This window comes from Lynx canadensis, chromosome E2 (genome assembly GCF_007474595.2).
Source record: "Lynx canadensis isolate LIC74 chromosome E2, mLynCan4.pri.v2, whole genome shotgun sequence".
NCBI lineage: Eukaryota > Metazoa > Chordata > Mammalia > Carnivora > Felidae > Lynx > Lynx canadensis.
This window is the reverse complement of record NC_044317.1, coordinates 27,136,563-27,239,370: the sequence shown is the minus strand read 5'-3', so window position 1 is coordinate 27,239,370 and position 102,808 is coordinate 27,136,563. Positions and strand designations below refer to the sequence as shown.

Below are 102,808 nucleotides of genomic sequence, written 5' to 3'. Positions count from 1 at the left end.
ACATCTCACCTTCCCTACTCACCCCCACCCTCCCCAGTGGGCTTGGCCAAGGTCAAGCACCTGCTGTAGGTGAGAAGCTATTGTTATCAGACCGTCCCCCACAGCCTCTGGGCCGCCAGCCATCTCCTGCTCCCCGATGACTATGCTGAGTGGACGCCCTCCCTTCTCCCTCCTCCCGCCCAACAAACAGATGAAAGACAGGAAGGCAGGGGCCCTCGCTTTATGCAAGTCGCTGTGTTCCTGGAAGGGAAATTCTAGGGTGTGGACCTTGCATCAGCCGGGCCACAGTATATCAGTTTTTGTGGACAAACTTGGTGGGTCTGGGGACTTACTGTCTTTCACTGACACCAATTTCTCACGCTGAAGGTCGTGGCCCTCTTACCTCAAAGTCTCAGAGTTTCTGAGTACAAACCTTTGTATTCCACGGCTGCTTCATTGTCTGACAGGCCTGCCTCTGCCACTTAGGGGCTGTGTGATGTTGGGTGTGTCGCCTCACCTCTCTGAGCCTCAGGTGCCCCATCCATAGAACGGAAATCATCAAATTCTTGCCCTGACTTGAGAGCATTAAGTGAAGGGACAAAAGTAAAGTGCCGGGTACAGACACAGCAGGAATTAAGACCCCTGAGGCTCACAGAAAGATCAGGTGGAACCCTTGTGTGAAACGGGAACCTTTGCGACCTGTGTGTAAAATAGGAGAGGTGTGAACGTTAAAAATCCCTTCCAGATTCCTTCTACAGCTCTGCCGAGTAGACCAGCCCTGTGTGGGGAGGAGAAAATGGAGGCCGGGAGACGGCTAGCAACCTGCCCAAGGCTATTCTCCAAGCTGGGCTGATGCAGAGCGAGGCTTCTCTGGGTTGCTGATGCTTCCTCCTAGAGCATTTCCTGGGTTCAAGAATTATTGCCTCAGTCCTGGTCCCTGAGTCTCAGCGGAAACCCCGGGCTCTGGCTTTCCCAGTCGGACGTGGGGGCAGCCAAACCACGAGTCCCAAACGCGCGGGGTTTCCTGGTGCAGCTGGAGAGGGAAGATGGGAAGACGTGGTCGATGGCAGGGATGTGTTCCTTTTCCAGCTGGCTGTCTCCCACAGGGCCAGGCAGGGGCAGGGGGGCCGGGGTCCGTCATTACTTGGGGTCACTGCAAAAGTGACTCTGAGTGTCCAGCTGAGCATGTACTAAGGTCAGGTGGAGTGATGGCCAAAAGGCACCCCAAGGCCCGGTGAGGATGGATGGGGTTCCACTATCACCACGCGATCCAGTAGCAAACTAGGAGGTAGACAGCACCATGATTAAAAGCACAAAGTCTGAGGTCAGCCTGTCTGGACTAAATTCTTCCTCTGCAACTGGCCTTGGGCCAATTCCTCACCTACTGAACCCATAAAGCAGGGAGAGCAGTAATCGCCCCACGGAATGGATGAGGCTTCCAAGAGATATGGCGGAGAGCCCAGTGCCCGGACGCCCGGCCCAGCGTGAAAGTGACTAAGCCAGAGCTTTGCTTGGGCCACCAGCTTCTCAGGCCCTGGGCTGCAGTGGCCATCTGTGTGCTGCAAGGAGGGTCCCCCAGCATGCCTCCATGGCTGGTTCTTCCTGTTCTGCCCCTGCTTCTTCATTCCTTGTATTTTTCATTACATTATAACAAATGTACAGGAAATAAGACATACTGGCTCTGTGCCAGACAGATAACTTAATATCGAAAGACAAAAGTCCTTCACAAATTAACCTATGAATACAATACAGTTCTAATAGATTCCAAAGGATTGTTTAGACTTCCCACAAATGTACTCTAAAATTCATTTGGAGGCATATAGGCCTCAAATAGCTAGTCACCCTTAGTGAAAGAGGGCATGGAAAGAAGACTTGGTAGAAAGATATTACGAGGCCATCATGGTAAATCCAACATGGGGTCTGAGCAGGGATAGGCAAGAAGGCCAGTGGAAGAGAATGAAGGGCTCAGCAGCAGACTTATGTACACCTGGGGGACTTAAGACACAATACTAGTGGCATCACCAGTAAGGGACAGATGGTCTGATGACGGTGTTGGAAAACTGGCTTATTATATGAAGAAAAATAAAACGGGATCCATATCTAACTCCTCATCCAGAGATGGGCTCCAGGCAGAGTAAAGGTTCTAAACAAAATGGCAAAACTACAAAGTTAATGCAGTAAAATAGCTTTGTGACCTCAGGACAAGGAAGGACTTCTCAAACAAAAAACGATAAGCACGAAACATCAGACCAAAAACCTGGTGAGTTTAAGTACATCAAAATTATGGAGTTTTTTTGTTGTTGTTCCATGGAAGACACCATAGGCGATGTTAGCCAGCATGGGACAGAATAGGGCGAGGTATTTGCAACATCTGAAGCCAGAGATTAACATCTGGAAGGCCTGCAAATCAAAGCAAGGATACTTCCCTAATACAGAAAAATGGGCTGAGGTTTTATAAGGCAATTTCAGAGAAGACAATATCTAAAAGTAAGAATTTAGCATGTGAAGATACATTTAAAGTCATCAGTGACCACAAACATTAAAAAAAATTAAAAAAAAATGTTTAATGTTTATTTTTTTGAGAGAGAGAGAGAGAGAGAGAGAGAGAGACAGAGCACGAGTGGGGGAGGGGCAGAGAGAGCGGGAGACACAGAATCCGAGCAGGCTCCAGGCTCTGAGCTGTCAGCACAGAGCCCAATGCGGGGCTTGAACCCATAAACCAAGAGATCATGATCTGAGCTGAAGTCGGATGCTCAACCGACTGAGCCACCCAGGTGCCCCCCCCCAATTTTTTTTTTTTTTTTTAAAAAGGGGCTCCTGGGTGGCTCAATCGGTTGGCGTCCGATTTCAGCTCAGGTCATGAGCTCTCACAGTTCATGAGTTCAAGCCCCGGGGCGGGCTCTGTGCTGACAGCTCAGACCGTGAGCCTGCTTCAGATTCTGTATGTGTGTGTGTCTCTCTCTCTGCCCTTGCCCTGCTCACCCTCTCTCTCTCTCTCTTTCTCTCAAAAATAAAATTTAAAACAAACTTTAAAGTCATGAGTGATCACAGAGTTGCACATTAAGATGACAGAGGGACCTCATTATATCCCTATTAAACTGGCAGACGCATGATAGGAAGCTGGATACTATGGATGCTGGCTTCCTGGGGCATTGTGGAGGTTGTGTAGGGTGTAGAGTTCATGGCCTGGAGTAAATGGGGTGCTGCTGTTCATTATCCAGCAATCCTGCTCCTGGTTATTGACCCCAGAGGAACACTCTTACATGCCTAGAAGGGACACGACCGAGGACGGGTGTGTGGCATTATTTATGGCATTATTTGTAGTGGAAAGGAGCTGGTGGCAAAGGGGAGGTAGGGTCCATCACAGGGAGAATAGAATGAATCCCTACAGCAGACACACAGCCACATGGATGGATCTAAAAAGGCAGTTTTTAGCAATAATATAAGAAACAGAGGAGGTAGTAACACCGTATCACTTACGTGAGTTAAAAACAACAACGTGCAAAAGAATGCTCATTTTGAAACAAAAAAAATGTATCATAATGGCTGCCTATAAAGGTCAGAGAATGGGGTGGGGCACCTGGGTGGCTCAGTCAGTTACGTTTCTGACACTTGATTTTCAGCTCAGGTCATGATCCCACAGTTCATTATCGAGCTCCGCATCAGGCTCTCTGCTTGGGATTCTCCCTCTCCCCCTCTCTCTCCCCCTCCCTCCCTCAAAATAAATGAATAAACTTTAAAAAAAAAAGAATCAGATAATTGGAGTGGGTATGAGGATAAAAAGGAATAAAGAAATATCAAAAGAAATGAGACTAGCCTGACACACCCTGTGTTTACCTTTCGCTCCTCCCTGCCTGCCCTCGCCCCAGGCGGATTCCTCAGGGGTAATTGCAGGGCACACGGTCCCACGACAGTTTAATTTATCCTTCACACTTTATTTTTCGTGACTGCATAATATTCCAGCCAGAATTTAAAATCATGATTTATTATTGAGAATTGAGGTTATTGCTATGTTTCCCCCAGTAGCAGCAACTGTGTAAACTTGTCAGCACAGCGTTTCTCCAGAAGCGGCCCCCCACACCCCACAGGGTGCTTTACAACTTTTGTGGGCTCCTTTCTCCAATAACAAAAGAGTAAAAATATATTTTTTTTACCTCATCGGTACAAAGACGAATACAATCCAGAGTGGACTCATAATTATATACTTATTATTAGTCTATTCATTTTTTTTTTCTGAATTCGAAAGCGATTAGAATTAATTTTTATAGACCACTAACCTTCTGGATAAGTTTTCCCTGTCCCATGAGTTAGACACTAAGTCAGAGGCCCAGGGTGGACTAGAACCCAGGCCTCAGCTAGGCAGGCTGGTTCTGTGGTGTAAGTAACCCCATGGCCAATTTTAAGCCGTTGATACGACATCACTGAAGAGAAGCTGGGAAGAGATACAGAGGAGCTCACCATTGCCTATTTCCATTATAGAGATGCAATAGTAGTAAACAACTCCAAGAACGTACATGCTAGAGAAAGGTAGTAAAATAATTTGCAAGTGATGAATTTTGAGTGTTAATTACCTTTGCTTCAATATAACCTATTTATTTACAAGTTTTTCTAATTTAGTGTGTAATCGTGGCTGTTTGTCAACGGGCTTGCAAACATTTCTGAAATTTTAACAATCAGCTCTTGCAAACTGGCACGAACTGGCTCCAGCCTGCCGCTCGCTGAGGGACCTATAGCAGGTGGTCTTCCGGACCGAGGCCGGGACAGTGACAGACTACATTTCCCAGAGGCCTCCTCTCCCAGAACCTGTCCTCAGCTTCCGAAAGCTGTTACCATGGAGATGGGCTAACAGATGGTGCGGGCTGTTCTCAGAGGGGTGAGGAGGGAGCCCAGGACCTGAGGTAGCTGGTGGCAGGGTAAGAAGTAGGGTGGTGGTAGGAGGGGGCTTTTTCTGCTTGGGGGGCTTCCAGCCCTGATCTTTCTGGGGAAGGGGTGTGTGTGTGTGTGTGTGTGTGTGTAGGCTGCTGCCAGGGACGGGTGCAGAAAAGGGCCTGCGCGGGTTGGGGAGGGCCTCTGGGCAGGGACTGCCCTCCCCACACTGGGCTGTAGCTGAGGAGGCAGTCTGGTTTGGGGAGTATTTAGCTCAGCTCCACCTCTGATAAAGGTGTTCTGTGACCTTGGGCTCAGGGCCCATCTCAGTGCCTGTCACAGTTGTAACCCTCTGCAGCCCACAGATACCTTGGCCTTATCCCCATTTCTATCTTTACTTACCTCTCCCACTCCCCCCCCGCCTCATCCCTTCTAGAACTTTCCCATCTCTGTAGGCCCTTAAGTGCCTGGCTTTCAAAGCCAGAAATATATGGCTTCTAACCCCAGATCTGCTACTTACTAGCTCTGTGACCTTAGGCACTGCACTTAACCTCTCTAGGACTCAATTTTTTCATCTGCAAAGTGGGTATCATAGCACTGTCTGCTTCTTAGAGTCCGTAATGGAAAAACTCAATTCAGTGTCCTATATCCTGTGTTTCTCCTTTACTACTTACATGGGACACTTCACCCCTGACACTTCTGGTCACCAAATGTGTGACTCACCAAGCAATTCTCTGTGAGCTGGGTGTCCTACAACGTAACTCAATTCTGACACTATCTACCTGGAGATAGAATCAGACCCCACAGATTCAGGGCTAAGGCCCACAAGATGGCCCGTCCACCTCAGACACCGATCTCAAGTAGTAGGTCCCTAGGTTTACCCACAACTTCTGTCTCCCTTGGTTACAAATTGGAGGTTGGTGCCCATGACGCCTTCCTCAGGTTTGATTAATTTGCTCAAATGGCTCACAGAACTCAGGGAAACACTTACTTGCATTCATCAGTTTATTGAAGGATCCAAAAAGGATACAGATGAGTAGCTAGATGAAGAGGTAATAGGGTGAGGTCCGGAAGGGACCTAGGCACAGGAGCTTCCGTCCCTGTGGGGGTGGTGGTGTCATATAGGTGGATAGGTTCACCCACCTGGCAACTCTCCAAACCCCCTCCGGCTGGTATTTTATGGAGGCTTCCTCATTTAGCACCATCAATTATTAACTTCATTTCCAAACCGCTCTCCTCTCTTTAGAGAAGTGGGGGGTCGTGGGGCTGAATATTCTGAGCTTCTAAGCATAGCATGGCCTTCGCGGCGACCAGCCCCATCCACAGCCCACCCAGAGTCCCCTCGTCAGAACAAAAGATGCTCCCTGTGCTCTCATCACTCAGAAAATTCCAAGCGTTTCTGGAGCTCTGTGCCAGGAACTGAGGCACAGACCAATACATATTTTCTGGGATCTCACTGACTCATTGCAGGATGTGTGGGATTATCTCTGGGAAGCCCTTAGCACGGTGCCTGGCACACAGTAGGTATCGGGTACACAGTAAGCACCTAGTGATGGTTATTACTGTCCTCCCTGTGGAGGAATACTCTCGCGCCCAAGGGGCAAACAGATCTGAGCATTGGGCTGTGCTGCGGGGCTGGCAGGCACAGTGGGAGGTTTGCCTGCAGAGAACTGGGGTCCTGAGTGAGCCTGCTAGACACAGGCCTCCACCGTGATGTCGGCCACCTGGGCCTCAAGTGGGCTGACCTCCAGTAACAGGTGCATTACTGGGTCCTGAGTCCTACAGAATGTCAGCATGGGACAGAAAACATATGTCTCTCCTTTCATGTTGCAGAAGGGGAAAACGAGGCCTAGAAACGGGCAGGGAGTGGTCCAAGGCCCCAGCAGAAACTGATGGCACAGCCAAGTTCTCCGTTTAGCCAGGCTGGCGGTCAGTTTGCCTCCCCAAGGAGCTGAGGCTCCAGATAGGGATTGGAGTGGGGAGGTGGGCCCAGCCTTTACCTCCTGGTCCCTTTTGACCCCCCCTGGATCCTGGCTCCACCCAAATCTGGGGAGACCCTGCTCTTTTCTCCCCTGTTCCCACTCCACCACACCCTGGGCATTGGGTTGGTTTCCCTCCCCTCTGGACCTTTGCCCTGTGTGCCATAAAGAAACGGGACGTTTGAGGTAGAGCACTGCAAATACCAAAGACTGGAAATGGAGTCAGGAGGCAGGAGGCCATTGGATCAGCTGGGCTGGTGTAATAGGAACCCGACATGGCCACTTTCATAAGCAGAGTCTGGATTTTCTCACATGACGGGAAGTCTGGAGGTGGCACTCAGGGCCGCCAGGGTTCCGTTTGGGACCCCAGATCCCCCTGTCTCTCCACTCTGCTGTCCTTAGCAGGCAGCTTTGGTCCTCATGTGTGGTCATCTCACGATCAGGCATTGGCTGTCCCACCTCCTGCTTTATGCAGGAAGAAGAGAAGGGCAAACAGTCCGTGCCATCTGGGCCCTGCACTTTACCATCCGACATCTTGGACTCACATCTCAGTGGCCAGAACCAGGTTCACATCGCCGAGGCCACCCCCCAGCTGCAAGTGAGGCCGGGAACTGAACATTTCAAACCGAGCACATTGCTGCCACCAGTGAAATTGGGGTTCTGCCATATATGGAAGAGGGGACTGGATCTTTGGGGAGGCAACTAGTGGTCCACTACAGTGAGGCTTTGCCTTGTGGCTGCGGGTATGGGCTTCCCTAGGGCACATGAGCACAAATGTCATCTCAATATGGCTCCCCAAAAGACCTCCATCCTGTGGGCTGACAAAGGGCTTGGCCCGGAGAGTACAGGCTATGTCACACCCCACATACCTGCCCCCTGGCCGGGTGCCCTGCCCTTGCCTTCTCTGTGCCTCAGCTCCGAATTTGGTGATGTTACTTTTTTTTCCTTCCTTCTTTCTCCTTTCATCATATTCCATATCACCTTACTGTTATGAATAATTTTCCAATTCACTTGTCCGAGTTAACAAGTCTATCTTAATAGGAAACTTCATAATACCATTGTAACCCCTATGGTATTAGTGTTGCTTGCCATAATGAGAAGGTACTTTCAGAAGAAAGAAAGAAAGAAAGAAAGAAAGAAAGAAGAAGAAAGAAAGAAAGAAAGAAAGAAAGAAAGAAAGAAGAAAGGGAAGGAAGGAAGGAAGGAAGGAAGGAAGGAAGGAAGGAAGAAAAAGAAAGGAAGGAAGGAAGGGAGAGAGAAAGAAAGAATGGAGGGAAGAGGGAAAGAGGGATGGAGGGAAGGTTGGCAAGCAGCATTAGTAAGTTTGGACCAGGACCTACTCTGGCCTTGACAATAGCTTTCAACCTGTGGCCTGCTGTGTCTTTGTTTTTAAGAGAGGTCTGCACATGTCGGAAAGGTGTTACAGGCATGCCAGCACCAAGCAAGACTCTCCCCAATAGAAGAGAAGTTTAAGAGGGGCTCGCTTGTCCCCCCTCTAAACCACCTCCCAGAGACACAGGTGGTCTTGGTGGCCGAAGTGGGCCATTCTGAGTGCATTTATCCCTCCCACAGACATTCCGCCTCTAGGCAGCCAGAGACGTGCCAGGATGGAGGTCCTGAAGGAGAAAGTGGAGGAGGAGGAGGAGGCCGAGCGGGAGGAGGCGGCCGTGCGGGCTGAGAGGGGCGAGAAGGTGGTGAGGCCGATGGAGGTGCGGAGGGAGGAAGCCCCCATGACACAGGAGATGCTCAGAGACCTGGAAAGGAAGCTGTCAGACACTGAGATGGCCATCCCGGAGAAGCTCTCGTGCGTGCCAGGGTGGGGGTTTCGGGCCTGGCGGCCCTGATGAGGGTCAGACCAGGGCTGGGTGAGAGAAGAGCCAGACAGAACGGTGGCCCTAGGGCTGGGAGGCAGGACCGGACATAGAGGGAGGCAGATATGAAGGAGGGCTCTGCTTTCAATCGGCCTGGTCCAAGTCCCCTCTCTTCCCCTCACTAGCCGTGTGACCCTGGGTGAGTCATTCAACCTCTGTGCCTCCGTTCCCGTTTCTATTTAAAAGTGCACAGGATGATGATGCTTCTAGGCAGCTGTGAGGATTAAATGAGGAAAGGATAGAGCCAACGGCAGCTAAGGTGGGTTGATGGTTCCCTGTGTGCCAGGCGTAGCCTCACACGGACTAATGCCACCCCTCTTACGGGCACAGGACCTTTACCAAGGACACTATCGCCATCTCCAAGCTACCCCTCTCCTACCAAAGCAACACGCTCAAGGAGGAACACTTGCTGCAGGTGGCGGACAGCTTCTCCCGCCAGTACAGCCACCTGTGCCCAGACCGCGTGCCCCTCTTCCTGCACCCACTGAACGAGTGCGAAGTGCCCGTAAGGCCGGGTCGTGGAGGGTAGGGCAAGGGCTGGAGAGCAGAGGGTGGAGGGAGGTGGGCCAAAGCTCATGGGTCAGAGTTTATATCCGGGGATAGCATAAATCCAAATGCCAGCAGACCTCAGCAGAGTCGATGTGAATCACCCCTGGGGGCCTTTGGGGGCCTGGAGACCCCACGCCAGCTACGGGACAGCTAGACACCTGGTGCAGTCTCCAGCCCCGGACCCCAGCTCTGTCCAGGGAAGGGCAGAGAAATAAGATGAGATAGACTGGGACCCAAGCCCTGGCCTCCTTCCCTCCAGCCCTGTAACCCAAGCACGTCCTGAGTGTCTCTGGGCCTCAGTTTCCCCCATCTCTAGGTGGAATGGCATAGGATGAATGCAAAGGTTGCAAAACAGCAGCTCACAGGCTGATAGGGACCCACAGACTGTTTTATTTGGTCCACATGGTAATTTTTAACATTGGTATTAGCTGCCAGCATTTGAAACTCAGTGATTCCCATACGGGTCCCAGCTCCCGCTTCTCTTGATCTGGTAACCCCAGGTGTGCATTTCCCCTGGAGCAATCAGCGGGCCTGCACGGGTGGGGCCATGTGACATCCTATGCTGGCGGGCCTTCTTCGAATCTGCAGGGAGACCACGGAGGACTGGGCCATGGGCCCTGGGGTGACAGCAGCCCCTCAAAGGGGTAGCACTAGCTCCCTCGCACTGGGTGGTGGTCAAGAGCCAGACAGGCCAGATCTGCTACTGACTGTGAACCTGAACAAGTCAGCTCACCTCTCAGAGCCTCAGTTTCCCCATCTGCCACTGGGCCTGACTTACAGGGTTGCTGGGGGATCGGGAGGTGGTGCCTGGTCTGGCAGCACTCAGCAGAGCACAAGCTTATTTGGCATCTGGGCTGGAGGGGCAGAGGCCTAGAGAGCCTCCCCACCCAGGGCTCTGGCTTGCTGGGAGTGCTGGCCTCCCCCCACCAACCCCCAGGTAGAAAGCCCTCCGGGGGTCTGTGGTCTCTCCCCTTGCAGAAGTTCGTGAGCACAACCATCCGACCCACACTGATGCCCTACCCTGAGCTCTACAACTGGGACAGCTGTGCCCAGTTCGTCTCAGACTTTCTCTCCATGGTGCCCCTGCCGGACCCCCTCAAGCCGGTAAGCCACCCTTGGCTGCATCCTTAGGCCCATGGGACCTAGGAGGGGAAGCCACGGATATGGCGAAGGAGGCTCAGTGAGGTTCACACCACAGGCCATACTGCATCTGGTCTGAGCCCCTCAGAGACCCCTCTAGGGTGGGGTGGGGAAATGGGCCCAGAGAGGGAGGGCCACTTGCCTGAGGTCACACAGCAAGCCTGGTCTCCTGGCTCCTACCTCTTTGCCTCCTTTGCCTCCTTCTGCCTTCAGAGTCTTCCTCTCACGACTTGAGGAGGTGAGAAAAGGAGAGAGGGGAGGGTCTTGCTGGTTGTGACCCCCAGCCTCATCTTTGGGCTTCTGTCTAGCTCAATGTGTTTCCCACTGATCATGGAGGGAGACAGGGAGAGAGGGATAGATGCACAGGGAGAGGGGAGAAAGGCAAGATCCTTCGATCAGAAGAAGTGAGGACAACTTTGGATAAAACCGTAAAACGACCAATCAGAGAGCATTAGACCAGAAGCTTCTAACTAGTCCAGATGGTCTTTCCTATCAGGAAGTCCACAGCCACTTAAAATTATAGGCAAATGTGGATTGCAGTTTCTACACATGGTTCGAGGTTTCCATCCCATTCTCGGTAGGCTCTTCGGCCTGACAAAGGGGAGGAGCCTGGGGTGGGGAGGGGTCCCGCATGCGCATTGGCCCTAACACCAGGCTGCTGGCCTGTGGGAGGACAGGTAGGGGTGCTGCGGGGCGGCTGCGCTGACTAGCCCTCTGCGGCCAGCCCTCCCACCTGTACTCCCCGACCACGGTGCTCAAGTACCAGGAGGGGAACTGCTTCGACTTCAGCACGCTGCTCTGCTCCATGCTCCTGGGCGCTGGCTACGACGCCTACTGTGTCAACGGCTACGGCTCACAGGACATGTGTCAAATGGACCTGACGCGGGACGTGTGCCCGCTCACCGTGAAGCACCAGGAGGTACGGGGGCTCGTGCTGCCCCGGGCATCCCGCAAGGCGTGCCATTGGTGACGCAGCGCGTCCCCTCCCTTCCTGCCCCTTCCCCGGCCCCACAAGCAGCCCCCCGCTGCCCCGGACTTCATTCACGCTGCCGGTGTGTCTGTCCTGGTGTGTCTGTCCCGGTGTCTCAGCACACACAGCCCGGCTCCCCGAATCGCTGTCCTCCTTCCCTTGTCCTAACTCACTTCCAAGCGGCTGTTCCCCACCAGGTGAATTCTGTGACTGCCCCCGGCTTCCACCGGCTTCTAAATTCAGTCTCTCCCAGATTTATCCTCCGTGTTTGATAAAAATCCCCCTAGCCGTTTTCATGTAAGGAAAAAAAACAGACAAGTGGGCATTTAGTTCGCTCCCCTCCCCTCCCTCCCTCCGCCCCACTATTTCCTCCCAATTCAAAAGACCCCTTTTTAACAGCAAAAAAATTGTCACCAACTCTCCAGCAGGTGGTGGGTGTGTTTTTATATCTGTTGACATGACAGCTCCCAACTGGCCAGAGGCTGCTGTGAACACAAGAGACGCTCTGAAATGAATTTAATTTTAGGATTCCAAAAGCATCTCTGCATTTTGGGAAATAGCCACGGTACAGACAGAAAATGCTATTGGGGAACTGGATTGACTCCAGGGCTCTGTGATCAGAGTTAAGCCCCTGTGGGTGTCTGCAGCTCAGGACAGGGCATCAGGGGGCCTGGGGCCTCCAGCACTATGCATGTGCACCTGTGTCACACCTGAGCGAGCTCCCGGGGGCCCTGGGGCTGGTGCTCTGCTGGAGGGAGGCACCGGGTGAGAGTCTTGCTCTCGCAGGTCCACCTCCCCCAGGAAGATGGAGCGAAGGCCGCCTTGCCTTCCGCTTGGCTTCCGCAGGCCTGGGAGCCCACACTCGGGCCTCTTACCCCAGCCAAAATGTTAATAATTAAAGTGATAGAATAGCTACTAGATGCAGAGAACTTTCGGGTTTATAGACCGCTTTCACGTCCGTTGACGTGGCTTCCCCTCACAACAGCGCTGTGTGGTGGGTGTTATCTCTCCTATTTCACAGACGAGTATGTAGAGATGAACAGAGAGATGGACTAACGTGGCCGAAGCCACACGGCTGGTGAACGGAGACAGGGGCTGAGGCCCCACCTGGCTGATGGGCAGCTGCGGAGACTGGCCATTTTCCCTCTTCACTGTGGCAGGCCCCCTCCGCAGCCTCTGCGGTGTTCTCCCCTCGACACTGTGCTGACCACCTGGCACACTTTGTACACGTGTGCGTGCACGCACACAGGCTTTCTTCTCCTTCCTAGCCCAGAAGAGTCTTTAGGTCAACACGAGACACCCTCCAATGCCAGAATCTGGGAAGTCCAACTCCTGACAATTCTCCCGCTTTCTGGGTCAGATCCAGATCATAGCTAATAAGGGCAGTGGGGGGCGAAGGGACGAAAATCTCATCTCCTGAGCTCTGCCGCGCCTGGCACCTCCCGTGGGCGTTTTCCTGTCTTTAGGTCTCAGAACAAGCCCAAGAGAAGGTTCTTATTCCCGTCCCATTCTACAGAAGAGCCTGAAGTCAGGGAATGGGAGCTGAGGCTCTTGCATTTAGGGCCAGAAAGCCTGGGGACTCCAGGAGCAGATGTGACCTCCTGGTCAGTGGGGCGGGTGACGCAGGGCCACTGATCCTTCTCTCGTTGGGAGACAGGTGGTCCAGGAGGAAGAAAAGGTACCACCTAAGAAGTATGCCGTTAAACCGCCCAGGGACCTGACCAGCAGGTTCCAGCAAGAGCAGGAGACAAAGAAGCAGGAGGAGATCAAAGCGGAGGAGGAGAGGCGGCTGAGGGAGGAGGAAGAGCGCCTCCTGGTGGGTCCGCGTCCTCAGCCCCTGCACTCAGTCCTCCGGGAGAGGCCGCTGGCAACTGTAAACGGACACAGATCCACACACCCGGGTCTGCATCCCCTCCTCCCGCCTCACCATCCCCCACATCAGTCCAGCCACGTGGGAAGCTCCCACTGGTGGTCAGCCAGCTTCTGCCACGGGTTTCTAATGTCAGAGAGCTCTGCTGCCTGGAGCCAGCCTTTCTGTGCCGGACTCTGGTGTCCTCCTTGTTCCAGACTCTTTCCCTACCTGTATATACTCCTCATCCATCCTCCCTGGTTCCCCATCATCCCAGGTCTGGATCCTCCCATCCATCCTCCTGGCTCTCCTTCCATGCATCCATGCATCCACACTCTCATCTCCCCGTCCCCCCCACTCTTTTCCTCCCTCCCTCCCATCCTTCGCTTCCATATAGTATCTACTAGCATCTCCTGTGGTCCAGGCACTGGGGATACAAAGAAGAAGAACATGACACAGTCACCCTTCTTCCAGAGGGAAGAAGACAGAGGCCACGCAGTACTCCTCCACCTTCCTTTGGATGATATCTCACCCAGAATCACAACGCAGAAAGCCAGTAAATCCCAGATACTTCGGGACTCCAAAGGGCCCAGTTTGTAAACTACAGATAAACCCAGACCATCCCATTTTACAGATAAGAAAACAGGCTCAGAAGGGGGGTGATGTCCTCAAGGTCATGCAGTCGGCCAGTGCTGCCATCAGGATCAGAAATTGGCTCGCCTGCTGGTTCCCCAGCCCTGGGGAGATGTTTGGGCCCCTGACACCCCCCTTCCCACCCCTTGGCCCATAGTCACCCACCTTTCCCATGCAGGATGTGGAGAAAGCAAAGACTGACCCCCTGCATGGCCTACGTGTGCACTCCTGGGTCCTGGTGTTGTCGGGGAAGCGTGAGGTGCCTGAGAGTTTTTTTATCGACCCATTCACGGCACACAGCTACAGCACCCAGGACGACCACTTCCTGGGCATCGAGAGCCTCTGGAACCATAAGAACTACTGGGTCAACATGCAGGACTGTTGGAATTGCTGCAAGGTACTGGGCCAGGGGGCGGGGGCGATGTGACAGGCACAGTCGGGCGGGGGTGGGGGGGTATGCTGGGGGAGTGACCTGTGGGGTGAGCTGGCCACACCGAGCTTCAGACTTTCCCCATTAGCTGAGTCCCCATAGCCCACTCCTTTGTCCATAAATAACCATTCTAATATTATTGTCTCTCTCTTGATTTGTGTATCCTTATAAAAAGTGGATTGTTGTTTATATGAGTGATTTTTTAACGTTTATTCATTTTTGAGAGATAGAGACAGAGTGTGAGTGGGGGAGGGGCAGAGAGAGGGAGACACAGAATCTGAAACAGACTCCAGGCTCTGAGCTGTCAGAACAGAGCCTGACGTGGGGCTGGAACTCACGAACTGTGAGATCCTGACCTGAGCTGAAGTCGTACGCTCAACCGACTGAGCCACCCAGGCGCCCCTATATGAGTGATTTTTTAAAACAATGTATTAAAGTGTAGAAGAATATACTCATGCAGAAAATATACTCATCCTAAATGTATAGTCCAACGAATTCCCATGAATGTGTGTGTAGATATGTATACACACATACGTGTGTGTGTGTGTGTGTGTGTGTGTGTGTGTGTGTATAAAATTCAGTGCCACTTACGTAAGTTAAAAATACATGCACACGTTTGGGGGAGAGGGAGAGTCGTAACTGGACACAAAAGGACTTTCTGGAGTGTGGGCAATGTTCTATTTCTTAATCTGGGTGCAGGGAACCAGAGTGCATTCAGTTTCTAGAAATTCATTGTGCTGCACACAAATCAAATGAGACCCAGGCTCCAGGCTCCACATCCTGTGCTCTTTTGCTGTTTCCAAATTCCTCCATTTCCAACCAGGCCAGTTTCCCAAAGGTGGATCCTGGGCCCTTTGCCCCCTCTTCCAAGGTGACCCTGTCCAAGGGGACTGCTGTCACCCCTGTGGCAGATGGGCAGAATTGATGCACCTGTGCCCCAGTGCAAGTCACCCTGTGTGGAAGTCAGATGTTCTGAGATGGGGAAACTTCTGCCTTGAGCGAAGTGAGGATCAGCCCAGCCCCGCTCCCGTCACCACGCTGGCCTCTCAGCCTGATTCCAGGCTTGGCTCTCACTGACTTCACAACGTTGTGGGGTAGATGTGCAGTAGATGCTTAGAATAGTCCCTGCCTGTGCAACAAATGTTAGCTATTGTTACTCTCATTTTACAGAAAGAGCTTCTACCCCACCACACAGATAGAGCAGCGCCCAGACTGCCCTCCCCCAGAGCCCAGTCTCCTAACTGCCATGGTGGTCAGTGCCCTCTAAAGGCTAATGGACCCTTAGAGGCTGCTTACAGTCCTCCTTCGCCCCCTCCCAGACTGGACTGAAGGTCCTCAGCCTCTCCCTCCCAGCATGCTCTGCACCAGTGCCAGGAGAAGGAAATCTGTGGCGGGGATAGCACAAGATGATGAGATGAGGTGGAGATGGAAGGGTGGTCTGGTGGAAAGCGAAGCCAGAGAGGCTGTACTGCATCACCAAGTGAGGCCATGAAGAAATAGATCATGACACTGGCTGTCACTTCTGCCAGGGGAGAGTGGGAGCGGCTGCTCTGTTCCTTCGGACGACCCTGAAATGACATTGAGAACGGAGAGCCACGCGAGGCACCCACACAGAAACTGCCTGGTGTAAACACATCCCAGGCTCACGGACGTGGTGGTTGTCCATTCATGTATGCTTTCTCTGTGGAAACAGAACTTTAAGTTAAAGTATCAGAACACCTAACTACTGCTTCTGGTTACCAAGGTGATGGAATGGAGGATGTGCTTTAAAGAAATACAAACATCTGTGTGGTTAGCTTCCTCTCCTCTAAGCTTTGACTCTCCGCGGTCACTACTACATCTGCGGGCAGTTCTCTCCCTCCCTGCCCTCCACCATGTTCCTCGTTCCTCTCCCCCCACCTCCCAGCTAGAGCAGAGTAAGAGCCCCCCAGGACTCAGGGTGGTCTCAGATCAGAGCTGCCTTCGGGACAGCGTCATGTTGAAATCCTTTGTGGGAAGCTATTCTTAAGCCTTTGACCTCCCTCTGGGACACTGATTCTGGGGGTGTTGGGGTCAGGGGGTGCCATCCTGGGGAGGTAGATTGGGACATTGAGTGCCCCCATCTGCTGGGAGTTATCTGGCAGGTGAACCCAGGCTCAGGTAGGCTGGGCTGAAAAGGTGAGAGCCCCCCCCCCCCCATGGAGGAGAGATTCCCGCCTGCCTCCTCTATACAGTTCTGCGTGTGCCTGCCTGGTTCCTTTCTCCCTGGCACGGGTAGAAACCGTGAGTTGGCCCTTTCTCAAACCCACCATTTCCCCATCCGTAAAGTCTTGCTGGCCTGCATCTGCTCTGAACACCGCCTGGGACACCTCCTCCCCCGCCGACGCAGCAGGATAAGCCCCATATGCAGGACCGTCCCAGGCCGGAGAGTGGCCAAGTCTCACAGAGACCAACAGCGGGATTGTCTTCGCAGGGAGATTGGACAGCGGGGCTGGCTTCAGTTTCCCTGTTGAAATGAGGAGGATGGGCGTGGCCTCTGAGAGGTGGCCTGGAACCGACATTCTGCCCCCCTGAGACCCTGGCCCAGGTCCCTCCTCTACTCCGGATACGGCTGTTCCCCGCTACCGCGTGGAACGGGAGGGGGTGTGCTGGCGGTGGGGTGCACTCAGACGATCCTTCCCCCACCAGGACTTGGTCTTTGACCTGGGAGACCCTGTGAGATGGGAGTACCTGCTCTTGGGGACCGAGAAGTCTCACCTGTCCTTGACTGAGGAAGAGGAAGATGGGTTGAATGATGACGATGATGTGGAAAACCTGGTGAGTCTCAGCAGCGCGGGGCTGGGCAGTGGGACGGGGTCTTCACGCCCTGTCTTGCTTCAGGCCGACCTGACCCCTGTCCCCCACCACGTGTATGTGTATTGGTGGGGAATGTTCCAGACAGACCAGTTATAGATCCCTCAAAGCAGAAGGGCCTGGACCCTGCTCTCATTTTACAGATGGGCAAACTCGGGCCCAGGCAGGTCCACTGACTTGCCCGGGACACCCAGTGGGGTAGGGAAGGGCTGAGACCTGCATCCATCGCTCCTGCCCCACACACAGCCCACCTTGGTCAGTGGTTGCCCTGCTTCTGTTAAGAGCATGTGCCCCGCAGTAGGGTGATGGGACCATGCCCACAAGCCCTGGCCTCACTTCCAGACCTTCCTGCATAGCCACCATGGTCCCCCTCACATGCTTCCAGGCCTTTCTCTGTCTGTCTAATCAGCCCATTGGCCTGGGGCCTTCCCCACAGCATCAACATCCCCTCTCCTATATCCTGGCCGGGGGCCTTCCAGGCAGGTCTCTGTGAGGACCCGTGCCTGGAGGTCAGGGGCCCAGAGGCCTTAGCTGTTGGCTGCGACACCTTGGCAAACTTCCCAGTCATGGAGAGCTTCATTTTCCCCATCTGTGTGTAAAATGGGGGAGTGGGGTCAGTTATAGTACCAGGTGTATCAGTTTGCTAGAAGTGCCATGACAAAGTGCCACACACTGGGGGGCTTGAACAACAGAAATTAATTTTCTCACAGTTCTGGAGGCTGGAAGTCCAAGATCAAGGTGTGGGCATGTTGACTTCTGCTGAAGCCTCTCTCCTTGACTTGCAAATGGCTGTCTTCTCTCTGGGTCCTCGCGCGGTCTTTCCTCTGTGTGTGTGTCTTAATCTCTTCTCACAAGGACCCAGTCACGTTGGATTAATGGCCTAGTTTTAATTTAACTACCTCTTTAAAGATCCTGTCTGCAAATGTAGCCACATCCTGAGGTACTGGTTTTGGGGCATGATTAGGGGGACACAGTTCAGCCCACCCCAGTAACATTCGAATGACCCTAAGTGCCAGGAGGCACTTGACCTGAACTAACTCGTCCACGTCTTTACAACCACCTGGTGAGGTGGGTGTTCGTATGATCCTTCATGATTATCATCATCCCATTTTACAGACAGGAAGACTTAACACAGGGGTGAAGTAATTTACCCAATGGTAAATGGCCTGTAAGTGACAGAGCTGGGGCTTGAACCTGGGATCTGACAGTCTGACTCCCAAGTTTGGGTTCTGAACAGTGACTCTGTTCTACCTCTTGGGACTGCTCAGGGACAAAAGGAGACCATAGGTACGACGAACTTGTCTCATCGTCCTCATCTCTGGAGACCAGAGAGCCTCTGTGTGCCCTAAATCCTGGGACACAGGCGCCCCCTGCTGGCCTCCAGGGAGCACAGATTAGATGAACAAGAGGCAGAGGTGTGAGCCATGTTTGTGGGAGAACAGTTTTACATTGAGAAAATCTTATCCACGTTTCTGTGGTTACCTAGCTTGAGAACCATTTGTGTAGACCAGTCCTTATTTTACAGATGGGGAAACTAAGGCTTGAAGAGGGGGGAAAAAAACAGTAGCTAGGCAGTGCCTCAGTGGTTTATGTACATTCTTTTTTTAGTAAATGTTTATTTATTTATCTATTTTGAGAGAGAGAAAGAGAGCCTGAGCAGGGGAGGGGCAGAGACAGAGGGAGAGGGAGAGAATCCCAAGCAAGCTCTGAGCTGTCAGCACAGAGCCAGACTTGGGGCTTAATCCCAAGAACCGTGAGATTATGACCTGAACCGAAATCAAGAGTCAGACGCTTCGCCGACTTAGCCACCCAGGCGTCCCTGTATATTCTATCAGTTAGTCCTCCCACGGGGTCCAGTTAACAGTTAGGAAACAGGCTCATAGCAGTTAAGGGACTTACTTCCCCAGGACGCCAGGCTGGTGTCAGATGGAGGGTGGGGCTTGTGTCCACCTGACTCCAGAAGCCCCTTTCTTAAGGAAGGATGCGTAGCTGTTCCCGGTGCCCGTGCTGACTGACAGGAGGTGGGGCACGCAGGGCAGGGGATTCCTGCCCTAGCCAGGCGGTCAAGGGAGGGCTCCTGAGCCACCCCTCTTCCTCTCTACCTTGGGTCACGCCAGGTCAGAACCGTCCGTGACCTCTGGCTCCCCTGGGGGAGCTGATGGCCACTGTGGCTTGGCCCTGGGGGGCAAGACAGAGGCTCTGCCTCTAACTGCCACTCCAAGGCCCAGCCCTGACCAGAGCCTGCCCCCTCCACCCTCCCCCAACAGGGCAAGGAGGACGAGGATAAGAGTTTCGACATGCCGCCCTCATGGGTGGAGCAGATTGAGATCTCCCCAGAAGGTATATGCACGTATGTGTTCACCCACCTCCCCAGGACCCGTTCGGGGGGGAGCCAGCCCCTCATTTCCACCCCTTCTGCCTTCTGTCGCACCCTCATCCTTCCTTCCTGCTACATGCAGTAGCTCTGTGGCCGAGGGCCTGACACCTGGCATGCGGGAGGGGGCTCAGTTAAGCCGCGCTGGGTGACACAGGGTGGGTGATAAAGGACAGGGGACCAGGACGCAGTCATTCCCCTCCCGCACCCTCCCTGCCAGGAGGAGGCCAAGCATAGTACAGGTGGCACAGGGGAGTGGAGGTGTCAGGACCAGGAGGAGAAGGCAGAGAAAGCAGGAGGGCAGGGACACTCGTGTCCCATGCCGGCATCTACTGGGTGCTGAGGTGCCTGTCTGGGGGTGCCCAGACCCACGGTGAGGTCATGGGCTATTCTAATAGGTGGGAAGGGCTAGAGGGGGCTTCATGGGAACCAGGGGAGGAACACCCGGCCCAGCCTCCCGGCAGAGAGTGTTTCCAGCAGGGAGACCTGCACAGGCCAAGGCCTGGCAGTGGGTGAGTGGTGTGGTAGGTCACAGCTCCCACGGCCAGGCTCAAACCTGAGAAGTCCCCCAGGGCAGAGCCACCCTGGTGACCACTTTCCTCCATCTCCCTGCAGTGGGCTGGGGGCCTGGAGTTAAGCAGACAGCACAGTGGACAGCGACTAGATGAGTGGCTGGGGAGGGGGGGAGGGTGGCCCTCCGGTCCCCCCCCCCCACCGCCCTGATCTGGGGAGGAGCGACCCCAGCCTGTTCTGTTTCTGCAGCTTTCGAGACCCGCTGCCCAAATGGAAAGAAGGTGATCCAGTACAAAAGGGCGAAGCTGGAGAAGTGGGCCCCATATCTCAACAGCAACGGCCTCGTGTGCCGCCTCACCACCTACGAGGACTTGGAGTGTAAGGGGGGCAGCCCCGCCCGTGGGAGCAGGATAGCCGGGGTCCCCATCCTGGTGTGTGACCTCGGGCACGTCGCTGCCACTCTCTCGGTGTGAGTGCGGGCCCTGCCGGCCTCTGTGCTGGGCAGGGTGGACGGAGGCCAGGGGAGCCGGCCTGGCTGCACCAAGCACCCATCGCGCCCCGCAGGTACCAAGACTTTGGAGATAAAGGAGTGGTTTCAGAATCGGGAGGACATGCTGGAGCTGAAGCACATAGACAAGAGCACAGGCCTGAATGTCGACTACTTCAAGCCAGGCCACCCCCAGGCTCTGCGTGGTGAGTGTCCGGCTGGGAGGCCGGGGTGGGGACGCTTCTCATTCTTGGAGCAGCCTCCATGTGGCTGGCCTGTGCTGGGAGGAGCCAGTACCCAGGCATCCGCAGGGCTCTTAGGCGGCAAGCAGTGTACTTCGCCTCTGCCTCCCTGAGCAAATCAGATGTGTGGGAGGTCAGGGGAAGTGCAGAAAATCCAAGGAAATGTGACAAATGTCCCTCCAGGAAAGTCAAAACCAGGGCGCGGGGCCCATTCTGTGGCTAGGCCTAGGACACAGTGGGGGAGGGGGGTGTCACATTTCCAAGGGGTCAGAATGCTGAGCAGTAAAACCGATGAATGATGAATGTGCTCCGCAAGGACCATGCAGCAGGGGGCGGAGGTGTGGCCATGAGCCCCAGAGTCTGGGAAGTGAGGGAAGGACATGTGTTGGGAGAGAATCAACAGCCCTAACCCAAGACTCACAAAAGAAAAACACAGTGTCAATATACATCTTAAAAAAAATTATCAATCTCACTTGGTAGTTGAAGTGAAAAGAAAGAAAAGGAAGAAAGGAAGGAAGGAAATCCATAAGGGACCATCTTACGAGCCTCATGTTGGCAAAGATGAAGAAAATGGTCCTACTGGGTGTAAGCAAACACACTTGCCCCCTGTCACTGTTGGTAGGACAGAAAACTGGTGCAATGTCCCTGGAAAGCAGTTGGGCAAAATAATCAATAGTAGCTTCCAATGATGCTTTCTAAAAAAATTTTTTTAATGTTTTTTAAATTTATTTTTGAGGGAGAGAGAGAGAGAGACAGACAGAGCATGAGCAGGGGAGAGGGAGAGAGAGAGGGAGACACAGAATCCGAAGCAGGCTCCAGGCTCGGAGCTGTCAGCACAGAGCCCGACGCGGGGCTCGAACCCACGAGCGGCAAGATCACAGACCTGAGCCGAAGTAGGACGCTCAACTGACTGAGCCACCCAGGTGCCCCTCAACTATGTATGCTTTTTGACCAGCAGTGCTACTGCTGGTATTTGTCCTGAGCAAATAATGGGCAAGAATGAAAAATGCATGATGCAGATGTTCAACATGGTGTCGTTTATAATAACGAAAAGGACAGAGGCAACCTAAATACTCAGCAGTAGGGGATTGGTTACAGAACTCGTGGTCATCCATGAGCATTCACGGGCATGCCTTGTCCCTGGGGTCTGGGGTTGGGTTCTCAAGCCAGTGGCCAGAGCTCCTGGTCTCACCCTGCTGATCTCCCGGACCCTGTCTCCCACTACAGTGCACTCGTACAAGTCTATGCAACCTGAAACGGACCGCATCATGGAGTTTTATGACAGAGCCCGTGTGGACGGCCTGGTAAAGCGGGAGGAGACATCGAAGACGATGACGGAGTATTACCGAGGACGGTCTGACTTCCTCTTCTATCGCCATGTCAGTTTCGGGGACAGGGTCAAGAAGTTGTCTCTGAACAGTGCAGAGTCAAACCCCCGGCCGATTGTGGTGAGCACTCACTGGGCCTGGGGATAGGGTGCCCACTCTCTCTGGCAGGCTGAGGTGACCCTGGGATGGGGACAGCTCTGACTCTGGAGCCACATCTTTCCCAAGTGCCCTCTCCTGTTTTGTGACCCTGAGGCTGTCAGATGCCAGGCTGTGCCCTCAGCCACTGGGCCATGGATGTGTTACTTCCTTACTATTATAAAAAGTGCACACTCGTGACCAAACATTTAGAAAATATGGAAAAATATAACAAGAAAAGGAAAAGTATCTCGGGATGGTATCTCTCAGATATTGCCATGTGTTAATAGGTTTGGTTTTGAGAGTCTAAGTCTAACTGAGGTGTGTGTGTGGTGTGTGTGTGTGCGAGGGAAGGTAGAATCCCTCATCACTCACTTAACATTAAATTCGCGCTTTTTCCTCTACATCATTACAAATTATTTGGCAACTGTGTTTAACGGCTGTATACCAAAGAGGCTCTTCCTGGAAGTAAGGGATGTTTAATGATAAAGCAGGGTGCTTGGAGAGGTGGTGAGCTCCCCATCTCTGGAGGTGAGCAAATAGAATCTTGTGGAGAGAGCTAGAGAAGAAACGCCGCACCATACAGGGCTGAGGTGGCCGGGTGCTGAGAACCCACGGAGCCAGAGAGCCACTGTCTGGCTGGGAAGGACTGCTCCATATAAAGTCCCCAAAGCCCCCAAAGCCCAGTGTCCGATTGTCCTTTACTTCCACCCTCAGGGGTGTGCGCAGAGAGCCCCTTCCCCACCTCCCATCCTATGATGATCTGGCCTCCCAGAAAATCACAGAGCGGTTTGCCCGCAACCCCGAGCAGCCTGCGGATGAGGATGTGGCGGAACGCGTGTTTCTGATCTCGGAGGAGCGCATCCAGCTGCGCTACCACTGCCGTGACGACCACATCACGGCCTCCAAGCGCGAGTTCCTGCGGCGCTCCGAGGTGGACAACAAGGGCAACAAGATCGTCATGACGCCCGACATGTGTATCAGCTTTGAGGTGGGCCTGGGCGCCGTGGCTGGCCCGGGTGGGCCGGGTGGGTGAGGAGAAGTTCCCGGGGCCCTCTGTGCCATCCCAGCGACTTGGGGAAACTGGGATGGAAACTCATGGTTCCCAGCCCGGAAATTCATCTCTGCCCCTTGGGAAAATCAAGAGCTCCCATCTGGGGACCTTCGTCTTTGCAGCTCCTCTGAAAATCTGCCCTTTTTCCATCAAGAAAGGCAACCCAGCAGGCTACTCTCCTTACTCGTCCTCCCCCCCCCCCAGTCCTAGACCAAGCTGACCCCAGATCCCGGACCAACACTGGAGTAGGAGAAGGTCCTACCACCTCTGAGGAGCTGGCTTTCCTCACTCTTCTGGCACATTCCTTAGTCCCTCTGAGCTTCCAGTTCACCTTCTTTTATAATCTATACTTTCATAGATGAAGAAGCTGAGGCCCAGAGAGGTCAAGCAAGTTGCTTGTTGTCACACAGCTAGAAGATGGCAAGGGAAGATTTGAACCCAAGCAGTCTGGCTCCAGAGTCTGCCCATGACCCTAGCCATTGCTGCTTCTCCTTGTCACTGTGGTTGTGGTTGTCCCAGGTGGAGCCCATGGAGCACACCAAGAAGCTTCTCTGCCAGTATGAGGCCATGATGAAGCTGAAGAATGAGGAGAAGTTGTCCAGACATCAGGCCTGGGAGTCGGAGCTGGAGGTGGTCCCGTGGCGAGGGTGGGTGGGTGGGTGGGTGGGAGGAGGCAAGGGTAGAGGGTGTCTTATCCATGCCATCCCCCGCTTTCCAATTTAGGTGCTGGAGATCCTGAAGCTTCGAGAGGAGGAGGAGGAGGAGCACAGGCTGACCATCTCCATCTATGACACCAAGCGCAACGAGAAGAGCAAAGAGTATCGGGAGGCCATGGTGAGCCTCGTGTCCTGGCCCAGGCCCTGGCTTTCCCTGGACACCGCTGCCCCCCCCCAGGCCTCCGGGACAGTGAGGACAATCAGGGACTCTGCCAGGGAGCTCCTTATAGGGGACAAAGCTATTGACACCACTGTGGTCCTCCTTGCTGTTGAGCTGACCGTTTCTGTGATGAACACCAAAGGGTGCTCAGGATCCAGAAGGTCTCCCCCCACCTCCAGGGGCTGTGGCCAAGCCAAGGCCCTCTGCCACATGGGAAAATAATGGAAATCGTGTACCCACCTCCACCCAGGGCTCCCCTCAAGGTCAGGACCTGGGCCGGTAGCCCCAGGGAGCTCACTCTGGCCACAGGCCCGAGTTCTCGGGCACCTGCCGCAAAGGACTTTCGGGTGATACCCTCGGGTTGCAAGGCCCAGCTGGGTTTTCAAGGCCAGCTTCTAAATCTCCTTCACCCACCAAGTGTGGAGGTTTCTAAAAATAGTTTGGGGTTGTCGAGGCAGGACAGGGCATTAGACCACTCACTGGTTCTCAGCCGATACAGGCTAGAAGACCGCGGGTGAGAGAGAAAAAGAAGGGAGTTATTGACAGTTTTTGATTTACCGTTACTATGATCACCATTTATTACCATTTATTGAACAAGCATCGGCTGAGCGTTGGTTATTTGCCAGGGCTCAGGCAGAGAGATGTGAATTCAGGTATGCAGAGTTGGCTGTTACCGACTATGACCACTGCTACGAGGGCCGGCACGAAGAGCCCCTCCGCGGGCTCCGTCCCAGCGGCACCTGGCCCTGGGATCTGGATTTAAGGCCTAGTTTTGTGTTGTCACGTGTTAATGCAGAGCTGGTCGGGAGGTCTCTGCGGCTCCTGCTCGTCCAGCTGACCCTCCCCCCCCCCCCCCCCCGCCACAGGAGCGCGTGATGCACGAGGAACACCTGCGGCAGGTGGAGGCCCCGCTGGACTATCTGGCCCCCTTCCTGGCACAGCTCCCGCCGAGTGAGAAGATGACACGTTGGCAGGCCATGCGTGTCAAGGACGAGTGCCTCAGTGACTTTAAGCAGCGGCTCATCGACAAGGCCAACCTCATCCAGGCCCGGTTCGAGAAGGTGCGGCCAGGGCCTGGGCAGGGGAGGGAACCTCGGCATCCTCGTCCAGAAAATGGACCCGGGGCTGTCTGCTCGCCATCTCCACACTTTTGAGGGAGCAGTGAGGGGGAATGAGTCAATCAGTGCTTGGAATTTTCCAGAAGACCGAGTTGTCCTTCCTCGTTGTTTGCTGGGTGGAAGCGGGGAGGGAGGGGTGGAGGGGTGGTACATTATAACAACCCCTAGTCCTCGCTGCATTTCATATTCAGCTACGTGCCATGTAGTTTCCATGCATTATCTCCTTTAACCTGCACACAATGCTCTCTGGTGTGTGCAAGGGTATACAGTGCCCTTCATTCTGCAGACAAGGAATTGGAAGCTCTGAAAATATTGGAAACTTGTTCACCAGGCTCTCAGTCTTGAGGCCTGCTCCTCATGAACACGACACCTCTCTAAATGTGACCCCCCCACTGGCTCCCACGCAAGACATTGTGTGGCCCCTGCCTCTGCCGCTCTGGCTTCTGTGGATGGTGGTAGCAAGGCCGGCCCTCATCGACTCCTCTGCTCTCTCTGCTCCCCATGCCCGCAGGAGACCCAGGAGCTGCAGAAGAAGCAGCAGTGGTACCAGGAGAACCAGGTGACCCTGACGGTCGAGGACGAGGACTTGTACCTGAGTTACTGCTCTCAGGCCATGTTCCGCATCCGCATCCTGGAGCAGCGGCTCAACCGGTGAGGGACGGGGGAGCTGGACAGGACCCTTAGGAGGCTGGAGCAGAGCGTTGTGAACCCTCACCACCTCCTGTTCCTGCCTCTGATTTCAGGCACAAGGAGCTGGCCCCGCTGAAGTACTTGGCTCTGGAGGAAAAGCTCTACAAGGACCCACGCCTGGTGGAGTTCATGAAAGTCTTTGTTTGATGCCCGCCATGGGGCCTTGGCCAAAGCTGCCAGGGCAAGAAACCTCCCCCACAGCCTGGCCCCTGTGCCCCCCACACCCGGAAAATGACAGTCCACTTGGGCGACCTCACTGCCACACCGCCTCCCTGTGGCCCTGTCTGTTCCTGCTTCTCATGACCTTCCCGTAAATAAACACACTTTGAATTTGCTGCTTGCACCTCATGTTTAGTCTTTATAGCCTAGGGGCCACCACCTGCCCACTCACCTTGGCCACCTTCTTTATTTGCTTCCTGTCCGTCTTCCCATTGGAATGTTGAGTCTTTGCAGCACCTCTGCAGATGGTCCCACAGCCACCTTCAAACAACTGGTTAGATCTCAATGTGGCTAGGGTGGCCCAGCTGACAATGTGGGAATGGCAAAGCCAAGGTGCATGCTCCAGGACCTGGGGGCTCCATATTAGACTGCCAGGAACAGCCCCCAGCTCCTCCTCTTACCAACTACTATTTAGCCATCTGTGAAATGGGATGGCGTTGTTGTCTTCCATAACACTTGTAAATCAGAGGGCTGGAAACGGCACTTAGAAAGCACTCAATGTTAGCTTACAAAGTGGCCAAGAAACACATGAAAGTGTCAAATTCATTAGTCATCAGGGATATGAAATGCCACCGCAAACCCACCAGTATATATGCCATGAATACGTGTCAGGAGGATAAGAAGCAAATGGAACTCTCCCGTAGCTTTCCCAGTGGAAGGGTCAATCTGTACAACCACTTTGGAAAACTGGAGGTATCTAGGACTAAGCTTTGGCCCAACAATTCTGCTCCTAGTTTCCACTCCATCCACCCATCCACCCATCCATCCACGCTCCCCCATCCGTCTATTCACCCGCTCATCCAATGAACAAGAATGATGAACAACTCAACCAAGATGCACATATACATCCACTAAAAGGCATGTACTAGAACATTCATGGCAGCACTGTTATTAGTACCAAGCTGGAAAGAACCCAAATGCACATCAAGAGTAGAATGGAGACATATATTGTGGTCTTGAGAGACTTTTGGTCGTAACTGTATGGGAATGCTCCTGGCTTCTAGTGTGTAGAGCCCAGGCATACTGTTAAACATTCTACAATGCACAGGACAGCTCCCTGCTACAAAAAAGGATCTAGCCTAAAATATCAGTAATGGTAAGGTTGAGAAACTCTACTTAGGCTCAGTGAAAATGCATGAACTATAAGCCACATGGAGATTCCTCATATACAATATCAAAAGATTTCCAGATACAAAAAAGTACATGCTGCCTGATTCCATTTATATGGGGGGCGGGGGGACCCAGACAAATTAATTGATGGTATTAGAAATCAGAATAATCACTGCTCTTGGGGTGTAAGGGTTCGTGAATGTGAGGGAGCACCATGGGGGGCTTCTGGGAAGTTTGTAATGTTCCTTACCTGAGCATGTTCAGTTTGTGAAAACTCACTTTGACACTTAGAGTCTATGCCCTTTGGAGCATGTGCATGATACTTCAGTACAAAGTATTTTAAAATGCTGATCCTGAATCTAATCAAGTTTTAACTTCCAATTTACAGGAAATTCAGAGGGAAAGAAACAAAAATAAACAACACTAGAAGGAAACAGTGAGACAAAATCATAATGTGGGACAGTCTACAAGGTAAAAGTCCTGATCAATCTCTTCAAAAGATCAATGTTATTTAAAAAAAAAAAAGTTGGACTGGAACAAAATGAGTTAAAGAGCCAGGTGTGGTGAATCTTGTTTCCTAGCTAGAAAAAGTTTTACATAGCTTTTGGGGATGATTGGGGAAATCTGGACTGCATGTTAGGGAGTTATTAGTTTGTTGTTGTTGTTGTTGTTGTTTTAAATGTGGTGATTTAATGCTTATCAGGACCAGAGCCTTATTCTTAAGAGGTACGTGCTCAGCATTTTAGTGCCACTGAGGGCAAAATGTCTTGATGTTTACAACTTTCAAATCACTCAGCAAACATACATACATGAACAAAGCAAATACGGAAAAATGTTAGCAAGTGTTGGATTATCCACCAGGTGAATTGTACTATTAAAACTATCACACATCATTGTAGAATTCTTTGCAAGTTTTCTCTGGGAAGTTTTTCACAATAAAAAGTTGAGGGGAAATACAGAGTGGACAGCTTTGATCAATCAGATTTTATTCTGCTCATCTAGTCCTCTTTTGATACCTCTCTCCACCCACTTCCCAAAAGTACAACGTGAGGGTGGACCCTCTGCCTCTGTCTGGCAGGGCGTGCAGTACCGTGGAGAAATCCGCAGACTTTGCTTTAACAACAACGGTTCAAATCCGGACACCATTCTTTTTTATCGTGTGGCCTATTACAAGCGCGTTAATCTGGACCTCAAGTTTCCTTATCCGTAAATCGGAACAGGAATTCCTACTTCTTAGGATTGTCAGGTGCGTTACAAGAGATCAAGCTGCCCTGAGCTGCAGTGAGCGGCTCGCGGATAAACGGGGAGGTTCGGGGGTCTTTAGGCACCAGGCCCTGGGCATCACCAGTGGGCTCGAGTCCCTAATGAGCGGTTCCTAGGCGGCGTGGCCACGTGTGGGGCCCCGGCTCCAGCCGGTCACGGCCCTTCCCTAAGCCCTTCCTGCCCACGAATCAAATGAAGCCGGCCTCTCTCCGATTTCTGGTTGGTGGTGCCTTTAAGGTGGCAGCCCACACATCCATTCACCGACGCCGGGCCGTGGGGCAGCACCCGGGATCTCCACTCTCGGCTCGCACCCGGGATCAAGCTCCGTCTCCCTGAAGGTCTCCAGTCCGAGCCAGAGAAGAGGAGAAAAGTTCTTAGACCACCGCAGCACCGCCCCCGACTAGAGGGAAGGAGCAGGAACTACCGCAAAGTGATAAAACTTCACCTCCTCGCCCCCCTCCAAGATGGAAGATCCGTGGCTTCACGCTGCTCCCGATGTCCCCGCCCCATTGGCTACTTGCGAACTGGGTTTTCCAATAAGGCTTAAGCTTATTGGTTAAATTGGGACGGTTGCTAAAGCGATTGGCGCAGCCGGCATTGGAGGGCGGCTCGAAATGCTTTCAAACGCGAATTAAGTTTGAGGAAGGGAAGGAAAGCGGAGGAAAGGGAAAGTTTGAGGTGGAGGCGGGACCAAGGAAATGACAGCCCTCATTGGTTAATTAGAAGCTGAGGGGAGGCTCTTGAATTCTCCTTCCTCGTGATTAGTCCCAATTCAGGAAAAGAGGGCGGGTACTTAGGAAAAGCGGCAGAAGCGCCTTCTTCGATTGGTCAAGCCTGGCTGGAGGTGGAGCGCTCGCGGCGGCTCATTGGTGCGGGTGGTGAGGAGGGCGGGGCTCTGAGCCGGAGGTTTTGTTGTGAGGGTCGGTTGTCAAGCAGCGGCCAATCAGGGCAGGGGATGGAGGCAAGTGGGGGTCGCGCCTGGAGAGGAGCCTCGGCCTCCGGAGCCTCAGCTGCAGGTGGAGTGGGCGAGGGGGCGAGGAGGAAAGGGGGCCTATGGGCCTTGGACCGGGCCACTCCAGGCCGGGCCGAGCCGCGCCGTGGCGGAGAGAGCTCCGGGCGGGGGGAAATTGGAGCCCGTGCCCCGCAAGCCGAGAGGAGTGGGAGGATTTGGCGAGGCCGTGGGACCAGCCCCAGCCTCGGGACGGGCGGGACTGGCGGGACGGGCTTGGGGGCCGGAGGAGAAAAGCCGGGAGGCCGGAAGCGGAGCTGGGGGTCTGCAGGAGGATGGGCGGTGAATAGGGACACTGGAAGCAGGAGAGTGAATGAATGGGGGGATACTGATAGCAGAGTGGGGAGGGAAATAAAGGGGGTCTGGCGAGGCAGGGGTCAAGTTAGGGAGCCCAGGAGACAGGATATGCACGGATGGGGGACACAGGCAGCAAGGAGAAAGGGAACAAACGGCGGACTAGAGAGGCAGAACTGGGGAATCCAGGAGAGAGGGGACGGACAGGAGAGGGTTCATGGGAAAGAGGCTTGGAAGAAGAGGGTAGAAGGCTTCATGAGGTGGCCTTTTAGAGTTGAGGAGTCCTACCGACTCATGCCCAGACTGGAGACCTAGTTACCAGTCTGTCCTTGGGAATTGCCAGGGCCAGGAGTAGTTTCCTTGCCACGAACGGAGGGATTGGACCCTCGGGGCCCTCTTTGAGATTCTACCCAGAGAAGACTTAAATGCCTGTCTCTGGAGTGCCTCTCTTGGGCCCATAAGCTTAGCCTCTGACTCCACCCCCTTGCCATAGCGTCAGACACAGCAGTCATTCCCAGAGATCTGTCTGAACTGCGGACATGTGGTCTTCCCCGCCCCACTGCGGCTGCTGCACTTCAGGCGGCCAGCCTCCTGGAACAGAGCCTCCTCCCATCCCATCATCCCGGCATCTGGGAGGACCTTTTTTCCCTGGGTCCCAAGTCACCCTGCCTGAGGTGCCTCCTCCAGATTCTCAAACCCGATTGGCAGTGCAGCTCCTGGCTCTGGTGGCTTTGGTGGGTGTCTCTTTGTCAAGTGGCCTTGGTGATCCAGGGAGCTGCAGCTGTAGTTCTGCAAGCCCAGAGTTCGGCGAACTCATACCAAGTGTTTTCTAACAAGCCATCGTTTCTGTCTGTGTTCCAGCCCAGGGTTGAGCTGAGATGGCTCAAGCCTGACATTCCACAATCCAGGATCCTGACGGGCACACACAGTCTGCTGCTGTGGCTGCTGTGAATGATTTAAAACCAGGAGGCAATCCGGAGCTGAGAGTCGAGGCATTCCCTCTGCCTGGATGTGTGGGAACTCCTTGCCAACTTGACTGGCGGATCCTGGGGGGGATCCACCCCCACCCCTGGAGGAAAGCACAGTCTATCTTGTGGGCAGAGCTTCAGGTGCAGCCGGTTGAAGGATGGCCACCCCCGTGGTCACCAAGACAGCCTGGAAGTTGCGTGAGTGATTTTCTCTCTTTTTTTCTTGCTCGCCCCGTTTATTCTGTTAGCTGCTTGTTGCTGGAGAGCCAGAACCCCCAGCTTTGTCTCCTGTTCTTGGCACAGAGAGAGACTCCCAGCTTTGCAGTAAGATACACCAGGAAGCAAATCATGACTTTGGCCCTTCTTAGCTGGGTGACACTGGGCAGGTGACTTAGCCTCTCTGAGGCTTAGTTTCCTGTCTGTGTAGTGAGATGATCACACCTACATTCCAGAGTTGCTGTGAGACCCAAGCGAGGTGGTGAACATAAAAGCAGCTCTCAGCGCAGTTAGGCTGACAGGCGGGATTAGAGAAATGCCAAGAGGTGTTCTTGGCATTTGCAGACATCTCACGAGTCGGGCTGCCCCCGTGAGGTGGGGCATCTTGGAGCGGGGGTGGGGGTGAGAGGGGAGGCTGAGGGGTGCTGGCAAAAGGGTCTGGAATGTGACTGAGCAGCAACATTACCCACCTTCACGTTATTCTCCACTAGCAGTTCTAAACGTTTTGATCTTTGTACCTCTTTATACTCTTAAAAATTGTTGAAGACCCTGACGGCTTTTTGTTTATGGGAGTTATCCATATTTACACGTTAGGAATTAATACCCAGACATTTTAAAACACAGGCATATACAGTCAAACATGCCATTTGTGATGATGTCATCACATGTCTTCCCCCCCAAAATCCCATGTATGCTTGTGAGCAAACGAGAGGGTAAAAGTCACGTACCATCTCGGTGTTATTCTGAAAATAGTTTTCTCTTGGACCCCTGGAAAGGATCTTGAGGATCCAAAGGTCCCTCTGACCTATAATAACTGGTTGTCATAGATCTGCTGTGCCCACACTGGTCACCTTTTGCTATGAGCTCTCCCTGAGCTGTTTTCGGAAGCTGTGCAAGGCTCCTCTGAGCTGTTTTCAGAACCTGGGCAAAGCCCTTTGCTGGATCTTAGTGTCCTCATGTGTAAAATGAGAAGTTTGGGCAGTTTCAAATTGTTCTTAGCCCTAGGGTTCTGGGAGAACCCTGTTATGGACTCCCAAGGAGAGTACAGTTTGGACAGAGTGGCTCTGTAATTTTGGGGCTTATATATTCCCTCATAGCTGGTCTTTCCTGAGCATAGAATCAGGCACTGAGGAGGCAGTCCGGAGGGGGGGTGTGGCGTGCAAAATAGATGAGGTCCCTGTGCAGCGGGGCTCAGAGCCTGGGGAGAGCAACAGGCAGGAATCAAATAACCACACCCCTCCATTTCTCCTTCTCTGATTCCAAGCTGAGACCTGTGCTTCAAGTCCATTAACTAGATAATGGTCAGGGTAGGGGAGTGCTTAGGCTGCCTAAATAGCACGTACAAAGGCCCTGGGGCAGGAAGCTCGGTACGTTGGAAGGGCTCAAAGAAGGCTGCCGCACGGCAGTGGAGAGAGTGTGTCACATGAGGCTGTTGGGGCTTTGCCCACGGGACCCCAGCCCTTCTGAGGCCCTGGCTTTATCTTGAAGGCAAGATCAAGCCATCAAAGTGTTCAAACAAGAGGTAATATGATCAGGCACGTCGGTTCTGCTGACAAGTTCATGTGCATAGCAGCCGCCACGAGTATAAGCTGTCTGAAGATCCAAAGCGAAATGATCCCTGCTCCTTGTGGCTTTAGAGTCCAGCAAAGATCAGAAGGTGCTAGGCCAGTTTGGGTCATTGAAACCCAATTCTCTGCACCTTCCATTTAGGATGCAAATCCTCAGCACCTCTGTCAGAATGCAGTGTCCCCGGCTCTAGCTGGGACGTGGGGCCCAGGTTGTGCCAACTGAGCTTGAGAACCTGGCACAGGCCTGGGCCAGAGGGTGGAGCGGCAGCCATCAGCCTGGCCTGCCAAGAGATGCTGTGAGGAATTTTATTTGTTTGCACTAAAATTCGGTACCCAGGCCTGGGCCATTGGTGGTTGCTGTCCTTCAGGCCAGAGGGAGAGTTCTTAGGCCAGTGCCCCATGCCGAAGCCTCCTCTGCCTGGTGCCCATGGCGTACCTCCCTCTCCTGCTGGTCCCCGGCTCCTCCAGGGGCTCCAATCAGGCCAGAGACCCTGGTCAGGCTGCTTAGAGGGGAGTGAGCTGAGCCCCTCTAGAAAGACCCAACCTCCACATCCTTCTTACCCCAACATCTGTGGTTCTTCGAGAGGGATGCCATGTCCCAGGACCCATCTGATCAGGCTATAGCATAAACACAGGAACCTTCTCACTGTCGTTGCCCACATTCTCCCCAGTGCTGGGCCTGGAGCAGCTGCCCAGGAAACGTTTATATACGAATTAAGGGGCAGTAGTCCTGAGGCCCAGAGAGGGGTGGCAGTGTGCCCAAGAAAGCCCGGTGAGGTGGAGCCCAGCCAGAGGTTTCCCCGGGAAGGGTGAGAGCCAAGGTAGACACCCAGGCCTTTAGGTAGGTCACAAGTGGAGGGCAGTGTATGCAGGGAGTGTTTTCAGAGAAGGGGAGAAGGCCCAAGGCTTGGGAACTGAGTGCTCAGGGAGAAGGTGGGTGCTCTCTTTCTGGGTTGGGAAGTCACTAGGTCCCAACAGAAGCTCTTGAACAGACAAGAGTCTGTGGCCAAAGCCCCAGAGCACCCCAGGCATCTGTCCCTACAGTGTCTAGAGGACAGAACTGCCCGTAGTTGAGATGCAGATTAGGGAGGGACTCAGCTCCCTTGAGTCCAGTGATGGGGTTCCCGAGGCGTCCGCTGACACGTGGGCCTCTGCTGGGGCTGGACTCAGCCTGTGCAGGGCTTTGGCCGGGCGGGGCCCTGAGGTGGCGCATCATCTGTGACAGTGAGCCTGGGGGTCTGGTCCTCAGGGCAGTTTTGATGACATCCCCTCTGAGCCACACTTCTGACAAGCAGCCTTCCTGGGCCCCATTTCCCACCCGCCCTGTGGTGCGAAGCCAGTGCCACAGAGACCCCCAGGCAGGGTGGAGGCCGGAGCGCAGGAGAGGCCCTCTGTGCAACGACCGCAAGCGCTTTTCCTCAGCGTCACCCAAGCCGGCCTCCCGGTTGCCTCAGGGCGTCGGCATATTGGGGGTTTCCCTATGCTGGTGTGGGGAGACCTGTCCTCTGTCCTCCTCGTTCCCAGGAGGAAGTCACTTAGGGCCTGGCTTCGAGGCCTGGGCTGCCTCTTAGCTCCTTGCTCATGTTTGTTCCCTTTGGAGCACTGATGAGACCCTCTGTGGTTTACGTCTGCTTCCCCCGCTGCAGCATCAGCAGTCCTGGCTAGGGGCCCTCATGGCTGCCCACCGGGGCCATACCTCCCACTCTGTCTGGTCAGCCCTCACTCCCACCCCTCACACCCGGGCCTCCCACCCCCCGGCAGCCCACCCGCCTATGCCTGCCGGGGCCCCCAGTGCCCACTCTCTGTGCCTTAGCCTTGCTAACAACCACTGAGCACGGCTTAACAGAATGTTCTCAGGGAATCCTCAGCAACTCAATGAACCAAGCACTGTTATTACCTCCATTTACCAGAGGAGGAACCCAGCCCTCAGAGAGGGTAAGTGACTACTCTAAGGCCACACAGCCTACAGTAGCAGAGCTCAGACCAGAACCTGGTCCATGATTCTGAAGCTGGGGGCTGAAGCCCTGGGTGAGCTCACTTGGAGATAGCTTGTCTAGAGTTGACCTGAATGGTCCAAGTATGTTCTCCAAAGTGGGTTTATGTGTGTAGCAAGCAGCCCCAGAGAGATGCTTAGGTGGTATGTGGGTCAATATTTTTTCTTTTAATAATTGTTTTTGTTTTGTATTATAGATAAAGTATAATGAACATATCAATCTCGTGACTTTATGAATTTTACCGCTTAATTGTCTTTATTTAGAAAGAGCTAAATACAAAAGGCAAGTCTTTTTTTTTTTTTTTTTTTTTTTTTTTAATTTTTTTTTTTTTCAACGTTTATTTATTTTTGGGACAGAGAGAGACAGAGCATGAACGGGCGAGGGGCAGAGAGAGAGGGAGACACAGAATCAGAAACAGGCTCCAGGCTCCGAGCCATCAGCCCAGAGCCCGACGCGGGGCTCGAACTCACGGACCGCGAGATCGTGACCTGGCTGAAGTCGGACGCTTAACCGACTGCGCCACCCAGGCGCCCCGCAAGTCATTTTTTTAAGTTGAGCATGGTAAACATAAAAATACTATCAGTTTATATGCAGAAAAAGGAGAAAACCGTCAGGCCGGAGTGTGGAACAGGAATGCCTGAGGTTGAGAAATAGTCACTTCTGCCTCAGGTGCAAGGCCTGTCCTAGCAGCCAGGCCTCGGCTCATGGCAGGGTGTCACCAAAGGGGAGCTGTAGTGGGCAGAGCCCTCCGCCTGGGCTTCACGTGCCAGGACCAGGGGCCGCCTTCTCTGAATGCCTTTTCCTCCTGTCCTTTCTCGTGTAGAGGAGATTGTTGCCCACGCCAGCAATGTGTCCTCACTGGTACTGGGCAAAGCCTCCGGGCGGCTGCTGGCTACTGGTGGAGATGACTGCCGTGTCAACTTATGGTCCATCAACAAACCCAACTGCATCATGGTGAGCCTCGCTAGCCTGCGGGAAACAGGACAAAAGCCCAGGGAGGGGACGGGCTTGGGGAGCAGGGTGGGGTCGGGGCTTGGGGAGCAGGTGGCTTTGCAGGCTCTGTCAGGTCTAGGGCACCCGGAGGCTAGGGGGACACAGCACGACATCAGTGCCCACCTCCCCGGCCTGCAGCCATCTGCTCAAGGGAGGCCCAGGACAATCCCGATGGCTGGGACAGTAGCTAGCCCTCAGGAATGGGGAAGTCCCCTGCTGGTGGACAGAATTCCAGGGAGCCTATGTGAGAAAGCTAAAATAAGCCCATGGGCTCAAGATTGAGGTTTGCCCGCTGGCCCATCCGCCCACCTGTCAGCTGCGCTTGGAGGTTACTTTGAATCGTTCCCTGTCTCCTTCCACAAAAAAGATTTGAGGGCACCAGGTTGAAGCTGATTAGCGAGCTGGTTCTTTAATAACACTTTCTCCCAGTCACACAATGAATTCATTGCCCCAAACTGCCTCCAAAACAGGAAAACATAAAGGAGAAAAATACAAAAATGAATTATATCTATTTCCATCATCCAAAGACCACTACACGTGGTATTTTGGTCTATGCCCTTCTGGGTGCTGATACAGATACATATACAGGCATACATATACACACGTGCAAACGTGCACACATGCGCATCATAGCAATATATAACCATATATTTTTGGAGCACTATCTTATTCCTCTGTAGCCTGGAAAGATAACAGTCTTTATTGTTTGCGAGCATTTTCCGGTGTCAACAAATATCCTTCCACAGCGTGATTTTTAATGACTTCCTGGTATTCCATTGTAGGGATGAGCCGGAATTAGCTTAGCTATTGCCCTGTTCCCGGCCTAAAGGTTATTTCCAGTGCTGTGGCTCTGCTCAGCCACAGAGGGGAACATCCTCATCTACCTCAATCTTTGAACAGATCTGCGATGGTTGCATTATCTGAGGGTGTGCACTTTTTAAAAAGCTTTCGAAACATATTGCCAAATTGCCCTCCAGAAATCAATTTATATTCTTGCCAGAAGAATGGGGACCTGCCCTCCCCCCCCATCCCCCCCACGACCTTACCAGCGCAGGGTATTAACATTCTTATGATTCTTGGCCACGTGAAGATAAAGATAAGGGATAGGAAGTGATTTTTTTTTTTTTTTTTTTTTTTAGTAGAAACTTAATCACCTCAGTATTTCTGTGAGATGCAGCCAAGAACTGAGATCCAAGCTAAATCAGGGCCAGGGTAAAGAACAGAATTGAAATTGCTTTGTTTCGCTTCACTTTATTCTTGGGATTCAAGTGTGTCCTACCCCCACCCCCAAAATGCCCAAGTAACACATACTGATTGAAAACGAATCAATAAAGACCAACCAAAATGGACGTGAGGTGACCCCATGCTCGCGTCCCCCACCAGACGGTGGGGGACCCCCTTCTTACGCTGGGGTCAGCCTGCAGGCCTCCCCCCATGTCTCCCCTGCTTACACACTGCATACCAGGCCTCTCAGCTCCTCACCCCCACCACCTTCTTGCTCACCTTTGGATTCAGGCCCATGCTACGCCCCCTGTAGACGGTCCACTTTTACCTGTTTGTGTGTTTCTGAGTATGTGTGAGCTTCGTACAGTTCAGTATCCAAATGATCCAGGGTAAGCAGTGAAAGGTCTTCTTTCCTCCCCCGATTCCCACTTTCTTCCCTACGGACCACCACAGCACAGTTTCTGATTAGTTTATATCCTTCCAGGATTTTCCCCCTTCTTTTTTTTGTTTTTGTTTTTGTTTTTGTTTCTGTTTTTGTTTTTTTAATATACAGACAGTATTCTGTATACACCGTTCACCTTTTCTCACCTGAAGTGTCATGAAGATGAGTCTTTATTATAATTCAGACGGTTCCCTCATTCATTTTCATGGCCAAGTAATAAGTTTTCTGTTGCATGGAGGACCACAGCTTAGCTGACCAATTTCCTCCGATGGGCACTTATGTGGCTTCTAGTCTTTTGTGTAAAAGATTCGCTGCGGTGAACGACCTTGTGTCTATTTTGTTTGCCATGTGTTTGAGCGTGTGCAGAGGAGGCCCCCAGAGGTAGGGTTGTGGCATGCAGGGAATGTGCATTTCTAAGTGTGGACACATTTTGCCCACTGGCCCCCCATGGAGTTTCTACTCATTTATACTCCTACTGGTGACGTCTGTGAGTCACACAGGCTGCTTGTGACTGTCTGGCCTTTGAGTAGTTCTGCTGGGGAGCAGTTTCCCCTGCCATCTCCACCCCTCCCTCGGAACATCGTCTTAGCAAACAATGATGGAGTCACCACTGTGCCTCGAGGTGGTCAGTGCTGGGCGGGGAGTGACAGATGCCATGGACTTCACATTCCAGCCTTCTCTCCAGAAAGCTGGAAATGCCAGCACCTCCCACCCCTCTAAGGGGCTGGGCTGGGACCTGGCTTAGCCCTGCCCCAGCCCTGCCCCGCTTTGGCCTGCGCTGAGTTGGATGAGAGTTTTTAACAGTAGAGTCACTGCCAAGCTCTCTGGGTTCCACCAGCCCCTGCCTGGGAGTGTGGCCGGGTTTTCCGCCAGGGGCAACCCCCGGGGATCCAGGCATTCCAGAGGGGTGAGGTGTGTGCCATTGACCAGCCAGGCCTCGGTTCTGTCAGGGTTTCTCCTCCTGAGGAGCATGGCCGGGCAGAGTGGGAATGGAAGCAGAGCCTAGGTGGCAGCAGAGCTTAGTGGTTTGGACTCAGGGCTGGAGGGTCAACGGCTCCCCTGTAAGGGGCCCAGGGCCATTTGGGCAAACGATGTCCTCATCTGGGGCACACCGGGCAGCGGGAGGGGTTTGGAGCGTGACCGGGCTCTGGCTCCCTTTGGGCCCTGGAGGCCGAGGCCCAGAGAAGTGGCTGCCCAGCCTGCGTGCGGGAGAGCCTCGGTGTGGCTCCGTGGAGCACAGCCTCCCTGCTGAGCCACCTCTTGCTGATGCCCTTCCTGGGGAGCCAGAAACTGGGGCAGCAGCGGGGGCTTCTCCACACAGTGCCCTGAAGCTGCTACCCTCTCTCCACAGAGCCTGACAGGTCACACGTCCCCAGTGGAGAGCGTCCGCCTCAACACCCCGGAGGAGCTCATCGTGGCCGGCTCCCAGTCGGGCTCCATCCGCGTCTGGGACCTAGAAGCTGCCAAAAGTAGGCATCTGCGCTTTCTTTCCCCACATGTACGCCTGCAGTCGTGTTGTCTCAGGCTCTGCTATGAGCTGCTTCCTCCGGGAAGCCTGTCCTGACTGTGTTGGGTGCTTCCCTCCTGGAAACCTGACCATACCGGGTGGCGACTGCCCGCCCCCGTGAGCCCGGCAGCAGCGACGTCACTGCCGCCTCCGGGTGCTGACGCCCAGGAGGCGCCCAGGAGATGTCCCGGACACCTGTGGATGGGCGGGTGGGTGTCGGTGTGGATTCAGAACCTGGGAGAACATCAGGGGCTACGCGAGACACAGGAACAAGTGTGGGGGCCCGTGGGGAGAACCGGGGTGCGTGCGCCGTGACGTGGGGGCGCCGCCTCTCAGCTCTGGGCAACCGTTGCCTGCAGGAATGGGGCCTAGGGCGGGTAGGTCTTCTGTCTCCTTGTGCTCTGTTTGTTTGAACTTGGTTTTCATCTTTATAGAAGTTGTACAGAGCTTAAAAAGCCAAATGCCGGCCATTCTCCAAATAATCATGACGGAAATGAGAAGCCTTCACCTCACTCCTTCCCATCCTCCAGGGGCCTCAACCTTCTGTCCTTCTGCCTCGTGTCTCGCTACCTCCGCTTTTCTGAGGAACATGGTATCGTGGCAACTCCCGTCCCTTCTGTGCGTCTCTTGCTGCCTTCCTCTCACAGAAGTCAAGGAGTTAGCTCTGTGACGGGAGCCTGGCTGCGCCAGAGTCCACATTTGCCATCTTCCTTGGTTTTCTGCCTCTTTTTGCTGGAGCACGTTCTTTCATAGCTCACGGAGAGAGGGTGCATGACGGGTTCAGTTTTAGAGACCATCCATGGCTGAAAATGACTTTATTCTACCCTCATCCTTGTTTATTTATTTTTTAGAGTTTGTAGAACTCTAGATTGGAAATAGTTTTCCCTCAGAATTTTGAAGGTGCAGCGACATCGCATGTTAGGCTGCCGTTTGATTGCTGTTGGGAGACGCGTGCAGTTTCCTGGGTCCCGTATCTGCTCGCAGGCACTTTGTCCCGGTGTCCTGAGGTTTTGCAGTGGTGACCCTTGGTCCTATACTAAATCCTTGCTGGGATCTTTCAGTGTGTAAACTTGCGCCTTTGCTTCCGGGCCACGTGGGGCGTCTTGCCTTCCCTCAAAGGGGGGGCTGCCACATGGCAGCCTGGGCCCAGTGTTGCCAGCCGTACAGACTTTTTATTTATTTATTAATTTTTGCCTTTTTTTTTTTTTTTAACGTTTATTCATTTTTTTTGAGACAGAGAGAGAGCATGAATGGGGGAAGGTCAGAGAGAGAGGGAGACACAGAATCTGAAACAGGCCCCAGGCTCCGAGCTGTCAGCACAGAGCCCAACACGGGGCTCGAACTCACAGACCGTGAGATCATGACCTGAGCCGAAGTCAGACGCTTAACCGACTGAGCCACCCAGGCACCCTGCCGTACAGACTTTTTAAAGAGAAGCTGGGAATCTGGAACTTTCAGTGGAATCCCCCCGTTTCTGAACGTTGACAGCTAGTTCAGTATTTTTGCAGAACACTATGCAGGCCAACAGTGAGAGGTCCAAGTAAAACCTATTTGCTCGCTGCTTTTTGCCAGTGCCAGCATGCCGGGCGGAGGCCCTCCGGTACCTGAAGGACAGGAGAGGAAACTGTGGCGGGGGTCTTGCTGAGGTTGCTTTTTCCAGAAGAGAGCCCCCTTGCCTGGTTGAGACCCAGAGGTCTTTCTGGGCCTCTCCTGCGGTGTGTGCTCGACCTCTGCTGTAGGACAGCAGCCATCAGCCACACATGCCCAGTGGCCAGGTTCTCTGTGCTCAAGAATAGCGGTCTTCTTACATAGATGGTCCTCAAGAGAGATGTCACCCCTGGGCCTTTTGGGTGATGCTTGCCCGCCCGGTGATGGGCTGCATGTGCAAGACAAAGCCCCTGAGATAACAAACCGGGGCTGCGCGCTTAGTGTCTCGGCGGCGTGCATTCCCACTGCCCGGCCACACGCGGGAGCCAGGCAGGGCATGCTGTGCTTGGGTGTTGCTGGACTCCGGGGCCCGGGGAGGAGCAAGCTCCGGCTGGCTGGGCTCCAGCTAAGAAAGCAGAACGGCTCGGGCAGAAGGCAGTGTGCCTGGGAAGTCTCTACCCGGATCGGAATCCCAGTGGACAGCACCGGCCATTCACCATCCACTGAGGAGCAAGGGACGAAAGGGAGGAGCCAAGGGTGCCACGCTTTCTCAGCCGTGACTACTTCACACATGAGGGAAATGTGAGGAGCTCGAGGCAGGCAAAGAATGAAGACCGATGACCCGTGGGATTCCCGGGCCCTGGGCTCTCAGTGTTTGCTACTCTACAGGGAGCTCATTACAAACACATGGCCCAGACCTCACTCCCGGAGAACCCGATTCAGCAGTGGCGTGGGCCCAAATCTGGCTTTCAGTACGCTTCCAGATGATTCTGATGCAGAGCCAGGTCGGCAGGGCCCCCTCATTTGACACATGGGCGAAGTGGGGCCCAAGGAGGGCCCCCATAAAGACTCCGTGGCTGGGGTGGCAGAACTCAAATCCTGGCATCAAGACTCAAATCCTAGTGCCGTTCACCCTGCCACTCGGGGGGTTCGATGCTGGGACGGAAACCTGCCGTCAGCAGCCTTGGCGGGAAGAGCTAAGACCTCAGGCCGACCTCCACCCCTCCCATCACAGCTTAAGTGAAAACAACGGGCCAGTTGGCATCCCAGGTGCACAGGGACTTCTAAAAGGGCTGCCTGACTGTCACGTGGGTTGCCTCGAAAGGCAGCCCATCACTGGAGGGTTTAGGCAGAGGTCGAACGGCTACTCAGCTAGGACGCCTTGGAGGTCCTCACACCGGGCAGACGGATCCAGGGCGCCCCTCCGCTCCGCGACTCCGGGATCCTGTGACCGAGCCCTGCAGTAGCAGGACTTCCAGGAGCCCTCCCGGGACAGAAGAGCAAGGGCAGAAGTCATGCCAGAAGAATGTGGTCCTGCCTGCTTTCCACAGCGCAGCCAGAGGGCAAGGGTGGGTCAGCCCAGCCATCCCACAGGAAGGTAGCCTGCGTTTCGGGAATCTGGCCCACACAGGGGTGGAACCGGCCACATCCTCTCGGGGCAGGGCTGGAGTTTGGAAGCCTTGCCGTGGGGTGCAAAGCAAGTGGGCTGGGAGGTGGGCGTGGCCTGGAGCAGGGGCCAGCACACGTCTGTACCCTCCGGCCCCGGATTTGGCCAGCAAAACAGCCCCTGAGCCCCCCGTGGCATGTGACGGCTCCGGAGAGTGGGGAGAGGCGGCCGCTCAGGTTTTGGTGGTTGAATTAGATAGGCAACAGATGTGGTGGTTGAATTAGTCAACAGATGTCAACAGATGTGTGCCTCGTCACACTCTGGAGGAGCTAAAAATGGGTCGGTCCCAGCTTGGCGCCTGACAGGGCCTGCTGCAGAGTGGCAGTGAGTAGGATGGGTGGATGTGGTGGGCAGGGGGCAGAGGGCTGCACTTTGACCTCAAGGCAGATAAAGACCGGAGCAGCTCATTTGATCCTGCCCTTAGGTGCACCTGGCTCCGTGTTAGGAGCCATAGACCAATGAGCGCCCTTGACTCAGGTAAAGGGTCACGTGGTGAAGCATGCTTCTCAGGACGCCGATGCCTGCTTTAAATTCTGGCTCTGCACCCTGCTGACCGGCCTCGGGCAGGCTGCTTCACCCTCTGAGCCTTAGGTCCTCGCCCACCTCCTGTTGGTGTTTGGGGGCGGTGCTAATGTGCTGATGTCATTCAGGCTGTTCTCCACACACCAGAAGTGCTCAGCACATGTCCTGGGGACGAGGGAAGCGCCCAAATGGTCATGGGCACTGAGAAGTCATCACTGGTGTCAGAAGACAGAGAACCAGGATATGTGCTCTGAGGCCGGAGGACGGGCGAAGGTTCCACTGGGGGGACAGAGGAAGCAGCTTTCGTGCAGAAAGGAATTACAAGAATAACTGTAGCTGGCATCATCGAGCACTTACTGCGTGCAGGCCCGTGCTAAGCACCTTATGTCTACTTTCTTAACTCTGATCATGACCATTACGAGGCTCAGATGGGGGTAAGGGATTGCCCAGGGTCACGTAGCAAGCAAGGAGCAGAGCCAGACTGCTCCCTTTTCTGTCTGGCTCCAGAGTCCTGCACCTGGACCTTGAGGGAAGGAGGCAATCATACACTAGAGTTTGTTTAACTGACCTAGTACTTGGAGCTCAACTCTCTTGTCCCTAAAGCATTATGTTTGGAGTCTGCTTGAACACCTCCAATGGAGAACTCACTACCTCACGAGGCAACTGTTTCACCTTGGCTCAACCTAAGGATGGCTGGATTCCACACCCCTTGGCCCCTACACTTATGGGATGATCAGTTTCATTCAGGTGGTGAAATTATAAATCTTTTAACAAGCAAGACGCTTGAGGCCAGAGACAAGAAGCAAATCTGAGTCGTGCCCAAAATACTCTGAGATAGAAGCACAAGGTTTGCCTGAGGGTCGGGCTGGGCCTGGCCACCGAGCTGCCTGCAGATGCTTGACGGATGGGAGCTGAGGTTCCCCAGGGCAGCAGTCATGTCCTCCTTGTGTTCTCAGTTCACATGGCACCCGTCCCATCTTCACAGCCACCCTCCAGATCCCTTGGACATGGGGCCGGTGTAAGGACCACGGCCACTCCAGGCATGCCCTCCAACTGCCCTCGTTGGGGCCTTTGTCCCCTTTTTCCCTCTGCCTGATATCCTCCCTCATCCTCCACCCACTGATGTCCTATTCAAATACCACCTCCTCCAAAAAGCCTTCCTGGATTTCTCTCTTCAACCAAGCAGCTTTTCCCCCAGCATGGACCTCTCCTGCACCCCTCTTCTGCCTCAGCTGTGGCGGGGGGGCCCAGGAGAGCGTAAGTGAACCGAGTGCAATCGTTGTCCGGCTCTGCTGACTCTAGGGCAGCGTCCTTGTGAGCACACACTGGGACGAGCCCAGGGGCGTGAGCTACAGGGAGCGTGTGCTACATTTCCTGGGGGTTTAGGTAATGACAGAAGTGGCTTCATCTATCAGGAGGAAAATAGGAAAATAGGAAAATCAGTCGGCGTGGTAGGACCCCGGTTGATCTGTCTCCCTATTTTTAAAATCGCTGTTTGGGTTTGCTGTGTGGTTACCACGGAGGCACACACACAAGTGAATGTGGCAGCCCTTCCCCCACTGGGTGTCTCGTTCGCCTCATGCCCCGTCTCTGCTCTCTTCCTTGACAGTTCTTCGCACACTTATGGGACACAAAGCCAACATCTGCAGCCTGGATTTCCACCCGTACGGCGAGTTCGTAGCCTCAGGTTCCCAGGACACGAACATCAAGGTGCGACACTGTTCTGTGCCCCGTGTCTCCCGCTGGGCCAGCAGTGGGCCCTGGGCTGTGTGTCGTACCTGAGGACGACACAGGTAGCTTTTGGCTCTGTGGGGGGTGCGTCTTCCCTCTGGTAGTGTCTGCACCTTCCAAGGAAGAGGGATGTGGAAACATTTGCCAGACATTCTCAGAATGCCCAGCTTTGGGGCACCTGGGTGGCTCGGGCAGCTGAGCATCCGACTTTGGCTCAGGTCATGATCTCATGGTTCGTGAGTCCGAGCCCCACGTTGGGCTCACTGATGTCAGCATAGAGCCTGCTTCGGATCCTCTGTCCCCTCTGTCCCCGTGCCCCTCCTACTAGCTCTCTCTCTCTCAAAAAGAAATAAAAATTAAAATGTAAGATTTTCAGCAAAAAAAAAAAAAAAACCCTCACCTTTAGTGAACAGTTTCCAGAACCCTGTCGTTTTGGGATATAATGACCTGGGGGTGCCTAGAACCCCTCTCTGCTCATGGCCGCACACCACCCTCTGAGCTGGGCACCGGGACTGAGCTTGGCCCCTCGAGGCCAAGCCCACCTTGGTAATGACCTGTCCTGACTCTGCCCCTCTGCTCTTCTCCCCACAGCTCTGGGACATCAGGAGGAAAGGTTGTGTCTTCCGATACAGGGTAAGGAGGGCGCCCTTTGTCGGTCATTCCGCGAGCACCATGCAGGCGTGGAGCATGGGGTGGTGCCCAGACCCTGGCACGGGGGGTGGGGTGAGGGCGGAATTCTGTCCCATATGGGTGACGATGTGGGAAATGAGGGTCCAAGTGAGAAACGTGAACCTAGAGCGGAGCAGGAGTGCTGTGGGCGGTCCACCTGGGTCCCCCGCTTTCCATGACTCCTCCCAGAGCCGTATTTACCAAACTGTGCTCCGTACTCTGGCTTTGTAGGCAGATGACAGGTGTCATTAGGTGAAAAGTATTCCTGTTCATATGGGTTTGGAAGCACCGAGTTTAGTAAGTAATTTTGGACGTTTTTAGACCCTTGACATTAAGAGGGGACACGTACGTCTGCAAAAAGAGGCGTGAGATATGTTGCTTTCCAAACTAGTATGAATGACCGATAAATCTGCATTTCCTGGAGCATCCTGCAGGACTGCGAGTCCTGAGTGCGTGAGGAGAAGTGTCCCTCTGTGACACCCTCCATGACCCCTCCCTCACAGGCCTGCTCGTCAAGGGCGGGGTGGTGAGGAGGGAGGCCCGCTGGGCCTAGGCCCCTACGGTGAGCTCGGCGCTCTGTCCTCTCCTCAGGGACACAGCCAGGCTGTGCGGTGTCTGCGGTTCAGCCCCGACGGGAAGTGGTTGGCATCGGCCGCAGATGACCACACAGTGAAGGTAGCTCCTGGCCTGACCTGGGCCCGGGGCGGGCTGAGGTCTGCTGATCACGCTCGGCCTGGGTCCTCCGCCATCCCCCCCACCCCCAGTCGGCTCGAATATCCCAAGCCTGTCGAGAGCGGAAGGCGGCTCATGGATAAAGAGCCGGGGCGGGAATAGAGGGAGAGCGGGCAGACGAGGTCCCAGGCCGGGTCCCGACCTCCCTCCCGCCCTGCCCCAGCTCTGGGATCTGACTGCTGGCAAGATGATGTCCGAGTTTCCTGGTCACACGGGGCCTGTCAACGTGGTGGAGTTTCACCCCAATGAGTACCTCCTCGCTTCTGGCAGCTCTGACAGGTGAGGAGGAGCAAGGCCTGTGACCCATGACTGCCACCTCTCATCTCTGTCCTCTGTGTGTGTCTCTCTGTCCCAGTCCATCTTCGTCCCGAGGTGTCCTATGCCGGTGATGCTCTGTAGACCGAACTGACTTCCGGCCGTGCCAGGGTGGGGTCCTGGTCCCATCTCACCCCCAGCCCTGGTTCCCGGGCCCCAGCGTCCTGGGCCGTCATGGCATGTCCAGATCTAAAGCCCATGCTCACCTCCCACCTGCCACGGCCCCTCGCCTGCCTGTGTAGGGTCAACCCCTGGCCCTAGGCCTTGCTCTTGGTGGCCACAACCCAGAGGGACGGGCGTTTGCAGAGAAGCGGGCTTTCCAGGCCCCGGGCCCGCATGCAGGCTGGCACGGGGCCGCCGGCTCCCCGGCACAGCCTGGCTGCCTTTGCAGGACCATCCGGTTCTGGGATCTGGAGAAGTTCCAGGTGGTGAGCTGCATCGAAGGAGAGCCAGGGCCTGTCAGGTGCGCAGGCAGCTGGGTGGCGGGTCTGGGCCCTCCTCCGGGGCCATGGGATGTGGGTATGGGTGGGCCTTTCCCGTCCCCGCTTCTGGTCCCTCTGTCCGGGGCTCCCCACAGCCTTCCTGGACTTGTTGGGACCCACGGCCCACTCTCGCCTGGCCCAGGAGCGTCCTCTTCAACCCCGACGGCTGCTGCCTGTACAGTGGCTGCCAGGACTCTCTGCGCGTCTATGGCTGGGAGCCCGAGCGCTGTTTTGACGTGGTCCTGGTCAGCTGGGGCAAGGTGGCCGACCTGGCTGTCTGCAACGACCAGCTGGTGAGAGAGCCACCCACCGCCTCCCCCTCAGGCCCTCACGTCCCCCCCAGCCCTGCTGGGGTCCTGCCCTCCCGTACCCCAGCTCTGCCACTTCCTGCAGATAGGTGTGGCCTTCTCCCAGAGCAACGTCTCCTCTTATGTGGTGGACCTGACGCGGGTCACCAGGACAGGCACCGTGGCCCAGGACCTTGTGCAGGACAGCCGGCCCCTGGCGCAACAGTCAGCCCACCCTAGTGCCCCGCTTCGGCGCATCTATGAGCGGCCCAGCACGGCCTGCAGCAAGCCGCAGAGGTAGGGTGCTCGGGCCCCAGAGGGCTCAGGAGGCGGGCCGGCACTGAGAAGGCTTTGGGGGACCGGCCCCAGCTGGCGGGGCCGGCCTCCTATCGGCTCGGCCCCGCCCCACAGGGTGAAGCAGAACTCGGAGAGCGAGCGCCGTAGCCCGAGCAGCGAGGATGACCGGGACGAGCGGGAGTCTCGGGCCGAGATCCAGAACGCCGAGGAGTACAACGAGATCTTCCAGCCCAAGAACAGCATCAGTGAGGCCCGCCCCCCGGCCCCTGCCCAGCCCGGGGCCCCCATCTGTGCATGGAGGCCAACGGTGCTTTATGGGGGACGGTGTGGATGTCGCTGTGCTTCCGAGGCTTGATTCCCAGCTTACACCTGGAACCCAGGCTCTGTCCCAGGTCTTCAAGGCCCCAGCAGAGGCCCCGCAGTCACTCATTGCCCCAGCCCATCCCGAGCAAGGGAAGGCCCCATAGGGGCAAATAGATGGGAGGGCGCAGGCCTGGGGTTTCCTGGGACCAGGAACAGGGTCACAGGTCTGCAGCTGTGTGTGCACCCGGGGACCACCTTCTATCCCCTGTGTCCCAGGCCAACCCGGCTCTGAGGGCTCAGGCAGGAGCCCCAGGCTGGCCATTATCAGTCCCCAGCCCTCCTTGCCTCTGCAGGTCGGACACCACCCCGAAGAAGTGAGCCCTTCCCGGCACCCCCCGAGGACGGTGAGTCGGGCGGCGGAGCTTGGCCTCCCAGGGTCACCAGCTCCCCAGGCCTCATCTGCCGTGGCACCATCTCCAGTTTCTCTGGGCTCACCCAAAAGCACCTGCTGTGCGCCGGCCCCCTGCTAGGCCCTGGTGATGGAGCATGAGCAAGGCGGGCAGGTGCTCCCCCCAAGAGCCCACACCCTAGGGAGGAGGACAGACGGCAGACAGACAGCCACACTGCTAGGTCTGCGGATGGGACGTGCTGTGGAGGCAGGGGAGTGGTGTGCTGAGAGAGGGCCCCTGTGGGCCGGTGGAGAAGAGAGAGCCAGGAAAAGCAGCAGGTGGGAGGGAGGTGGGAGGGGGGCGGGTCTTGGGGTCTGGGAGCTGGAGGCTAGCCCCCACGTCCCTCCCCTCCTCCACCTGGCTTCCTCTTCAAGGGGCCATCTCATCATTCGCCCTCAAGGTGGTATTTCCTGTGCTTCCCACTCACCATCTACTCACTGCATGTCTCCACCCCCACCCCCACCCCATTCCCAGTGAGGTGACAGGATGGCCACTCCTGGGAGCTCCCTGGGTCCCATCCACACACCGTACTTGATGCCTGCTTTCTGCCAGACTTGTGGTGGAGTGGGTGGAAAGGGAGGGGACAGGTCCGACCCCCACCCTCAGGCCTTCCCAGGAGCCTCCCACACCTAACCCTCCCCCCCACCCCCATCCCAACCCCCCACTGCTGATGTCTCCTTCCTCAGCTGCCCCACTGGTTCCTGCCCATCTCCCCCAGTTAACAGGCGCCACCCAGAGGTCCACCACAAGGCCTGCCTTCTTCCCGCCCGTCCCTCTGGCCTGACCTGACCTGACCCAGAGACCTTTCTCTTTTCCTCCAGACACGGCCACAGCCAAGGAGGCGGCAAAGCCCAGCCCACCCATGGACTCGCAGTTCCCGGTGCCAAATGTATGTCTAGGTGTAGGGGGCGCAGTGTGGGGCTGGGAGAGGGGCCGAGGTCCCCAGCGAAGGTCGGGGCCTCCCGTGCCCGGGTGGGCAGACAGGGAGGCCTCAGGCTGGCTACCCGCTGAGCTCTGGACCCTACCAGCTCGAGGTCCTGCCCCGGCCCCCGGTCGTCACTCCCACTCCTGCACCCAAGGCCGAGCCTGCCATCATCCCTGCCACCCGGAATGAGCCCATTGGGCTGAAGGCCTCTGACTTCCTGCCCGTGAGTGGGGGTCCAACCTGAGGGCGGGAAGGAGGCCCATGGGCGAGGGCGGAGCTTCACCACCAGCACGTGGGCACCCGTCCCACACAGGCCGTGAAGATCCCCCAGCAGGCGGAGCTGGTCGACGAGGACGCCATGTCGCAGATCCGCAAAGGCCACGACACCATGTGCGTGGTACTCACCAGCCGCCACAAGAACCTGGACACCGTGCGGGCCGTGTGGACCACGGGTGACATCAAGGCAAGCACCACCTTTCCCCCAGGCGTCGGGCTGGCCGAGAAGAAGGCTGCGCAAGGCGGGGCAGTGGGGCTGGGTGGCCCCTGTCACCACACTGGCTGACTTCATGTCCCATTCTGCCACCATCGTCCTCACAAGCTGCCATTTGTCGAACACCTCTTGTGGGCCTCACGGTCATCACTTTAGGTGCAGTCTTGTTAACACCCCACGACAAAGTCCATCACACCACACCCAGGCAGGGGCCGCTGTGTCCCCGGTCCCCTCTGACAGGTGCTCTCTTTACACAGACGTCGGTGGACTCAGCCGTGGCTATCAATGACCTGTCGGTGGTAGTGGACCTCCTCAACATTGTCAACCAGAAAGCGTAAGTCGCTGTGGTGGACGGGGCTGGCGGAGCGGGCCGGGCTGGGTGCTAAGGGCCCACGTCCCCCGCCCTCTCCCCAGCTCCCTGTGGAAGCTGGACCTGTGCACCACGGTCTTGCCGCAGATCGAGAAGCTTCTGCAGAGCAAGTACGAGAGGTAGGCGTGGGGAAGCCACAACTGCCTCACGTCAGGGATGGGAGGGGCAAGAGGCTCCTTCGGGGACGACGGGAAGGACCCCAGGGCTGGTGCCCGTGTGAAGCGGCTTTGCAGCTCTACCGTCCCCGCCAAGTCGGGAGAGGCTGCGCTGAGAACAAGCCTGTGCTGTCCCTGTTCCTCCGTCTACCCCTCTTTGTGGACCTTGCTCTCTGTTTATCTTTCTGTCTGTGGCTCCATCATTCATCTGCCTCTGAAGCTATGTCCAGACTGGCTGCACCTCCCTGAAGCTGATCCTGCAGCGGTTTCTGCCCCTGATCACTGACATCCTGGCGGCCCCGCCATCTGTGGGTGTGGACATCAGCCGGGAGGAGAGGTGAGGGGCCCAGCCGTGTGTCGGCATTGGGATGTCGGGGTCCACGGGCCTGGGGGCCCAGCCTGCTCAGCGACGGCCTTGCTATAGGCAGCCTATAGAGGAGGTTGTGCCTGGAACAGTGGCTCGGCCGTGTTACCCCCGTGGGATGGGGGTGGCCTGCTCTGCCCTGAGCCCGGGTGTGGCCTGGATGAGTCCTGCGTCCTGGCCTGCCTCCAAGAGGAGGGCGGGAGTGGTCTGACAGAGGCCCTGGCACTTCAAGCGCTACCTCTCTGCCCACAGGCTACACAAGTGCCGGCTCTGCTACAAGCAGCTGAAGAGCATCAGTGCCCTCGTCAAGAGCAAGTCGGCTCTGAGTGGCCGCCACGGCAGTGCCTTCCGCGAGCTGCACCTACTCATGGCCAGTTTGGACTGAGGAGCTCTTGGGTCTGGCCTCAGCCCCCACTCCTGTTCCCTGTGCACTCCTGGGCCCGTGAGCCTCTGCCTGGCCTCTGCTGCAGCCCTGCGGCCATCCTGGAGGTGGTGGCGCTGGCCCACTGGCCACCTGCACAGCCCTGAGCTCTCAACTTCTCCCCAGCAGTGGCTGCCCAGCTTTGCCAACTCCCGCTTCTTGGGGCAGCAGAGAGCGCCCTGGGGCTGCTGCTGTAATTTATAAGGTGGATTTTATTAAATTTGTAACTATTCCCCGGTTTGTTTGCCTGGAGGGGCATTCTCTGGCCACGTGGCTCTCTCAGGCCCAGGGCTGCCTGCCTGGCCCCTCACGGAGGAGACCGCTCCCCCTCCCGGAGGCAGTGCACCAGGCAGAGTGGCCAGCAGGGGGCAGCAGAGTGCCAGGCCTGCAGGAAGGGGCAAGTTCAGACCTATGGTGGGGGGGGGGGGGGGCAGCAGCTCCCCCCTTTCATGGCTCAGGGAAACAGGCAAGGGGTCGCCCCCACCGGCCCATCCCTTTGTCTCAGCCACACTCCCAGCTGTCCTGTGGGTGCCTCCATGGCCAGCCGACAGCTGTAAACTTCAGGGTGCCAGGACCCCAGCCTCACAGGTTGGCCGCCACAGAGCCCACCTCCCTCCCCAAACCACTCCCCCTTCTCTGAGAGGCCTCCAGGGACAGGACTGGAAGGGCAGCTGCCCTGTCCTCCAATGAGGGCTCTGAACTGTGTTCACTCCCTGCAGGATCCCCCAGCACTGATCCCTTGTGCTCCTTGGCAGCAGCTGGTAGATTCGCCCCAGTTGGAGAGGGGGCCCCACTGAGCCCCTGTGCAGTCCCCCTCGAGGCCAAGACCAGGTACAGGCTGACAACCCCCACGGCGGGGGGTGGGAGTGGGGAGTTACTGAGCTTGTGGTGGGGGTCCGGTAGCCCTGGGAGGAGGCTGGCACCCACCTACAGCTGGTCCACTTAAGGGGCAAGGCCAGGACCGAGGGGAGCCAGGCTAGCCCAGCCCTACGGGCTGTGGCTCTCAAGCCTTTGAAGAGCCATCGTTTCCCATCTTCTAGGATGGAGGCGATAACATGTGTGGGTGGGCCAGTTGTGACAAGGGTGGCCAGGGGGCACTGGACCTACTCAGTCATGGCCTTCAGGAGAGGCCAGGAGGGCTGTGGGTGACCAGCTAGCAGTGTGGAGCCAAAGGCTCATCCCCATAATCTGACCAGGGCCTCACGAGACCAACTGAGACCACACTTGTGTAAAAAGGTTTTTATTTTAAGTAAAAATGGCTAAGCTTCCAAAAGTTCTTAAATAGGATTTCAAAGGGGGGAAGATGTCAAGAGGCCAGTGAGCAAGGAGAGCGCCTGGTACCAGGCAGATGAGGGGAGCAGCAGAATCCCCGCCCACTGGCCTCCTGCCAGCCATAAATACAGGCCAGCCCTCGGCGGGGAGGGCCGTGCCCCTATGTACACCTAGAACACTATGTACATGTCCAGCACAGGGCCCGCGTGTGGCCAGGGCTGCCTCAGGGTGCCCACCAAACTGCCCGGGTGTCATGGTTCCTGTGCCCCCCGGGGGCTCCTCAGCGCACCCACTAGAGACGGGGCCCGGCAGGCAGGGGAGAGTCAGACCAGGCTGGGCGAGAGGACCACCTTCCCGCATACTCCTGCCCTCCCCGTGAGGGCCCCCTGATGGCCCGGGCCTGCCAGGCAGAGTGGGCCATCCCTACCCTTCCGGCCTGTGCCACTTGAACCCACAGCCACGGACGAGAGACACCATTTCCTTCTGAGCATGTTTCTCATCTCTGAGTGGAGACGGGGTGGAAGAGGTGCCTCCACCCTGGCCTTTGCCTCCTAGGCTCCCAGTGCTACAGCAGGAGCGGGCCAGCAAGGCCTCACGACCCAGTCCCCGGTCTGGTAGGGTGGACACGTCCATCACACAGGCACCGGCCTTGACTTCCCTGCAGGAGGGGGAGGAGGGGTTCGTCAGCCTCTGTGCATAAAGGCAGGAGGGAGCCAGGCAGAAGCGCACAAACAGCAGGCAGCAGGACGGACCCAGCCCTGAGCAGCCATCTCCCCGGCACAGCCCTGCAACCCAAGATGGCCAGGCAGGTGGGCAGGTAGGCCCGGGCCACTGGCCCCACACTCACCTGGAGACTCTGCAGCCCCAGCCGTCAGGCTGAAATCAAAGCAACAGGCGTCTCACTGGTGGGCTTGCCTTGGGCCAGGACTCCCCAGGATCCTGCTGCCCCTACCTCTTTGCACTCTAGCACCTGCCAGGCCCTTCTGTGAGTGGGGCCAGGCAGGGGGCTGGAGCTCTGCATTCCAGTCCTACGGCCGGGCTCACTCCTCACCCGGGACACGGGCTGGGCCCTGCCCCCCCACCCTCCCTAGGAGCCAAGGCCCAGAACAGGGGGTTCCTGGCCTGCTTTGGAAGGTGTGTATTGCTGGAGCCCTGCCTGGGAGAACTGGGTCCTGGGCCTCAAGTCAGTAGCCCCGCTAGGAGCCCGAAGGGCTGCTTCCTCCTTACACTATTCCCTCTCCAGGGAGCCTGTGATTTCCCATCTGTGAAATGGATCTAGCACGGTCTGCCCTGACTACTTCCCAGGGCTAGAAAAGGTGGTAAAACAGGTTCTGGATGGGTTTTATAAACTTAACCAAAAAGGAAAACAAAAAGTCCATTCAGGCAAGGGCAGTCCAGTGGCTATCCGCCCGTAGGGGAGGCTCACCCACCCACCCTGGCCCACTCCCTAAAGGCTCACCCAAGGGCTGCAGCTTCCTCCGGATGGAGCCTGGGCGGCTGGTGGTCCCGGAGCTGGGGGCTGAGTGTGCTCGTGCCGAGGGCTGTGGGGTCTGGCAAGCCGGCTCCCACTGTGGGCAGGGGTGAGCAGGTGGGCGGGGGCCGTGGTCCTGGCTCCCCGCCTCCACCGTGCTCAGTTAGTGCAAGAATTACATGAGATAATACACGTAAAGAAGAATATGAGTTATAACTGAGCACCTGTGTGCCAACCTGCAACCCGCCCCCCCCCCCCCCCCCCCCCCCCCCCGGCAACCAGCTGGGGACCTCCCCAGGTTATCTTTGAGGTCAAAGCGAAATAGACCAAGGCTCCCAGGTTCAAGTTCTAGGTCCACCCCCTTCTGGCATCTTCCCCTCTCCTGCCGCTCTAGGCCGTCTCCCATCCCAGATCCTCCTTCCTGCCCAAGATGGGCCCGTGGCAGTCACCATACCTCCAAGTGCTCCTGGCTGGACCAGGACCCGAGCTCTGCCCTGCGGGACCCAGGGCCCAGCTCCACAGAGCGCACCCTCTCTGCAAACTTCAGGGAATACAGCGTCTCGCTGGTGTTCTTCTCCACGGGGGACACCTAGGGGACACGAGAGCTCACTCTCCACCCAGGCCAACAGGCCTCCCTGACAGAACTGGAGGGGGCAGCATGCTCACTGACTGAAGCTGCAGAGGACGAGGGTGTCCCTTCCCTGCACAGCCTGATGTACGGGGGCCACAGGGGGAGGGGATCCCTGGTCACGGTGCTGGCCAAGGCCGACACACGAAGGGCCACCCTGCCTGGCCAGCCGAGGCCCTCACCTGCACCACCATGAGGGTCTTGCTGTCTCCACTGAGCGAGTCCTGCAGCAGGTAGGTGAGTTTGGAGTTGCGGAAGGGCACGTGGCCCTGGCGGGAGCGCAGGGCGGCGATGACGTCCCCCAGGGCTGACAGCGACTTGTTGATGTGCTGCGCCTCCCGCAGGCGGCTGCCCTCAGCCCCTGACTTGCCCACACGCTCCGAGCCGGCCAGGTCCACCAGGTTCAGCTTCCCTGTGGGGAGGGTGCCGGGCAGGTCGAGGCCGCCCCAGTGGGGGCAGGTGCCAGGGGTCTTCGGCCAGGCCGCCCGGCGCCCTCACTCACCCGTGGTGCGGAGGCCCGTGCTGCAGTCCACCCCGCGCACCGTCACGATGAGCAGGGCGTGTGAGCGGGAGCTGTGCTCGTTCAGGTTGGTGAACTCGGTCGTGCGGTTGGTGTGGCCAAACTCAAACACCTGGCAGGGGGCAGGGAGGGCGGAGGCCCAGGGTTTGGAGTGAGGTCTTTGCAATCACCCTGTCCCCGAGGAGGCTCACCCTACGCACTTCACAGAGGAGGAAACCTGCGGACAGGCTGCCTATGTCCCGCTCCTGCCCGGCCCCACTTGCGCGTGGGGGCCTCCCCGGCACTTCCCTGCCTCCAGGTGCCCCGGCCTTGCACCTTGTTGATGTCCTCCACGCTCTGCACCCGGAACTCTGTCAGCCCCGGCACGTACAGCTGCCCGCTGCCGTCTGGGCACAGCCGGATCTCCAGCTTCTCCTGGGGCTCCTGCCCCAGCAAGTCCCTGTGGGGACAGAAGACGACACGGTCACTCCCTCCTCCCACTTCTGCCTCTGCTTGCACTGTACCCCGCTCCCCCATCACACCCTGAGGAAGCCTTCCTTAACCATAGGGCTAAGCCCCTCTCTCCTCCAGCTCCTCCCCTGCACTCAGTCTGCTGAGGGGCAGAGGCCAAATGTTCCCCCCAGTCTTGTAGTAGCACTACTCCCGCCCCCATGATGCACGGAGCTCTTGTGGGCAGGGACCCCTAAGTCCCTCACTCTCACTTATCACCACCTGGTGCAGCCTGCAGGGAGACTGGGTAGACTCAGCAGGAAAAGCAGCACCTGGGTCTGGTCTAGGGATCCTGGGGGGACTGAGAGCAAGGCCTTCTCCCTGCCGCCTCCGGTGTGGGGCGGGGGCCGGGGACCACCCGATCCCTGGGCTGATCCGGACATGTAGCCCCGACTCCGACATTCGTCACACACAGCCCTGCATGGCCCCGCGGACCACAAAGCCACCGGGCAGGCCATGCCCCGCGCCAGAACCGCCCACCTGAGGACCTCGTTGTAGATCTCGGCAGCGCTGACGGTGATGGTGTAGTCCCAGTCGGACGCCTTCTCCTGCACCTCGGAGAAGAGCAGCTGCAGGGCCCGCTGGTTGATGCCTGGGTTCTCGGGGGTCCCCTGGGGGCAGAAGCAGGGCCCCAGTGAGCCAGGCCTCTCCCCACCACAAGGGGGGGGGCCGTGCAGATGCCCATGTGGTGTCTATGGCGACCCCACGGGCCAGCCTCCCTGTCCGTGCCTAGTGGTCCGCCCCAAAACGCCCTCCACTAGCTGCAAGCAACTTCATCGCCTTGGGCCTCAGTTTCCCCACCTTTCCACGGTACTGCCCTGTCAGGACCAGCCTGAGACGTAAAGCAGAGGACTGGGTGAAGCACCCGACGCGGCCCTGCACAAGGGGCCACTGAGCACCAGGTGCACACCTGGTCCTGGGGGGCCACCTGGGAGGGAGCACTGGGAACCTATGACCTCCGTGCCACCGCCTAGAGGGTGGCTCACATCAGGGAAGCCACGAGCTGGGCTCTGTGGGTGGCAGAAGGGGGGCACAAGCAGAGACATGTGTGCCCTGAGGCCAGATGGGCTGGCTGGCCCTTCTAGAAAGAAATCTGGAGTCTTCACCTGAGCGGTCACCTCCCCTTAAGTAGCCCACCCACGCCCCTTCCCATCTGTTGCTCAGGCCTCCTTGCCAGGCCTCAGTACCCTTAGCATGTTCCAGCCTCGCGGCCTCAGCCCTGCTGTTCCTGGTCCCTGAATGCTCTTCCCCACACACCCCCATGGCTGGCTCCAATGCCGCCTCCTGGGGAGATGGCTTTATCTTCCCCACCAACACCTGATCTGATCCCTCCCTCACTGCTGATTCCTCATAGTCAGCTTTAAGTTTTCTCCCTGGCATCTGCCAGGACACACAGCTCGATGTGCTGTGAGCACTGAAGCCTCCCCACCGCTGAGCTGGCTCCCGGGAGCAGACACTCTGTGGCCAAACTGTGCCCAGCGCCCAGAACGGCACCTGATATACATGGGCCTTGGCAGGCACTGCTGGAGGAGAGATGTTCCTGGGGGTCACCCCAACTCTGAGCACCCAAGATAGGGTTAGGAGCCCCCCCAACACCCTCGCTCCCCCACCTTGCTTGGCCTGGCCCCCACTAACCAGTCTTCACGAATCCCAGAACGAGGGCAACAGTGGGGCCCAGACTGGAAGGAAAGAGCCATGATGACAGCCTGTCACCTAAAGGTGCCTGTCTAGCCTTCTCACCCCCCTCCTCAGACACTGGGACGCCTGTCCTCACCCCTTCCCAGAGAACCACACAGCACCCTCTCAAGAGCCAGGCACATGCTAACAAACCAAAGAAACCCCCAAGGGCGGCCTTCCATTTTTACCTCTGGTTGAGATTCTTCCTCCCCTCAAAGCTCCCATCTCCCGCTGCCCTTCCCAGAGTGGGCTTGGCCCCAGCAGCAGAGACTGCCCTCCTCCATCCCCATACCCCAGGGCCCAGCATAGGGCAGCCATATGGCAGGATCCCAATAAATGCACATGGGTGAAACAAAGGTCCATCCGGGGAGATGCAGAGGTGGTCTGCCCTGGGCTCTAACCTCAGGCAGAGACCCCTCTGGTGCCAGAGCTTGTGGGCATTACACCTGCCCCTCCAGAACCACAGGGGTCCATCCCAAGTCCACCTGAGCAAGGTGCCCCTCTCTTCAGGCCTGGTGCCCTAGGCTAACACAGATAACCACCAGCTCTGCTCCTGTACCAAACAAAACCCACAGACACAAGGACAGCGACAGGGTGGGGTCCTCACCGAGCCCCTGCCCCGTGCAGCGGGTACCCACCTCCATCGTGTAGGTCTTGCCGGCACCTGTCTGGCCATAGGCAAAGATGCAGACGTTGAAGCCGTCAATACAGGAGGTGATCAGGGCTTGTACCTCCTGGAACACCTGGGGAGGTGACATGGGATGGAGATTGCAAGCCCCCCCGGGTCACCCACCATTTCCAAGTCCAGCCACCTCCCCTGACCACTCTCTCCTTCAGTAACAGTACAACGCATATTGTTACTGGCGAGTGGCTCACTGTGGAAGAATTTCTGACTAATAAGTCACTTACAATAGGCATCAGTCGAGCTGCCAAGACTGAAGGGAAGACAGGGCAGTACCTGCTGCCCAGCCCTGGAGCTCAGGGGCCCCCGCCTCTACTTCTCCGGCACCAAAGGAGTGCTCAGTGAGTTGAAGGCAGAGGCCAGCGTGTGCCCGGCACCCAGAGCCTGCCTGTACACCAGCAGACAGGGTGGGGCAAAGGTAAAGCCCAGCACAGGGACAGGAGGGCACAGGCAAGACAGTCCTGGCCGGTCAGCCAGGGCAGAGATGAGAAAAGAAGGATGCTGAGACCACATGGCTCTCACAGGCCAAGGGTTCCATAGTGGGGCCAAGGAGCAGCGGGGGAGTCCCTAGGCAGACCTACATAAGTGCTCCCGGCTGGAGAAGCAACGCCCGCCAGGGTCCTGTGGTTGGGCGGGGCCACGTAGGTGCCACAGGCTGTGCATGAATCTCCCTCCCTGCAGAGGCTTCAATCTTAGCTTCCCACCCTCTTCTCTCCTCCAGTGGAGGGAGCAAGGCATCCCAGTGCCCCACGCCTCCCCATCGTGTCTTCCCCACTCTTATACTTCTTTCGGTCCATGCTCCCATCATCTCTCCCTGTGTGCCCCCCCACCCTCCACTGCTCTGTCCCTTTCCCCACAGGGCCACACTCACGTCCTGCTGTGAGGCCCGCGGGGAGAAGACCTTGTCCAGCTCAAAGGACACAGGCTTTCCTTTGTGCAGTAGGTGGATGATGGAGTCATCGTCAGCATCGAAGGTCACAGCATTGGTCGCTTCGGGTCCTTCTCCGTCCTCTTTGGTGACTGGCCTGACACGAGCAATCACCCGGATATTCCCTGGATTGTGTGGGGGAGGAGAGAAGGGTACAGGCTGGGTCAAGATCAGACTGCCTCTACACTGGCATCCTCTGGTGTCCTGAGCAACCCAGCGGCTCAGGAACCTGCTGCCTTCTAAGCAAGGCCCCCCAAGGAAAGGTAGCCCACAAAGCTGTGATCAGTCACTCACACTATCATGAATTCAAGTATCAGTACCCTTTCTTCCTGGGCAAGCCAGCTGAGAGTGGGAGCTTCACACTGGGGACAGGGAGGAAAGGTCAGTTGTGGGGCTCAGGCCCTGCGCCCAGTCTGGGTGGGATACCAAATGGACGCTCTCTCTATGTGTCTGGACTTCAGTTTTCTCTATACGATAGGGCTTGGGTCCCAGTAAGCCAAGAGACTTATTCTGTCATTCTAAAAGGATACCATGGATGCCAGGACAGGGCTTGGGAATCAGATAGGCAGATAGAACCAGGCAACGAGGCAGCCCTGGGGTGTGTGGGCACATAGATCTGATCGCTTCAAGCCCTTCAGTGGGATCTCAGTGGAATGAAGAACAAACTCCCCACTACAGCCAGAATCTTCACCTTCACCTTCACCTGTACACTCCACCTCACCATCCAGGTCCAAGGTCTGGCTGCACCTCCTCCGGGAAGCCCACTGACACGCTCGACTGTCAGACACTAAGGGGCTCTGAGAGCCCCTCCCCAGCCCCGGTAACAGGGGCAGTGTTGAGGTTCTCTGGGTGATTAACGATCACTGCTGCCCCAGCTGAAGCGAGCACCGTGAGGCCAGCGACAGCATCCGTGTGGGCTCACGGCCATGTCTCAGTGTCTGGAACAGCACCTGGCACATGGCAAGCACTCCCTAGACCTTTGTGTAGCAAACAGGTACCCTCAAGCTTGGCCAGGCCGTTGGTCAGAACAAGCGGCATACCAGCCACCCCACCCAGTGCCTCAATAGCCCACCCGGCCCCCTCGGGGCCCAGGGGTCACCTGCCATGGGCACTGGGGTGAGGGCTTCAGAGTTGGACGGATCCAAGTCCAGATCCAGGGCAGACCGTTTACTAGCCACGCGGGTTTGAGCAAGCTCCCCGACTTCTCTGGGTTTCCGGATCTACAAAGACGGAGCTACAGCAGCCCCTCGGTGGCAGGGCACAGCTCCAAGGAGTGGTGCTGGGCTGGGGGGAAGGGCTGCATCACCTCCGAGCCAGCTTGGGACCCCTGGCCCCCCAGAACCCCCCGCGGTCACCTTTCAGCCGCACGAGCTCATTGTGGCACTTCTTGCGCAGCTGCAGCTCCCGGCGGTACTTGCGCAGGAGCTCCTGGTTGTTGCTGTTGACCTCCTCGATGGCTTGGCCGATCTGGTGGGGGGTGCGCAGCGCTGTCACGGGCTGGCTCCACTGACCTGGCTTACCACGCTGCCTGCCACCTCCCCACCCCCACCCCAGCAGCTGCTCACTGCCTCCCACCCTGGGCGGAGTACTTGAGGTCTGCTGTCACAGGCCAACTCTATCCAATAGCCCCTGTGGGCATGTACTGCTGCTAGGCCCATTTTACAGAGGAATAAACTGAGTCTCAACGAGGCTTATTGCTCTGCTGATGAGCAAACAGCAGGACTCAGCCCTCACTTCACAGCACTAGCACTTGACTACAACAAGATTCAGCTGGACCCATACTCCAGCTCTACCCTCATCTCAAGTAGCTGGGGGGACCTAAGGCAACCATCTCAGTCGTCAAGCCTCTTTCTTCTCCTCTGTAAACTGGGGAGAACACCATCTAATTCGCAGATCTGTAGGACTTGGTAGGTACGGACCTCCACGTTACACTTCATGAGGGAAAGGACCAAAATGCAGACCGCGCGTGCATATGTTGCCCTTCGTTGGGTAAAAAGGGAAGTGTGCACATGCACGCAAATACATCAACAGGCTTCATCATGCTCAGAACGCTCGGGGGGTAAATTCTGACAGACATCCGCCTCTGGGGAGCAGGCCAGGGTGGCAGAGAGAGGCCCTTCCTTTTCTTCTGATGCTCTTCTGCATAGTTTGAACTTTCTACCACGTCCATGTATCATTGACATAATTTTTTTCACAGAAAGAGAACTATTTTCTATTCCCAAAATATATCAGTCTCTCTACCCTGCAGGACTGTTGTACAGATTCAAGGAGCTGACAGCTATAAAAGGCTTAGCACGTAGGAGGCACTTAAGAGACGCTGGCTATTCTCATACTGTACAAGTATAGCTTAAAAAAATCAAAACTAACAGATATAAGAATATGTGCAGCATGTTTGAGATATAAGAATACATGTAATATGTTTGATTTAAAGCATCACAATAAGTCAAATACCCAAATACCTGCCCCTGACCAGTGTGTTTTTCAAACAGGGTCTGGGGGTGGCAGTGTGTGGGTGAGGCAGGGGGGCTACTGTCTGGGGGGCTTCACCGCATTTTGGAATGGAGCCCTGGGCTCCAGGGCCTCTCCCAGCCTCCCCCGTCCCCTCAGCCATGAGCTGCACTCACCTCGGCCTTGACGCTCTTGAGAGCCTCCTGCAGGAGCAGGGGGAAGCCACGCACCTGCCGCTTGAGCCCATTGTAGTCGTTGGTGAGGGTCCGCAGCGCTGGCTGCAGCGTCAGCAGGTTTGTCCGGACACCTATGGGGACACAGAGGTATAAAGTGGACAGGGGGAGGGGCTACGGCACGGGGCAGGCCAGGGCCCGGCCAGCCGGCTCACCTGCCAGGTTCTCATGCACAGCCTTCATCTCCACCTGGGCTCTGGCAAAGGCCTCCTCGATGGCCCGGTTCTTGTCCTCCTCCAGGGACTGCATCTCCTCCAGCATCTGCCCGTGTGCCCGCTCCAGCTCTGACTCGTACATGGCGATCTGATGGCCAAGACCAGAAGCAGCTCAATGTGTGTCGGGGGGAGAGAAGCTCGGGGGGGGGGGGGGGAGAGCCAGAAAGAAGCCCCTCACCTACCCCACAGCCCACGTGAGCAAACACTGACCCCTACATGTACACATAGACACACACACAGACACATACACAGACACACACACACACACACACACACACACACACACACAGGAGAAGGGTATATGGCCATCTCGCTCCTGGAAAGGTCTGGGAGCTCTGTGCAGCTACTTCCTTGCGTTACCCCCGGCACCAGCCTGGGTCCTGGCACGTAACAGGTGCACAAGCTACAGGCCCCAGGAGGGCAGGGGAGAGCACTTGTTATACAGTAGTGACCAGGGTTCCTTTCTAAGAACATGTGCGCTAGACCCTGTGTGAGGAACCTTTAATGATTATGTCCCTGAGCCCCACTGGGAGGGGAGTTCTGCGATCACATCATTTTACAGATGAGGAAACAGACACTAACAAAACTTGGCCTTGGTCATGCAGCCAGCAGGGAGAGAAGGGACCGGAACCCAGGCACGTCGCACCCCGGAGGGCTAACCCGCCATACTGTGTTGAAGGCCCGCCTCTGGCTTTCCAGCCGGGCGTGCGCATGCTCTCTCCAGCCGGGCGTGCGCATGCTCTCTCCAGCCGGGCGTGCGCATGCTCTCCCACAGCTACGCGCGCCCCCGCAGCCCATGCACCTGCGCCCGGAGCTGCGCGGTCAGCTGGTGCGAGCTCTGCAGCTGCTGCTCCATCTCCTTCAGCACCTGCCTCTGCATGGCCACCTGCTCCTGCAGGTGCTGGTTCCGGGCCTGGGACTCGCTGAGGGCCTGCTTGGTCTTGGACGACTCCACTTCCACGGTCTTGATGACATACTGTGAGGGGAAGGAGGGACGGGCGCGTGGCGGCGCGTTGGTGCCTCGACCTCACCCGGGGGTCCTGAGACGCGGCTGGCCTTGGGAAGGGACCTTCAGGGACATCCCGCCAAGAGCCCCCAGAAAAAACTAGAGAGGCCTCGAGGTACTGGCTTTCCAGGATGCTGCAAGGGCCTCCTGGAATGCTCTCATCTAATTAGCCCACCAAGAGCCTGGCTGTGGCCCCAGCCTGGGCACAGGACAGACAAGAAGGGCAAAGATGAAGGTAGAACCTCGCGGTGCGTCACATCCATGCCTGGCACGCACGGGCACCTCAAGCCTCAGTTGCCAGATGCCTGCTACGCGCCTGGCCCTGGACAGCAAGGAGAGGAAGGGGCAAGACTAAGGGCAGACCTGCAATGATTCCTTCAACCACTTGCCCCTCCTCATTCACCAAGACGCTTAAGCCCTTCCTCCGGGAGGCCCCGCCCTGGGCGCGGGATGGAGAGGAGGCTCCCAAGGCCCTGCACGTGGCCACGGCTCACCTTGATTGGCTGCGACTGGGCCCGCAGGCTGGCGATGGTCTCGTGGCTGTCCCGGAGGCGTCGGCTCAGCCGCTCCTCCTCCTGCGCCTTCTCGGCCAGGCAGTCCTTGAGCCGCAGCTCGACCTCCGCCAGCCGGTCGGTCTTCTGCTGCACCTCCAGGTTCAGCTCCGACAGCATGCCCTTGTTCTCCACCACCTCCAGCTGCAGCTGTGACAGCTTGTCCCGGAGCTGGGCGCTCTCCTGCAGGCAGGCGGTGGCGAGCGACGCCGGGACCCAGGGAAGGACAGACAAGCGGGCAGGGGTCACTGTGAGGAACTGGGTCACCGTTGGGGACTGAGCCCTCTGGGACCGGGTGGGGCCGGGGCCAGCCCGCTCACCTGGCTGTGCTCGCAGCCCGTGCAGGGGGCCACCGGCTTGGCCCGCAGCTCCTGCAGCTCTGCCTCGAAGCGCCGCATCTCCTGCCTCAGCCGTTCATTCTCCACCATCAGCAGGTCCCGGTGTTTCTCCAAGTCCGTGCCTCCCTGTAGACGGCCGGAGCACAGGGGACGCATGTGAGGTGGAGAGGGTTACCAGGGCAGGGGAGAGAGGAGACAGGTGGGGAGAAGGAGAGGGAAAGAGAAAGGCGGAGAGGGAGGGAAGAGAGCAGGAGCTCCAGAGGGAAATGAGAAGACAGGAGGAAAGGGGAGCTGGAGGGACGGACTTCACCCCGCCCTGTTCATTCTATTTTCCTGAGTGTGAAAGTAACAAGAAAGTCGTATTTATACACAGAGATCACACTCCTATTTTACATCAGCAAACGAGAATTAACCTCCCTCCCTTTGGGGGTCACATGACCTCTGAGGACCTAGTGAGTGGAGACAAGTATTCAGGGAGCGTCTCCCAGGCAGGATGGCAGTCTGATGGGCACACGGGCAGCCCCGGCTTGGGCTGGACGTGAGGGCCCTGGAGAGATGGGGTCACACATCCCATCTGGAAGGGTCAGTCTGCATGAGACCTGGCCAACCCCCGCCTCCCCCGCCCACCTTAGGATGGCAGTGTTGAGCCTCACCAGCTCTGATCGAAGGCGGCTCACTTCCTGGGCTTGGCTAATGAGCTTCTCCTTCAGGTTTTCCACCTGCCAGCACAAAGCCACAGTCACGGTCACGGTGAGCCTTGTTCCTCACCTCCAGCCCACACCCAGGCCTGATCTCTCAGCCCCAGCCCTCCCTGTGTTCAAGCATCAGGCCACACCTGGGACTCCAGGTGACACACACCTGCCCCATCCCAATAGCCTTCAGCACCCTCTCCCACTTCAAGACCCAGGTAGCCTGGGCTCTCAGGAAAAGTCTGGGGAGCAAGCAAAGCAGAGGTGACCCGTGTACCACCAAGCCCACGCCAGAGGCAGCTCCCTGGGAGACTCAGAAGGCTGACCTCAGGACGCCTGCCTTGCATCAGCCCCTGCGTCTACTTAGGTATTTGTAATTATATATATATATATATATATATATATTTTTTTTTTTTCTTTTTTCCTTGAAAAGGCTTCCAAATTGTATAAACTCTAGGCACTACAAAACCTGGATCAGTCCTTGCCCAAGTCCTAAATTTTTCCACTTCAAGTGGTTCCTGGTCAATCTGCCTGTGGAGACAGGTCTGTCAGTGACCAGGGCACATCTCAGACCTGTGTCCACCCCAGCTCCCAGCCTGTCTTGCTGGAGAGCCATGGCCAGCAGAGGCTATTAGAAAGAGGAGGGGTGCACGCTCTGTGAGGAGGCAAGGGTGGCCTGGCTCAGCCAGAGCCCAGGGCGGGGGCAAGCACGATGCCAGTTCCGAGAGTGCACATCCCAGGATGGCGACCCTCCCCTAGAGCTGTCCCCCCGCTGGCCATCCTCCTTGCAGGCCCCAAACCCTGGTTCTCTATCAGCCCACCTGCAGGAACCTCTCGGGAGATAACTGCAAATGCAGCCAATGACTTTGGCACCAGCATTCATTAGAGCATGTTTGGCGGTTTTCTTGCAGAACATTCTATGAGGACCATACCCTACCATACCTCACCTTGAGAAGGCACAGTAAGAGTCAGACTCACTCGGCGGGGGCTTAGGAGAGGTGGGTTTTACACAAGCGGACCACGAAGCGCTAGGTTCTTATTACTAAGTGACAGGTGACAAAGTCCCCTGCCTGCAGGGGCCAGCCAGGGCCAGGTAAGGCAGGCGAGGGGCAGTGCAGGATTGGACACCTGCTATCCACCCCTAGGAGGCAGCCACAATGCACTCCCTGCAGGCCGCGGCCAGAGACATGCAGGCCCACGTCTCCAAACGTCTGACCTTTCAAGACAGGCCAGATGTTGGGATTTGGGGATATGTCAAATCTCCCCACTTTACATGGCTGAGATGTCATCAACAGTGTGTGAGTAGCATGGGCAGCATGCAGACCAGGCCTGTGCCACCTCCGATGCCCCCTTTTGCTGAGACCCTGGTGGGAGGAGCACTCAGATCCCCCGGCCTTAGAGGGGAGTGAGGGACACCTCACAGAAGGCAGCCTTTCATTCCTTGGTGGTGAAATCGGGACTAGCGTGAATCCCCAGCATTAAGGGGATGGTTACGCAAGTTATGGCGTATGTACACGCAGACTAGTGCATAGTCGTCACGGTTAGGGTTAGCAGAAGTTTTAAGTGACTTGGAGAAAGGCTCCCGAACATAGTTAAGTCAAAAGTCTGAAAACAAAATTGCGAATGTAACACCAAGGAGCAGAAGTCTCTGGGCTGTAGAATTCTGCCAAATTCTTTATGCTTTTCAGTAACTTGTAAGCCTCAAAGAATACGTACTCCTCTCATACACACTCCCCCCATCCTGATATAGGTGGGTCTACCTCCTTTTGAAAGGTTGAGTCCCCCCACCCCCCCTTCCTTCCCTCAGAAAGCACCCCAGGAAGATCCACTTGCACTGAACAGGTGCCTCAGACAGGCTGCTTCCTCAGCACCGGGCTGGGTGTGCTGGGACCTCGCCACCAGCACTCAGCCCCAGATGCAGCGAGAATGGGGTTTTCCAAGTGCTTACTTGCGGGGTCAGGACGCCTGCCTGCCACCTGCCTGTAGCCCAGGCTCCTGCTCCTTTCTTGCATCACAATCAGAACTCTGGGCACTCCCAGGCTCTACCTGGAATTTCTGAGGGGTGCCCCAAAAGGAGGTGGCTACAAAATGGGGCAGGCTGGGGTGAGGGTGAGGGGTTGAGGAAGAGGCTATAAAAGACTCCCTTTGTCAGAGATGTCAGACAGTCATCTCCTGGCTTGTCTCAGACAGCGGGGGACATGGCCCACCAACACAGCAGTGTGGCCTGTCAGGCACCAGTCACCGCTGTGGTGCATGGTGACCGTGCCCCGGCAGGCCAGCTGCATTTGGGGCTGAGAAGTCAGGATGTGTGCTGCTCAGGAGTGGGGCCATTGCCCTCTACCCAGAGGGGTCTATTTCAGGAGCGGTGAGAGCAGAGAGCGGGGTGCTAAGGGTGAACCGGACCAGCGAGGAAGGCCTTCCACAGGAGAGAGCCCCCAGAGGCATCCTGTCCACACCCGCCCGGGCTCTGAGTCAGCAATCGTGCTGGCATCTATCCGCAAAGAGGGGAGGGACCTTCTCTATTACTCATCATAAGCCCCGACCCCGGCAGGTGACCAGCACGCAGTAGACACCCAATGAACACTAGAAGTGACAGCAGACAAGCGGCATGCACACTCCTGAGGGCAAAGAGCCAGGCCGAAGGGGAAGCAGGTCCCCGGCAGGCTGCTGTGCTGGTGCCCAGGAGGGTATGATGTCAACCCCAGGGCTGACCAAGGGACCAGGCTAGATTTGTGCAACGTCCCTTCCCAGGCCCAGGCTCCTTGTCAGCCGGAGAAACTGGGTCATGGGCCTGGTGCACAGGGCCTCAGTGGGAGCGGGGAGCCGGGGCCCATCTGACACAAACCCACATTTCCATCTCTCAGCAGAAGTGGGTCCAGTAGAGGGTGGGGCTGCCCTGCGCAGGTCTGTGTTCTCAGCTGTCTGCTCCCATCAGTGGAGACAACCTGCTGATTACCTCCCCACCTCCCACCAAGCCTGGCTCTTGATCACCAGCTGTCTGTCCTCTGAGGAAAAGAGGGCTCTCCCAGTGGCGAGACCAAGGCGTTGCTGAGCTGAAAAGGCAAGAGGTCCCGGGACCCAGAACACCCTGAGGAAACAGAGGCCCCCGGAAGCACCCCATCCCGTCACCAACACACTCCCCCTCTCAGGACATATGGCTACATGACTGACTGTGCCCATCGGGCCCCATCCACCCTGCCCTGCCCACTGCCAAGTTTTCACATTCAGGTCCTTCTGCCACTGAGGGGCAGTCGGGCACAGGGGTTCTCAGGCCTGACTGCCCAGCTTTCTAATATAGACATCACCCTACTCGCTGGATAATCTTGGAAAAGTCTCAACTTCACCATGCCTCTTGCTTTCCTCATCAGGACAGTGAGGCTACCCCTACAAGGATGTCCTGGGCATTAAGTGAGATTAAATGAGATAACGTAAGTAAAGCGCTTAGGACAGACCCCAGCACACAGCGAGTTCTATTGTTAGAATAAAGGCCCGTGAGAGCAGAGATATCTGTCTGTCATGTGGATGCCGAATTCCCAGTGCCTAGGACAGTGCCTGATAGCAGGTGCTCTGTAAACACATGTAGGAAGAATGAGTGCACAAGGGGCTGGGTAGAGCAGGGTCTGTGAGTGAGGCTGTCAGGCAGGGTGGGGCCAGGAGGGGTGCTAGAGGCTAGGGCACCACTGGGCACCAGCAGGAGGACACTCACTTCTGCCAAAGGAAGGAGCTGCTACAAGGCTCCAGGCATGTGGGTGCCACGTGGGACTGTCGGGCCAGAGGTGCCACGTCTTCCAATATATTCTGACAAAATAGGAATTCCAGATCTTTATGTGAACTTAACTAAGGTTTAAAAATAGGCAACTGGCTCTGGAAAACAGTGTGGAGGTTCCTCAAAAAATTAAAACTAGAATTACCCTACGACCCAGCAATAGCACTACTAGGAATTTATCCAAAGGATACAGGAGTGCTGATTCCTAGGGGCACATGTACTCCAATGTTTACAGCAGCACCATCAACAATAGCCAAAGTATGGGAAGAGCCCAAGTGTCCATCAACCAATAAATGGATAAAAAAAGATGTGGTGTGTGTGTGTGTGTGTGTGTGTGTGTATACACACAATGGAATACTACTTGGCAATAAGAAAGAATGAAATCCTGCCATTTGCAACAATGTGGATGGAACTAGAGGGTACTATGCTGAGTGAAATAAGTCAGTCAGAGAAAGATATATGTTTTCACTCATATGTGTAATTTGAGAAACTTAACAGAAGACCATGGGGGAAGGGAAGGGGAAAAAATAGTTTCAAACAGAGAGGTAGGCAACATAAGAGACTCTTAAATACAGAGAACAAACTGAGGGTTGATAGAGGGGTGGGGGGGGTAATGGGTGATGGGCATTGAGGAGGACACTTGTTGAGATGAGCAATGAGTGTTGTATGTAAGCGATGAATCATGGGAATCTACTCCCAAAGCCAAGGGCATACTGTATACACTGCACATTAGCTAACTTGACAATAAATTATATTTTAAAAAATTAAATAAATATAATAAAAATAAAAATTGGCAACGAATCTGATCAGTAAAAAAGGAGGCCAATTAGAACTAATAAACTCAGCAAAGTCACAGGATACAAAATCATTACGTAAAAATCTGTTGTGCTTCTACACAATATCAATGGACAATCCAAAAAAGGAAATTTAGAAAACAATTCCATTTACAATTGCATCAGAAAGAATAAAATACTTAGGAATAAACTTAAGAAGGCAAAAGATCTGTACATTGAAAACTATAAAATATTGCTCAATAAATTAAAGAAGGCACTGATAAATGAAAAGACATCCCAGGTTATGGATTGACATATTGCTAAGATATCAATACTACCCAAAGCGTTCTTCAGATTTAATGCAATCCACATCAAAATTCCAATGGCATTTTTTGCAGAAATAGAAAAATCCACCCTAAAATTCATATGAAATCTCAAAGAACCCCAAATAGCCAAAACATAATTGCAAAAGAAGAGAAAGTGAGAGGTTGCACACTTCCTGATCTCAAAAGTTACTACAAAGCTACAGCAATGAAAACAATAAAGTACTGGCATAAAGACTGACATACAGATCAACAGACTAGAATAGAGAACCCAGAAACAAACCCTCACATGTGTGGTCAATTGATTTTTGACATGGGTGCCAAGACCATTCCAGGGGGAAAGGACAGTCTTTTCAACAAATAGTGCCAGGAAAACTGGACATCCACATGCAAAAGAATGAGATTGGACCCTTGCCTTACACCACAGACAAAGTTAACTCAGAATAGATCAAAGACCTAAACGTGAAAACCAAAACTATAAACATAGGGGAAAACCTTCATGGCACTGGATTTGGCAGTGCTTTCTGAGATCGGACACCAACAGCACAGGCAACAAAAGACAAAATAGATAAATTAAGCTTCATCAAAATAAATAAAACCTTTTGTGTATCAAAAGATACCATCCACAGAGTAGAAAGGTACTCTGTGGAATGGAAAAAACTATCTGTGAATCGTATACTGATAAGGGGTTAATATTCAGAATACAGAGAGAACCCCTACAACTCCACCCCAAAAACCCCAATTCAAGACAGGCAAAGGACTTGAATGGACATTTCTCCAAGGAAGATATACACATGGCCAATAAGCACATGAAAAGATGCTCAATATGACTAATCATTAGGGAAATGCAAATCAAAGCCACAATAAAATACCACTTCAACCCATTATGATGGCTATTAGTTAAAAAAAATAACCCTCAGAAAATAACAAATACTGATGAGAATCTGGAGAAATTAGAACCTTTGTCCCACTGCTGGTGGGAATGTCAAACAGTGTACCTGCTGTGGAAAACAGTATGGTGGATTCCTCAAAAAATTTTAACTGGAACTACCATATGATCTAGCCATTCCACTTATGGGTATTTGCCCAAAAGGAATTCAAAGCAGGGTCTCAAAGAGATATTTGCACACCCATGTTCATAGCAGCATTATTCACAATAGGTACAATGTGGTAGCAGACCAAGTGTCCACTGATGAATGAAAGGATAAGCAAAGTGTGGTATATCCATACGATGGAATATTATTCTGCTTTAAAAACAGGAAATCCTGCCATTTGCAATAACATGGATGAACCTGGAAAGCATTATGCTAAGGGAAATGAGCCAGTCACCAAAAGACAAATACTGTGATCCCGCTTATATTAAGTACCAGGAAGAGCTACATTCATAGAGACAGGAAGTAGAATGGTGGGTGCCAGGGGCTGGAGGAGGGGGGAGGGGGAAGTTAGTATTTAATGGGAACAGTTTCAGGTTTGCAACATGAATAACAATGTGAATATACTTAATACCAATGAACTATACACTTAAAAATGGTTAAGATGGGAGGGGGAGCCAAGATGGCGGAACAGCATGGAAGTTTTTTTGTGTGTCTTGCATCCATGACATACAGCCAGACCAACACTACACCATCCTGCACACCTAGAAAAATGATCTGAGGATTAACACAACAATCTGCACAACCTAAACCACAAAATTCAGCAGGTACCTGGCACAGAGAGGTGAACTTGGGGAGAGAGAAGCCGTGGAGGGCAGGGAGCCGCTTTTGCACATGGAGAGAGGATGGAGGCGGGGGAGGAGAATATGGGAGAAGCACCCTCCAAAAGCAGCTAAAGAGAAAGTAGAAAAGTGGAAACAGCCACAGGGACTGAACTAAGAGAGAAAAGAGAAAGAAGAGGGTTTAAATTCCATTAAGACTATAACAGGGGGAGCGCCGAGTCTGAAACTCCGCAGCTCGATACCTGGTGGTGCTCTGGTGGGAAGGACGAGTCCCCAGGAGCAGAGTGGGGTCCGGGAGGTTCTCGGGCCAGAGAGAAGCGGTTCCACTGCTGGAAGGACATTTGGTAGAGACTGTGAGGCCACCTGGTCCCAGCACACCCCAGAGAACAACCACATCGCTGGTGCTGGAACAAGGTCGTTATGGGTGAAGCTTGGTGCCAGATGCGTGTTGTGATTTTCCATAATCCCTGAAACGCTGCTGGTACACTATCTCGCAAATTTTTTCTGGGGAGGGCTGGCACCTGGCCACACTGTCTGGGCACCAGCAGCAGGCACGGTCCTGCAAACATTCCTGGGTGTGGCCAGCACCTGGCCATTGCTCAGTGAGACCCTCTGCAGAGGGAAGAAGCAGGTCAAAGCCGCAGTCCCTCAGAAGAAAGAGGATGAGAAAAACAGCCACATCTGAGACAAAACTCAGGAGGGAGGTGCTGCCTGGGGCTTGGTCACAGACTGTGAAAAAGCGGGGTGGGGGGGGTGGAGGGAAGCTGAAGACAAAGTACAGGTGCACAATTGCTAATCTGGGAGAACAGAGTTCCGATACTAGAGAATGGGTAGCTGGCTGATGCCATTTTCACCGCTCCTGCGCATGAGCATACGCACCTATAAGCGCCACCACAATCCACCCCAGTAAACTAAGCAGCGCCATCTAGTGAAGAACAGAGCCATTACACTAAGCCCCGCCCAACTGGGCCAACCTCGCTCTTCAGGAACACAAGTCTCTCCACCTGCTTAGTTTACGAACTATAAAGTGCTTCATAGTTTGACTTCTAGATGAAAATGAAGTAATTGCAGTGGCATTTCAGTCTGTTACCGGTCCATCTATTCAATTTTCTTTCTTTTTCTTTTTTCTCTTTTTCCTTTCTTTTTCTTGAATACAGAAAGAGAAAAAAATCATTTTTATTTTCAATTTTTATTAAAAATATTCTTTCATTTTTTTCTACTATATTTTTTACTTTTGTGTAAATTTTTTCAAATTCTATTTTACTTCCATCATTTCACTTTAGTCTACTTCAGTGTATTCATTTTTTCAAATTTTCAAACAATTTCCTTTTCCCCCCCTTTTTTCTCTAACCTATCAAGCCACTTTCAACATCCAGACCAAAACACACCTAGGAGCTAGCATCATTTATTTGATTTTGTGTGTGTGTGTTTAATTTTTTAATTTTAATTTTTTCTAACTCATTAATTCCTTTTCTCCCTTCAAAGTGACAAAATGAAGGAATTCACCCCAAAAGAAAGAGCAGGAAGAAACGACAGCCAAGGACTTAACCAACACAGATACAAACAAGATGTCTGAACCAGAATTTAGAATCATGATAATAAGAATACTAGCTAGAGTCGAAAACAGATTAGAATCCCTTTCTGCGGAGAGAAAAGAAGTAAAAGCTAGTCAGGATGAAATAAAAAATGCTATAACTGAGCTGCAATCTTGAATGGAGGCCACTGAGGCAAGAATGGATGAGACAGAACAGAGAAGTAGCAATACAGAGGACAAAATTATAGAGAATAATGAAGCAGAAAAAAAGAGGGAGATTAAAGCATGATTTAAGAATTAGAGAAATCAGTGACTCATTAAAAAGAAACAACATCAGAATCATAAGGGTCTCAGAAGAGGAGGAGAGAGAAATAGGGGTTGAAGGGTTATATGGATAAATCATAGCGGAAAACTTTCCTAACCCAGGGAAAGACACAGTCATCAAAATCCAGGAAGCACAGAGGACTCCCATTAGATTCAACAAAAGCCGACCATCAATCAACAAGGCATATCATAGTCAAATTCACAAAATACTCAAGCAAGGAAAGAATCATGAAAGCAGCAAGGGGAAAAAAGTCCTTAACCTACAACGGAAGACAGATCAGGTTTGCAGCAGACCTATCCACAGAAACTTGGCAGGCCAGAAAAGAGTGGCAGGATATATTCAATGTGCTGAATCAGAAAAATATGCAGCCAAGAATTATTTACCCAGCAAGGCTGTCATTCAAAATAGAGGAGAGTGAAAAAGTTTCCCAGACAAACAAAAGTTAAAGGAGTTTGTGACCACTAAACCAGCCATGCAGGAAATTTTAAGGGGGACTCTCTGAGGGGAGAAAAGATGAAAAAAAAAACAACAAATAAATAAAGACCAAAAGCAACAAAGACTAGAAAGGACCAGAGAACACCACCAGAAACTCCAACTCGACAAGCAACATAATGACAATAAATTCATATCTTCCAGTACTCACTCTAAACATCAATGGACTAAATGCTCCAATCAAAAGACATAGGGTAACAGAATGGATAAGAAAATAAGATCCATCTATATGCTGTTTACAAGAGACCCACTTTAGACCTAAAGACACCTTAAGATTGAAAGTAAGGGGATGGAGAACCATCTATCATGCTAATGGTCACCAAAAGAAAGCCAGAGTAGCCATACTTATATCAGACAATCTAGACTTTAAAATAAAGACTGTACCAAGAGATGCAGAAGGGCATTATATCATAATCAAGGGGTCTATCCACCAAGAAGACCTAACAATTGTAAACATTTATGTTCCAAATGTGGGATAGCCTAAATATATAAATCAATTAATCACAAACATAAAGAAACTCATTGATAGTAACACCATAATAGTAGGGGACTTCAACACTCCACTCACAGTAATGGACAGATCATCTAATCAAAAAATCAACAAGGAAACAATGGCTTTGAATGACACACTGGACCAGATGGACTTAACAGATATATTCAGAACATTTCATCCTAAAGCAGCAGAATATACATTCTTCTCCAGTGCCCATGGAATGTTCTCCAGAATAGACCACATACTAGGAAACAAAACAGCCTTCAACAAGTACAAAAAGATCGAGATATTTTCAGACCACAGCGCTATGAAACTCGAAATTAACCACAAGAAAAAATTTGGAAAGATAACAAATACTTGGAGACTAAAGAACATCCTATTAAAGAATGAATGGGCTAACCAAGAAGTTAAAGAGGAAATTAACAAGTTCATGGAAGCCAATGAAAATGATTATACCACAACCCAAAACCTCTGGGACGCAGGAAAGGCAGTCATAAGAGGAAAGTATATAGCAATCCAGGCATTCCTAAAGAAGGAAGAAAGATCTCAGGTACACAACCTAACCTTACACCTTAAAGAAGTGGAAAAAGAACAGCAAATAAAACCCTAAACCAGCAGAAGACAGGAAATAATAAAGATTAGAGCAGAAATTAATACTATCAAAACCAAAAATCAAACAAATGGTAGAACAAATCAATGAAACCAGAAACTGGGTCTTTGAAAGAATTAACAAAATTGATAAACCACTAGCCAGTTTGATCAAAAAGAAAAAGGAAAGGACCCAAATAAAATCAAGAATGAAAGAAGAGAGATCACAACCAACACAGCAGAAATAAAAACAATAACAAGAGAATATTATGAACAATTATACGCCAATAAAATGGGCAATCTGGAAGAAATGGACAAATTCCTAGAAACATATACGCTACCAAAACTGAAACAGAAAGAAATAGAAAATTTGAACAGACCCATAACCAGTAAAGAAATCGAATTAGTAATCAACAATCTCCCAAAAAGCAAGAGTTCAGTGTCAGATGGCTTTCCAGGGGAATTCTACCAAACATTTAAGGAAGAGTTAACACCTATTCTCTTGAAACTGTTCCAAAAAATAGAAATGGAAGGAAAACTTCCAAATCTTTCTATGAAGCCAGCATTACTTTGATTCCAAAACCAGACAGAGACCCCACTAAAAAGGAGAACTATAGACCAATTTCCCTGATGAACATGGATGCAAAAATCCTCAAGAAGATATTAGCCAACCGGATCCAACAATACATTAAAAAAATTACTCACAATGACCGACCAAGTGGGATTTATACCTGGGATGCAGGGCTGGTTCACTATCTGCAAAACAATCAACATAATTCATCACATCAATAAAAGAAAGGACAAGAACCACATGATCCTCTCAACTGATGCAGAGAAAGCATTTGACAAAATACAGCATCCTTTCTTGATATAAACCCTCAAGAAAGTAGGGAAAGAAGGATGATACTTCGAGATAGTAAAAGCCATATATGAAAAACCCAATGCTAATATCCTCCTCAATGGGGAAAAACTGAGAGCTTTCCCCCTAAGGTCAGGAAGAAGACAGGGATGTCCACTCTCGCCACTGTTATTCAACACAGTACTGGAAGTCTTAGCCTCTGCAATCAAACAACACAAAGAAATAAAAGGCATCCAAATCGACCAGGAGGAAGTCAAACTTTCACTCTTCACAGATGACATGATACTCTACGTGGAAAACCCAAAAGATTCCACCAAAAAACTTCTAGAATTGATTCATGAATTCAGCAAAGTTGCAGGATATAAAATCAATGCACAGAAATCGGTTGCATTCCTACACACCAATAATGAAGCAACAGAAAGAGTAATCAAGGAATCAATCCCATTTACAATTGAACCAAAACCCATAAAATACCTAGGAATAAATCTAAGCAAAGAGGTGAAAAATCTACACACTGAAAACTATAGGAAGCTTATGAAAGAAACCGAAGAAGACACAAAAAAATGAAAAAAGATTCCCTGCTTCTGGATAGGAAGAACAAATATTGTTAAAATGTCGATACTACCCAAAGCAATCTACATATTCAATGCAATCCCTATCAAAATGACACCAGCATTCTTCACAGAGCTAGAACAAACAATTCTAAAATTTGTATGGAACCAGAAATGACCCCGAATAGCCAAAGCAATCTTGAAAAAGAAAACCAAAACAGGAGGCATCACCATCCCGGACTTCAAGCTATACTACAAAGCTGTAATCATCAAGACAGTATGGTACTGGCACAAGAACAGACACTCAGATCAATGGAACAGAATACAGAACCCAGAAATGGACCCAGAAATGCATGGCCAACTAATCTTTGACAAAGCGGGAGAGAATATCCAATGCAATAAAGACAGTCTCTTCAGCAAGCAGTGCTGGGAAAACGGGACAACGACATGCAAAAAAAATAAACCTGGGCCACTTTCTTACACCATACACAAAAATAAACTCAAAATGGATGAGAGACCTAAATGTAAGACAGGAAGCCTTCAAAATCTTCGAGGAGAAAGCAGGCAAAAACCTCTTTGATCTTGGCTGCAGCAACTTCTTACTCAACACATCTCCGGAGGCAAGAGAAACAAAAGCAAAAATGAACTACTGGGACCTCATCAAAATAAAAAGCTTCTGGACGGTGAAGGAAACAATCAGCAAAACTTTTGGCAACCGATGCAATGGGAGAAGATATTTGCAAACAACATAGCAGATAAAGGGTTAGTATCCAAAATCTATAACTTATCAAACTCAACACCCAAAAAACAAATAATCCAGTGAAGAAATGGGCAAAAGACATGAATAGACACTTCTCCAAAGCAGACATCCAGATGGCCAACTGACACATGAAAAAATGCTCAACATCACTCATCATCAGGGAAATACAAATGAAAACCACAATGAGATACCACCTCACGTGTGTCAGAATGGCTAACATTAACAACTCAGGCAACAACAGATGTTGGCAAGGATGCAGAGAAAGAGGATGTCTTTTGCATTGTTGGTGGGAAGGCAACTTGGTGCAGCCACTCTGATATCCCTGTGGCCATAATCTTGGGACCAAAAGGGCATATAAAAAGTCACCTTAACTAAGGCTTAATCTCTTGGAATCTCAATTTCTCTTCCTGCAAAGTGGGGATGATAATAGTGTCTACCTCATAGAATTGGGGATTCGAAGTGATGATCTCAGGAAGTCCTGTACCATGCTGGCAAAGCTGACTCAGAAAATGGGGCTGCCATTTTGAGGAAAACAGTATAGAGGTTCCTCAAAAAATTAAAAATAGAACTACCCTATTACCCAGCAATTGCACTACTAGATATTTATCCAAGGGATACAGGTATGCTTTTCCAAAGGGACACATGCACCCCAATGTTTATATCAGCACTGTCAACAATAGCCAAAATATGTAAAGAGCCCAAATGTCCATAGGCAATCAAAAAGAATGAAATCTTGCCATTTGCAACTACATGGATGGAACTAGAAGTTATTATGTTAATTGAAATTAGTCAGAGAAAGACAAATATCATATGACTTCACTCATGAGGACTTTAATACACAGAACAGATGAACACAAGTGAAGGGAAGCAAATATAATATAAAAACAGGGAGGGGGACAAAACATAAGAGACTCTTAAATGTGGAGAACAAACAGAGGGTTACTGGAGGGGGTGTGGGATGGGGATGGGCTAAATGGGTAAGGAGCATTAAGGAATCTGCTCCTAAAGTCATTGTTGCACTATATGCTAACTAATTGGGACGTAAATTTAAAAAATAAAATTAAATAAATAAATAAATAAATGAATGAATAAATGGCTAAAGTGATAAATTTTCTGTTATGCGTATTCTACCACAATTTTTTAATGGTTAAAAAGAAAAAAAAGGCAAACAAATCAGACACACTTGAAGGCTTCATCTAGTCTACCAGCCTGTGGTCTCTGAGCAGTTTTTTAAGCTTCTATCTGGAGGTTCAGGGGCATTAAGGTGGGGGGGTGTGGCCAGTCTGGGAATGTGTAACACTGGCAGGGCCTTGGGAGTGTGGAGGCCACTGCTCCAGGCACATCCACAAAAGGGGAGGGGAGCTATAGCATGTGGCCCGGGGCTATAGTTGCCAACATCAGGGAGGGTCATCCAGACCAGCCGCGGTCTCTCTCCTGTTGCCAGACCAAGACCAGTGGCCTCTGTGGCTTGGGTCCTCCTGAGCACTGAGGACCTGGGCCCGCGTGCTCCCCACAAGGAGCACGGTGGGCTCCTGGTAAATACAGCTATCGCCATCTGACACTTATCAGTGCATAAGCCTCAAAAGACTCCCACCGCCCCCACAAGCCCAGGTTCCAACAGTGATAATGGCAGCCCCATTTCCTGAGTCAGCTTTGCCAGCATGGTACAGGACTTCCTGAGATCATCACTTCGAATCCCCAATTCTATGAGGTAGACACTATTATCATCCCCACTTTACAGGAAGAGAAATTGAGATTCCAAGAGATTAAGCCTTAGTTAAGGTGGCTTTTTATATGCCCTTTTGGTCCCAAGATTATGGCCACAGGGATATCAGAGTCACCAAGGATAATTTGGAGGTTGCCAAGGACTTGGTTTAAAGTGTTTTCAAGTCTGACCGCGAACTCTGACATGGTTCAGAGTGGGGTGGGGTGAGGTGAAAGCCTTAGTTAAGCAGCTTGCTCAAGGTCACCTGACCACTAAGTGGTGGACCTAGGATTAAACTTGGGTCTGAGTGACCACCCCCACTACAGGGCCCTCAAACTCAACTACTAGGCTACCCTGTCTTTCAGGAACAGCCACACCCAGAAGGCAAGTCTGGAAAAGGTTGGGAATAAGGCACCATGGCAGTGAGGCAGAGTGTCCCCCACTGATAGGCTTTTCTTCTTAGAGGAGGAGGAAGGTCAATCTGTGTCAAACCACAGTGAGGCAGACAGAAGACCAGAGCACACAGAAGTAATACCTCACGAGGCAATAGCACTTTACAGTTTATCACCCATTTTTCTGTCCAGTCTCACAATTGATCTGTCCAATAACCATGAAGCAACATTGATTAGTCCCAGTTTAGAGAATGGTAAACGAAGGCTCGGAGAGGAAGTCACTTCCTACCGCCGCACAGCTAGCGAGTGGCACAGCCAGGACTAGAACCCTGTTTGTGTGGTTCCAAATCCAAAACTCTTCCCAGTAAAGATGGCGGTGCTGGTAGCAACAACCACAATACTGGATCATCTCATCAGGTGCTTTTATGTCCACCTGACAGATGAGGAAACTGAGGTGCAGAGTGGTAATTAACCAGCCCAAGGTCCCACAGCTGAAACTGTGTAGTGTCCAAAGTCAGGATTTGAACCTGGCTCCCGGCCCATGTGGTTGAACATAGCTCCACAGAGTAGGACCTTCCGAAGAGTAGCTCAGGGACCTGGAATTTCAGGTGCACCCCCTGAAGTTTTCAGAAAAGAGCTGGCAGTCAGAAGTTCAAGGATAAAGCCTGAGCAAAGACGGAGAACCATTCTGAATTCTCTCAATCATCCAGAGGGGCTGGGGATGGGAGAGGACAGGGGCTGGGGATATCTGCAGACCTGGGGGCACAAAGACCACAAAAAGGCCAAGATCCTTCACCTTCAACTTCCCCTCTAAAAAGTAAGCCAACTTTGCTAATGAAAGGGAAAAAATGTTTTTTTTTAATTCATTTAAAGTCACAAAAAGCCACACATGGTTATGATTTCATTTACATGAAATGTTCAGGAAAGGCAAGTCCACACAAACAGAAAGCAGATCTGCGGTTGCCAGGGGTTGTGGGGGGAGGGGGAAAGGAGGGTGACTAGGCTTTTTTAGGGTAATGAAAATGTTCTGACATTGGATGATGGTGATGGTGGTATCACCATCTCAATATACTTAATATATTTAAATTGTGCACCTTAAAGGGGTGAATTGTATGGTATGTGAGTTATATTTCAGTAAACCTCTTTAAAAAAAAAAAAACTTATTTCAAAAATTAACTGCCTGGACAGTCTATCTTGGAGAAGGTCAAGGAAGGAAGAGCTGCGGATAAGCTCTTGCCACGGGCCAGGCGTGCCCTGTGGGGTGGGCCCTGGACGAGCCCCCAGTCCCACAGGGCTACCCAAGCTTTGGTTCTGCCCCTATATCTTGCTCCTCCTGCCACAGTCCCTTTGCACAGACTATTCCCTTAGCTTAGAACCCCCTTCCTCTGCTTTGTGCCACACCTTGGCTCCAGCACCACTTTCTCAAGGAGGCTGTCCCTGACCTCCCCGCCAGGCCCTGATGTCCCTCACAAAGGCCTCTGGTACAAGCCCTCATGCCCTGTGTGTGTGCCCACCTGCAGAGCCCTTGTCGCTCTTCTAACTTCACATGGGTACATGTAACAAATGTCTGTCCTCCCTTAGACCATAGCCTCCACAGGCCAGAGCACACCTGCCCACCTGGACATCCCCAGTGGTTAGCCTGGTGCCCAGGGCACACCGCGCACTCAGCAAACAGCTGAGGGAGAGAGGCAGGCAGGCACCGAAGGAAGCAACAGTGACACAAAGCTAGTGTATCACCCTGCCTAGAAGAGCCCCTGAGAGTGAGGCAGACAGGCCCAGAGGCAGCAAACAATGGGGTCAGTGTATGAAGGAGACACAGGGCACTAGGGATGCCCCAAGGAGGCCCACCTAACCCAGCAAGGAACAAGTGGTCAGAACAGATAGTTCCGGAGAAGAGGATACATCCGTAAGCTGCGGGAAAAATCCTACATTAAAAAATGCATAGGGGCGCCTGGGTGGCTCAGTGGGTTAGGCATCTGACTCTTGATTTCAACTCAGGTCATGATCTCACGGTTCATGAGATCGAGCCCTGCATCAGGCTCCACGCTGACAGCATAGAGCCTACTCAGGATTCTCTCTCACTCTCTCTCTGCCCCTCCCCTGCTCCCTCTTTCTCCCTCCCTCTTTAAAAAATAAAAATTAAAAATGCATAAAAAGAATCTGCTGCTCCCTGGAACTGAGAACAAGTCACAGTATTCTGTGATGTCTCCCCAAGCAAAAGGTCCACATGGTGGGTAACCACAGAGCAAGAACTTGGCTCCAGCTGAAGGCGGGCCCGTCAACAGAGAGTCCTGGGCCCACAGCTCAGGGCACAGATCCAAGGCAGAGATGATGTAGAGAGAGGGTGGGGGGACCTTGGGGAAGTGGGAAAGTTCAGACAGACACAAAAGACAGACACTGGCCACGGGTGTGGGGAGCTGAACCTCTGGAAAGGGGCCTCGGGGTCCACGTGCAAGTGGGGAAGGAGGGCCCACGGTCAGTCCCACAGGGCATGCAGCCGAGGTCCCGAATGTCCTGACCAGCCGAGGAAGGAGACAGCACTCGCCAGCATAAACTTGAGGCCCTCCCTGGCTTCCAGAGTCTGAATGCTTCTCCTCCCACAGGCACTCACACCAGCCTCTCCTTTCCTACCAGTTTTCCCTGGGGTGACCACTGCAGTGACTTTTGTCCACTTGGACTGCCCAGTCCAAGGCACCGAATAAGATGGGGTGGACTCGGCACCGGCCTGAGGGCTGGGAGCGACCCCGTACCTCCCTGCTTCCCTCACATCTACACACACAGCCTGTCACTCCTGGAGAGGCACGTCCTGGCCCCCCGGAACCACGAGGAATGGGGCACAAGGATGAGCAGGATGGGAGACCCAGGCCTCTGACTCTTGCCACCTTGCCCCCCTCATGCATTCCTGAGCCGAGAGAGGAGACCCTATCTGTCCATCACGTCGGCCGCCCGGTGGGTTGGTTCCGAGCGGCCCACGCAGTGTCCTCTGATCTGCTCCACGGGGGGGAGTGGCCTCTGCCCATCCCATCCTCCCCAGGTACCTGATTCTGCAGCTGGGTGGATGTGGCTTGCTGGTCACTGTCTCGGAGGGCCAGCCTCTCCTGTAGGGCTGCCAGCTCCTCCTGTAGCCGGGCTTTCTCCTCCTGCAGCTGGGACATGGCCTCCACCATCCTATGCACCATGGGGGCTGCACCTGGCGGCCCCGCCAGGCTCGAGCACCTCCCGCTGCCAAAGAGCCGCCCACCTATGAGCAAAGTAGTGGCCGATCAGAAAGGACAGCAGAGGACCCACCCTGGATGAGGAGAGGGGGCCCGTCACGGCAGGGCAGACCGTCAGGGATGGGGAGGGGATGCAAGCCAGCGGGGCGAGGGCTGGGGGCGGCAGCGGCGTGGGTTGGCCGGGGCAGGCCCTGGAGGAAGCCGCTTCAGCGGGCAGCTTCTGGGAGACAGAATTGCCTGGATAAGGACTGAGGCAAGAGACTTTCGCCCTAGACTCCCTTCAAAGTATGTGTCCGAGGTCTGATGGGCGATACCCTCCCTGTGGCCAGGCCGCAAGGAATCGCAGCTGAGAAAGACATGCCTTCTGGCAACAGCTGATTAAGAGTCCGGGTTCTCTCCCCAGAAAACACTATTCTTGGGGGAAAACGTGATTTCTTTAAACCCCAAACCCCCTCTAGAGTACAGAAGAGAGGCAGAGGCTCCCCAGCCTGTGCCCTGACCTCTGCAGGGAGTGGTCACCTGCACACAGAGAAGGGGCAAGGGGAGGGTGTGCGTGTGCAAGGGGCAGCCAGACCAGGACGCACAGAGACAGACACAGCATGTGAGCAGCAACACAGCCAGGCCCGCTCTGGGGCCGACACCTGCGCTGAGCACAGGGACTGCACAGGCACGACAAAGTGATAAATACCAGCGGGAGAGGGTGGTACCTCAGCCTGAATCCTCCTCCTCCCACGGCCTTCCACTGTCCTGTCACCAGGAGCAGGAGAGAAACAGACAGACTGACGGAAGGACAAAGACAGAATCAAGGGCCACGATGTGCCAATAGGGCTTGGGATGCCTGTCATAGCTTGCCTGGAGGATACCAAGAACGCTCGTGGTCTCTGCAGGTGGGGAGCAGGGGGTGTGCAGGAGTGGGGTAGAGGAGAGGCTCTGAAGGCAGGAGATCTGCCTCTCCCCTTGGGCAGCCTGAACTGGGACCCAACCAAAGCCCCAGGAGGCAGAAAGAAGGGTCCAAGGTGTGACAAGTGGCACCTGCTGTCTCCAAGCCTCCAGTCTGAGGGCAGCCAGGCTTCGGGGCTCCCCCACGCTACATCCCAGGAGCCAGAGCCCTATGGGGCAGGACTGGAGGGCCCCCAGACTCTGCACCTGAAGTCACACACCCTGCTGGCAGCTTCAACCCACCGGGAGGCAGCAAGTGCGCTCACTGAGACTTCAGAGAAGCCACAATAGAGTTTCCGGGCTGGGTGGGATGTCACAGCCCTGCTCCCAGGAGGGTAGACCCTGAGGGATCTCGGGCCCCACTCTCAAGAGGGCAAGTAAAGCACACACGGGCTGGCTTTTCCCTTCCTCACAATCCCTCAGAATAGCTTCGACTCGAGACCCTCTGGAGAGCTGGAGCAGGCTCAGTTACCGGTTGGCTAGTGGCCCTGGCAGTGTGGCCTGCATGTGACACAGCATGCATATCATACACAGTTGGCCAAGCTTCTGCTATCTGTTCTAGAGAGAGTAAGGTCAGGTGGATGCTTCCAGGCCTGCACACGAGGCTGCCATGAGCAGCATGTGACCAGCGTGGCCCTCAGCCCTTTGCAGACTGCCATGGTGTGGTGGGGAACACACCAGGGCTCTAGGTCCTGAGAGCTCGCTCTGCCACCTGGGAGATGGGGGTGTGGGGAGGGGGGGCTTGGGGGTCTTCCTTTGTGAAGTGGGGACAATGGTCCCAGTGAGGCAACCTTGGGAAAGGAGCCTGGGATCCATGAAGGATGCATAGAAGTGAGTGAGCGTCATCCCACAGACCATAGGGCTGGAACAAGACACAGAATAGTCCTTCTCGTCCAGGACACTCGGAAGGTTCTGAGACGCCCTTGGAGCCCACACGGGGGTTCATCCTGACCCCAGCAGAGGGGCACAGCCAGGGGAGCTGAAACAGGGCCTAGAGAGCACTTGCTAGGGGAGAAAAGACCTTGAAGAAGCTAAGGGAAGGCCAGAGGAGGGAGGGAGAGGTGAGGTCAAAGAGGCACTTGGGGGCCAGGGAGTGAATGGGACTTGGCCCTGAGAAGGCCACATGCCTCTCAGCGGGTCGGATGTCAGTGCAAGTTTTAAAGAGAGCATGCCTCAGAGACCCTGCCTGCTCACTGTGCCTTAGGCTCAGGAAGACGGAAGTCTGGCCCCAGCCCCACTGACAAGGCTCAGTCCACCCCCTTGACAGAAACTGGTCTCTCTCTTCTCCACAAACTGGGAGAGCCGATCTGACTGGCTGGACAGCTCACCCCTTCCCAAGTCCTGTCTGCCCACACCTCAGCCAGACCCCAACACCTGTCCCTGAATGCCAGACAGGCGACTGCAGCTCTGGGACAACCCCAGAGAAGGGAGTGGCTCCTTCCACCACACAGCAAATTCAGAAACACAGATCGACCCCTGGTGACGGGAGGAAGAGAACAGGGGAAAGACCAGCTGCTTTTTCTCCACACAGTCTTGGCCTTCCTTTTGGGCTCCTGAGGATGCTTTTTCCCCAGTTACTGAGCTCAGGTTTCCCTGAGCTGGAGAAGCCCCACAAAGGGGGTCCATAGAATCTTCCAGAACCAGTCATCCTGGTCAGAGAAGAATGGAGCCACCGGCTCCTCGACCCTGGCCTTGAGGGAGCAGAGCAAAGCCCTGTCCTAGAGCCTCTGGGTCCCTGACGCATCCACAGATAAAGGGGATGGGGTCAGGCTTCTCTCCACAGGCCGTGGCGTCTTTGAGGCTGCCACCCTTGGCCTGCTTTTGACAAGCACTGGGGAAAAGACAAAAAGCAGGGAAACTCAACCCCAGCCCACACGGGCCAAAGCCTCTTATCACTGGTGGGGCCCTACGGGCAGTGGGAGGAGGGTATCCCTGGAGTGGGATGGGCAGGCCGGGGTCTCTGAGTTCCATGTCAAGGTGGCCAGGCATTGGCTGGGCCACCTCCAGGTGAGGAGGACAGGGTGTGAGGACAGTCCAAATGCCACAGCAGCCTCCCTGCCAGTGCCAGCTTTAGCGAGGGCTATTCCAGGTTGGCGGGCAGACCTCCTTTACCTGTTTTCTCTACATTCATGGCGCCACCAGCTTCCTGGGCCTCCCGGTCCCGCCTGGGGCCCGGCGCCTGCCTCTTCAGGAGCTTCTCTTCTTTCGTCCCCTGACTCTTGTTCTCGCACCCCTTGTCCAGCAGGGCTTGCTGCCAAGACACAACCAGAATCCTCACGTGAAGGGGACTACAGGCGGGAGGGGACCCCCTTGAGCCTGCGGATGGTGTGCTCCTGGAGCTGGGAGCATCCCGGGCACAGGGACCCAGCCCTTGCTGTGTGAGTGGGTGAGGACAATGAGGCCTGGGGTCTGGAAGGAAATGTGCCCAGATGCCACGACAGGACAGTGGCAGTGCATTCTCTTGGCCCCCATTCGGCAGCCAGCTATCTGCACTGGCAAAGAAGGGTCTGGGGCACTTAGAAGTTCTCAGGTGAAGCTCACTGGGCTGTCCCTGCAGGCTCTGTGGGGCGGGAGTCACCAGTGCAGCAGCCTACTCGCTGCGGGCCCACAGCCCCACCATTCACAGGGCTGTCCAGCCCCACCAGGCACACGGCAATCTCAGGGCAACACCCGCCGCGACGTCAGCTGCCCCCAGCTCGAGACTGCCAAGAGGGGGGCACACAAATCCGCACAAGCAGGGGAAGCCCATGCCCCCCATCTCCTGGTCAAGGAGAAACCGAGGCCAAGAAGGAGGAACAGACAGGTGGACAGGCAGGGAGAGAGAGAAGGGAGGGGCAGAAAGAGTCATCTGGAGACGATCACCTGCAGCTCACACAGAAAGACATCCAAAGCAAGCCGCAGAACCGCATGCAAAGTGCAATCCCATTTGAGGATAAGAGAAATAAAACAGGCCTTGAAAAAAATCTGGGGAACTGTATAAACTATGGTTGTCTCTGGCAGGTCAGGTGATGCAGCAACTAGGAGGAGAAACGTGCATCATTTAAACTTTTGGGGGAGTAAAAAGAAACTAAGAGAATGTGGGGGAAAAGGGCAAAGAGTCCTTACATTTCACTTTGAACCTATTTTTAGCCTTATAAGCATCTACAGTGTTCTGTTTTGTTTTTTTAATGTCAATAGAAATTATCTGGGAAGGGGCATTACAGACACATTTTTTTTTTATTTTTTGAGTTTTATTTATTTTTTTTTTTTAAATTTTTTTTTTCAATGTTTATTTATTTTTGGGAGAGAGACAGAGCATGAACGGGGGAGGGGCAGAGAGAGAGGGAGACACAGAATCGGAAACAGGCTCCAGGCTCTGAGCCATCAGCCCGGAGCCCGATGCGGGGCTCGAACTCACGGACCGTGAGATCGTGACCTGGCTGAAGTTGGACGCTTAACCAACTGCGCCACCCAGGCGCCCCTGAGTTTTATTTATTTAAGTCATCTACACCCAACAGGGAGCTCGAACTCACAACTCCAAGATCAAGAATTGCACGCTCATGCGACCGAGAGCCAGCCGGGTGCTCCTACAGACACGTTTTTGGTGTCTTTGTGCCCACTGTATTGGAAACAAAAGACAAACGTTCTGTCTAAAAGAACGTTCTGAGTCCAGAGTCGGCAAGAGCTGGGTGTGAAACATGGCTGCGCCTCAGGTGAGCTGTGTGGCTCTGGGCAAGTTACTTACCTTCTCTGAAGCTTCATTTTCCCCATTCCTACAAGAGAAACAGTACTAGCCCCCTGATGCCACTGGTGTGAAGGGGAACTGCAGGAACTGTGCAAAGTCCTCAAAGCCTCTGGCACACAGAAAGGGCTCAATATCAGGTAGCCACTAGCATTGTACTTTTTCTGCACTCTTCCTTTTTTTTTTTTTTTTTAACTTTTGTAACCCCGAATCCAATAAACAGAATGGAAAAGCGGAAAAGAGCAACATCAGCAGCCTCGTTCACCGTCTCTGACTCCCTCTCTCTCGACCTCACCTTCTACTTGAGAAGGGAGGGTGGCGAGCACAGTCTCTCATATGTAGGAAAATTCCCCCCCCCCGACTTTATTTTGTCCCCACCCTTTGACCAACTGCCACACCATCACGAGCAGGATTGTCAGCGGTGGCGGCAATGGCAGCAGCTGGAAGTTTCCAATTGCCGACCAGAGCAAAGGTCACGCTATTTCTGGCCTGGTGGCCAAGCCACAGGAAGGGCAGCCGGGACGCCAGGGGGGTTGGGGATTTCTGCAGCACCTTCAGAGGGAGCATCTCAGGTTTTAACTACTTGAGAGGCTGGGGCAGGGGGGAGGTTCACTAAGCCTACCTGCTCACCCCACAGTGCCCGGGTCCCTCCTTCAGCCCCACATCCCTGTCCTCGAAGCAAACTATAAACACAATGGAGCCTCATGGGGGCCCAGAAGGACACCAACATGGAAACTGGTTGCTTACAGGAGCTCCTCACAGATTCTCAGCAGATCTGCTGACCCCAGGACTCAGCAGCAACCACAACCCAACACCCCATAATCAAAATTCAAGAACAGAGCCACCGCCCAACTCAAGGCAGCCGGTTTCTGACCACCTCCCGATTTAACTACCAATGGCTCAACTCAGAGGAAAAACAAATGGCTTCTCCAGTTTCTTTAACTGTTCCCACACCAGACCTGCTTTTCTTGCAGACCTTAACATAAAAGAAGGACTGTTTGGTTCGGTTTGCAGATGAACCACACAAGAAGGGCCAAGAAAAGCCTTGAAGCCCAAGACTGCTCCTGAAGCCACATCAAGCTTTGGGCCACATTCAGATCAGGACTTGGGGCCACATGCCGCCCAGGCCCAGGACTTTCATCTGCATGAGGGAGGATATGCCCTCAAAGGGCACCTGGGTTTCCCCTCCCTCCTGCCCCCCATGTGCCCATGTCCCTTCAAAGTGAGCCCTCTTGTGTGCAATCTTTCTTGGGCAGGGAGCTTTGTAACCCGCCCAAGTGACTCTGGTCATTCATCCTCCATCACTGTGTCAATGGTCCTTGTCCAGTTTGCATTCATACACTTGTGATCACTTGATTATTTTGTGGCACGCCTGCCAGGCTATCAGGTCTAATTCTCCGCTGGGTTATGGGCCAGCACCTAGCGCAGAGCCTGGCACAGAAGAGGCACTTCATAAATATCTGTATTCCTTTAAAAAGTGCAGTGCCTGTGCCATCCTTAAATTATTCAAAGCCACAGTTGTGAGAATGCATCGATATTTAAGTAGCTCATTGCAACCAGAAATAATACAGAGCACCAGTTAGATAACCTATGGTAAACCCTGAAGTAGAATATTATGAAGCAGTTCAAAAGAATGGGGTAGTTCTCTGTATACTGACATGCATGAAGAAATCACCAGATTTCCTGTCGAGGGAAAGAGCTAGTCACAAAATAATTTGTAAAAATAAATAATAAAATTGTATAAATATAATTAAGTGATTATATAGGAAAGATACATAAACACCAAACTCTTAATAGTGGATTTCTCAAAAGATGCAGGACTGGAAAAAACATTCAGCTTCGAGATGTTATATCCCTGTGTGAATTCTTTTATACCATACGTTATCGAGCACGTCATGCTTAGCTATTCAGATCCCCGCTTGCTGTGGGACCAGTAGCAAGTTACATAACCTCTCTGGGCCTCCATTACTTCATCCATACACCTCCAATAAAACAGTAGCTGTGTCTTGAGATTGTTACGAGGACCATGAGTACTAATGTGAGCTATATAATACATGGCACCGGTGCCTGGTTCAAAACCAGTGTTCCATAAATAGCAGCTATTATTACTATCATTATGTATGATCTCTACAACCAAATATACAAATATATATAAAATTTGTCTTTCGAAAGTCAGTTGGTGATAACTGCGAGAGAAAAGAATCCAAGTTTTGGCAAAGTCCTCTGTCTGGCTTTGGATCCTCACGTTAAATAGGAAATACAAGTATTGCCCCACGGACAAACATGCTGAGTAGGAATTAACGGCTACCCCAAAACCTGCCTGTTTTCCTAAGAGCTTCTCAGCGAAGGCCCCGCAGTTCTCACTTTAACGCCTCAGCCAGGGCGTGGCTGAAAGCTTTCTGTCATCTGCTCTGCGATTTTCCCTGAGATAACCCAGTAAAGCAAACTGCTCCATCCGGGCTCTGCGTGCTGTGAGAAGCTTACCAAGGCAGGTCCCCGGCTCTCTCTCAGTGCTCGCTTCCCCAGAGAGTCTGCTGGGGACCCCGCTGCTGGGAGCTCAGAGGGCGAAGACACATCAGCCTGGCTTGGGCCCTCACCTTCCCGAAGGCCCCAGTGCTTACCTGCACGGTCAGGTAGAGCCTGTGGGGGCTCCCAGGGCCGGCCCAGTCCACACTGAGGGCCCGGCACTGAGCTAGGGCCGGGCGAGCTGCGCTTCGGGCACTGGAGTCCTCGTCACCGCTGACTGGGGTATCTTTTCCACGCCCTGTTCCGGGACAGAGAGTATGGGTAAGATGCTAGGCCCCCGGCTGAAGACCGCTGGCCAGGGCCCTGGCTGAGTTCTGCTTCCCCACACTCCGGGCCGGCCCAGGCGCGGCCAGCAGGGACTCACACGCCCTCACACGCCTAACCTACTCAGAGGGAAGGCCTGGCACCAGGCAGGGGCTGTGCTCCTTTCTTCCCAAAAGCCACCCCAAGCTTCTCCTCAGGAAGGCACCCAAGGCCTCCGGGGCAGGAGGGGTGCTCCCCGCCCTCCACAGTGGATTCTGGGGCTGGCGCTCGTTCATGAACACCCTCTACAGAGAGCAGCAAAGGGAAGCCGACACCAACCTGGCTGTGCCAACCTTCACAGGAGGTGCACCTCAGGGCTGTGGTTTTATTACCAAGGCTGCCTCTAGGTGGCAATTTCTCCCCTGCCTTCATAAAGACCAACCCCACACCGGGTGGCCTGGTCCCTGCAGCCTCCAAAAGCATCTTCGGGACCAGCTAAAGCACATCCCCTTGAGCCTCTGACACACTGCCTCCCTCACTGGATGGGGGAAAGAGCTGAGTGGGGTATGGGTATCCCATGCACCCCACCTCAACCCCCCACCACAGCTCGTGAGGTGGGATGGGATGGGAAAGGGGGTGCACCTCACAGGGGCAAGCTGCAGAGCCACCGCGCTGGGGGGTAATGATATCCTGGGCCAAGCGCTTCCGAGACCTTAATGCCCTTCCTGATCCTCAGTTTCTTTGTCAAGAATATGGGGATAAGGAACCAAGCTCATAGTCCCGTGGCGAGGGTTAAACGGAATGACACATGTAAAACGCTCACTCTGTGCCAGGTACACAGAAAGTGGCCACAAATGCAGGCCGTCAGGACCACAACTGAGAAGGGTTAATAACATGACCAGGGTCACGCTGACCCAGTATTCCAGTCCCATGTGCTGACCCACCACCCTCTGTTTGACTATCCCTCTGAAGGTAGTGATAAGAGTGGGGGTGGAGACAGAGGGGCTGGGGTGGGCAGGGGAGGGGGGGAACCAAGCTGGCTGGAACCCTACTCAGTAGCAGGCACTCTGCTTAGCATTTCACACACAGGATTTCATTTGACCTTTGTCTTAAATTTTCAAAGTGGCTAAGTCTGTATCTTCATAATACTCATTTATATGCATGCATGCGCACATACACAAGATTGGAAGGAACTATATAAAATGTTCACTAACGATCTTGTAGGTAATTTTTATTTTCTTTTTTATACTTTTTCTGGGGTTTTCTGTGTTCTTGATTTTTCAAGGGTTTTTTTTTTAGTGTTCTAAGGAACCTGTTTTCGTCTTTTGCTTCTTGTTTTCTTTTTGCTCTTTTCTTTTTTCTTTTTTTTTTTTAACCAGAAAAGCAATACTCATTCATATTATATTTGTAATCCTTAGGAAAACCTTGTGGAGTACATCTTCATCCCCTTCCAGACAATTGAGGCTATCTGACCCAAGAGCCCAAGCTTTTTCCAGAGACCCCCCCCCCGGGGCCATCCCCAGCCTCACCGTCCCCTACAGAGAAACTCTGTAGAGTATCACTCTGGCTGCCATCAGTGGCACAAAGTGGTGGGAGAGAAGGAACTGAACAGGAGTTTGCTGTGTGCCCTCTCTGGGCCTCAGTTTCTCCTTCTGTACATCAGAGGGTTTGGATCTGATGGCCCAGAGGGAATTTGCTAGTTCAGACAGGCTGGTAATCTAACCCTCTTCCTCTGGGGGTCAGAACAACAGACAGCAAGCCTCTGAAGACATCTTGACTGAAGACCCCTCTGTCCCTCCACACTTCCAGGATGACTTGCCCCAGCTCAGCTCAGGAGACAGTCATGGGGCAGTGCGCCAGACCCGATGATCCAGTCCGCATTGGAAATCAGAGGTGCCTCACTTATTGGCGTGTGAGGCACCAGGGGACATGACCCAGAAAGAAGGCCACTCCCCCAAGGGGCAGCAGGGGTCCAGACTCAAACTCCTTCACTGCCCACTTGCTGTAGGGGGCCCCCACAGGATCCGCCCCAGATGGCACCTGAAACCCAGCGCATGGCACCCAAACTCCGCGGGGCCACGCTCCGGCGCGGCTTCGGTCCGCTCCTCACGTCCCCCGCGGGCGGGCCGGCCGCGATCAGGTGTCAGTGCCGCGCTGGGCACCGGGCTGCCACTTCACCTACCTTGTTTACCAGCTGTGGGCAGAAACCGGAGCGAGACCGCAAGCGCTCGGCCAAGGACCAAGGACGGGCCGCCCGCGCAGCGCCCCGACCCGGCTGGCCGGAGATCGCGTGGTTTGGGCGGCGTTGTCCCCCGACTCCAGCGACCGCGTTGAAGTTTAACTCGGCGTCCAGGACCTCTCTTTACAGGCGGGCGCGGGGCAGGAGCGCCGGCGAGATTGACGCCCCGACTCCGACTCCGCGCCGGCCCGCGGGCTGCCGGGCACCCTGTAATTACCTGACAGCTCTGACTGAGCCTAGGAACTTGCGAGAAAGCCCGGCCTCATCGCTGCTATCTGGAGGAAGGAAGGGAAATAAAGAGGCATTTTAAAAATGCGGACTCACCAGTTCTCAACCTCCCCGGGCCGGTGTGTGGGAAAGGGCGGGCGGCAGGGCTGGCGGGGGCGGGGCGAGCCATCCCGGGCTCGGGCTCCCGGGCCCGGCCCACTCTCCACAGGCCGCGCAGCGAGGGCGTGGCTCCCAGGTTCCACGGCCGGCGAGACGGGACCATGGCCCGGGGCTCAGCGGCCTCGTCGTCGGGGCGCCGGGCAGCCTGAGGACAGAACAGGGGAGGCGAGACTAAGCGGGCTGGCCGGCACCCCGGGGGGGCGGGGTGCAGATCGGAGCCCGCCATCCGCAACAGGGTCACCTGTTACCCAGAAGGGCAGCCCCGACTGCAATTCCACCCCCGACCCCTCCCGCCATCCTACCCCAAAGATCCCCGGGGCTTGTGGGATAAAACAGACAGAACACTGCACCATTTCGGGGTGTTTTTTTTTTTTCCAAGTAGGAGGCTCAGAGGTGGGTGAGGAGCCCGTCAGGTGTGTCTGCGGCACACTGTGGAGACCTCACATCTCAGCCCCTCCACAGGAAGCCTGGCAGCCTCCGCCAGGTCACAGCCCCACAGGGAGGAAGCAAAAGTCAACAGCATCTCCATAAACGTAATCAGACCAGGCCTGACTGTGGCCAGTGACAAGCTAAGCTTGTATATATCAAATTGTTTTACAGGCCACTCATTCATGTATTCAACTAGCCTTCACTCTGTGGCTACAACTTGGCAGGCAGTAAGAGGCAAAGATTCATTCCTTCTTCATTTAATAATTATTTATCTGGTGTCTGCTGTGTGTCAGACACCTACCAGGGGTCCTCTTTGATCTGGAGAGATGGGGCCTCAAAGCTCCCTGTCAGGAGGGTGGTAAGCACTTCAACAAACCTTCACAATCAGAACAGGAATGCAGGGAAGCACCAGGTGGTATGGGAGAATGGGGGGCATGGAGTGGGGAGCACTGGTCTGGATAGAAAGCCCCAGAAGTCCCTCATGAACTGAGCAATAGACAGGACAGACTTTTAAGCATTCACTACACGAGTCTTTATGGAGCACCTATCGTGTGGCAAAGCAGCTGTGAGGGCATTTAAAGTACCAAGCTACAGTCCCAGACTCAGACAGTGATGCCGTTAACAGAAGAAGTCAAGTCAGCTCAGGGAGGTGATGTGGAATTTGCTTTTGGTTTTAAAATGGGAGTTTCAGGCACCCGGGGACTTACTAATGGTGCCACTTGGGCCGCAGACTGCTTTCTACCAGACAGTAAAGATTATCTGGTTGATCGGTGTCCACTCCCCTGACCCTGGATGGCTCCCCAGGGTGGGGCCTACAGAACGATCATCTGTGCAGCCCCATACCACCCAGCCTGGAGCTGCAGCAACACCCACACTAAGCTCCGGGCAGTGGCTTGATGGGTGAATGCCCTGAAATAAACGCAGACAGAAGCTCGGGCTGCATCTTGGAAAAAAACAAGGAGACTCGGAGGTGAGAGGCTACTGGGTGCCCCAATGCCACAGGTGAAGATACAATCACTAAAGGTGGTACTAGAGGTAACCAGAGCTCACTCTGGGTGGTAAGGAAAGTTGGAGAAGGAAGGTCAGAGGTGACAACAGCACCAGGCAGGTGCAGAGTCCTCAGACGTGACTGGATGCTGAGTGGGAAGGAGAGGATGGTCAGTTCCCAGTGAGTGACGCCACAGAGAGCTCAAACTGGAAGAAAGCGGCTGGGGCTCTTGAAGGGAGCCATATCAGTGGAGCAGGGCAGAGGGCAGACCTGGGAAGGCCCAAGAGGTGGGCGGGGCTAAAGGAAGCCGCCACTTCCTTCTCTTTGGGGAAGTTTGGCTAGGATGAGGAGGACAGGCTGAATTCAGAGAATGTGGTATTTAGAATAGGAGAGATCTGAGCATGCTGGGTCAACAGAGCCAGGAACAACCGGAGCACGGAGAGACAAAGAAGAGTTCAGGGCTGGGTGGCAGAAGATCTGGTGACCGAAGGTCACAGAGCTGAGCTCTGGAAGAATGCCAAGCTCCTGGACTGAGGAAGACAACTTGGAGGAAGCTCCTGGGTACAGTGTTACTGGACTATGGTCCATAGGACAGGGCAGACACTAATTCAAATATGTGCACCGGATCCCACTGAGGAAAATGGACGTGGACCAGTGTGGAGTGGAAGGAACCAGGGGGAACAGCCAGATGTCCTTTGCTCCAGATTGTTTGGCATGGAGCTGGGCACACGACCAACGCTGAGGACCAGCTGCAACGGGCAAGGAGGGAGAGAGGCTCCACCTACATGCCAAAGCCACCGGATAGGTGAGATGGGCATTGAAGGTCGATTCCACGGGTGAGGGAGAAGACTTTTAAGGAGATCCTCTAAGTCTGAGGGGTGGGGACAGGAGGAGACAATATTGCTGTGGCTTTCTGGAAGGGAAGTCAGAGGAGCAGCCAGGAAGATATCAGGAAGAAAGAGGAAGGGTGTGTGCAAGATCCTGAAGAGGAAAAAGCAGCTGAATTTAGCAGCCAGAAGGGTGGGAAGGTCAAAAGTATCCAGGACTCAAATAAGCCCAAGGCTGGGGCTTCTACCAACTTAGGACTCACGGGGTGGGGTAATGGGGACAAGTAGTGGAGTGGCTATGACCAAAAACTGGTTCAGACCCAGCTTGGCCACTTGGTAGATGTGTGACCTTGGGAGAATTACTTTGCCTCTCCATGTCTTACTATCTCCATCTGAAAATGGGGAGAACTCCACCTTATAGGGTTGGTATGAGAATTAGACAAAGCATATATAAAGTATTCAGAACAATACTGGCATATACAAGGAACTGAAAATCTTTATTTTTCAGTGATCTCCCTCTCTCCAGGGATGAGTGAATGCAGGGGGGCTGGCTTGGAGAGAGGAACAGATTTGCCCCTCTTTGTTTAGGCTATGGCAGTAGAGTGCAGCCCCCACTGCCCCCAGACCAGGGATATTGCAATGATTGAGGGACAGATTTGACAACTGCCCAGATACTGCTGCTGGGGAGGGCTTAGTCTCTCTGGGGGAAAAGGTCAGGAAGGTTGGACAGAGGCTGGGCCCTCCCCTGCACACAGTCACACGTCCTGGGTTTTCCAGGACAACACAGACTTCAAAACCTCGGCTCCATAAGGACAGCAGAACTCATCACCCTATGTCCCTAAAGTCCAGTCACTGCAAATACAGCCCCATTCTGAGGCTGCATTCCTTGCAAATGACTCTCTGGCCAAGGAGACAGCTACTTTATCAAGGGCATGGGGAGTGTGCCTGGGCAAGGAGAGGTGCTCACTCAGCCTCAGGGCTGGGGAAGGTGAAAGGTCAGGGACAGCTGACCCACAACCTTGAGACAGATACGTTGGGGACTGGGGGAGTACTTGAGAATTTAAATACAGCTTCCTCTTTAAAATGTTCCAGGACCAGGCCCTTCACTGCGCCAGAGTTCTGCTCTAACTCACAACAGGGGGTTGAAGGAGGTGGCTTCTGGCTTGCTCTCCCTACTGGGATCCCCTAGGCTGCTGCTGTCAGTGGCTCAATTCCCCACTGCCCAGGAGGGCACTGGCCCAGGCCCTCCTGCCAACCTTAGGCTGGCCTGCCCTCCCCCTGCCCTTCCAGGGGGAAAGCGAACTGCCCAGGGAACGTACATGGTGGGAGGGCTGGAAACTGCAGCCTTAAGAGATCCTTGGGTGTACAGGAGGATCTCTGTAAAGGGAGGGGGGTGCGCGGACGGGACACGCGGTTCCCGCGGTAGGTTCCGGCTCTCCTGGGCCAAAGAGATTGGAAGGGGGGTAGGAGGGGGGTCCCGAGGCTGCTCGGACCCCAAGGGCCGTGCTTCCCCAGGCCGTGCTGTGGGCAAGGTCCTCGGCTCCGGCTGGACGGCGCGGGGGGCGGCTGGCGACTGCGCAGGGCTGGTTCTCCCGCACCCGGCCTTCCCCGCGCCCCGCGGCGGGTCCGGGCAGGGGAGGGGGTCCTGCGGGCAAGGCGGGCCCGGACGCGGCGCCCAGAATAGCGGACCGGGCAGACCCCGAGAGCCCAGCCCGCCCCCCGCCCGCCAGGGTCCCCGACTCACCGGCCTGGCGGAGGCAGGATCCCGGCGTCGCCGCAGAGCCCGGGGCTCGGCCCGACCCGGCCCGCCGGCGGGAGGCAGCTCCACGCCGCCGCCTCCTCGGCCCGCCCCGCTCCCGCCCCTCCCGCACACTTTCCACAGGAAATGATTAACTCGGGCCGCGGCGCGTTCCCATGGCAACCGGCTCTTTCCCAGGCGGGGTCGGCGGCGCGCGCGCGCGCTCCCCCTCACTCTCCCGCGCGTGCTCACATTCACACGCGCGGCCGCCCACTCGGCGGCTGCCCCTCAGCTCCGCCCGGATGTTCCCGCCCGGCCCCGGGGTCCCCCACGCTCGGCACACATTAGTGCACACGCGCGCGCACACCCACTGGTGCACACGGAGCGTCATACGTGCTTGTGCTTTCGTGTATAGGCTCTCGTAAGCCAGTACACACCTCCCTCACACATGCCTTCACACATGCTCTAGTCCGCACACACGCACACATTCAGTTCTCAACACACGTCCCCACGCTAGGCCTACATACGTGCTTTTGCAGGTAAACTTCCACTCCGACACGCGCACATCTGCTAACCCTCGTACGGAACTTTCGCACACACTCGTTACTACTCACACTTAGGCTTCTCCCGTGCTGCCCTTCACAAACTCCCTTACGCGAGCACGTTTCTTGACATTCTAACACACACGCTTTCACACATGCTCTCACACACTCTAGATGGTACATGTGTACACTTCCACGTTCTTATTCACTTTACACACCCACTCACGTTATGGTCTGGAGCTCAGACTCATGCCTTCCCACAAATGGTCTGCTTGCTCCTTAGTGCACACATCTCCTTCCTGCTCACATACGTTCTCTAACACTGTAACATACACATCCTTTTAAACCTGAGTCCACGCTTTCATACACACTTCTCACACTCAGGTTAGCATGCATGGGTACGCATGCGTGTCACACGTTACCACTCCTGTTTATGCACACATGCTCTCACTAGTTCTAGTAAGGATACACATGCCAGTTGCCTCCCCAGCCACAGCACCACCCCCAAATTAACGTCTTCCAGTGCTTAAGATTTTTCAAAGTAAAATATTCCTTTGAGCTCCAGTGAAAACACGTCCAGAATGCAACCGCTCAGGAGCAGGCAGCGGCTCCCAGGGTAGCCCAGAAGTCCCTCCTTATGTCTCAGAAGAAGCACAGGGGAGTCCAGGGAGCCGGCCAGCCAAGGAGAGACAGCTGACCCAGAGGAGCTATTCTGTTCTTTGTCTCCCAAACAGAGGCGGCATTTTACTCCAGAGTCTGCAGCAGTATTCTCCCTCCAGGGTGCAGAAGGAGGAGAAAGAAGCTCAGAAACCAGCCCAGTGCAGGCTGATGGTTCTGCAGATAATCGGCAAAGGGTGGGCAGTTGGCTCTTTCCTGCTTCTCAGGTCATGGCCCAAGAGGTGCAAGGAGGGATTGGAGTGGGGCATTCAGATCAAGGAGAGTTCTATCTCCTGCCGCTCCAGGCACTGGGCTGGCAGTCAAGAATCTCAGCCGGAAACATAGCCAAGGTCCTGGGCCTCAGATTGTTCTGGATGCCAGAATAGGACACTCACAATCCCCCTACTGGAAGTGGGCTAATGTGTGTTTTATTTTCTGAGACACCCAAGTAAAGGCCCAGAAGAGGATAAATGTCACTCTCCTGGAATGGTTCCTTGGAGAGTTACAGATTTCCAACTAAGAACCCCAGATAACCTCCCAATAGGAGAGAAGGCTGTAATTTGAGAATTACCTTCTCTGAACCCCCTGCCTGCTCTCCAGACAAGAGTGGTCAGGGGGACTGCAGGGTTGGATGAGGGCAGCATTTCTCTAGAATCCTGACTAAGTATCTCCCTTTGCTACAGTCTCTATTATTCTACTGAACAAGGTTGTTTGTCTTTAAAGTCCTCATATGAAACTGGAGGCCTTGTCTTACTTGCAGGCTGGTACAGTCACATTAACTGCAGGTTCCTTCCGACAAAGCCAAAGACAGATTTTTAAATTAATAATAACATTTATTGTTCGTTTTCTCTGATTGCAAAAGTAATAAATGTTCATTGTAACCATAATCCCACCCCCTGGAGATAAGTGCTGCCAACGTTTTAGTAGTCTTTTTTTTTTTTTTTGTATGCACATAATAGCTACCATTTATCCAAAGCTAACACTGTGCCAGGCACTGGGCTAAGCTCTTTATAAACAAGACCCCATTTAACCCTGACCACCCTAGGAGGTGGACACCATTATATCCCCAGTTTTCAGGAGAGGAAACTGAGCCTCTAATAGTTCATTCACAAACCCAGTGTGTGACAGAGCTCATAGGATAAATGTATGTGTGTATGTATAATACATAGTACACACAAATAATACTGTGATACGTAATGAGTTTCAGATATCAGATGCAAGAGTTTATTAAGATCAAAGCACCAAAGAAAAAAGAAAATTGAGGTATTAGATGGACACATTTTTGGAATTCTCACAAAACTCTGACTTGAAATGTAAAAGCAAATTGCTTTATGATTGTTGGAATTTAGTTTAAAATATAAAATGTCACCAAGAACTACATACCAATGACTTCAAGGTCATTTCTATGCCAGAAACCTCACTGATGCCTTGATATGGAGGCTGCTAACTCTCTCCTGGCCACAGGGAAGGTAGAGATTTGCCAGAAACCTGGCCATCCCAATGCTGAGGTCCTGAACCCAGGAGTGAGGACTTTTCGGTTCAGCCTTCGGCCTTGACCTCCTGCCCACCTTCTGGCAGAAATATAGAAACATAGGAAGGGCCACACAAGACGCAGTAGGCAAAATACAGCGGATCCATATTCGTATCCACCCTGCCCTCCAGCCGGGGGACGGCAGCACCATCTCTGTGTTCAAAGAGCCTGAAACTCCTTCACTCTCAGGTCTGTGTCTGAGACGTAGCCAGGAGCCCAAGACTTCTACACCCAGAGGGAAGTAAAGAGGGGGAATAACATGGATTGGGTTTGATCTGGTTCTCACAGTAAGCTAGAATAAAGCACACCTAAGATTTACATGATTTTCCAGTTTTAATGATTGACCTTGAGATTCAATCACCTCCAGGCCTTTGCAATGCTGTTCTCCCTGCCAGGAAGGCCTCTCTCCTCCCACCGACTCCCACCTGCCTCCACCCACCTGGCTGACTCCTGCTTGTTCAAGTCCTTCAAGCTTAGAGGTCACGCTCTTTGACCCTCCCAGGCAGTATATCTCCTGACTGCCCATCCCCCCACCACACCACTACACTGGATTATAATGGCCTCTTTTGTCTACACTGCTCTGGAAGGGCAGGGCCCTTTCCTGACTTGATCCAAGGAAAACCCCTACAGTGCCTGGTATCACGTAAATTTTCGTTGACTACATAAATAGATTACATATAATTCAGAGGGAAAGAACAGGTACTTTAAAGCATTTGCAAACAGACTTTCTTCTTGTGTAAGTTAATGATAATTCTTATCAAAAGGAGATAAGAGATAAATCCTTAAACAATTATTTCAATGTGGTCAATAAGGAGCACCCTGCAGTTATGAAAAGTATATATCCTTGCACGATTCTGGGTAACAGTTTCTTGAAGTTGAAGAGCAACATTCTAGAGTTAGGAGTCAAATATTTAAGCAGTCCTGACTCAATTAGCCACTGTTTTGAAGCCACATGTTCCAATGCTCCTGAAAGAGTTTGTTATGGACAGCGCAGAAAGAGCTGGGGAGGAATCCCATGGAGGATCCCATGGGTTCTGAACCCAGCCCTGCAATCATGAGTTTGACTCCCAGCTGCAGGACTTGGCACCTTAACCTCTGAGCATATTGGGGGGTGGGGGGAAGGGAGGGCTCGGTTCTTGGCTCACACCTGCCAGCTTTCAGGAAGCCACGCTCCTCAGTGGACATGAAGGGGTGGGGGCTTGGACAACCCTTGGCTGGTCTGTAAGTTCCCGTCGTTCTCATCTGCTACACACTAAGCTCTAGGCACTAGGTGCTCAATAGACACTTGAACAATTGGTACCTTTCTCTCTCCTCTCCCTTCCAGCTCCCTCTGTGCACCGCCCACTCCCCCATCCCTGCCCAAGGGTGCCTTCTTTCTAAAAGCTGTATTAACAGAGGAAACAGTTCTCCTATTTACAAAAGTTTCTGCAGGGAACCAAGCAACTCTTCCCTCAATAAAACCACCTTGCCCTAGAATGTCTAGACAGTGACTACCTTTCTGCATTTGCCAGGGAGATTGGACCCAGCAGTGCTTCCTTGGGCTCTCAGGTGAGGGAAAACTGAAACCTCTTCCTGACCTGAGAAAAAATTTGGCAGATACCTCTCCTGGCACTCCAGGGTGATAAGCAAACAGAGGGTTTTTTTTTTTCCGTTATCATTTCCTGTAGTCAAAAAAATGAGAGGAATGCAAACACTGAGAAGATATGTACTCATGCGCCAGGTAATAAAAAGATTTAGCAAGAATGGCCATGAGAGATCAGCCCTGCCCCTGCCCCTGCCCCTGCCCCTCCTCCCTGAGTCTGCGCATCCTGCCTGCCCGCCATCCAGAAGCTGCCTGGTCTTCCTCACCCAAACGTTCCCTGCCACCCCCCCCAACCCCTGACCCCGCTTCGCTTCTTGCTCCTAAATCATTCTAGCTCCTTGTTCGAAGCCAAGGCATGCATTATTAACATCGTTCCCACTTTTTTTTCAGCTTCTCCATTCATTTTTACCCATCTGCTGCAAATTCTAGGTGGCTGGCATTTTTTTTAACTTCATTTTTTTTTTTTTCCCAGCACAAATGTGGTAGAAATCAAGAGTGGAAGGAAAAAAAAAAAAAAGAAAAAAAAAACAGATCCCACCACCCTTATCTTAGTGTCATTGGCCCAGGTTTTATTTTCAGTATTTGACCTTGAGCAGACATTATTTCCCTATTAAGGAGAGACGTGTAGGAAAATGGTTGAACCTGGGTTTAGGGGTCAGGTAGTCCTGGGTTTGAACCCTGGCTCAATCACTTCCTCTGTGCCTCAGTTTCTTCCTGTGACAATGGAAGTAGCCCTGATACCTAACCCTGTGGATCGTTGTAAGAGGTAAACATGTGCCCGCATCTGGCACGTGTTCAGTAATCCACAAACACTAGCTCAGGTATAGGGGGAGGTAAAGTGTGAATGCAATTTTCTACTTCGCCTTTTCTCACTTAAAAACATATAATAAGCATTTTCCGAGTTATTTGTTTCTACTATGTCCTGCTGTTTTCTGAACTGCATGCCCCAGACTGAGGATAAAGCCAGGTCCCGATCAACTTTGGGATCCCAGTATCTGGGGACACACCCAGTGCTCAGTAAAAATGACTGGAAAGAATAATCATTTTCCTTTTCTTTCCTTCTTTCTTTTTTTTTTTTTTTTAATTTTTTTTAACGTTTATTTATTTTTGAGACAGAGAGAGACAGAGCATGAAGGGGGGAGGGGCAGAGAGAGAAGGAGACACAGAATCGGAAGCAGGCTCCAGGCTCTGAGCCATCAGCCCAGAGCCTGACGCGGGGCTCGAACTCACGGACCGCAAGATCGTGACCTGAGCTGAAGTCGGACGCTTAACTGACTGCGCCACCCAGGCGCCCCCCTTCTTTCTTTTTGTAAAGTAATCTCTACACCCGATATAGGGATCAAACTCACCACACCAAGATCAAGAGTCACATGCTCTACCGATTGAGCCAGCCAGACACCTGGAAAGAACAATCATTTTAAATGACTGCATAATATTCCCTGAATGGCTGTGCCCCAACTGAGCTGATCATTCTGTGAGGTCAGATATGTGAGTAGCTCCCAAATGTTCACTTGCATAAACAGCCTTGCTGTTGACATCTCCGTACGCGCAGCCTGTTCATTCCCAGGGGAAGGGGTGTTGTTAATTTCATAAACGCTTTCTGAATAAAGAATCTGAGCATTTTTTTACACATTCTAAACATGTTGCCAGATTGCCATCAGAAGGGGCCATACCAAATTTACACTTTACGCTGTCGTTGGTAGCAATTCTGACGAGAACTATTCCTTACGCTAATTTACAGTTTTTCTCCTGGATCTGAGATTCCGGCCCCGGCTGGTTCCCCTGTGCAGCATGAGACATATAAAAAGATGTCTGAATGATGGCTGTCAAGAGGGGAGGAGTGTCTGCTTTGTTTGCCAATGTTGCTGTCTGCTGGGCTGGGTCGGGTGGGGCTGGGAGCACTGAGTCAGTGCACCCTCTCCCTGCCTGCTTTTTGGCCCCCAGACACCTGCCCAGGTGGGTCTCGGGCCACCCCACAACCCTGGAAGTTTCCCTTCAGGTGATCCTTAGTGTTACTAAGGTTATCCCTGTTCTGACACCAGCCGGGCACTTCTCTGTGGCTTCTTACAGTAAGTCAGTCCGTCACTCCTGGAAAGAGAATCCCTCAAGAGGCTCTGGGATCTGCAGTCAGCTTTCCATTCCTGGGGGTGGGGGGCGGGGGGGGAGGGACACAGAGCGGCCTCCAGGTAAGGGAAGCTGTGTGCTCTGCAGCCACAGCTCCGGACCACCCAGTCAGTCCCTTGGCACTGCCAGCAGGCATCGCTCGCCCAGGTTCTGCGGCAGCCCCGAGGTCTCCACCACCCCCCCCCCACCACCTGACTCTGGTCCTCGCCTCTGGGGGTGGCCCTTGTTTGCAAACAGCCACAGGAAGTTTTGATGCTGCTGATTAACCAGACTCCCACGGCTCTGCATTCTTAGGCTCTGCATTCTTAGTCATCGTGGCAAGTCTCAACCTTCCGCCTGCCCCTCCGACATCACCAGCTTCAGGTGACAGTGACGGCGAAGAAATGACTAGGAGCTCGCTAGTTTCGGTGGCCTTCGTCCGTCATCTTAGGGATGGGGGGGTGGGGGAGGGGGGAGAGAGAACCTCCATCCATCCCAAACAACTGGAATGCACACAGGGCCTGGAATGCCACAGCGGGAGTTTAATCTAAATTGATTCGGTCTGCCTGTGCTGAGAGACAGCTATGTGTTATGAAAATGAAAACCACAGGCCCAAAATGCAGTCACTTGTGTCAGAGGCCCTGTATCAGTACACCAAGACTTAAACTTGATCTGACTACAGTTTCCACTCCCTGACCCCCAAGAATGTAATCTGTAACCAGGCAATATAGGAATTTCCTGGTCAGCACTAGATTTGCTGATAGACCCCTTCCGGACACCTTAGAAAGGTGACCTTGCCTAACACTGCATTCTTCGCTAATAATTTCCTCTTTTCTCATTCCCTCTCTGCCTTTAAAAACCTTTCTGGTCTGTAGCTCAACAGGGTTCGTTTCCATTTTCTAGTTGGGATGCTGCCTGATTCACCAATCATTAAATATTTGATCTTTAAATTTATTCAGATGAATTTTGTTTTTTATTTATATTTTTTAAAATATTTGTTTAAGTTTATTTATTTTGAGAGAGAGCGAGAGCAGGGGAGGGGCAGAGGGAGAAAGAGAGAGAGAGAGAGAGAGAGAGAGAGAGAGAATCCCAAGCAGGCTCCGCACTGTCAGCCCAGAGCCTGATGCGGGACTCAAACCCACGAACCGCAAGATCATGACCTGAGCCCAAGTCAGACGCTTAACCGACCGAGACACCCAGTTGCCCCGAATTTTGTTTTTTAACAGTGCCATGCACTGGGCTGAACTCTTTACAGAAAGGATTGTCTTCGGTTTCATTTAATCCTCTCAACAACACAGGCAATGTTATCATCCCATTTTATAGTTGGAGAAACTGAGGTACTATGTTTTAAGAATGGCTAGGGGGAGGCCCATGCATGAGTAGGGGGCAGC

General features: G+C 53.8%; 3 protein-coding genes across 8 annotated transcripts; 2 read left to right on the top strand and 1 right to left on the bottom strand.

Annotated features, from left to right (window-relative positions):
• The first annotated feature begins 4,833 nt into the window (after positions 1-4,833).
• DRC7 (dynein regulatory complex subunit 7) lies at positions 4,834-26,244 on the top strand. Of its 2 annotated transcripts, none has more exons than XM_030298145.1 (18): positions 4,834-4,892; positions 8,397-8,628; positions 9,026-9,200; positions 10,223-10,348; positions 11,145-11,303; positions 13,012-13,170; positions 14,015-14,233; positions 16,934-17,062; positions 19,366-19,438; positions 20,235-20,363; positions 20,550-20,678; positions 21,942-22,162; positions 22,953-23,168; positions 23,751-23,861; positions 23,955-24,065; positions 24,974-25,168; positions 25,737-25,876; positions 25,969-26,244. In XM_030298145.1, the coding sequence occupies exons 2-18, from the start codon at positions 8,432-8,434 to the stop codon at positions 26,060-26,062; spliced, it is 2,583 nt and encodes an 860-aa protein (XP_030154005.1). In that variant the 5' UTR covers positions 4,834-4,892; positions 8,397-8,431; the 3' UTR covers positions 26,063-26,244. The 2 variants fall into 2 exon arrangements, with proteins under 2 accessions (XP_030154005.1, XP_030154001.1); XM_030298141.1 differs by having other exon boundaries at positions 11,109-11,303.
• A 3,152-nt stretch (positions 26,245-29,396) lies between these two features.
• On the top strand, positions 29,397-50,566 carry KATNB1 (katanin regulatory subunit B1). The gene is made up of 20 exons (XM_030298440.2): positions 29,397-29,523; positions 30,672-30,976; positions 35,380-35,510; positions 38,567-38,684; positions 43,948-44,048; positions 44,661-44,702; positions 45,330-45,413; positions 45,634-45,749; positions 46,177-46,248; positions 46,410-46,560; positions 46,661-46,851; positions 46,966-47,096; positions 47,508-47,558; positions 48,425-48,492; positions 48,632-48,751; positions 48,842-48,991; positions 49,276-49,352; positions 49,433-49,507; positions 49,764-49,880; positions 50,160-50,566. Exons 2-20 carry the CDS (start codon positions 30,937-30,939, stop codon positions 50,290-50,292), a joined length of 1,968 nt encoding a protein of 655 aa, XP_030154300.1. The 5' UTR covers positions 29,397-29,523; positions 30,672-30,936; the 3' UTR covers positions 50,293-50,566.
• A 992-nt stretch (positions 50,567-51,558) lies between these two features.
• On the bottom strand, positions 51,559-91,156 carry KIFC3 (kinesin family member C3). 5 transcript variants are annotated; one of them, XM_030298435.2, is made up of 21 exons: positions 90,958-91,156; positions 88,247-88,389; positions 84,017-84,155; positions 80,789-80,991; positions 63,440-63,505; positions 62,769-62,912; positions 62,392-62,631; positions 61,694-61,867; positions 60,832-60,979; positions 60,620-60,750; positions 59,351-59,462; positions 57,939-58,120; positions 57,024-57,128; positions 55,189-55,319; positions 54,535-54,658; positions 54,202-54,331; positions 53,882-54,111; positions 53,526-53,660; positions 53,060-53,168; positions 52,448-52,476; positions 51,559-52,258 (listed from the first exon to the last, which is right to left on the bottom strand). In XM_030298435.2, the coding sequence occupies exons 1-20, from the start codon at positions 91,121-91,123 to the stop codon at positions 52,472-52,474; spliced, it is 2,817 nt and encodes a 938-aa protein (XP_030154295.1). In that variant the 5' UTR covers positions 91,124-91,156; the 3' UTR covers positions 51,559-52,258; positions 52,448-52,471. The 5 variants fall into 5 exon arrangements, with proteins under 5 accessions (XP_030154295.1, XP_030154294.1, XP_030154298.1 ...); XM_030298434.2 differs by lacking the exon at positions 52,448-52,476; XM_030298438.1 differs by lacking the exons at positions 52,448-52,476; positions 90,958-91,156 and adding an exon at positions 90,577-90,850.
• Positions 91,157-102,808: the final 11,652 nt, after the last annotated feature.

Bases quoted from the DNA above. Each gene is read 5' to 3' on its own strand.
- KATNB1 (XM_030298440.2), top strand. From the start codon at position 30,937: ATGGCCACCCCCGTGGTCACCAAGACAGCCTGGAAGTTGC. The intron at 35,511-38,566 runs GTGAGCCTCGCT...CTCTCTCCACAG, and splicing joins ACAAACCCAACTGCATCATG to AGCCTGACAGGTCACACGTC. The intron at 38,685-43,947 runs GTAGGCATCTGC...CTTCCTTGACAG, and splicing joins GGACCTAGAAGCTGCCAAAA to TTCTTCGCACACTTATGGGA.
- DRC7 (XM_030298141.1), top strand. From the start codon at position 8,432: ATGGAGGTCCTGAAGGAGAAAGTGGAGGAGGAGGAGGAGGCCGAGCGG. The intron at 13,171-14,014 runs GTGGGTCCGCGT...TTTCCCATGCAG, and splicing joins AGGAGGAAGAGCGCCTCCTG to GATGTGGAGAAAGCAAAGAC. The intron at 24,066-24,973 runs GTGAGCCTCGTG...CCCCCGCCACAG, and splicing joins AAGAGTATCGGGAGGCCATG to GAGCGCGTGATGCACGAGGA.
- KIFC3 (XM_030298434.2), bottom strand. From the start codon at position 91,123: ATGGTCCCGTCTCGCCGGCCGTGGAACCTGGGAGCCACGCCCTCGCTG. The intron at 80,992-84,016 runs GTAAAGGAGGTC...CTTTGCTCATAG, and splicing joins CATGAATGTAGAGAAAACAG to GTGGGCGGCTCTTTGGCAGC. The intron at 57,129-57,938 runs GTGAGTGTGGCC...TCACCTCCCCAG, and splicing joins CGCGGGCCTCACAGCAGGAC to GTGTTCCAGGAGGTACAAGC.